At 38.6% G+C, this 144,179-nt stretch overlaps 3 protein-coding genes and 5 long non-coding RNA genes across 14 annotated transcripts in view; 7 read left to right on the top strand and 1 right to left on the bottom strand.

Annotated features, from left to right (window-relative positions):
• Positions 1–11,699, top strand: part of LOC132146725 (zinc finger protein 271-like) — a 12,421-nt gene extending 722 nt beyond the window's left edge. The window contains exon 2 of the mRNA XM_059557044.1: positions 9,668–11,699. Coding sequence (XP_059413027.1) covers positions 9,668–11,673 — 2,006 coding nt within the window. The 3' untranslated portion in view covers positions 11,674–11,699. The remainder of the gene's footprint in view (positions 1–9,667) is intronic.
• Positions 11,700–77,511: 65,812 nt separating this feature from the next.
• On the top strand, positions 77,512–112,528 carry LOC132149289 (HMG domain-containing protein 3). Of its 2 annotated transcripts, XM_059558534.1 has the most exons (7): positions 77,512–78,593; positions 78,694–78,833; positions 78,934–79,138; positions 79,419–79,523; positions 111,947–112,123; positions 112,205–112,346; positions 112,412–112,528. In XM_059558534.1, the coding sequence occupies exons 1-5, from the start codon at positions 77,657–77,659 to the stop codon at positions 112,063–112,065; spliced, it is 1,506 nt and encodes a 501-aa protein (XP_059414517.1). In that variant the 5' UTR covers positions 77,512–77,656; the 3' UTR covers positions 112,066–112,123; positions 112,205–112,346; positions 112,412–112,528. The 2 variants fall into 2 exon arrangements, with proteins under 2 accessions (XP_059414517.1, XP_059414435.1); XM_059558452.1 differs by having other exon boundaries at positions 112,205–112,522.
• LOC132152841 (uncharacterized) lies at positions 96,217–101,803 on the top strand. 2 transcript variants are annotated; one of them, XR_009436595.1, is made up of 5 exons: positions 96,217–96,363; positions 96,797–96,884; positions 98,713–98,801; positions 99,117–99,200; positions 101,735–101,803. It is a non-coding gene; the product is annotated as an uncharacterized LOC132152841 (long non-coding RNA). The 2 variants fall into 2 exon arrangements; XR_009436592.1 differs by having other exon boundaries at positions 98,719–98,801; positions 101,735–101,801.
• On the top strand, positions 103,408–106,435 carry LOC132153178 (uncharacterized). Of its 4 annotated transcripts, none has more exons than XR_009436635.1 (4): positions 103,408–103,493; positions 103,615–103,788; positions 104,834–105,157; positions 105,244–106,435. It is a non-coding gene; the product is annotated as an uncharacterized LOC132153178 (long non-coding RNA). The 4 variants fall into 4 exon arrangements; XR_009436633.1 differs by having other exon boundaries at positions 104,792–105,157; XR_009436630.1 differs by having other exon boundaries at positions 104,032–105,157.
• On the bottom strand, positions 105,853–108,484 carry LOC132154620 (uncharacterized). 2 transcript variants are annotated; one of them, XR_009437175.1, is made up of 4 exons: positions 107,970–107,987; positions 107,758–107,817; positions 106,246–106,314; positions 105,853–105,954 (listed from the first exon to the last, which is right to left on the bottom strand). It is a non-coding gene; the product is annotated as an uncharacterized LOC132154620 (long non-coding RNA). The 2 variants fall into 2 exon arrangements; XR_009437183.1 differs by lacking the exons at positions 105,853–105,954; positions 106,246–106,314 and adding an exon at positions 107,388–107,447 and having other exon boundaries at positions 107,970–108,484.
• Positions 112,529–113,646: 1,118 nt separating the features above from the next.
• Positions 113,647–114,747, top strand: LOC132154152 (uncharacterized). The gene is made up of 4 exons (XR_009437101.1): positions 113,647–114,177; positions 114,279–114,371; positions 114,447–114,547; positions 114,632–114,747. It is a non-coding gene; the product is annotated as an uncharacterized LOC132154152 (long non-coding RNA).
• A 6-nt stretch (positions 114,748–114,753) lies between these two features.
• LOC132153532 (uncharacterized) lies at positions 114,754–116,230 on the top strand. Its single transcript, XR_009436895.1, has 4 exons — positions 114,754–114,995; positions 115,083–115,168; positions 115,253–115,318; positions 115,467–116,230. It is a non-coding gene; the product is annotated as an uncharacterized LOC132153532 (long non-coding RNA).
• A 4,806-nt stretch (positions 116,231–121,036) lies between these two features.
• On the top strand, positions 121,037–143,661 carry LOC132146876 (zinc finger protein 271-like). Its single transcript, XM_059557057.1, has 2 exons — positions 121,037–121,588; positions 141,658–143,661. The coding sequence occupies exons 1-2, from the start codon at positions 121,297–121,299 to the stop codon at positions 143,469–143,471; spliced, it is 2,106 nt and encodes a 701-aa protein (XP_059413040.1). The 5' UTR covers positions 121,037–121,296; the 3' UTR covers positions 143,472–143,661.
• The last annotated feature ends 518 nt before the right edge of the window (positions 143,662–144,179 follow it).

The following is a 144,179-nucleotide window of genomic DNA, read 5'->3' as shown; positions in this document are numbered from 1 at the left end:
ACTGTTTGGTTACCCACATTCTTCAAAGTATCTTTTTCTTTTGTGTTCATCGCATTAATTATAGTAAAGGGTTAGTTCACCCAAAAATTAAAATTAGGCCATGTTTTACTCACTCTCAAGAATCCTTTAGGTGTATATGACTGATTTATTTCAGATGAATCCAATCTGACTTATATAAAAATTATCCTGGCTCTTCCAAGCGTTAGAATTGGAATAGGAGGGTGTATTTAGTCCAAAAGTAGTCAAATAAAGCATGCGCATCTTTAATAAAAAGTGCCTCACATGGCTCCGAGGGATGAATAAAGGCTTCCTGTAGCGAATCGGTGTTTTTTTGTAAGAAAAGCATCCATATTTTAAATGTTATAAACTCTTTTTCCTCACTTCTGCTGACTGTCATATATTCAAGCCGTTCTGTGCAGATGATGTAGGACACACATGCACTTGTGATTAGTGACAAGGTTTATGCGCATAGTCCTAGTTTAAGTCTTCATTTTAATTGTATTTCTGTGGCAGAATTGCAGTGCCACATGCTGGTCTGGCATGTATACTACATTGTTTTGTTGTTTCGTATGGACGCAGATATTTCTTGAGACAAAAAAAAAAGATTGGGAAAGTTCTGGCTTTGTGTGATTGTAGCTAAGGCTGTGATGATAACTGCATTACTGCATAACTGTGGTAATTAGTTGCCGACCACTTTTTTTTTTTGTTTAGTTTTTTTTGCTAGTGAAAGTTATGTGAATGCTTATCAAGAGCTTGCTCACAGAAAACAGCAGGGAACAAAACAGCGTTGGATGAAGTAATTTAGAGGCCGCCACTGATCTAAAAAAAAAAAAAAGGCCCTAGCCCAGGGGTCGGGAACGTATGGCTCGCGAGCTGCACCTGTCTCTTTGACAAAAATCATGTGGCTCGCCTGATCTCTCACTTTTACCAACAAAATGATCTAGGGCTGAAATGATTCATTGAGTTATTAGATTACATAAATTTCTCGAGGCAAAAACTCTGCCTTGAAGCCTCGTTAAATTCCTATGACGTGCACTATATGTGCAGGGAACACTATTGTTCAGTGTTCAGAAAGCACACCATAGCGTGTGATACATTTTGAATTTAGTTGACGCGATGGTGGAGTCTAAAGATGTCCATAAACAGCAGAGAATGTCTAAAGTTTGGGATCATTACATTCTTATAAAAAGAAGAGAACAAGGTGCAATGTGTCTACTGCTAAGTAGACCTGGCATTCCACAGCAATACGACTTCAATGATTCAGCATCTTAACCAAAAACATCCAATCCATGCTGTTTCACCAAGCGTCACTGAAACAAGGTAACGAACCCTTAGCCTATACATTGATGTTCGCTGATTTTAATCCCATACTGTATTTGTAGCGATGTCGTGATGCGATTTGACTAGATATGATGTTTAGCTTTGATATTTTTTAGTAAACGTATTCAAGTTCAATTGCAAGTGAGAATAGCCTAAAAAAAAAAAAAAAAAATTTTATACATTGTGTACCTGTTTGGCTTCATATTGTTACAGTCGTGTGTATACTAGTGTAGAGATTAAGCGCATGAGGAGGGTATAAATCAGAGGAGTTTAATGAACATCTATAGAGGCAACACTGATAACATAGACTATGTACAACATCAGGATACAGCAATACTACATTACTCACGGACGAGGAAGAACTAAACAGACAGGGTATTTAAGCACACAGGAGGTAATCAGGGAAATGGAGACAGGTAGGGTTTAATCAATTAACAAAACAAGAACAGAAAAAGACCAAATAAGGAAACTGAAAGTCACTGAAGGTAACAGTTTGCCCCCTCCCGGAACGGTGCGGAGAAACGGAACATTCAGGGCTGGGCGGAACCAGCGGAGAAACAGACAATTCAGGGTTTACCTCCACAAACCAGTCTATAAGGTCCTCCATATAACTTCCGGAAACCGAATGCAGCTCACCCTCAGTTGGGGGAGTGTGGGCAGGGCTTTCCTCCATGCCCTCGATCTCCACCAGTATTGCCACGACGCACAGTCACACACACCTGGTCAGTCACGCTCTCGAGTCCTTGCTCCATGTCAGTGATTGGCTTGGGCTCTGCGGTGGGCTCTATATATATATATATATATATATATATATATATATATATATATATATATATATATATATATATATATATATATATATATATATATATAATAAAAATGTATATATATATAATAAAAATGTATATAATTTTTTTTGTTATATTCCAATTAGGGGTGGGCGATATGGAAAAAATATATCATGGTTTCTTTTAGAAATATCATTATTCACGATTTTTATCACAATTCTGTCATGTTGGTTTTACTATTTTGTAAGTTGTCTGAGCATTACAGCCAAACTAATTTCCCTATTATAAAGACAAAGCCTTTCAAGGTATCAAAAAAGGCATTTTTTAGCAAATATTTAGGCCAAATAGAGTGAAGATAAAAATCTTTTTTATTTTTTATAAGGACAAAGATACACATTACAACTACACATACTATACAAAGAGTAGTGAGTTTTTTTTTTTTTTTTTTTTATTTACAAATAAAACAAACAGTGCTTTATTTTCTGGTACAATAGGTGTATTTAGCAGGAGCATTGATGAAATTGAATGAACAAATATAAAAATAAAACACTATATGAACTGATTCCTAAAGCAACTGCATTCAATTTCTTCAGTCAAGAGCAGTGAATGATTTTTCTCTTTGTGTTTTGTTATTTTATCAACTTTAAATAGTTCACCCAACCTGTCATTTCTGTCATAGTGTTTTGTTTTTATACCACCATTTACTCACTCAAAACTGGTTTTAAACCTGAATGAGTTTCTTTCTTCTTCTGAACGTTTTTCTCTCAACTGTTTACTTTCATTTTAGACATAACCAACTTAGGTCTACATGTAAACCTTGTATTTTTGACAGTATTAGCACAAAAGATAACTTGGTTCAATAATCAGGCGCTGTTTGACAGGCTTTAGTGCACACGCTTCGGGTGTATGTGGCGCTCAGAAAAAGAACAGGTCAGCATGCGAATGAAACATTTAAAAGCACACTCCGATAACCAAAGAGTAACTCTAGCACGAAGTTATAACTGCTGTGAATGCATGTGGCGTTGTACAGGATATGATGGAGGGACCAGAACTGCAGCTGATAGAATGTGGGCTGTAGCACTGTACTATGATAAAAAAAAAAATACATTTTTATCGTTAGGGCTGGGCGATATATCTAACAATATGATCATGCGCATCTAATCAGTAAAGCTGCTTCCATGATTACCGCTAAATCGCCATCACCTGCTTATAATTGGAGTGGCATTTAAAAGACAGAGCCATAGATCACTGACAAGCTATGCAATATCGCGTTCATTATCCCAGATAAATCGCCTTCAATAATGATCACGACAGCAAACCACTGACTTGTCTATGGTAACATAGAGCTGATAAACTCAAGCTGCTATGTAGTTTGTTTGTTTGTAGTAATAATTGTTTGTAGTAATAGCGGAATTAATTTTTTTGTTTGAACAGCAGGAAAAAGTAAAAAAAAAAAAGGTGACAGAACTGAAAACATGTACTTTGTGCCAAGAGCCAGTATGAAACATTTTGCTGGTTATTTTAGCTTTTTCGGCGCATCTTTCAGCGGGTGAGACTGTTAGTATTAATAAAGGAATGTGAATGAATGAGACAAGAGCGGGACATGCTTAATATCAATAAAAATAATAATAATAATAATACATTTTATTTGAAAGTGCTTTTCTGAGTAATCAGACACTTTACATAGAAAAAAATCTTAAGCAACAATAACAACATCAAATAGAAATAAAATAAATTCACAAAAAAAAAAACACTCACTAGACTAAGTTAAACATTAAAAGCAATTTTAAAAAGGTGAGTTTTTGTCAGTGATTTGAATGTTCAAAGGTTAGTGCAGTCACGGATTTGTTTGGGGAGAGAGTTCCAGATGAAGGGGGCAGCAACAGAGAAAGCTCTGTCACCCCAGGTTCGGTGCTTAGTCCTAGGAGGTAGATTCAGTAGGTTGGCATCAGATGAGCGGAGGCTACGAAATGGGTTCTGGTGGTGGAGCAGGTCACTGAGATAGGAAGGGGTCTGGTTATGGAGGGCTTTGTGTGTGAGAAGGATTTTGAATTGAATTCGTTCTGGGACTGGGAGACAATGGAGGTTCCTGAGAACAGGGGTGATGTTGTCACAGGTGCAGGTGTGGGTGAGCATACGAGCAGCAGAGTTCTGGATGTATTGGAGTTTATTTAAGGTTTTAGATGTTATGCCGTACAGGATGCTATTGCAATAGTCAATTTTGGAGGTGATGAAGGCGTGAATGAGGGTTTCTGCAGCAGAGAAAGAGAGTGATGGATGGAGTCGGGTGATGTTTTTGAGGTAAAAGAAGGCAGTTCTGGTGATTTTGTTTTATGGGATATTCAAAGGAGAGGTTATTGTCAAAGAAAACTGTAACGTTGCGACTGTGAAGGGATGGAGACAGGATGAAGGTGTCGGCGTTCTCATGTATTTGAGCTCTTTTCCCGCTGTTTTCCCGTTTTTGTATTATCCTGTAAAATATCCTGTTAGCCCTTCCATCGGACCTGTCAGTCTCTGTACTGTTGTCCTGTTGCTACCTGGCCCTTCCAGTGAAACAGAATGTTTTCAAAGCATCAGATTCATTTTGCTTACTTGAAAGCAACCTTAGCATGATGTTGGGCTTTTTGAGAAAGTGTGGTTGTTGTGAGCACAATTTCACGCCAATCTGTAAGCAAAATCTGTTAGCATAATCCATTCAGATTTTTTTCCCATGGTGTTTATGTGTTGCACTATTACACCCCACAATACAGCAGCGGTTTACCTTGGTTGAAATAGATTTTTAATTAATCAAATTAAGACGCACAGCTGAGAGTGAGTACGTCTAAACACTGTGCAGTAGTAAGAGTAGCAGTAAAGGAGGCCATCAACATGGCGGCCATGCCAAGTAATGACGTCACGATGCCCAAGCCCTATTGATTCTCAAAACTAGCCCAGTTGTGTTTCGTTCCAGGCGATAAAGTACACATTTTTTGGTTGCCTTGGTAAAATTCGAATTTTAGGGACTAAACATCACATTATTGGGATTGGGGTCACTTCGACCCACGGGCATGAAAAACAACCGTAGACGTGGCAACACTGGTTGGCCTTTACTACACAGAGTCGTAGTTCATCGACAATCTACAAAAAATCGATTTCAAAATCGCAGGAAATTCATTGCTGATTTTAAAAGCGATTTTGTGTAGATTGTCAGTGAACTACGGCTCTTGTGTAGTAAGTGCCGCTCCACCTGAACCAGTGTTGCTTAGTCCTTTGTTGTTTTTCATGTCCGCAGGTTGAAGCATACCCAATCCCAATAACATGATATTTACCCATTAAAAGCCAAATTTTACCAAGGCAACCCTGCCAAAAACACATGTATTTTAACCTTGTGATGCAATTTTTTTATAGGGGAACCTGATTGGTCTAGTTTTGAGAAGCAGCTGGGCAGGCTTTGTTGTGAAAACACAGAGTCTCAGAATGCCTGCACTGGTGTGTATTCACACAAATACGGTCCACATGCACTAGGGGTGTAAGAAAATATCGATAGTATTGCGATATTCTGTTAGAAGATACTGTATCGACTCTCAAAAATGGAATATTAATATTTAACAAAAAAAATTAATGTAAGATTCATGCCAGTTGTTTCATTTTGGGTTTACATCCCGACCACTAGATGGCAGTTTTCATCTCTGAACGACTGTGGGAGTAACTGGAAATACTAGCATTAGGATAATGGATCTATTGTGTTTGAGGAATAAATGCACTTTTCCTACCTGTGACAATACAGTGGGGAAAATGTACATTAATTGGAATTTATATGAAGAGTTTCTAAAGTTTTTACCAGTTTTTGTGTTGAAAATGGCATGGCAATGTTAGTTTTCAGTGTGTATTAACAATCTTTGAGCAAACTTACTGTGCGATCTTAGTGGCTTTGTTTTTTTTGCAAACAAATTGTCACTTAAAAATGTAATGTGAATACAGATGACAAAACACTAACCAAAACCATGAGTTTTATATTATCATAGTTGGTTAAATGAAGTCCGTGTTTAGTCAGTGGAGGTTGGTTAAAGGACACATGAATAAATGTTATAGCATTTCCCTGCTGAAAACAACAACAACAAAAAAAAGAAGAAAAGAAAAAAGTTAAAACCAGCCTAAGCTGGTTGACTGATTTTAGTTGGTCATCCAGCCCAGTTTTTGCTGAGCGCTATATCCAATAGTTTGTGCAGGGACACTTTGCTGCCAGTTTTGTGATTATTGGCCAAACCATTCAGAAGTAAAATGCAAAAATATGCATTTTTTATATTTCCGGACCACTAGGTGGTGCTGTGTCGAAGCACTGCAGGTAGTCTCAGGTTGTTCTAACTAGGGCTGCCACTTTTCGTTCGAAAATCGATTGCACAATCGATCGGACCAACCAAAAAAAGTTTTGAAAATGAAAATAGGGAATCGATTTTGACCAAACTATTAATTTTAAAATAATTAAACAATTAAAAAATATAAATGTAACAAAACTCACAAAGAAGCAGAAAAAGAAAATAAAGAATTCAGAAAGTGCAGTAGGCATTGCAAAAGCTAGACAGAAAATACTAGCAGTTTTACGCGCCTATAAGACCCAGTGACGTCGAAAGCGACCTCTTACAGGAGATGCTGAGTTATGAAAAGGAGTCACCATTGTCAGCTGACAGTGTCCCGCTTTTGTGGTAAAAGATTGGCAGTAATAACCCCACCTTGCACAGCCTAATTGCCTTGAATTGCCTAAATCATAAATGCAGCCGGGTTGAAGCCTGCAGTGATGTTATGGCAGCAGTCCCCTCTGCATATATTTTTTTTCGAGAATGTTGCACTCCTGCTGTTTGTTATTCTGCACGAAATGCCAATTAGAGCTGAAGATCTTTGTCCGTCGGGTTCGGTCGGGTTCGGGCTTAATTTAAATCATCTTACGCGGGCTCGGGTTTGCGCTCCGATTTGCGAGGTAAACGAGCGGTCGTGATGTGTTTCGATTAGCGTGAGAAATATGTGAAATGGATGCTGAGTAGGTGCAACGGAGGCTTGCCTCTGGCGAAAATACGTTTTGGTTGCACCAGCAACTAAAGCAAAGTCTGAGGTTAATTTAAAATTATGAGGTTAATTGTAATTATTTTTTATTCGTTTTATAACAAATAAACAAACAAACAGAATATTGAATGCAAAGAGATACCTTGACGAGATCCTGAGGCCCATCATCCACGACCATAACCTCATGTTGCAGCATGATAATGCACGGCCCCATGTTGCAAGGATCTGAACTCAATTCCTGGAAGCTGAAAACATACTGGCCAGCATACTGACTGGAGATGTCCCTTATTGAGTGGTTTGTTGATGTCAGTGTTGGTGGCGGTGGGGTTATGGTATGGGCAGGCCTATGTTATTTACAACGAACACAGGTGCATTTTTTTGATCGAATATTGAATGCAAAGAGATACCTTGATGAGATCCTTAGGCCCATTGTTGTGCCATTCATCCACGACCATCACCTCATGTTGCAGCATGATAATGCACGGTCCCATGTTGCAAGGATCTGGACTCAATTCCTGCAAGCTGAAAACATACTGGCCAGCAAACTGAATGGAGATGTCCCCTATTGAGCATGTTTGGGATGCTCTGGATTGGATGGATCTTTTGGATGGAACTTGTTCAAGTTCCTGACAATATCCAGTAACTTCGCACAGCTATTGAAGAGGAGTGGACCAACATTACACAGGCCACAATTAACATGCTGTCTAATCGGCATCTTGCTATGCCACACTTGTGAGGTGGATGGATTATCTCGGCAGAGGAGAAGTGCTCACTACCGCAGATTAAGACAATGTTTAAGAGAAATAGGCCTTTTGTGTACTCAGGAAAAGTCTTAAATCGTTGAGTTCAGCTCATGAAAAATGGGGGCAAAAACTAAAGTGTTGTGTTAATAATTTTGTTATATGTATATATGTATGTTGTAAGGGAAATGGGTCAATTTAGCTCAATGGGAATCATTTAAGATTTTAAAGGGAATTTGAACAGAATTGGATATTAATATCCAAACTATAGTGAAAACACTATCAATTAGCACAGTAACAAGATCGGCAGTTTAAGACATTAACTTGCTGATTGGCTGGAAGTTTAGTAGTCGTTGAAGTGACGTCTTGGGAAGCCCTGGTTGGGGGTTGGCTGAAGACGGAGTTGTGTGCGGGTTGAAGTTGAAACTCGACGTTACAAAACTTAACTCAGAACACGAAATTCTCAAACGGAAAAGAAAAGAAGTAAAGTTTGACGAGACTAGGTTGTGTTTCTTCTCATCGTGGCTAAGTAGCAGCAGGCGTGCAGGCTGAAGCACGCTGGAACCGCGCTGAAAGAACAGTGATGACAAACAGCATGGCTAAAAGCTAAAGCTAAAAGCAAACTAAAAGCAGACATGACTAAAAGCAGAAGCATAGCTAGAGACTAAAAGCAAGATTTTATGGTGTCCTGAGTTTTTAAACTGGCCTGTTGGCCACACCTCAAATGTTGTCTTGACCAATCAAATATTGTCTTGGCTCGGGGGCATCATAAATCATATGTTTATCTTACCAAGCATGTGGTCCGAATTTTCCCGCTCTTGCAGGGTCTAATTTTGGACATGATTCCTATAACCAGAATATGATATATTTGACAAATAATTGATTGTCTGGACTAATTCAAGCAAGCAGATTCGATTTCGTAGATACTAGACATGACTATGTATCCTTAAGCTATCCCATAGTTATTAAAAGACATACACAATAAGTGATTATAACATGATAGTCAAATGTGTGGGTTACATATAAATGGATATGGAGTTAAGCGATGGACTGATATTCATTCAGAAGTCATTTTGGGGGGGGGGGGGGGTCAAAAGATCTTGTGTAGTACTCTCATGGGTTTACACATGATGTCCTGGCGTTGCTTATCAATTACGAACAACAAATTTGACAAATCTCTTCTCCGAATTGAAATTGTCAATAATTGTTCTAGTGGTGTTAATGTTGAAATCTGTTCTGTGAAAGCTTTGGTTGGTTGGTTATCTTGCTTGGGACTTGTGGCACAGAATGTTTTATGACTTCCTGTTGCCTTACTGAGGAATTCAGCTCGTGTTTCAGCCACAGCCCTGATCGACTCTTTAATTTGTCTGGTTCGAGTCATTTCTGCTACAATGTATATATGTATATATGTATGTATGTATGTGTGTGTGTGTGTGTGTGTGTGTGTGTGTGTGTGTGTAAAATATATAAATGTATACATTTTACTAGGGCTGTGATGGTGGTAAAGTGATAAAAATCTGCCACCATCACAGCCCTAGTAAAATGTATATATTTCTTGTTTTATACAGCTTAAAGACCCTGGGGTCAAACTGACCGAAAATAAAAATGATGCTTTAAAAATGTTTACCAGGTCTCCCTATTAAAATAGTAAAAGACATTACAGTAACATTACAGTAGACAAGACAGTAAATATAAAGCAAGAAAAGTAAATTGTATATTTACAGATGTTCTCTCAGCTTTTAACAATATACCAAAAATAAATAATTTTTACTTTTATTTCAGAGTTCATTGAAGAAAAAGAGGAAAATGAAGAATCAAGTGAAGTTGAGGAGAAAAATTATGTCAAAACTGGTGGAAAACCTTGGAGTTGCTCTCAAACCAAACAAAAAGATTTAAAGAAAAAAAGAGTTGAGATATATTTCACCTGCACTCAGTGTGAAAAGAGTTTCACATGTAAATCAAATCTTAAGAGTCATATGAGAGTTCATACTGGAGAGAAACCTTACAAGTGTTCACACTGTGACAAGAGATTCAGTCAATCATCAAATCTGAAAAAACATGAGAGGATCCACACTGGAGAGAAACTGTATAAGTGTTTACACTGTGACAAGAGATTCAATCAGACAACAGATCTGAAAAACCATGAGAGGATTCACACTGGAGAGAAACCTTACAAGTGTTCACACTGTGACAAGAGATTCAGTGTGTCATCAGTTCTGAAAATACATGAGGTGATCCACACTGGAGAGAAACCTTACACGTGTTCACACTGTGACAAGAGATTCAGTGTGTCATCACATTTGAAGACACACAACAGGATCCACACTGGAGAGAAACCTTACAAGTGTTCACACTGTGACAAGAGATTCGGTGTGTCATCAAGTCTGAAAAGACATGAGATGATCCACACTGGAGAGAAACCTTACACGTGTTCACACTGTGACAAGAGATTCAGTGATTTATCAAGTCTGAAAAAACATGAGAGGATCCACACTGGAGAGAAACCTTACATGTGTTCACACTGTGACAAGAGATTCAGTGATTTATCAAGTCTGAAAAAACATGAGAGGATTCACAATGGAGAGAAACCTTACAAGTGTTCACACTGTGACAAGCGATTCAGTCAGACAAGAGATCTGAAAACACATGAGAGGATTCACACTGGAGAGAAACCTTACATGTGTTCACACTGTGACAAGAGATTCAGTAATTTATCATGTCTGAAAAAACATGAGAGGATTCACAATGGAGAGAAACCTTACAAGTGTTCACACTGTGACAAGCGATTCAGTCAGACAAGAGATCTTAAAACACATGAGAGGATCCACAATGGAGAGAAACCTTACAAGTGTTCACACTGTGACAAGAGATTCAGTCAATCATCAAATCTGAAAACACATGAGAGGATCCACACTGGAGAGAAACCTTACAAGTGTTCACACTGTGACAAGAGATTCAGTCAGACAACCGATCTGAAAAACCATGAGAGAATTCACACTGGAGAGAAACCTTACAAGTGTTCACATTGTGACAAGAGATTCAGTTGGTCAACACATTTGAAAACACATGAGAGGATCCACACTGGAGAGAAACCTTACAAGTGTTCACACTGTGATAAGAGATTCAGTGCCTCATCGAGTCTGAAAACACATGAGAGGATCCATACTGGAGAGAAACCTTACAAGTGTTCACACTGTGACAAGAAATTCAGTCAAACAGGAGATCTGAAAACACATGAGAGGATTCACACTGGAGAGAAACCTTACAAGTGTTCACACTGTGACAAGAAATTCAGTCAAACAGGAGATCTGAAAACACATGAGAGGATACACACTGGAGAGAAACCTTACAAGTGTTCACACTGTGACAAGAGATTCAGTGTGTCATCGAGTCTGAAAACACATGAGGTGATTCACACTGGAGAGAAACCTTATAAGTGTTCACACTGTGACAACAGATTCAGTGTGTCATCAATTCTGAAAAAACATGAGGTGATTCACACTGGAGAGAAACCTTACAAGTGTTCACACTGTGACAAGAGATTTAGTCACTCAGCCAATCTGAAAACACACGAGAGGATCCACACTGGAGAGAAACCTTACAAGTGTTCACATTGTGACCAGAGATTCAGTGTGTCATCGAGTCTGAAAACACATGAGAGGATTCACACTGGAGAGAAACCTTATAAGTGTTCACACTGTGACAAGAGATTCAGTGGTTCATCGAGTCTGAAAAGACATGATAGGATACACAATGGAGAGAAAGCACATCACCGCAATGACACATAGACACTCATTTAGCTGTATATGTAAATATTTTGATCCGGCATTAGGGAGAGTGCTATATATTTTTTTTTTAAAAATACCCAGAGTGAATAAACCTGAAAATTACACCTTTTGGGTTTTTGTGTACTGCCAATCCATATATTTTGTGAAACAATGATGTCATCACCCCACGTCTCGACCATAGTTAGACACCGGCAATGTATATCGCGATATGAAAAAAAAAAAAACACCAGGGCCCGGTTCCCCAAAACGTTCTTATCGCTACGTAGTTCTTAACCTATTCCTTAACCTCCCTCTTAACCTTATGGCACGATTCCCGAAATGTTCATACGCTAAGTATGTCTTCTGTAAGTCACACATTCGCAAGTTTGGTCTGGACCATTCGTAAGCTCTCTCTTCGCGTTGTTTGAGCTCAGGAAGCTAGTCACTGCCACTGTGCAGCAGTCTTTAGAAATCAGTGCAGCGCAGTACAAGTCAAACTATGGTATGTTGACAATGTTGTGGCTCAACAAAGATTTTATGTTATGGACATTTTAAGACTAATAATAAAATATGTTTTTATGTAGTTGGCCTATTTCTGAAGTTGATTTTATGTGGTATCAGAACTAATATGGTGGTAATTAGCCTAGGCTAATTCGTAATGTCATTAAAGCGTTTAAAATGGCAATCACTTTTGATAATTAAAATCTGGCAAACAATTTGGCTCTAAATGGCTAAGATCTATTAATGGGTAAGCATGGTGGTGTCCAGTAGGCGACTAACTATGGCAGCGATCCAATGTGTCCTTGATCCAAGATTACTTGGCTAGGTCAAATAATGAAGCAGTTAGGATATTTTAAGGGCTCCTGCTCATCTTGGACACCATCTTGAAAATCACACCTTTCTAGTGGTCAAACTTTGGTAAACTTTTTGTATGTTATTAAGTACACCTAATATCTGTTAGCTTGAAACAGTCCTGACCATCAGTTATTTATCAAATGTATCATATTCTTGTTATAGGAATCATATCCAAAATTAGACCCTGCAAGAGCGGGAAAATTCGGAGCAGGTGCTTGATAAGATAACATATGATTTATGATACCCCGAGCAAAGACAATATCTAATTGGTCAAGACAACATTTGAGGTGTGGCCAAAAGGCCAGTTTAAATGCTCAGAAATGCTCACCATCAAATCCTGCGTTTAGCTTTTAGCTTGCATTTAGCTTTTGCTATCAGTCATGCCGGCTTTTAGCTTGTAGCTTTGAGGGTTAAATTTGAGGGTTAATTAAGTGATTGTTGGCTGTTCATGTCTATGCAATTTCACGTATTACTGTAAACTTGGGATTCCACATTTTCGTTCTCTTAAACTCATTCTTCCCTAACTTTCTATCTTCCTGCAACTTGTGTGAATGTGTGAGTGCATGTGCTTGTGTGTTAGATTAGTTTATGTCTTATATTTATCTAATAAAGCCTTATTCATATTGAAAAGAGAAGTATCTTGTGTTTTGTGCTTACAAGTTAATGTCTTAAACTGCCGATCTTGTTACTGTGCTAATTGATAGTGTTTTCACTATAGTTTGGATATTAATATCCAGCGCAGATTTGATGTTAAACGGCTCGTTCAGTGAATCGCAGGGCGTCTCAGTGATCAGCCGTGAAACAGTGATTCTGTTCAAATTCCCTTTAAAATCTTAAATGATTCACTTTGAGCTAAATTGACCTGTTTCCCTTACACCGAGTTCAGTTCAACTTGAGGGGGCTGGGGTTTTTGGGGTAATTCTGTGTAGCTTCTAGACAATTGCTTTGTCATAACATTGAAGAAAAGTTTTGATCCACTTCAAATGTTGACTACTGTATACCGCAATAGTTTATTATATCTTAATTTTAGAGGAAGTTGCCTTAACAAAATAATAATAATAACAATGCAAACTGTTGCATTAATTTTCTTTTGTTTCGTCTAAACAGTACTTTTTACAATGTGAGATATCAATTCTCATAGAATGTGGCCTATTCATAACCAATATATTGAACCATCTCTATGTTTTTCTAAATCCCAATTCTAAGTCCAGACATCAATAAAGTATCCGTCTATGAACATGTTTTATAGGTTTTTTAGATTTAGGAAATACACATGCGTTACAGTTTTTGGAGACATTTATTATTATTATTATTATTTTTATTATAGTTATTATTATTTGTATTTACAATGCACAAACCAGAAGCAATAATATCTGCAGAGAAGGGTTGGCCATTCTCAAAACAAAAATCAGTTTTATTTAAATTTTCGTTTTTGTGTTTCAGAGGAAAAATCATTGTTATTCATTTGTCATTATTCAACTAATCGCAGGTTTATATTAAAATTTACATCTACAATCCATAATGAGTCTTAATATATTCTGCGCTCAAGCACATGTATTAAGTTTGCCACAAAGCACAGGGAGAAGTAACTTAATATTTGTGAAAAAGGAGACATTTTAATTATTTATTAATAAACAAATGTTTTCTTGACCGCTGCAAGATGAAGTTCCCAGTGCTGACTCTCTCCACAGAGAGAAATGCAACCTTCACAGATTACATAATGCTTTAGTTTTTAATTGATTCGTTTGAAAGACATTTCAAGCGTCCTGTAGATCTTTTTCATGTATGTGAGACACCGCAATTTTCATTTATTTAATTATCAGGAAAAATTCAAGTGATCGAGAGGGCGCCTCCGTCATTCATGCGCATTAATAATATTCAGGTAACACTTAGAATACTGTTTCTTACTTACTGCATATCTAATGAGGAATTATTGAAGAACTAACAGATCATTTTTCATAAACACTGAACTCACTACTGTTAACTACTAAGTTAGATATGTTAATTAATCCGTATGTAATAAAGTTTTATGAATTTAAGTAACAGTTAGCTAATCAATAACTAATGAATTCTGTCATACCTACTGATGAACTATTATTAATTATCTACTAGGGTTCAAGAAAGATAACTATGAAGTCACTACTAATGAACAGTTATACACAATTTCATTGAATTGTGACCCTTTCAAAAGTTATTAGCAGTTTTAGTAGTATAATATATGCAATATTAATAAATGCAATACATTTTACAGAGGTTTTGCCTGTGTAGTGAATTGTTTTGTGAGTGTTTTGTAAGAAATCAGCTTCCAGTAGGAACCCCACCACGACGCCAGTGCTTTGCAATAATTACCTTAGTTTTTATATTTTATACTGTATGTGTGCCTCATCAGCAGATACCCTATGCTTTAATTCAATTTCTTTATGTAAGGCAAAGCCTGAGGAAAAGCGAAAATACAGGTAACCAATTAGTAATTAATAAAGAATTATCAAATAATTCTGCAGGACTTATTTCAAACCTGTCATGTCCGCTGTCTGATCACCCCGTTCTTCGGTGTGTGCGTGTGTTTCTGTATATGTCTGCAGCTCGTGTGCACATGGTGTTTGGTTTTGGTTTTGATCGTTCGTCTTGCACCTATCTGTGGCGTTCATCCCTCCCCCTCATCACTACTGTTTCCGCTTCTAATTGTTTGACTCCGCTCACCTGAATTCAATGTCTGTTCATCTCTTGCTCTATTTATTCTCGTCTGTCGCGCCTATCGGTGCCAGATCGTTGTTCGTCAATAGTCCCGGTGTAGTCTTTCTGTCTGATCCTGTCAAGCCTTGTTCTGTCGTGCCATTGTTTGCTGCTACTGGTTTTGTTTTGTTTTTCTATTTTTCCCCTCCCTCATTTCCTAGACCGGGCACCGGCATACTTCTGAAGAGTTTTGTTTGCTCCGTCACTGGCTCTCTCGTGGCTTCCTCCCCTCACCGCTCTCTACGCGGCCGCGCCGTTGGGCGCCCCCTGCCGGGCATTTTTGCAAGGACATTGAAGTCTCTTATTTTTGTTGGACCTTTTTCCTCATTTCCCGGCCTGTTTTTGTTTGTTGGAGGGAGCTTTCCTTTTGACTTTTTTGAATAAATTGGTCTCGCACTGTAACCTGCATCTGTGTCCAGTTGTGTTCCTGACAGAACGATCTGGCCAAGATGGACACAGCAGGTGCAGATCCTGTCAGAACCGCAGTCACCCAGCAGGGTGTTCTTTTGGGCCAGCACGAAGCCAGACTGACGAACACCACAAGGGAGGTGGAGTTTTTAGCCAACCAAGTGGCTGAGCTGACCAACCGCATCCAAGAACTGCAACGAGAGGCTGCTCAGGGTGGTGCAGTTCACCATCTTCCTCGCCATGAGCCTGAGCCCCGATGCAATAACCCACCACCCTATGATGGGGACCCCAATTCCTGCCGGGCCTTCTTGTCCCAGTGTTCTGTGGTGTTTGCCTTGCAGCCACGCATATACGCACTTGAGATATCCAAAGTGGCTTTTGTATTGACTCTTCTAACCGGCAAGGCTAGAGACTGGGGAACCTCCGTCTGGGAGACTAAAGCTCCGTGTTGTGCTTCTTTTAAAGATTTCCGCCAGGAGATGGAGAGGCTATTCGACCGCTCTGCCAGAGGTCAGGAAGCGGCTGACCAGCTAGCACGGCTCCGTCAGGCGGGTCGCTCCGTAACAGACTATGCAATTCATTTCAAGACTCTGGCAGCTACCTGCGATTGGAGAGCTCCTGGTGAGCGCTACCCCTTTATTGCACCCCCCCTCCTCTCGCACTCTCCTTCCTGTCTCCATTCAGTTTGGTGATGTCCTTAACTCCTGTACTGCACTGGTTGACTCGGGAGCTGAGGGCAACTTTATGGACCTCTCTCTAGCCACCCGCTGGGGAATTCCTGCAATTCCTCTTTCCGAACCTATTCCTGCCCGTTCATTGAATGGCACTTTGATCACCACTGTCTCCTATGCTACTCCTCCTGTCAATCTTATAGTCTCGGGCAATCACCGTGAGGTGACCACGCTGTACCTTCTTGAATCCCCGAGTGCTCCCATAGTTCTGGGGCACCCGTGGTTGGTGCAACATGGCCCTCACGTGGATTGGTCCAGCAACTCTGTCTTGTCTTGGAGTAAGTTTTGTCTTGCGTCTTGTTTGGGTGCTGCCTCTTTCCCTGTGTCTGTGTGTCCTGTCTTGCAGGTGGAGGCTGCTGATTTGAAGGGGGTCCCGGTGGAGTACCACGACCTGTCCCCCAGAACGGAATTACAACATAGGTAATCGGGAGTTGTTGGCGGTCAGGCTGGCTTTGGGGGAGTGGCGTCACTGGTTGGAGGGCGCAGCTCGGCCCTTCCTGGTCTGGACGGACCACAAGAACCTCGAGTATATCCGTTCGGCCAGGAGGCTGAGCTCCCGACAGGCTCGCTGGGCCCTCTTCTTCGGCCGGTTCAATTTCACGCTGTCTTACAGGCCCGGGTCCAAAAATGTTAAGCCCGATGCTCTTTCTCGTCTCTTTGAGGTTCCTGGGAGGGAGGAGTCAGCAGACACCATCTTGCCCAAGGGGGTGGTGGTGGCATCCCTCTCTTGGGACATCGAGAGACGAGTAGAGGAGGCCCTAATTAAGGGGCCTGTGCCGAAGGGGGGTCCAGCGGGTAATCTGTTTGTTCCCACCAAGTTGCGTTCTGAAGTCATCCAGTGGGGTCACTCGTCCAGGCTGGTTTGTCATCCAGGAGTCCGGAGGTCGCTGGCTGCCATCCGCCAGCGATTCTGGTGGCCATCCATGGCCAAGGATGTCAGGCAGTTCGTGGCTGCCTGCTCGGTGTGCGCTCAGAACAAGACTTCCAATGCGCCTCCCGTTGGTCTGCTCCACCCGTTGCCCATCCCTTCTCGCCCCTGGTCACATTTGGCCCTTGATTTTGTCACTGGCCTTCCGGAATCTAAGGGTAACACCGTCATTCTTACGGTGGTGGACCGTTTCTCTAAGGCGGCCCATTTCATTCCCCTTCCCAAGCTCCCTTCAGCCAAAGAGACTGCTCAGGTGATGGTTGATCACGTGTTCCGGATTCATGGTCTTCCGGTCAACGTGGTCTCTGATAGGGGTCCCCAGTTTGTCTCTCGGTTTTGGAGGGAGTTCTGTCGGCAGATCGGGGCCTCTACGAGTCTGTCTTCAGGATTCCATCCCCAGACCAACGGGCAGTCTGAGCGGGCAAACCAGGATTTGGAACGTACTCTTCGCTGCCTGGCATCCCAAAATCCCAGCTCCTGGTGTCAACAGCTATCCTGGGTAGAATACGCCCATAACTCCCTTCCGGCTTCTGCCACAGGTATGTCCCCATTCCAGTGTTCTGTCGGTTATCAACCTCCCTTGTTTCCCACACAGGAACCCGAAGCTGCGGTCCCGTCTGCTTTGGCCTTCGTCCGACGGTGTCGACGCACCTGGAAGAGGGCTAAGGCGGCCTTGGCCCAGGCTAGTAGGCGGACTAAAGCAGCGGCCGACCGTCACCGGACTCCTGCTCCCCGCTATGTGTGTGGTCAACGGGTATGGCTCTCCACCAAGGACCTGCCTCTCAGGGTAGCCTCACGCAAGTTGGCACCCAGGTTCATTGGCCCATACCGGATCACCAAGGTCCTGAGTCCGGCGGCGGTACAGCTCAAGCTCCCTACCACGCTTGGTCGGGTGCACCCTGTTTTCCATGTTTCCAGGGTTAAACCTGTGTTCCATTCCCCTCTTGTTCCTTCTGCCCCAACCCCCCCTCCCCCCCGTCTAGTGGATGGCTCCCCGGTCTATATGGTGCGGAAGTTGCTAGATGTCCGACGTAGGGGTCGGGGCTTTCAATATCTTGTGGACTGGGAGGGCTATGGCCCAGAGGAGAGGAGCTGGGTTCCGGCCCGGGACATCTTGGATCGGACACTGGTCGAGGACTTCTACCGGCGACGAGGTGAGCCCCTTCCTGCGGCGCCTGGTGGCGTCCGTCGGAGGGGGGGTACTGTCATGTCCGCTGTCTGATCACCCCGTTCTTCGGTGTGTGCGTGTGTTTCTGTATATGTCTGCAGCTCGTGTGCACATGGTGTTTGGTTTTGGTTTTGATCGTTCGTCTTGCACCTATCTGTGGCATTGAATAAATTGGTCTCGCACTGTAACCTGCATCTGTGTCCAGTTGTGTTCCTGACAAAACCCGAAACATTAGGCCTATTCTAAAGTGAAAATATTGTGAACCCATTATTAATTAATAAAGAATTATTAGATAATTCCTCAAGAATTACTTAGAACCTGAAACAGTTTTCTAACGTGAAAACATAGGGAAACCATTAGTAATTAATAAATAATTATCAAATAATTCTGCAGGACTTATTTCGAACCTGAAACAGCAGGCCTATTCTAAAGTGAAATTATAGTGAACCCTTTAGTGATTAATAAAGAATTATCAGATAATACATTTTTTAATCCATTTTTAAAAGTATACTGCCCACATTTAAACTAATTTAACATACATTTTATAATCCAAACTTAAACATTTAGAAGCAAACAAAATGCATATTTCATTTCCATTATAGGCTAATAAGTGTACTTTAACAAATTTGCTACTGTAGTAGTACTTTGTACTTGTCCTTTTACTCAAGTAACCTTGAAAATGAACAAGCCTACTTATAATTTTACTGGAGTAATATTTTATTGGGGTATCTGTACTTTTACTCAAGTACTTGATTTGTGGGCCACAGCCTGATTATTATAGTGATTATTTGCGTATAACTGTTCATTAGTAGTTACTTCATAGTTATTTTTCTTGAACCCTAACTAGTACACTGTTAAAAATGATTTGGGCTTTTAGTCAGAGGGACTATTGTTGTCAAGCTGAGAGATCTCATTGCCCTTAAAAACGATTTTGTCTTTTTCCAGGAATCACATTCTACTATTCAGGATGTAAACTTTTGGCGATCACAATGGGGCAATAATCTTTGGGCTTCACATGGTTCAGAACATTCAGCGGGTGTTTGTACCTTTTAAAATAATTTTTACACAATGATTATGATCATACTGGACATTATCTTCTCTTAGTGATTGAATTCAACTCACAATGTTCCAAGATTATTTTGAAGTCTTACTAGATTGTGTTGAAGTACGGTTACTGTTTTGGCTAGATAAATATCCTGATTCTTTAATAGTTATGGGAGGTGATTTTAATACTGTTCTTAACAACTCACTTGATAGATGGCCCCCTCGCTCTTCTACCTCAGGAAATTATTTAAAAGATTTTATGGAACGCTTTGTTTTGGTGGATATATGGAGGGAAAAATTTCCTTCAAAAATATCATATACATGGCGAAATAAAGTAGGCTCCTATCTATCTTGAATAGATTTCTGGCTAGTTTCCAAACAATTTATTAACAATTCATCTGTTGATATTTTAGGGACCCCTCTTACTGATCATAAAGCTATATATATTAACCTGTCTCTTACACAGGATTATAATTATAGAGCATCTTTTTGGAAAGTGAATAACTCTCATTTGAACCATGAGTCCGTTAGACTTCATTTAATAGCTTTAATTTTATTTAGGTAAAGCTACAAAAGAAAAAAAAATTTGCCTTTATTGGGAACTGTTTAAATTTGAATTGGGTAAATATCTAAGAAGATATGGTAGTGATTTAGCTAAAAAGAAGAGGTCTGAAGAAAATGAAGTCATTTCTAAAATAGCATTTCTTTCTCAGATCATAGTAACATTGACTGACCAAGTAAATATGGAACTGTCTAAATTGCAGAATAGGCTAGATGAGATGTATAGAACCAAAGCCGAAGGAGCTTTTATTAGATCTAGACAGCGTTGGCTAGAGCATGGTGAACAAAATTTATCTTATTTTTTTAAACTTGAGAGACACAATTCCAGTCATAATACAATTCATAGACTAAAGATTGATGGACAGATATCCGACAGTCCGAAAGATTTATATAAAAATTTGTATAGTTCCTATTTTTATTACGGAAGCTACAACATGTTTCTTCAATTCATTACCTAGTTTTTGTAAAATTACATTTACATTTAAGTGAAAGTGAAAGTGAAGTGACATTCAGCCAAGTATGGTGACCCATACTCAGAATTTGTGCTCTGCATTTAACCCATCCGAAATGCACACACACAGAGCAGTGAACACACACACTGTGAACACACACCCGGAGCAGTGGGCAGCCATTTATGCTGCGGCGCCCGGGGAGCAGTTGGGGGTTCGATGCCTTGCTCAAGGGCACCTAAGTCGTGGTATTGAAGGTGGAGAGAGAACTGTACACCTTCAATACCACGACTTAGGTGCCCTTGAGCAAGGCATCGAACCCCCAACTGCTCCCCGGGTATTTTATGGTAAAATGTAGGTAAAATATAAAAAAATGTGGTAAAATATAACTTAATTCACACCATATTTCTGATATTATCGATCAATCTTATCAGATTAACTTTGATCGTTCACTTTTATTTTATATCCGTGAGTGCAATACACCTGCAAAGCGTTAGCACTCATTAGCTTGTCATTAGCGTTTTCATTCGAACCTATCGCTGTTTTCTTTTCTCTTCTCCATCACTCCAGTTTTTCACAAGTTCATCACACAACCGCAGTAAGAATATTTCATCAAGCACGGTGAGTAATGGCTTCTCCCGTCATTGTTACTTGCACCTCTTGCCACATGTACAGTTTATCTATCTCTGTCGCTGATGAGGGATTCACATGTGATAAATGCAGGGAAATAGTTAGGCTGACAGAGAAGATTTCAGAATTAGAGACACGCATCCAAACTTTAATTGAGGACAGTAAGAATGTTAGGGCTCTAGATATGGCTTTGGATGCGTCTAGCTCAGGGATTCCTGTACATTGTTCGGTTCCGGAAACAGAGCCCCTGCAGCAGGGCAACTGGGTGACGGTGAGGCAGCGTAGTCGTGGGTCAAAACACCGCTCTTCTGTTCCGATCAAAACATTAAACAGGTTCTCCCCACTCAGTGATGCACCCACTGAGAAACCTGATGAAAGTGCTCTAGTTATTGGTGATTCTATTGTACGGAACGTGAATATAGAGACACCAGCCACCATAGTCAAATGTTTACCGGGAGCCAGAGCGCCTGACATCTTGGCAAATTTAAAAGTGCTGGCTAATGCTAAACGTAAATACAGTAAGATTGTTATTCATGCCGGCGCTAATGATGTTCGACTTCGCCAGTCGGAGATCACTAAAAATAACATTAAAGAGGTGTGTGAACTTGCAAGCACGATGTCAGACACTGTAATATGCTCTGGTCCCCTCCCTGCTTACCGTGGTGATGAGATGCATAGCAGATTGTCATCACTCAATGGCTGGATGTCTAAGTGGTGCCCACAGAATAACATAGGTTTCATAGACAATTGGACGAGCTTTTGGGGCAGACCTGACCTGTTTAAAAGAGATGGTCTTCATCCCTCCTGGGGTGGCGCCACTCTTCTCTCTAGAAATATGGCAAATAGTCTTAGTGTTTATACTTGACTAACTGGGGCCCAGGTCAGGAAGCAGACAGACTGGCTAAACCGACCGTCTGCTAGCTGCCTCCCGTCACAGAGGTCAGTTAATTCTCAGCACATAGAGACTCTTTCACCTAGATATCACACTATAGAGACTGTGTCTGTTCCCCGAACTAAAAAACGTCCAAACCAAGTTAAGATTAACAATTTAATTGAGGTTCAACAAATAAAAAACAGAAGCAATATGGATAAACAAATGATAAAGCTTGGCTTATTGAACATCAGATCCCTTTCTACGAAAACACTTTTTGTAAATAATATGATCACTGATCATAATATAGATGTACTCTGTTTGACAGAAACCTGGCTAAAACCTGATGATTACATTATTTTAAATGAGTCCACCCCCCAAGATTACTGTTATAAACATGAGCCACGTCTAAAAGGCAAAGGTGGAGGTGTTGCTTCAATTTATAACAACGTTTTCAGGATTTCTCAGAGGGCAGGCTACAAGTATAACTCGTTTGAAGTAATGGTACTTCATATAACATTATCCAAAGAAACAAATGTTAATGATAAATCCCCTGTTATGTTTGTACTGGCTACTGTATACAGGCCACCAGGGCACCATACAGACTTTATTAAAGAGTTTGGTGATTTTACATCCGAGTTAGTTCTGGCTGCAGATAAAGTCTTAATAGTTGGTGATTTTAATATCCATGTTGATAATGAAAAAGATGCATTGGGATCAGCATTTATAGACATTCTGAACTCTATTGGTGTTAGACAACACGTTTCAGGACCTACTCATTGTCGAAATCATACTCTAGATTTAATACTGTCACATGGAATTGATGTTGATGGTGTTGAAATTATTCAGCCAAGTGATGATATCTCAGATCATTATTTAGTTTTGTGCAAACTTCATATAGCCAAAATTGTAAATTCTACATCTTGTTACAAGTATGTAAGAACCATCACTTCTACCACAAAAGACTGCTTTTTAAGTTATCTTCCTGATGTAACCAAATTCCTTAGCATATCCAAAACCTCAGAACAACTTGATGATGTAACAGAAACTATGGACTCTCTCTTTTCTAGCACTTTAAATAAAGTTGCTCCTTTACGCTTAAGGAAGGTTAAGGAAAACAGTTTGACACCATGGTATAATGAGCATACTCGCACCCTAAAGAGAGCAGCCCGAAAAATGGAGCGCAGCTGGAGGAAAACAAAACTAGAGGTATTTCGTATTGCTTGGCGGGAAAGTAACATATCCTACAGAAAAGCATTAAAAACTGCTAGATCCGATTACTTTTCTTCTCTTTTAGAAGAAAACAAACATAACCCCAGGTATTTATTCAATACAGTGGCTAAATTAACGAAAAATAAAGCCTCAACAAGTGTTGACATTTCCCAACACCACAGCAGTAATGACTTTATGAACTACTTTACTTCTAAAATCGATACTATTAGAGATAAAATTGCAACCATTCAGACGTCAGCTACAGTATCACATCAGACAGTGTACTATAGACCCCCCGAGGAACAGTTCCACTCATTCTCTACTATAGGAGAGGAAGAATTGTATAAACTTGTTAAATCATCTAAACCAACAACATGTATGTTAGACCCTATACCATCTAAGCTCCTAAAAGAGGTGCTTCCAGAAGTCATAGATCCTCTTCTGACTGTTATTAATTCCTCATTGTCATTAGGATATGTCCCCAAAACCTTCAAACTGGCTGTTATTAAGCCTCTCATCAAAAAACCACAACTTGACCCCAAAGAACTAGTTAATTATAGACCAATCTCGAATCTCCCTTTTCTGTCCAAGATACTAGAAAAGGTGGTATCCACACAATTATATTCCTTCTTAGAGAAAAATGGTATATGTGAGGATTTCCAGTCAGGATTTAGACCGTATCATAGTACTGAGACTGCTCTCCTTAGAGTTACAAATTATCTGCTCTTATCATCTGATCGTGGGTGTATCTCTCTATTAGTTTTATTGGATCTTAGTGCTGCGTTTGACAAAATTGACCACAACATTCTTTTGCATAGACTTGAACACTTTGTTGGCATCAGTGGAAGCGCATTAGCATGGTTTAAATCGTACTTATATGACCGCCATCAGTTCGTAGCAGTGAATGAAGATGTATCCTATCGATCACAAGTGCAGTATGGAGTACCTCAAGGCTCAGTACTAGGGCCGCTACTCTTCACGCTTTATATGTTACCCTTGGGAGATATCATCAGGAAACATGGTGTTAGCTTTCACTGTTATGCTGATGATACTCAGCTCTATATTTCTTCGCAGCCCGGTGAAACACACCAATTTGAAAAACTAATGGATTGCATAGTCGATATAAAAAACTGGATGACGAGTAATTTCTTACTGCTAAATTCTGAAAAAACAGAGGTGTTAATTATAGGACCTAAAAAGTCTGCTTGTAATAAACTAGAACACTGTCTAACACTTGATGGTTGCTCTGTCAATTCTTCGTCATCAGTTAGGAACCTAGGTGTGCTATTTGATCGCAATCTTTCCTTAGAAAGCCACGTTTCTAGCATTTGTATTTTTCCATCTCAAAAATATATCTAAATTACGGCCTATGCTCTCAATGTCAAATGCAGAAATGTTAATCCATGCATTTATGACCTCAAGGTTAGATTATTGTAATGCTTTATTGGGTGGTTGTTCTGCACGCTTAGTAAACAAACTACAGCTAGTCCAAAATGCAGCAGCAAGAGTTCTTACTAGAACCAGGGAGTATGACCATATTAGCCCGGTCCTGTCAACACTGCACTGGCTCCCTATCAAGCATCGCATAGATTTTAAAATATTGCTTATTACTTATAAAGCCCTGAATGGTTTAGCACCTCAGTATTTGAATGAGCTCCTTTTACATTATAATCCTCTACGTCCGCTACGTTCTCAAAACTCAGGCAATTTGATAATACCTAGAATATCAAAATCAACTGCAGGCGGCAGATCCTTTTCCTATTTGGCGCCCAAACTCTGGAATAACCTACCTAACATTGTTCGAGAGGCAGACACACTCTTGCAGTTTAAATCTAGATTAAAGACCCATCTCTTTAACCTGGCATACACATAACATACTAATATGCTTTTATTATCCAAATCCGTTAAAGGATTTTTAGGCTGCATTAATTAGGTAAACCGGAACCGGAAACACTTCCCATAACACCCTATGTACTTGCTACATCATTAGAAGAATGGCATCTACGCTAATATTTGTCTGTTTCTCTCTTGTTCCGAGGTCAACGTGGCCACCAGATCCAGTCTGTGTCCAGATCAGAGGGTCACTGCAGTCACACGGATCCAGTACGTATCCAGACCAGATGCTGGATCAGCACCTAGAAAGGACCTTTACATCCCTGAAAGACAGTGGAGACCAGGACAACTAGAGCCCCAGATACAGGTCCCCTGTAAAGACCTTGTCTCAGAGGAGCACCAGGACAAGACCACAGGATACAGATGATTCTTCTGCACAATCTGACTTTGCTGCAGCCTGGAATTGAACTACTGGTTTCGTCTGGTCAGAGGAGAACTGGCCCCCCAACTGAGCCTGGTTTCTCCCAAGGTTTTTTTCTCCATTCTGTCACCGATGGAGTTTCGGTTCCTTGCCGCTGTTGCCTCTGGCTTGCTTAGTTGGGGACATTTCATCTACAGCGATATCGTTGACTTGATTGCAAATAAATGCACAGACACTATTTAACTGAACAGAGATGACATAACTGAATCCAATGATGAACTGCCTTTAACTATCATTTTTGCATTATTGACACTGTTTTCCTAATGAATGTTGTTCAGTTGCTTTGACGCAATGTATTTTGTTTAAAGCGCTATATAAATAAAGGTGACATTGACATTTATCCATTTAGCTGACGCTTTTATCCAAAGCGACTTACAATTGCTATATATGTCAGAGGTCGCACGCCTCTGGAGCAACTAGGGGTTAAGTGTCTTGCTCAGGGACACATTGGTGTCTCACAGTGGATTCGAACCCGGGTCTCTCACACCAAAGACGTATGTCTTATCCACTGCGCTAACACCACCCAGGGCAGGGTGCAGACAGAAACATGTGTGATCTACCTCTTGGTTTGGAGGAAGTCACTGAAGCTATTAATTGTCTTAAACTTAACAAATCTCCAGGAGTTGGCTTGTCTTGTCTTCGGAGTTCTACAAATTATTTTCAAAACAATTAGCACCTTTTCTTTTGCAAGTTTTTAGAGAAAGTATTTTAAAAGGCTCTCTCCCCCCTACACTTACGCAAGGCCTTATCACATTGCTCCCCAAACCCAAAAAAGATGTTCTTTGTCTGGATAATTGGTGTCCAATATGACTTCTTAATAATGATTAAAAAATTTTACACTTAATTTTTGCTAAACGTCTTAAAAAAGCAATAGATTCTATTAATAGATGAATCCCAGTCTGGTTTCTTATCGGTGAGGCATATTTCAAATAATATTAGATTAGTGTTGGATCTTATTGATTACTCTGATTTAATTGTAGATGAGAGCTTTTTGTTTTTAGACATTTATAAAACATTTGATTCTGTTGAACATAAGTTTATTTTTATAGCGTTAGAAAAGTTTGGTTTTGGTCCTTTTTTATCAAAGCTGTTGAAGCACTTTATGCAAATGCAAACTGTTCTATCAAATTAAAGACTGGCTCATCTTCTAGATTTAATTTGCTACGTGGAATTTGACAAGGCTGCCCGATATCACCATATTTATTTTTATTAGCTGGTCAACTACTTTCTGTTTATCTTAGGGCAAGTGCTATACAGGGCATTAATATTGCAGATAGAGAGATTATACTGAGTCAACTCGCAGATGATACTACACTTTTTTTTACGCAACTCTGCTCAGGTTTCATTAGCTATTAATATTATTAGTTTATTCTCTTGGGCATCAGGTTTACATTTAAATATCCACAAATGTGAATTATTTTCAATCAAAAATTGTTGTTTAACAAACATAGACAGCATCCCAGTGAAAGACAAAGTTACTTACCTAGGTATAGTAGTTTCTAAGGATATGAAGAATAGATGTGTTGATAACTTCTCTCCAATTATGGAAAAGACCAAAAAGAAACTAAATCTATGGTTACGCAGAGATTTGTCTCTCAAGGGTAGAACTTTACTTTCTAAAGCAGAGGGTCTCTCACGTCTAGCCTATTCTGCCAGTTGACCAATGTTTATTTAATTTCTTATGGAAAAATAAGAAACACTATATTAGAAAATCTGTAGTTATGAATTGTTATGAAAAAGGTGGACTTAATTTTATCAGCTTTTCTACCCTTAATTATACATTTAAAATAAATTGGATAAAACAACACTTAAAAAATCCCACCTCTTTATGGAACTTTATACCAAATTTAATTTTTTCTAAATTAGTCTAAATTTTCTGCTCGTATGTAATTATAATCCTGACAAAATTCCTTCCTAATTATCTCACTTTCACAAACAATGTCTTTTATCATGGTCTTTACTTTACATGCATAATTTTTCCCCACACAATTATATAATTTGGCACAACAGAGATTCGCTGTTCAAGAATAAATCTATTTATTTTGAAAATTGGGTTAAAAATAATATTATTTTAGTGAGTCAGTTATTCAATGACTAAGGAATTCCATTAAAATATGAGGACTTATTTTCACATCATAAAATCCCAATTACAGCAAGAGAATATGCTATTGTTTTTGGAGCTATCCCTTCTGGGATTATTGTTTATGAAGGGTTTTAACTACAAGGTATGTTGGATTGTGCCATATCTCAATGTATTTGATACATATGTCTGTAAATTATCCCTAACCACCAAATCAAATAATAGGAGTATTCGTGCTCGTAACGACTGGTGAAAGGAGTGGCAGGAAGCAAGTGCAAGATAATGAATATTTAATAATATGAATGACACAGTACATGAAGATGGAAACACAGATGATACTTGGTCGGGGATACACAGTCCAGAAAGATGCTGATGAGTGGAGGATCCGAAGTGCAGTGATGAGTTTGCAGCAGGTGAGGGTGACACAGGAACTGCGGGGAAGCGAGCCGAGAGGTAAGTGATGATCCGATGGTGATATGCGATGAGTGCACGGGGTTCCAGGGAGACACGGACATCCAAAACGCAGAAACACACAAGAGTAAAAAAATCAGACGAGTAACAGGAAACAACGCTCAGACAAACACAATACGCTAGACAGGGCAATATATAGGGAGGAGTAATGAGTGACAGCGGTTGCTGATGACAATTAACGGAGACTCCCACAAGAAACAATCAGTGCTGACGCGTAACACACAGACTTAACCCACATAGTGAAAAACCCCGAGATCACGGTTTACCAACATCTGGAGCAGAGTCTCGCGGGCTCTGGTCCAGGTGCGGTGGCACCTCTGGACAAACGCGTGAGCGGAGGGGACCGCGACTTCAGACTCCAGACTAGGAAAAACAGGTGGCTGGTAACCTAAGCTACACTGAAACGGAGAGAGGCCCGTGGCTGACACTGGTAACGAGTTGTGAGCGTACTCCACCATAGAGAGTTGTTGGCTCCAGGAAGAAGGATTCTTGGAGACTAAACATCGCAACGTTCTCTCTAAATCCTGGTTGGCTCGCTCAGATTGCCGTTACTCTGAGAGCGATAACCCGAAGACAGACTAACCGTCGCTCCTAACAATTTGCATAATTCTTTCCAAAATTTGGATATAAATTGGGATCCCCTGTCAGAAACCATGTCTACCGGGAGGCCATGTAACCAAAAGACATGATCAATGACAGTGACCGCTGTCTCCTTGGCTGTAGGTAATTAGGGCAAAAGGATGAAATGTGCCGCCTTCAAGAACCGGTCCACTATGGTCAAAACAACCGTCATGCCATTAGAGGGCAGGAGGGCGGTAACAAAATCTAGAGCGATATGTGACCAGGGTCTCGAAGAGACAGACAGCGGTTGAAGAAGCCCATCTGGAGGTCGTTTAGATGACTTACCACTGGCGCAAACTGAGCAAGCCAAAACAAAATCGTGAACGTCGCGAGCCATAAGTGGCCACCAGAATCGTTGCTTAAATAGTAACTAAACCCTAAACCAACTTTTTTTTAGTTAATGATCTATAAGAATGGGGCTTTATTAGTGCTGTTCATTGATTCGAGTAACTTTTTTGACATTTCAGTATAAAGTGTTTTAATTATACAATATATGGTGTAAAAACGTGTGAGTGCTGCCCTCTTCAGGTTGAACGGTGGCTACTGCAGTTGATTTTTCCTATTGGATGTTGCGGTTGCAAGTGACGTAAGCGGTGGCAGGTGACGTAAGCAGTTTCCAGCTCACCATGCCCCTTGGTACGAGCTACCACGCCCTTGGCAGTATAAAACCATCAAAATCACTGTAGTGAGTCAGGAGCTGGAATTGCGAGTATTGGTAACGACCAGGATAGACTATTATAGCATCTATTTAGCATAGCAATTATATAGTTATTTAGATCTTCAAGTTAGCGTAGATTTATCTGTATTTAGTACAGTGGCCAGGATGGTACGGAGGTGTGTTGCTAGTTGCGACAGCACTGCTGGACTGCATAGTTTACCAGCAGACTTTAAAATTAAGCACCAGTGGTTGCATGCACTTGGCCTGGAAGACCGCAAGTTCCCGCCTAGAGCTCGAGTGTGCAAACTGCATTTTACACGGGATTGCTTCTCCAACGCAATGGAGGTGGAAATGGGCTTCTCCACACAGCTCGCGCTGAAAAGCGACGTGGTGAGGGAGTTAAGACCGCAGTTTGAGCCAGCGGCTCGAATTGATATGAACAGACACCTCGACACCCTCCACTTCAGGTGAAAGTGGGGAAGAAAAGTCCTCTACCTCAAATGATCGCTCTGTTGCAAAGCTACTTGCGTCACTACAGTCACTCTCCATTTTAGCATCTCTGACAGCAGCTGTCAATCAATCCGTCACTGCGGGTCTCAGGATCACGCCGCACTCGCTCAGCCCTGCCCTAGGTTCGTCCCCTCTATCTCCGCTGTGATCTGCCCACTTTTCAGCATTTTTCAAATATTGTCAGTGGGTGGAGTCAGGCTCTGAGCAGGGGTTTAGTTACACTTTAACTAAACCCTTGGTTCAGCTTATCCCTGGATGACATGCAACATTAGAACAGTGACCCCACTGAATAACCTCGGACCGTAACTCTTCCGGCACAAATAAATGATTCGGTGGGCATCCGGGCGGAGGCGTTACCCCTTCTAAGGCCGTCTTGACCTTCGATTCGACCTCCCATACGAGTGCTGAGACGACTATTTTCTCAGGCAAAATACACTCGGGAGTCACCGGGCGTTCGGAAGGATCAAAAAGACGTGACAAAGAATCGTAGTACGTTGGGAAAGAACTGCACCTAATCCCACCTCAGATGCGTTGACCTCCACCACGAACTGCTGTGTGGGATCGGGGGCTACTAAGATGGGAGCCGAAACGAAGCGGCTGTTGAGGTTGGTAAATGCAGTTTCGGCTGCATTAGACCAGCTGAACGGAGTACTGGGGGAAGTCAAGGCGGTCAGAGGTGAGACTAGTTGGCTGAAATTACGAATAAAACGTCGATAAAAATTGGCGAACCCCAGAAACCGTTGTAGGGCCTTACGGGAATCTGGAGTTGGCCAATCTATCACAGCCTTAACCTTGTCAGGATCCATACGTATTCACTCGGACGAGACGATATACCCTAGGAAGGGAACACACTGTGCATGAAATACGCATTTCTCAAAAAGACCATTCTCAAGTAAGTTCTGGAGCACTCGTCTGACGTGTTGCACATGTTCCTGGAGAGATAAAGAAAAAATCAGTATGTCATCCAGGTAAACATATATAAAATGATCTACCATGTCTCTCAACACGTCATTAACGAGTGCTTGGAAAACTTGGCGAGTTGGTGCTTGGCGAGTTGGAGAGCACCAAAGGCATCACCAAATATTCAAAGTGCCCTCTAGGGGTGTTAAAGGTGGTTTTCCACTCATCCCCCATCCTAATGCGGACCAAATGATAAGCATTACGTAAATCCAGTTTTGTGAATATGGATGCTCCCTGTAACCTCTCGAAAGCTGAAGACATCAACGGCAAAGGATAGGTATTTTTTATCGTGATGTTGTTCAGCTCTTGGTAGTAAATACAAGGTCGCAGAGAACCATCCTTCTTACCTACAAAAAAGAATCCCGCCCCCGCTGGAGAAGAGGAAGGGCGGATGTACCTCGATGCCAAGGAATCAGAAATGTATTTCTCCCGAGCCACCGCAGTATAAACACAGTCCCTGGGACCTCCGCGTCTCTCTCTCCTTCTGGGATAGTCAAGCTCTACCCACCTGCATGGGTTTGTGATCGTAGACGGCACCGACCATGTTCTCTCGACTCGAGTGACCCCGTTCTGGAGAGTCCCCCATAAGGCGGCCCTGCCAGAAAGTAAAGTGAGAGCAAATGCAACCTTGGACTCGTCCGTCGCGAAGGTGCGGCAGTGGCTTAGTGGTTCATGTAGGTTGTCTACAAAGGTTGGTGGTTCAATCCCCGGCTCCACCTGACCAAGTGTCGAGGTGTCCTTGAGCAAGACACCTAACCCCAGCTGCTCCCAACGAGCTGGATGGCGCCTTGAATGGCTGACACCGCAGTCGGTGTATGAATGAGTGTGTGCAGGAGAGGGTGACACAGGAACTGCGGGGAAGCGAGCCGAGAGGTAAGTGATGATCTGATGGTAATATGCGATGAGTGGACGGGGTTCCGGGGGAGACACGGACATCAGTTTGCAGAAACACACAAGAGAGCAAAACATCAGACGAGTAACAGGAAACAACGCTCAGACAAAAACAAGACGCTAGACAGGGCAATATATAGGGAGGAGTAATGAGTGACAGCTGTTGCTGATGACAATTAGAGGAGACGCCCACAAGAAACAATCAGTGCTGACGCGTAACACACAGACTTCACCCACATAGTGAAAAACCCAGAGATCACGGTTTACCAACGGTGACAGTGCTCTGTTCCAGAATGAGGTCTCTTGTCCGAATGCCATCTTTTATTGGAACAGACATGTTGGTGAAATTAACTGGGATAGGGTCTGGGTTTTGCCTCAAAAATTATTTTTATATAATAAGACCAAAGAAGGGTCTTATAAAATGATACATCGGTGCTATCCCACTAAATGTTTTTTACTGTTTAGGACTTTGATGTAAATTGCTCCTTTTGTGGTCTCCAAGCTGAAGATTTGTCTAATTTATTTTGGTATTGTGAGTTTACTAAGAATCTGTGGAAAAACATTTTGAGAATTTTTTTGTGGTATAATTCCTGACATTTCCTTGAAATATTAAAATGTTATTTTGGATTATATACATTTTGAAAGAGAACAATCAGATATTTTTTTATTTACTTAATCTTATTTTGTTTCTCGCCAAATATTTTGTTCACAAATGTAAATATTGTAAATGTAAGCCTTTCTTTAACCTTTTTCTGGAAGATTTAAAACTGTATCTGTATTTGATTTCTGACTCTTCCAATAAGAAAGCTGTAAAAAAAACTGTGAAAAAACTCTTTTTAAAAGGTATATTATTTTCTTTCTCCCTGGCATGTAATATGTTGATGTCAGTCTGTGTTTCAAATGTCATTATTATATTATTACATTATTATAAAGAAACTCCGAGCTGACCGCCATCTTTTTCCTCGGAGCATCAGCGGCGTGGTTGCTGCTAACTGCACTTACATTGCTAATACTCTATTCACATACATTACCATTGCTGTACTCACTGTTACTTGCTTTAATGGCGGATGAATGTCTACCTTTGATTGCAGGCGAGGACACGTTCGAGCTGCATTTGGTGCAGCTCGAGCTCGAGGCCGTGGAGAAGCAGATTCGTGACCTGGAGGTGAGGCAGGCCCAGCTGAGAGAGCGGAGAGCCGCGCTGGAATCATCCCGGGCTGACGCTCACAAGTCCGGGGTAAGTATACAGCATGCTGTTAACAGTCCCACCACGTCTACTCCGTGTGTTTCTCTGCACAGGCCCGGTGCACCCAGGCCGCGATCTTCCCAGATGTCCTTCATTCCGGCGCCGGGACACCACGGACCCTGGGTGCATCCACAGCGGAGGACGCGAGCCGGGCCCCGGGTGACGACTTCTGCCCCTCCTGTCTTCGAGATCTCCACCCGGAATCGCTTCACTCCCCTCCATGAGACAGGACGCGACGCTGTGATCATTGGAGACTCCAAGGCCGACGAGAGCCCCAGAGCGGTCGTGCTTCACACCGGGGTGTCTTAAAACAGACACGGAAGATAAGACAATGCTGAATAAAGTCGTAGTTTTTGCTAGTTTTGGACCAAAATGTATTTTCGATGCTTCAAAAAATTCTAACTGACCCTCTGATGTCACATGGACTACTTTGATTATGTTTTTCTTACCTTTCTGGATATGGACAGTATACCGTACACACAGCTTCAATGGAGGGACTAAGAGCTCTCGGACTAAATCTAAAATATCTTAAACTGTGTTCCAAAAATAAACTGAGGTCTTACGGGTTTGAAACAACACGAGGGTGAGTTATTAATTACATAATTTTGCAAATTGGGTGAACTAACCCTTTAAATTGTGAACTGTGCAATTTTTTAGAGACTTGTAGTGATACACAGTATTGTGCACATTTGAAAATACACCTACCCAATAAGGAAACTGTTAAATGTCCCTTTAAAGACTGTAGTTTTCAATCGAGAGTGCACAGTACTTTTCGTGCACATAAGAGTAAGTTTCCATCATTTGAGGGTTGACAAAAATCAGAGTTCTGATATCAATTGAATTCACGTATTGTGTTTTTGCAGGCATCAAACCAAAGGAATAGAGCAGCAGCTTTGCAGGGACTGCCATGGTACATGAAGGAAAATCCTTCTACATTGATGAAGAGATGTGAGGTAAGCAGCAAAATGATGTTTAATGATACAAAACCTAGTTCACAATGGGCATGGTTACACATCATTTCAGGCATCCTCTGTGTGGATACACTATATAGCACAACATGTCTAGAGCACAGGCACCTTTTTGTTTTTTGTTTGTTTTAGCATGAAGCCAACAGATCCTGGGGAGGACTTCATCAAAGTAATGGTGATTGGAATCCTTTTGGTCGTTGAAGATGTGAAAGAGCCCCTTCCAGTTTCCTAAAATGATGTTGTCATTGTCATTGAGGAAAAGTTTGTCATGCATCATCTTGGTGATGTACCCAATGCTTTTGTGAACCTGATGGGCCTGCTGTACATGCTGAACCTTGACTATCCAAAAGAGACGAAATACACTTTTGAGGTGATTCAGTGCCTGTTCATGGGAATCGGGTCTGAGATGGGCACTCCCAGGGTCCACTCTCTAAAGAATAAACTGCTCAGTTAGAGAGATGGCTCAGGAGGATGTTTCTGCATTGATGTTCTGCATGTTGTTCTGCATTTGGCCATGAGGAAGTATTCTAATTTTCTTGCCATTTGTCCACTATGTAGTAAGAGGAAATAAATGTAAAGCCCTTCTGTGGGTCACAACAGTTTATTTTTTATGTTCTATCAGATGTCTATTGCTCTCTATGGAGGAAATGTCTCTTGCAGACACTAATTTGTATCTTATGTTGTAGAGCAAACATGAACAGAGTGGAGATTTCTGTAATGTTTGAACATGTTCATTTTCTGGTTGACATTTGAGCAAGTTTCTCAGAGATACTTTATTTGTTTTGTTTTTACAAATCTTTCTGCAATTTACTGCAGCAACTGCAGCAACTCTGAACATCCACAACAATGGATAATAATTCGGAGAGTTATTTTTTTCCCCCAAACGAAGACTGCACTTATTTTTATGTATTATGTTATTATTTGTGGAATAGTGTAATTCAGTTAGTAAGCAGTCTCAAGCAAAAGTGTGTAAGAGAGTGTAAAGGCAAATTTTTGAACATGTCCCAAGGAAGGTCTTTTTTTGATGTCTCAATTTTAAAGCAAGGCTAATTGAAGTTGGACTTGTTGGGGTTTTAATAAAGTTCCTTATTGAATTGGATTTAATTTCTTCCATCTCTTACTTTTTATATAATTTCATCTATTACTTTTCAGCTTTTTTCAAGTGTTAATACTTAAGTTTTACTGGCCAATTCTCATGTAGATTTTTTTTGTAGATATTTGCTTAAATTTGTTAAATCTAGCAATTTCTGTAAACTCAAGTAACTTGGCAATAGAGCATGAGAAAAAAGAGAAATAGCTAATTCACATTCATCAGTCAGGTAGAACTATAGATACTAGGGTTTAAAAAGACTTTTGTATAAGTTGAAGTATCAACTCAAGCTTTTTACTCAAGTAAAACTGTAAAAGTACTGGTTTCAAAACTACTTAAAGTATAAAAGTAAAAGTAATGTAAAAAAAAATGCCATTAAGAACAAAAGCTTAGGCCGTGCCACAGAGCCTATTGTGCACTACCCCACCTCCTCAAAAAAACATTTTTCTATAAAATTTCTTCTGTAAATATAACAAAAAATTTTAATAAGTAATATGCATTGCTATGAACTTCATTTGGACAACTTTAAGGACGATTTAATCAATATTTTTATTGTTTAGCACCCTCAGATTCCAGATTTTAAAATAGTAGCATCTCGGCCAAATATTGTCCAAACATCAATTGAAAGCTTATTTATTTAGCTTTTAGATAAATCCCAATTAAAAAAAAATAGACCCTTCCCAGATAGCATCAACTCACATGCGGGCCTCTGTAGGCAAATATGTGGTGTTCATGTTGAGTACTGTTGATGCATAACTCACTTAAGGCTTAGTTTTGTCCAGATTATTTATATTTATGGTTTAAAGTGGTCATATGATGCTTTTTAAACATCATTATTTTGTGCATTTGGACTAACAAGACTATGCTTACAATTCAATTCAATTCAAGTTTATTTGTATAGCGCTTTTTACAATACAAATTGTTACAAAGCAACTTTAAAGAAAATTATGTTTCTACAATATTTAGTAGTAGCTAGTAATTTGTGCACGTTTGACAGGATTTTAGAAAAAAAAATAAAAATAATAATAATACAAGACGTAGTCAGCTAGACGACGAACTATCAATATTATTAATTAATAGTTATTATATGATGCAGTCACACATGTAGCAATATTTGTTAGTTCTGTTTGTTGATTCAAGGTTAGGATCATCTGGGGTCCTCTGAGGGTCAGCATCATCTCTTCTCAGGTGTTCTGGATCCAGACTGGAGCTTGTGTAAATCCTAGTTACCACGGGATGTAAATCCTGTGGCAAAACATAGAAACAAAATGGAGACATCATTACCATAGCTGCTGATCCAACAAAGTAAAATTAGTTTAACACAAGCTAATGAATAAAAATGCACATTTGATCAGATGCAACTACACTCACAATTTAAAAGATACATTATTCGTATGCTTGGCGAAAGAGATGTGTTTTTAATCTAGATTTAAACAGAGAGATTGTGTCTGAACCCCGAACATTATCAGGAAGGCTATTCCAGAGTTTGGGAGCCAAATGTGAGAAAGCTCTACCTCCTTTAGTGGACTTTGCTATCCTAGAAACTACCAAAAGTCCAGCGTTTTGTGACCTTAGGGTGCGTGATGGGTTGTAACGTGGTAGAAGGCTAGTTAGGTACGCAGGAGCTAAACTATTTAGGGCCTTATAGGTAAGCAATGATAATTTGTAACTGATACGGAACTTAATAGGTAGCCAGTGCAGAGACTGTAAAATTGGGGTAATATGATCATATTTTCTTGACCTCGTAAGGATTCTAGCTGCTGCATTTTGGACTACCTGTAGCTTGTTTATTGACGAAGCAGGACAACCACCTAGAAGTGCATTACAATAGTCCAGTCTAGAGGTCATGAATGCATGAACTAGCTTTTCTGCATCAGAAACAGATAACATGTTTCGTAGCTTGGCAATGTTTCTAAGATGGAAGAATGCAGTTTTTGTAACATTGGAAATATGATTTTCAAAGACAAATTGCTGTCTAATATAACACCCAGATTTATGACTGTAGAGGAAGTAACAGTATATCCGTCTAGTTGCAGATTGTAATCTACGAGATTCTGTGTAGTGTTTTTTGGTCCAATAATTAATATCTCTGTTTTATCCGAATTTAATTGGAGAAAATTATTTGTCATCCAATCTTTTACATTTTTAACACACTCTGTTAGCTTAGATAATTGGGAAGTTTCATCTGGTCTCGTTGAGATATATAGCTGAGTATCATCAGCATAACAGTGGAAGCTAATTCCGTATTTTCTAATAATATTACCAAGGGGCAGCATGTATATTGAAAATAGAAGGGGACCTAGGACGGATCCTTGTGGCACTCCATATTTTACTGATGATAAATGAGATGACATCCCATTTAAGTAAACGAAATGGTAGCGATTGGACAGGTAGGATCTAAACCATCTTAGAGCCTGCCCTTGAATACCTGTATAGTTTTGTAATCAATCTATGAGTATGTCATGATCTATGGTGTCGAACGCAGCACTAAGATCAAGTAAGACTAGAAATGAGATGCAGCCTTGATCTGACGCAAGGAGCAGGTCATTTGTAATTTTAACAAGTGCAGTTTCTGTGCTATGGTGGGGCCTGAAACCTGACTGAAATTCTTCATACAGATCATTTTTATGCAGGAAGGTGCTCAATTGAGCAGACACAACTTTTTCTAAAATTTTTGACATAAATGGAAGATTTGAAATAGGCCTATAATTTGCCAGTACACTAGGATCTAGTTTTGGTTTCTTAATAAGAGGCTTGATAACCGCCAGCTTGAATGGTTTTGGGACGTGACCTAAAGATAATGACGAGTTAATGATATTGAGAAGCGGTTCTTCGGCTACAAGTAACAGCTCTTTCAGTAATTTAGTGGGTACAGGATCTAATAAACATGTTGTTGGTTTAGATACAGTGATAAGTTTATTTAGCTCTTCCTGTCTGCAACAGCTTCTAATGTATTAGAGAAAATAGTGCCCATGTTGTCAGTAATTTCGTCTAATTCATGTGTATTTTTGGGTACAAATAGCAGTTGAGATAGATCAGGCAGGTTATTTGCGAATCTTTCTTTGGTGGCTGGAACAATAGTTCTGCCCAGACGGTAATGCTGAGACATATAGTTAATATCAGTTATATGCAGCATGCACGATACAAGGAAATGGTCTGTAACATCATCACTTTGAGGTACAATATCTATAGCAGTAAGATCGATTCCATGCGATATAATTAAATCTAGTGTATGATTAAAACGATGAGTGGGCCCGGTGACATTTTGCTTGACTCCAAAGGAGTTTATTAGGTCAGTAAACGCAAGTCCTAATGTATCATTTTTATTATCAACGTGAATATTAAAATCTCCCATGATTAGCGCCTTATCAACTGTAACTAGAAGGTCTGAGAGGAAATCTGCAAATTCCTTTAGGAATTCTGTATACGGCCCTGGTGGTCTATACACAGTAGCCAGAGCAAGAGATACATTCGATTTCTTTTGCATGTCTGACAGTGTAACATTTAGCAGAAGTATTTCAAAAGAGTTAAACCTGTATCCTGTTTTCTGGGTAACATTGAGAATATCACTATATATTGTTGCAACACCTCCTCCACGACCAGTCTGACGGGGCTCATGCTTATAACAGTAGTTTGGTGGAGTAGACTCATTTAGACCAAAATAATCATTTGGTTTTAGCCAGGTTTCAGTCAAGCAGACTTTCATTTACAATAACTGCTTTGGGTGTGAGTGATCTAATATTTATGCCCAAATATTAAAGCCCAAACTTTAAAAATTGTTTTTGTTCATTTACTTTACATTTTTCTGGTTTAATTATGATAAGATTTTTTCTAGATCCTACATTATATTTTGACCTCACTATTCGGGGGAACAGACACAGTCTTAATAGTTTTTACAGCACAAGTACTTTTATCATTTAAGCGGGTGGAACAAAACTCATCATAATAGTTATTAGAGAATTGTCTTACTAGTCACATGGAGCGAAGTGTCCTGGAGATGTTGTCAGAGAGCAGCTCCGCTCCGATTCTGCTGGGGTGTAATCCATCAGCGCGAAAAAGCCTAGGACGCTCCCAGAAAAGATTCCAGTTATTAACAAATAGCAGTTTCTGTTCTGTACACCATGACAACAACCATTCATTTAAAGCAAAAAGTCTACTGAACTTTTCGTGTCCTCTTCGATACGTGGGAAGTGGTCCTGACACGACGATAGTCGCCGCGGGCGTCGTGCTGCGAACCTTCTCGATCAGGCTCCTGAAGTCCCTTTTCAGCGTCTCCGTCTGCCGCAGCGTGGTGTCGTTAACCCCGGCGTGAAGCACGACCGCTCTGGGGCTCTCGCTCATGCTTTAATGTTCAAAACACATATTATTTTTAAAATACTGTACATCATTGTAGGTCCTCTATAATTTTCTACAAAGTCCCTCCCTCCAACAAACACAGTCTTTTCTGATTGGCCAACTGAGCCAGTGCATTGTGATTGGCCGAAACCGCAAGCACTCGTCCGAAATATAATGCCCCTTCTCATAATCGTAAACTTCCTCTTTCAAAATAAATGTAAAGACAGTTAATAATGTCTTTAGTTTTACGATCAGTTCAAGCCCGAAAGAGGAACAGAGTGGTGTGACAGACACAGTGTTAAAGCTCATATGTGTTTGCAGTACACAAGCCATGGACGGATAACACAGCTGACTTTACTGTTTGACTCTACCTCTCTCTCACACACACACACACAACGTGACACATTTGAACAGACAATAGAAAATACTTAAACTAATGAAAAAACATACTTACAGTATCTGATTCAAGAGCACCAGATTGTTGTAGCTATGGGTGTTGCGATATACCAGTATGGGCGATAACAGTGGTATTCAAACAATTATCGATATGTGATAATTTAGTGTGTGACGATATACCGGTATTCGCGATAATCACAATACTTAAAATGAACAGTTCTCTCATGATGACACCACATGTAAATACTCCAGCTTCACTACCTGGTTGAGCTCCCAGGTGGCAGTATTGTGCCTTAAAACTGACACCTGTCACACAAGAAGACCACGCAGCACTCGCAGCCAGAGATTCGTGTTCATCAGAGTAAGCTGCCATTATTTTACTAGTCATAGACTAACCTGTTAACAGCAGTTTTCTGTGTTCATATATTTAAGTAAAGGGTGATTATTTTAATATGTACTGTATTTTCTTTACTCGTCTTATTTTTGTGTTTGCAATCAATATGGCCTGTGTGTAGTCACTTTATTTCTTTGTTCAAATCTATTAACAGTTACACAATTGAAACTGATCTTGAAAAACTGAGCTGCCACAGTGCTAACAAATGACATTTTATTGTAAAAGTGTTACCATTAATATTTATTCAATCATAGTTTTGAACTTCGCAGTATTTTCTCCCTTGTTATTTCATAGGAGCTTCAAAGAAGACAGAGAAAGCCAGAGTCTTTTGTCCTGCGTTTGTCCTTATGTTCGTTGGGTGAAAATGAAAGCCCCCCCCAAACCAAGGTTTCAAAAGATATCTCATGTGGGACTGATGTGCTTGGCCCTTGAGAGATAATGGGAGTGAGCAATGCTTTCAACTCCTTTTATCATTCATATGAATGAATAATGCATTTATATAGTGTTTTATTGTATATTTCTGTACACCCAAAACACTTTACAATCATGTGGGGGGTTTCTCCTCAACCACCGCCAGTGTACAGCATCCACTTGGATGATGCGAAAGCAGCCACAGGACAACGGCGCCAGTGCGCTCACCACAAACCAGCTACAGGTGGAGAGCCAATTAAGTGGTTCCAGGGAGGGCAGTGATTCTTTGGGCTGTGTTGATTATTCTTTGGAGGGCTTTCTTGTCTGCTGCAGTGCAGCTGGAGTACAACACTGAAATCCAGTACACTCACACACTCTCTATGGTGGAGCGGTAAAAGGACACCATCAGCTTACATTCTGAGGAAGTAAAGTCATTGTTGGGCCTTTTTGATGGCTGCTGAAGCAGACCAAGACATGTCGTTGGATATGTGTACTCCCAAAACTCTGAAGGTGTGGACCCTTTTGCCATATTCCCCTATTGATGTAGAGTGAGGCTGGTTCAGTATGTCGCCTCTTGAATTCCAGAATGAGCTTTTTGTCTTAGAAGTGTTCAGGGACAGAGTTATTTACAGAGCACCACTCTGGACTTATTCTCTGTAGGTAGATTCATCATCTCCTGAGATGAGTTCAATCAATGTAGGATCATCTGCAAATTTGATGATGGTGTTGATCTGATGTGGATAATAATCACAATACAAGACAGAAATATTTATAAGCGATGCAAAATACTGCACACTAGGCAGTAGCATCACTATAGTAAAGATGGATAAATGAAACGACTGCTTGAAGAAATCAGACATCACCTTCTTATTCTCTTTCACAATCGTGTATTTATTTAGTAACATATTTTATCTGTCATAAGTCTCATCTGGAGAGTATAGCATAAAAATATTAATGGTTATTGTTCGGGAGCTTTTATAAAAATATAGAAATGATCATTATTTCTAAATGTGATGTATATAGGCTACTGTGACCACAAATAAACAGAAACAGACTTGACTGAATAAGCAGGCTGTTAGTAATGCTTTACTTCTGTGTGACTAATTTTAAATCTTGATAAATTAATTCATTATGATTGATGTATCACTTATTATAGTAAAACTTCAATGCTTTTGGATTTAAATATTTAACACAACACGCAAACAAACAACCTCTTTTATAGTGTCCGTTTTGTGATTGCGCTAGTTGCAGTGACTTATTTCTCTTTAGTTTGCTTATAACTTCTCTTTGTTGGTGAAGTGATGGGATTGCATGACGTTCCTGAGAGGCGTGTAAACGGCTGGTTTTAGTGAAGTGCAGAGGAGCTTCTGGCTCAACGGTGGAAACGCAGCGCTATTTTGGCCTCGGTGCTACAGGTCTGAGGCTATTAGCCCTGTCCGTTTTAAGCCCTGGCTCACACCGGTCCGAGTAGAACGCGACTAGTGATCTGACTGTCCCAGGTGGGGGAGGGCTGTGGCCCTAGGCACACTTAGAGCTGGAATACATATGATCCAGTGTTTTTTCCCTCTGGTTGTACACTTGAATTTAGGTAGAACTGTTTTCAGACGTGTCTGATTAAACCCGCTATGATGTGCACTCTGTCTGGATGGTTCTGTTGGTGTTTACCTATAGTGCTGTGTAACTGAGTGAGAGCTGAACTAGCATTAGCATCTGATGGGATGTACACCGCAGTCACTATTACTGCTGTTAGCTCTCTCTGTAAATAGAACAGTCTACTTATAACAGACATCAGTTCTAAGTCAGGCGAGCAGTACGTGTCTATAATATTTCTGTTGTTACACCAATCGTTGTACACAAAGATGCAAAGTCCCCCTCCTCTGCTCTTACATGAGTCTTTGTTTCTGTCCTGCTGGTGGATTGCGTGTCCTGATCGTTTGACCGCAGCGTAGGAAATTAACGTGTGCAACCAGGTTTCAGTTATTATCATCAGACAGCAATCCCGAACAGGACAATTTGTTGCTAACTGTAGCTCCAGCTCATCCATTTATGGATCTGGCAGTTATTGATCTGGCATTGGTGAGAAAGATGCTCAGAAGCAGTGGTTTAAACGGTTGTTTACGTAACAAGTAACGTTAGACCTGCCCTGCATCCTCGCTTTTGCTTCCTCTCCGTCCGCCACCTGCATCAGCTGCATGGTCTGATAACAATCCACGGAGATCCCAGTGCTCTTGCTATGTCCTTCGGTATGTTGTGAGTCTACTGAAAATTAGTTCGCTTGCACTGAGATCCATACTCTATTAAGTTCTGAGGTTCGTAGGCAATGTATGCATTACATGTCTCGACAAACAAATTTTAAAACAAATATAAAACCACACAAAAAAACCACCAAACAGGAGAGCTAAGAGCCGCTGCGTCTCATGACAGGTCCTACAACCTGTACCTTTAAAAGTGTGACTGCTTAAATATATATGGCAACATTAAATAAAAATAAAATAGTTCTCTTCTGATGTAAATTTAACTTCATATGAATTAATGCAGCCTCCTCATCTACAGGATCCTGTGGAAAAAGACCAATTTTGTTACATTTACAGTGTCTGCATGATGAAAAGGAAAGTGGTTTGTGGGAAAAATTGTCTGGTTTCCGTTTGCATTTATATTATTTTTCTTACCCCACTGGCAGATAATTGGGTTGTCTACTTGAGAAGAGTGAAAGGTGCTCCTAAAGACATCAAAAAACATGAGAAAAATCCTTTCCACAGACAATCCGCATCCAAAGGAAGATGAAATCTGATGAATACTGATATGAAAAGAAAGTATTTTCACTTTCACAATAAAACACACAGCATCTCCACGATATGGAGGCGGTAGCAACAATACTACAGTGAGAATCAAAGTTACACCTTCTCTCTTTGTGTAAACATTTGGGTGGAGTTATACAAATCTTCTCACACCGTGATCTAGACGTGTCAGGGTGTGTTTCGAAATGAAATCGCATCATATGACCCCTTTAATGTATTTTGTCTTGGCAGAATAGATCTGCTACGATCCTGCTGCTGTGGCAGAGCAAGTATAGAGACTTGCTACTGCAAATACATCCACAACATGCTGCTTCTCTAAAGAGCCATGTAAGCCTCATGTATTACCATCTATGTGTGCCTCACGCTGACCAAACTCTAATTAGACGCACACTATGTGTAATGTTAATTAACAAAATGTATACTTTGCAATCCGGTAGATAAGATCCCAGCACCCACCTGAGCAAATATCATAATTTAGTAATTTGGTAACTGCTGTTACATTCTTTGCTTCATCAATACGAGCAGCAGCAAAACAGCTCATTAATTCATGACGTACAATGATGAGATGGACAAAGTTAGATAATGCATGCCATTTTTACTCTCTCATGGATGGACTGACCTGAATGAAATTAAATTAACCAAAATAAATGTGCTTTCTCAATTTTCTGAACTGTACAGCACTGTGAGAGCAAACGTCACACGAACAACATTTCTACAAACTACAACAGCCATAATGCATTTTATTTGGGACTACAACAGCCTTAGTGATCTCTCTCCCACAAAACTGTCATTGATATAACCGTGATAAGCTTATGCTTCTGACGCTGCGTGCAGCTGAAATCAACCAAACACTAATCACAATGAAACATCAACTTTTGAAATGAGGAATGTAAACAGTGAGATAACGCCAATGTACATGGTGAACCCCCTCTAAAATGCATACATAAGAATGCTTATTTCACTTAACCTGTTACATGTCCGTTACAATTAGGGTTGGGTATCATTTGAATTTTATCAGATTCTGCTTATCGATTCTGATTCTTAATGATTCCAATAAGATTAAAAAATTAAGTCAAACATTTAGATGATAAACATGTATTCTGTCTTTTTACAAAGCATTCTTTTTGCAGCTGAATGACATGATAAAACATCAGCAGCCTACAAAACACTGCAAGAGGAATTTTGCCTGTGCTGAAAGAAAATAGTATAGCAAAAACAACTAGATTAATATAAATTTTAAATATTAAAGTGTTAAAGAGAAGTAAACAGTCAGTAATAAAAGAGATAGGAACAAACAAATAAATTAGCAATATCATAAATAAATACAATTAAAATTTCAGTTACATAAACTAATCAAACGTTTAAAAACACTGCATAGTTTTCTTTTTTAATGACAGGCAGCACGTTTATTAGGCTGTTGCCTCTTTAAGCAAAAATACTGTACATGTGTTTTCTTTCTCATCTGTTTACCTTCACGTAAGACAAAAACGTGTTCATGATGATATATTGATGTAGTTTTCTGTATATTGGTTGACAAATATGAAAGAAGTCAGGTTCGGCTCGGAACAACCTTTACTATATGTGTCATTGCATTATAAGGTTATGTTAGCCTATCCAGTTTAAGCCACTTAAAAAATAAAAAAAAATCAATGTGGAGAAGATCTTGTTTACATCAAAACTGAAACCAAGCCGTTCACACAGAACACATATTTCGCGCATCTCATGTTTTTAAATGAAAAAAATGTATCCTGTGTGACTGGTTTTCCGCCCTTTTTATTTAACAATGCATGCATACATGATGCTGTTTTGTTTATAGTTCTTTAAGCAACTTAATTAATAATAATTGGTTCATAAACATTATTTTAAATATTATGATTTTTTCACAGTCATGTATTCTAATGCTTTGAATAAACATGCAGTAATATTTAGCTCGATGCGCTATCTTGAATCTCAGAAGAGAAGCAAAAAGCTTTTCTTCACCCTAACTGAAATTATGCATTTAAAATTCGAATACAATTCGAATTTTGATCATATTTAAGTAAAAAATTTGAATTTAGTTTTTTCAGCTATTTTGACAGCCCTAGGCGTTTCAAGCCCGAAACTGTATGAGACTGAATACCGGCAGAATTCACATTTCTGTTGTAAAAAGAGAAACATTGTGCAGAAGTATTATTTGCTGTTATGCGTGTTTGTCCGAAGCTGCAGTTGCTGTGTGACGCCTGTTCAAAAAAAAAAAACCTGGACGCGCTCCACATTGAAATGAATGGTTCTAACAATGAGGCCCTGTCCAGTTTTGTGGGAGGCTGAATCTGGGCGTGCAATTTTTTTTTTTTTTTGTGCTGTAATGACTCTGAAAAGGTTTAAAACTTTATCAAGAGTCATCCAAATTGATGACAGGGCAACAAGACCTGCTTGCCGAGAAACTGACAAGCTGGCACCAATTCGGGATCTGTGGGATTTATGGGTTGAGCGTCTCCCACTAATGTTCAACCCTGGTTCAGACGTAACGGTGGATGAGTGCCTGGTGCGATTTCGAGGTAGATGCTCATTCAAGCAATACATGCCTAGTAAGCCGGCGAAATATGGATTAAAAATCTGTGTATAATACACAAATGTATTTTTATGGATTAAAAATACATTTGTGTATTTACTAGTGAAGTCGTTCTGGTACTTTTACAGAAATTTACTGGGATTTCTGGGAGCCTTTTGACAATGGCACGCCTACTCCTGGAGAGTGTCCTTCACTTGGATGGATGTTGTAAATGGGTTTTTCTTTACAATGGAGACGATACTGTGATCATTTACCACTGTTGTCTTCTATGGACTTACAAGCTTTTTTATGTTGCTGAGCTCACCACTGCGCTTTTCTTTCATCAGAAAACACCAAACTGTTGATGTGGCCACTCCTAATGTCCATGCTATCTCTGATTCATTTGTTCAAATTGCATGGAGAGCTCCTTTGAATGCATGATGTTTCACGGTTCCCAGGTCTGTGATATCCTGTTCTGTTGTTTTGTGTGTGTGAGTCTTTGCTGTCACGTGTGTTGCTGGGCAACTCGCGAGTGCTGATTAGTGATCAGCTGCAGCTGCAGCTCGTCAGCACTGCTATTTTATGCCTCTGTTTTTGTTCGTTCATTGTTAGATTGTTCTGTTGGCTCATACTGTGTTCCTTGCAGTTCTCTGCTTTTCGTCTCCTGGGTTCCAGTCGCTAGGGTTCGGGGTGGATGTTTATCTGTCAGTGTGTTCCTCATTGGATTGCATTTGGTAGTGATGGCAAAATCGAGGCCTCGTGAACCAATGAAACAGTTGAACCAAATGTGCCATATTGTTTCGAGGCTTCGAATCAATCCGACACCCGTCTCAACGGTGACACCTAGTGGTCACTTGCAGGTGTTGATCTGAAACAACCTTGACGAGCCATTAAAAAAATGTGTTGTTTTTTTATTATTATAATGTTCTAATATGTGAAGCTTGTAACCTATAGGCTCCTCACTGTGCATAATGTTATTTTGGTCATGAAAAATGAATATTAATAAAAGAAAATAAGCCACAATGTCTCACTTTTTTAGAGATTTTTATTCAAAAATATTAATTTATCTGCTGTGGAAGGACTTAGCCTACTTCTTTTTTTTACAGATAATTTCTCCAGCCTTTGAAAAAATCCTCTCACAAGGGACACTTGTTGCTGGCATACAAAGATATTTTTTTTGCAAGGACATACAAATGAGGAAAGATTACTGCTCTCTCTTTCCAGTAAGTTAGTGGATCATGAGTTCTGGGCAAATACGCATCGTTGATGTATTTTTTCACTTCCACTGTGGCATCAGCTGTAGCATTGTGTATCATCTTGGTTTGATGGATGCGAGTATCAAAAAGTTCCCATAAACTGTCCTGTGTTTCTACTGGTGTTGATGTTGATGGTGATGGTGATGATGATGGGTGTGATGTTGACATTTCTGGGTCTGAATAAAAATGAAAACAGCAATTAGTAACAAATCCTAAACTGACGGCATATATGAAGGATATATTATATTACATGATTCAGATTACATAACATAACACAGACTGAAACTGCTCACCAGGATTTGTGTTTGAACGCATCAGTGAAGCACACTCCAGTGTGATATGCTTTTCAGCTTCCTGGGCTTTGGCAGCATTTCCAAATGCCACATTTTTGAACCTTGGGTCCAGCAGTGTAGCCAGTGCCAAGGCTCTAAAACTCTCATAACCTCCACATCTGGAGTGCAGACCTTCTTGCAGATGTGAGCCTATGAGCCAAAACAGGAGAAACACATATTTATAATAATGACAATAATATGACAGTTATGGCCAATCACATGAGTAGTATGGTCATTGTGGCCTACCTAATTGAACAGTTGATTCCTGCGTTGCATTTCCTTTTTTCTGTGCAAGCTTGTGCTGCAACATCCTGTACAGTGGTATAAGCTTTGAAGCAGACACTCTCTTTTCCTCTGACATCTCTGTTGTTGCGAGTTTGAATGGTTGCAGTATTGACAATGATTGTTCAATAATGTCATAATCAATACTTGTCAGGGGAGCAGTATCATTGTTTAAGTTGGAAAGTGCAGCAGCCACTGGTTCACGTTGGTCATACAAGCGCTGTAGCATGTCAAATGTGCTGTTCCATCTCGTGTCAACCTCCTGTATCAGTTTCAGAGTTGGTCTTCCCATCAAGCTCTGCATCTCCACAAGCTTGTCCTTTGCTTTGCAGCTGGATCTGAACAACCCCACTATCTTTCTGGCCTTCTGGCGTATTTCATTGATGACTGGGGTTTGATCTAGTGCATTTTTCACAATCAAATTTAAAGTATGAGCAAAACATGGGACATGGCGAAGGTGGAGTAGCTGGGCACTTAGGATCATGTTAGATGCATTGTCAGTCACCATGCACTGAACTTTGGAGGTTATTCCCCACTCAGCCATTAGCAAGGCTTTAGCCTCCATGAGATGCTGGGCTGTGTGGGTTTGGTAAAACCTCCTTACACCCAGTACAACAGTTGCCATTTTTGCCTCTGGTGTTATGTAATGGCAAGTCACACCAAGATATCCATCCATATTAATGGAGGACCACATGTCAGCTGTAAGGCTAACAAATTCGGCCTTTTGTAGGTCCTCCATTGTCTTCTCCTTGGCTTTGTTGTACTTTTCGCTGACCATTATTTTAAGCACCTTCCGGGATGGGAGGACATAGCTTGGATCAAGCTTGTTCACAAATGCCCTGAATCCCTCATCGTCCACGATGGTGAAGGGCTGCAGATCCTTCACCCCCATGTTTATAAGAGCCTCATCCAATTCCCTCTGTCTGACTTTTAAAAGAGAAGACAAAACATACTTTCAGACAAATACATTGGAAAAATACAGCTTCAATTAGTGCACATCTATTAAAAGTATAGCCTACTGGTTCATTATTTGGAAACCTTCCAGTGTTTATAATCAGTGCTTTATATAACTTATAAACTTTATAAACAGTGTCCCAAAAGGTTGTAATTATATTTCAATTATAATTATATCCCAAACAATGCATACCTTGCTTAGATGGCCCAGCAGTGTCAGTAGCAGGCCTAGGTACAGGGGGAATGCCATCCTCTGCACCCTGCAAAATGGCAGGATGAGTGCTCCTCAAATGGCGCATCATGGATGATGTATTGTTGCAGTAGGCTAGCTGCCGATCACAATACACACATCTCACTTTATTTGGGGTTTCTAAATGGAAATGCTCCCACACCACAGATGTACGGCATCTCTTCTGGGGAGCTTTCATTTTATCTATCTATCCAAATCTATCTATCTATATATGAATCGATCTATGTATCTAGATATGTATCTATAATCTATGTATCTATATATGTATCTATCTATAATATATGTATTTATATATGTATCTATAATCTATCTATATATGTATCTATCTATAATATATGTATTTATATATGTATCTGTAATCTATCTATATATGTATCTATCTATTAATCTAGCTGTCTATATATATTTATATCTATGTATCTATTAATGTGTCACTATATGTATACTCTGTCTGTCTCTAGCCTCTCAGTCAATGTGTTGTGTAAATTGCCTATAACTAATCAAATCGCACTATGTCACTATATCACCAAAAATCTGCTATCTCAAAGTCAAACTCCTCTCACAAAAACCCACGAGGTCAAAATGCGTTTATTTCACTTTTATACAGATGTGCGATTGTGTGGTCTGTTCCCGACCGTTCCAATCAAACGCTGATTCGGCGGACCACACCTGATGAAACAATTAGTGAAACACTTCGAGGCTTCGTTTGGTCATAGTCACGTGACATGGGTGTTTCGAATCACGCTTCGGATCAGTGTTTCGACACATCTGCGCTTCGGGATCTCGCAAAGCTTCGGAACGACTGTTTCGCTTCAGCCATCCTTAGCATTTGGAGATCTGCCCATTGTAGTCCCTGTGCTGCCAAGGACCAGCTGCACCAAGACTTTCCTGGCCAATCACGTTGTACAATTTCTTTGAGAGTTTTGTCCTAATTTAAAGGAACTATTCACTTGCAATTGAATCGCGAGTTATCTGTCCTGATATAATAATCTGACCAGGATGGATTCACCAAGTGGTGAGTGGAGAAACGTCATTGCTAATAACAATGTTTGTATGGATCAACAGGATGAACCGATATTGGCTACGGGTCGTGCAGTGCAAGCCTTGGTGGCACAGGTGTCGGAGGTTACTGCCCAGCAAATTTGTCACAGGACGCGTGATATTGGTGATTACATAGGCTCTCTTTCGCGCACCTCTGCGGTTTAAAACACCACATAGTTATGCTATGACAAGAACAAGAGTCTCTCTCTTGCTCCACCCATGCACAATAATATTGTGTATCGTCGATCTCACGAGCTGACGATATGATTTGATAAATTACCATATCGCCCAACATTATTATACATTATATATTCATAACAGAAGCGATGTTTCCCACAATCTTGCACTCTAAATACAAATAAATATAAAAATTATTTGTGGGACTCTAGTGTACACCATAAGTTTGAAAACGTTTAGCTTACATGATTAATATGAATAAACAGTGCTCATAAATGACTGCAGGTGTCGGAGGTTACTGCCCAGCTCCAACGTTTAAGATCTGACATCAACGGAGCGCCCACTGTGCCTACCCTGCTGTCTGTTTCCCCTACCACAGGGCGATTGGATCATCACATAGAGCCTCGTCTTCCACCTCCTGCTCACTATGCTGGTAAGCCACATTTATGCCAAGCTTTTGTGACTAAGGGGGCTTTCACACTGGCAGTTTAGTGTGGAACAGGGCATGGTTCGCATGGAAAATCGCTAATGTGAACATTGCGGACCCTGGTGCGCACTGGAGTACTGAACCCAAGACTACCTGGAGAAGGTGGTCTGAGTTCTGTTGCTCCCGAACTGTGGCACGGTTCGTGTGAATGTGCAAGCAACATGGACTCAGGGTGCACACTTGTTCAGAAAGCAAAGTATCCTGCGCATGCGTAACACTGTCGATATCATTGTTTCCTCAACACACGAGAACCATGAGGGGCAGGGGAACATTGATATGTGCTGTATATGTTCTGAATTACACCTTGCAATGAACACAAACGCAGCATTAAATCTGGATTTTTGGCAGGATTCCCACAGAGTGTCTCAACAAATTTCAAGTCGTGAACTTGGACTGTCAAGCGATGGACTGAAAGTGATATGAGCGAGCACTTTATATAGACACTTTGCTCGCGATTCATCGGCAAATTTGTACTAATATGACTGACCCAACAACTTTACACAAGATCTGCTTCCCCGCTGGAAGAAGCGATATTCAAGAAGAATCAAAGCATCCATGAACAACTGGCCATTTCACCTTTAATTCATCTCCGGACATCTTCACAAAGCTAAGTAAAGTTTCTTTCTTTTTATTGCCTAGTGGTATGTTGGTGAATATGCTTCAGACATTGCTCATTGTCCAAAGCAAATTGTTCAGTTATGTTTGCTAGGCATGCTATCGTATTATCACACTGGTAAATATACCCACGAGCCTTGTTAATCTGTTGCCAAGGCTGTCGATATGAACAGGCTGCTGCTTCAGGCTCATCTATTGGGGATGCTTTCATTAAACTTAACCGACTATTTCCAACACACTGCGTTTAAATCAGTGATATGCTGTTGCTAAAGCTAACTGGTGTATCGATAAAGTGCTTGATACTAAATGTACATATCATACATTTTTCTCGTATCAATGCTAAAAGTTATCTGGAAAAGGGATTATGCCGTCGCTTAAATACGTGTACTGATCATATGCCGTACTGCTAAAGGGGCATGCTGCTCTGTTTAGCTGTTATAAAAGAGCACCGTTCACTACTTCTATTCTTCTGTAAGGGGATGCTGTCCCACTCTAGAAGGCACTTCAGAAGGTCTTTGCTTAAAGCTATCGGGGTATTGGGACTGCTTGCTTGCTTGAGGCTTATCTAGTGTCCAGTAACCTATAGCTAGACCTGCCATTACATAAGCGGGATTTATGCTTTCGCCTGGCTCCACTTGCAAGCCTCTGATGATTGCTCGCGCACCTGACTAAACGGTCTAGGCTTTTTACTCGTCGTGTTCGCTATCATACAGGGTCATACGGGTGCTTGAAATCCTTGAAAATGGTTAAAATTTTGTGTTTTCAAGGTTTAATAAAAATAAATGCTTGGATTTAGATAGTGTTTGAAAATGCAGTGCATTGGTTCATAATTTGCTTTCTTTCTTAATGTTTAATCATTTTTTCATAAAATAAGAGTCTGCGTGTGACTTTTTTTCATTATTAAAGGGTTAGTTCATCGAAAAATCATAATTATGTGATGAATAAAATAAAATTAAAATACAATTTATTCATTTAGCAGACGCTTTTATCCAAAGCGACTTAAAGTGTATTCAGACTATCAATTTTTACCTATCATGTGTTCCCGGGGAAACAAACTCCCAACCTTATGCTTGATAGCGCAATGCTCTACCAATTGAGCTACAGGAACAATAATAACTAATAACTCACCTTCATGTCGTTCCAAACCTGTGAGACCTCCGTTTATCTTTGGAACACGATTTAAGATGTTTTAGATTTAGTCCAAGAGCTTTTAACCCCTCCATTGAGACTGTGTACTGTATACTGTCCATGTCCAGAAAGGCAAGTAAAACATCATCAAAGTAGACCATGTGACATCAGAGGGTCAGTTAGAATTTTTTGAAGCATCGAAAATGCATTTTGGTACAAAAATAGCAAAAACTACGACTTTATTCAGCATTGTCTTCTCTTCCGGGTCTGTTGTGAGCGAGTTCAAAACACAACAGTTAAATGATATCCGGTTCGCGAATGAATCACTCGATGTAACTGGATCTTCTTGAGGAATAGTTACATTTCAGTTAAGAAAGTCAAGGGCTGACTTTTTTCTAACCATTATAAAAAATGCAGGGGGCAATTCAAAATTGATTTGGGATCAGTTAAACAAATCGCTGGGGCAGGAACATAAAGACAGAAAACCTGTTGATCTTGTGTTGGATGGGAAAAGTATTTCTGATCCAACTGTGGTTGCTACCCAGCAAGCAATTTCGCGTCTAATAGCCGTCTAAACACAGCCCAGACGTCTAGGCTAAATTGAGGCTAATTTTGGGCTGTCAGTGAAAATCTAATAGACGTCTAAATATAGCCCAAGAATAGACAATCAGACAGCTATTGAACGACTATATTTATACGTCCAATACACGTCTAACCCTAGCCCAAGAATAGACTGGTCATCAATTAGACCGCTATTAAACGACTACATGTATACGTCTAATAGACAGGCAATATGGGTCTAGGCTAAAACAAGGCTGATTTTGGGCTGTCAGTGAAAATATAATAGACGTCTAACCATAGCCCAAGAATAGACTAGTCATCAATTACACTACATATACATGTAATAGACAACAAAATGAGGCATAAGGATTCTTTTCACTCAAATATAACAGGTTCTCATAAATGAAAATCCATCCAAACTAATTGAATATAAAGGGATTTATTTTGAACCATTATAAAGACAACAACAACTTAGACAACATTCAAACATAAAAATGAACAAATAAAACATTGGAAAAATATGTAAAACATTAAGATAATTAAGATATTAAAACACAAATTAAGATATTAAAATTAAGAATTAACAGTTTACTTTAGATTCATAACCCCCACCCCCTGCCCTCCCTGGTGCTTGTTTGAAATGATTAGAAATTGCATTTTTTATTTCACATTCCGTAGCTGATGGAAAGCCGGTCATCACTGCGTCTACCAAATGAGAAAAAGGAAAGAATTATTGATCAAGAAAAGCATTGTTGACAGTCATTTAACTAATTACAGTCAATCACTTTTGCTAGGATGCACACTAGAGCTGGCCAATATAGAGTTAACAGTATATAGATTGAGACTATATAATTTATATCAATTTAGACACTAATTTATATCAATATTATCAATAAATTAGTATAAATAATTGAACAATTTTGCTTGCGTAATGGTGATGCAATATGGGGTGTAACGATACGCGTATTGAACAATTCTGTACAAGGCATATATATATATATATATATATATATATATATATATGTGTGTATATCTCTGAAATTTTCTTCTCGAATGTTCATTTTTATCAAGCTCATATATGTAAGTTCAGTAATTTCACTGAAATGGCAATGAAAATTACCTATTAATTGTCATTTAAGTGAAATTACTGAACTTACATATATGAGCTTGATAAAAATGAACATTCGAGAAGAAAATTTCAGATGGCACTTAGAGGCTTTTGCATATGAACTCTTCATATATATATATATATATATATATATATATATACATATACACACAGTACAGGCCAAAAGTTTGGACACATTACTATTTTTAATGTTTTTGAAAGAAGTTTCTTCTGCTCATCAAGCCTGCATTTATTTGATCAAAAATACAGAAATAAAATGTAATATTGTGATATATTTACATTTTACATTTACATTTAATCATTTAGCAGATGCTTTTATCCAAAGCGACTTACAAATGAGAACAACAGAAGCAGTCAGTTCAACAAGAGAACAACAACCGTATACAAGTGCCATGACAAGTCTCAGTTAGTTTAGTATAGAACGCATAGGTAGGTTTTTTTTTTATAAAACTAAAAGACAAGAAAAGGAAAAGTGCTAGTGTTAGTTGGTTAAGTGCAGGCGAAAAAGATGAGTCTTTAGATGTTTATTGAAAATGAGTAAAGACTCAGCTGTACGAATTGAGATTGGGACTTAGAAGGGACTGTGTTATTAATTTCAGGAAAAACTGCTTTTAGTCAGTCTACCTTCTCGATTAAAGCCTCGAAAGAATGGAATGACATCCCAACGTCAGTTAGAGAAATAAATTGTTATAATGAATTTCGTTCTTCTTTTAAAACTTGGCTTTTTAGCATGTAAATGTCAACATTTTTTTTTTCTGTTTCCTTTGGAAATTGTAGGGTTTGTTGCATTATGTTATTTTGTTGTATTTTGTAATGTTTTGATTAAATTGTTGTATTTGCATTGTATTTTTAGGTTGCCTGTTGTACATCTGGCCTAGGACTGCAGATGAAAACTAGACTCTTGGCTAACTCTGGCATATTTTGACTTGTCATGTTAATATGCATTGTCCTTGTAATAAACTAAACTTAAACCAGTTCACCAAATCGAACTGAATCATTTGAACCGGTTCTTGTCTCCAATAAGCATTAATCCACAAATGACTTAAGCTGTTAACTGTTTTAATGTGGCTGACACTCCCTTTGAGTTAAAACAAACCAATATCCCAGAGTAATTAATTTAAGTACTTTACTCAAACAGTACACTGACTGAACTGCTGTGAAGAGAGAACTGAAAATTAACACCGAGCCAGGTAACGAGCAAAAGATTGAATCCAATTTTTTTTTTTTTTTTTTGTCTTTTGAGCGAATTTGAGTCGTGACGTGTCAATGGAGAACTAAAACTGTAATGTGAACACAAGAAGGGTCAGAAGTGTCCTGCGAGGTCCTGGCAAAATAAGGTAAGAAAATTTGCGATCTTAATATACTTGACTATTTTCAAAATTCAATCAGGACCACTTCCGTCAAGTATATTTATGAAAATTATAATTGCATACAGTTAGTGTTGGCAGTATGGTTATGTTCTGGGTAACACTCCACACGCCTGTCCATGCAGCCATGCTTAGACAGAGCGGGGAGAGCAGCAAGACAATCCCCAAAACAACCATATGCCAAAACTCCCCAACACAAATGATGCAATTTGAATGGCCAGCAATGAGAAATGTTGCTTGATACTATATTTATGGGGGAAGCATCACCCAAACTCGGAAAGAAAGAATACAACAAGCATTTTGCTTTAGCTGCTTAAGCAAAATATTTGAATGAACTGTATGGGGGAAGCATACACCCCTAGCAGCAGCAGCCTAATACGATGGCAGTTTGTACATCACTCAATTTAAGGGTCTAACATGCTGTAAAATCACATTAAGGGGTGGAGGCATCATCTGAAGTAAACCAATGGAGGATGTGCAACAGCATGTTCTTAAAATGCTTAAAGCAACTGTGTGATTGTAAAGGGGAAAGCATACACCCCTAGCAGCAGCAGTCTAATACGATGGCAGTTGTATATTATCCAATTTTATGTTTCTACCATGCTGTAAACATCACAAAAGGGGAAGCATCACCCCAAGTTAAGCAATTGAGGATGTGCAACAAGCATGTTTCTTAAAATGCTTAAATCTCGAGTATCCACAGAGCAGTACCGAATCCCCATCTCTAAAGTCCCCGGCCTTGTCATATCTGCAAAACAAAATACAGCTTCCGATTCTCTCTGGTAAAACCAAGCTCCTGTAGGCATGCTGTGGGCGGAGCTAAAATACTGATGTTTTGTGTCGTTTCCATTAACATGTATTCAATTATGTGCTGATTTCCGACAAAAGATAGAAATCGGATGCAGTTGTTCTTACCTGAATGTCTCTTACATTAACCAGCATCACCTGGTCTTGTTTAAAAAAAACATTCGTCACTGAAATGACAAGAACACAAACACACTTGCTACACTCCATTGCTGCCCCAGAAAAGCAAACTGCATTCACAGTTCGTGTAGTGCTAGGTTCTTTGAGAAGCTGAACATGGTAAACTTTCCCCTCCACATCCAAAACACACTTATTTGGAGATATTCTCGAACAAATCCTATGCAGTGCTCCCAACAATTTCCTGACGAAGTGCCGAGAAAAATGCTCATAAGGAGGAGTTCCACCATCATCCATGTCATTAGATCTATGATCGAAAAACTACCAAAACTTGTATTTTCCAAATTGGCCGTGTTTAGCACGAAAACCCATCTCTTTAACACTGAACAACTCTGAATCCATGAAACACCATTGTAGCCCCCTTTAAGCAAATGTGTGACACGTACAACCCCTAGCTGCGGCACGAGGAGCATTTAATATGCATTAATGATGTTGGTTGCATAATGGAGGATGGTGGTCCAGCAGGGGAAGCATACACCCTTCAGAAACTTAGGATGATGTCCAGTCTGAATGAAAATGCTCCATATAAACACTTCAGTCAGAACAAATTTGCCCAACCAAAATGGTAATCTGCTGAGAGGGGGTGTGATAACCTTCTATAACCAAACTAAATTAAAATTCTGCCATGTAAATGTGTTAAACCGATAACTTGTATCTATGTAATCACATCAATAGTTGTATAGTCATCAGAATGGGAACGTGATTTTAGCAACGCTGTGCATTCAGTGATTAGTAGACACTGACATTATAGTAGAGACTGGTAAATAGTGGACGAAGATGGTAAAAATTCCAATTATACAATAACACACATTAGAATGGAATCTCATGACCGGAGCAGAAAGCTGATGTAATAAGTGAAGCACAATTTCCTGCTTTTCAGCTTAGAAAAAAACACTATGATAGTGAATAGCTCAATGAAAACACTTGACCAATTTACTTTATTATTTGTTTTCTGTCATTGTATGAATTATACAGATTCATAACCCATTTGTAAATGTTGTGCGTTAGCTCGTTTCTAGCTCTATATGCGGTCATAAGCCGACCCCTCCTCATACATTGTTTAACAAAACTTGGTGAGAAATCGGTTTTTCAGCCAGCATCAATACAGAACCATTAATCTTCTCATGTGTTACACCACACGACAATATCAATAATTTTGTGTCACAGCTGAATGGATGAAGTGGTTTATCACTTTGTTGCGCAAACGCAGCGCTGTGCGGGAGACTCTGCTCTTGCGTGCAGTTTGGTGTAGTTTAGGAACCGTGCCTAATTTGGGGGAGGTTTCCCTCACTTCGGCGATCAGCGCTCAACTCAACCGATACAGAAATGTCCCGGTACTCCCGATGGCATTTGAGCAGAGTTCTCTCGCTGCAGCGGAGACGCACACTCAGTAGCTGATGGGCGGGGAAATGTGAAATGACAGAACTGATAATGCACCAATTACAACAAAGAATCACTAGTTTCTCAACTGTATGGTACACCATAAAAGGGAAATGATTAATGATCGTAAATTATGGACTTGCGAAGCAACAAAACAAGTTGATATACTTGCGTATGGCCCCGACTACACCATCGTGTTCTGACCAAATGACTGAGCGCAGGAATAAACACTAAAGGTTCAAATATTAGTCTGTTAATTTCCAAGCAAGTGCGAGCAGTGATTAAAATATTAATGCAACCGCTGGCTTTTTTGTAAATTATTTTTTTTTTTTTCTTCTGGTAATTTGCATGTCATCGTAGGCCACTTAGCCTAGTATGTCCCAAAATCGAAAGCACGAGCACATGTAAACACCATATTGGATTAGATAAAATTTCATGAAAATAGTCCACCGACTCTGAAAAATAAAATACATGTAAACGTGTCTATGGAGATCACGTTCTTAGCCTATGTATAGAAGCCAATGCGTGCTTTTAAAGCTGCGTGCATCTGAAACACTCACACAGTTAATGTGACATCAACCTTAGAAATAAACACCAGTGACATTGAGATTTCGCCGCTAATTACCGCAAACCCCCATTGAAACGCTTACACGAGAAGCTGGTCTCATTTGACCCTGTTCTCATGGCTTTATCGGCGTGTCCTTAGAGCGATTACATGCTCTAGCTGCTGCAATTATGCTCAATATTCGTTCCTGCAGCTGATGCAAAACCATGTTAACCACCAGGCAACATATGGATTTAAAGAGCATTTCTTTTATCTTAGATGCGGATTTCAGATGTTCTGAAACAGACTGCAACAGTTTGATTTGCAAGCAGCGATGCGATCAGTAAATTGCAAGCAGCGATGCGATGGAAGAGACACTGAAGAATGGGAATTTAAATAGACTGCAGGTGATAGGTGTCAAGACTGGATTGGTACACGTCAGGAACAGCTGACTGTCAGCTGATGCAAGCGTGACTAACGTGGCCTGACTGAACTAACGCGATGCTCGATGATAATCGTTACATTACCAGAGTTTACAAATGGGTAGCTTAAAGGACATGTAACATGCAGAAGATAAATAAATACCTGTGTGTGAATTTTTGTATTGCTTTATCAGAGATGCTCAACTTGCTCATCTGATGTTTCGTTGAGGGTAAGTTATGTGTTAAAGTCTGTTTTTTTTTTTTTTTTAGATTTTCCCACATTTTCCTTATATAATACACCTAATGCATGGGATTCATATGTTTTTATTCTCATTATAGTCTCAAAGTGTTTTCTGAAACATATAATTGCAAATGCCAGTACAATTTAAATGAATTAATGAAATTAATTTAAAATTAATTGAAAAATAAATTAGCATTGTTTAAAGCAGTTAGGCTTTTAGCCCGACAGTGGAAACGCGGCTTTTGATTAGGGTTTAAGCTTGATAGTCAAAACGCGGCTAGTGAGGGGCAAACACCGCTCAAAAAGAAAAGGGCCAACTGTTTTCTCCCGCTGGAGAGTACACCCTTGCTGCTTTGACTCTCGGTACTTAAATTAAAGAGAGGCCTGCTATTCTCTCCCTCCTTTTGAGGGGAGAATACCCCTCTGCTAGTCAGTAGGCTGCGTTAAGAATATCTCAATAAATTGTCTATTCTCTTTTGCAGGAATGGAACAAGTATGGTTTTTGGGGGTTCTTCAGGCAGAAATACCTGTCATTATGTTTGAGGGGTTAATGTTTAAGCTCTTGTATGTTCAATTAATTTGGGAATAAGAACCCCTATAAGGAACCATACCGCCAAAAATAAATTGTGTTCAACAAACTCAAGTAATTTGCCAAAGTGGTCCTGTCTGAAATCGAGCGCAGTTTTAGTTCAGTCAGGCCACAGAGACATATGCTGTGACCAGTTGATGCCGTCAGCTGTCAAATAGCTCAAATCACTACCATTCTCCAATTAGACAAATGTGAGTGGCACTACTGCTCGGTAAGTATGCTCAAATGGCTCACAACCCTCCCTCCCTCCCCATTATAAGCATGAGCACATTACCGTGCACCTTCTGGTTGTCATCTATTTGTTTCAGATCACTAAGTCTTTCAAGTCCCAGTTGGCATGGATCTCTCTGAGGTCCACTGAGATACAGGATAGACGTCCCGCTGCCACATCTACACGATTACCACGGTTTGCTTTTAAAGACACTTATTAAGTGTCTTAATTGTCATGTATTTCTAAGCTGATGGTTCCGGGGGGTTAATGTTTAAGCTCTTGTATGTTCAATTAATTTGGGAGCAAGAACCCCCATAAGGAACCATACTGCCAAAGATAAAATGTGTTCAATAAACTCAGGTAACAAAATGGTCCTGTCTGAACTATTTAAAACAGCATAAGAGGATTCACACTGGAGAAAAACACACGTGTGATCAGTGCGGGAAGAGTTTTACAATAATGTTAAATGTCATGCACTTAACATTACATGTTTTAAATGGTAATATCTTAGTCTGAACCTAAGGTAATCTTGACAAACCATATAACATTGAAAAGCTTAAAGAGTGTAGCTTTGATATTTGGTGACTGATATTTAAAATATTTTACAGAGTAACTGTCATTTATTAAAATGCAAGAAGAGTACTCATCAGAGTCATAGAGTGCATTCTTTACTTTGAAATAGTGATGCATGGAGAAACAGATTATCCTTTTTTGATGCATTGAAGTGTATCGCAAGTCCAGGGTTCTCGTAGCATGTCTTTTTGTGTGTGTGTTTGTTTTTTTGTTTTTTAGGTTGATTTTAAATCAAATACTGCCATACTGACTAGTAATGCGTGGGTCGGTGTTTTTTCCAACCCGTGGGTCCCGCTTTTATGAAATTATTTGGCCCGCCCCGCCCCGCAAATAAAGTCAAATTTCTTGACCCGCCCTACCCGCCCGCGCATCGGGGACATCACACAAGTTACGTTGCTACTTAGACCTTCGTATTGTAACCTTATTAAATATAGGCTATAGGTAATTGCACTAAGATGGTACGTTCGTAAACAAATCTTTTAGGTGAACGAATTGTTCTCGTTTACGTGATCCACTGATCAAAGACAGTAAAAGACTAATTTCTCATTCAATTAATTTCCTCCCACATCAGCGCGCAAGCGCGGTGCTATTAGCAGCGCATACGCAGCTCGTGAACAGCTGTGAACTGTTTCATCCTGTCAAAAAGAGTTACTCAAGATGTGATGGAGCATGTGACTTGTTGAATGTAGTGAATGAATACGATCTTCTCGTAGGTCAAAGAGTTGAATGAACTGATACATCTCGTTCGTGAATGAGAGTATACAGGGTCAGTCAGCCAAGCATGTAAATCTCAGTCAGCAATCAGCAGATACAAAGCGCAGTTATTGGGGCACATACGCTTGTTTTCATATTTGAAATACAGAACATAACTCCACGTTTAATCCCCGATAAAACCTTGTGCTCCCTGATGGCAGCAGACTGAAGAAACTGTTTGACGGGTGTGTGGGATCACCTGCGATCCAGAGGGCTTTGGGGGTGAGACGGGTTCCATAAATGTCCTGGAGGGAGGGTAGAGAGACACTAAGACTTGATATGGTGCATAACTAGGTGTTCAAAGCACTTCATGATAATATGAGTCAGTGCAACTGAATGGTAGTCATTTAAGCAGGATGGAGACTGCTTCTTCGGGACTGGAATGATGGTGTTAGCTTTTAAGCATGTGGGGACACCAGCCTGACTTAATGAGATGTTGAAAATGTCTGTGAAAACATCAGACCGTTCCACTGCACAGTCTCTCAGTACATGCCCAGGGATGTTGTCAGGACCCAGAGCTTTATGTGCATTGATCCTGCTGAAGAATCTCCTCACACTATCTGGGGTCATCACCTAATCACCGGGAGGAGGTGGAGTCTTCTGTATAGTGGAGCTGTTTTGTGCCTCAAAGCGATCGAAGAAGGCGTTCACCTCGTTCAGCAGAGAGATGTTGTTGTCAGAGGTCTGCGGTGGGGGCTTGTAGTCCGTAATGGTCTGTATACCCTGCCAGAGGCTCAGAGTGTCTCTGTTGTCACTGAATTTATGGGCTATCCTCCTGGAGTACTGTCTCTTAGCCTCTCTGATGTCACGGTATAGGTTGGCCCTGGCTGTCCTCAGGCCCACCTCATCTCCAGCTCTGAGGGCAGCTTTCTGATGTCCAACGAGACCTCCCCTGTCATCCATGGCTTCTGGTTGGCCCGGACAGTGATTGTCTTTTTGACTGTTACATCATCAATACACTTGTTGATGTAGACAGTGACAGTCTCTGAGTACGAATGTAAGATCCTCTCTGTGTGTGGTGTAAAGAAAGTCTAAAAATTTGATTACCTCGTGTTGGAAAGTTTAAGAGTGTGTTTCCAAAAATACACCAACACATTAAGTCTGCATGGTTGAAATCCCCAACTATGATGAGAAAAGCATCAGAGTTGGCTGTTTGCTGCTCATTGATGTGCTGCTGTAGTTCATTTAGTGCAACGTTCCTGTTGCTGTTGTTCGGAGAAATGTATACGGCAACGAGCAGTATGGCAGTGTATTCCCTCGGCAGATAGAATGGCCGGCACTAACTAACTAACATAAACTCCAACAGGGGTGAGCAGTGTTTGCAGACCACAACAGCATTGTGGCTCCACGCATCTTTGATGTAAACTCAAACCCTGCTGCCGCAGGTTTTTCCTCCCGCAATGAGAGCTCTGTCTGCTTGATAGCATGTCAACTGATCGAGCTGAATAGCGCCATCTAGAACGCTGTTGCTAAGCCATGTTTCTGTGAACATAAAAACACTGCAGTCTCTTATAGTCATCTGAGTTGAACGTAGTAATCAGATGTAGTCCAATCTATTGTCTAAAGAGCGTACGTTAGCCAGAACAATGGTGAGGCTTTTTTGGGTTAGCCGTTAGACTATCCCGGATACCACTGCGCTTACCCCTCTTCTGCTTCCTCTGATGCTGCTTGTGGCACCTCTGCTGTGGGCGAGATGCATTAGTGGGAGTCGGTGAAGGTGTAGGCCTCTGGAGCAGACTCTTAAACATGTGGTTCTGCCAACATCCAGCAGAAACTCACAGCTGTATGCACGCTTAAAGACAAGTAGACGCAATGAAGACATACAAAAACACTGCGATTCACAAGAAATAACCATTCTGTGGAGAGTGAGAGAAGCCGCTGCATGTGGACGCGCTGCCATCTAGGTTAAAAAAAAAAAAAATCTCACTGAAAGCTCGTTTTTTTTTTACCTGAAATTTGAAATATTACTTGTTCAGAATTTTGGTTTTGATTTTCAGTTTTGGAGTAAAACAACATGTTTTGTAAAATATAGATTTTATATAAAATATATTTATTATATTCTATATTTTCATAAACTTAAACTTCCATAACTTTTTTGTTATATAATGTTTATAACTTTAAATGCTTTAAAAAGAGACTGATCTTAAGTCTGTGGACCAAAGCATTCAAAATGTATAACGGTTTAGGTTGGAAATGTCCTTTTCACATCTCTGTTCAAAAAGTGGAACCGACAGTTAACAGAAAATCTTGTGTATGAGTATACTGGATCTACACATTATTTCTTAAAGTGACAGCAGGCTAATAAACCTGTAGCCATCCGTATCATTAATAATTCAAAAACAACAAAATAAGAGAAAGTCTAATCTTTGCTCTTGACTGACTACCTTTAATAGATTATAGAGTAGATCTGCTGAAGCCTAGAGTGAGCTCTTTTGTTGTGGATGTGTTATCAGAGCAGCACAGCTCTAGTTTCTGAACTTCATCTCTGTAGCTGAGTCATGCTCTCCTGAGATAAGTTCAGTCACTGTAACATCTGCATATCTGATGATGAACGAGTGCGAGTAGAGGACTCAATACACGAGCTAGTGCTAAGTGTGATGCTGGAGGAGAGCCGTGTGTGGCTCTTAGTGAGGAAGACTTTATCCAGGAGCAGATGAATGAGAGAGGCATGAATGGTGTTGAACACTGAACTGTAATCTCTGAAGAGTGTTCTTACACAGGTCTCCTGAAGCTGGAGTAGGCTGAGTGCAGTGTGAAGGAGTGTGCTGATGCTGTCATCTGTAAATCTGTTTGCTTTGTATATAAACTGCTGCAGCTCAAGCTGGATTTGATATACTGTGAGACCAATCTCTCTGAGCACTTCATGATTATTGCTGTTAGTGAAACCGGACTGCAATCATTCACTGTTATTGGTGGCTGCTTCTATAAGAACAGGGATGATGTTGCCAGGGATTTGGATTTTTTGCCAGCTGTGTTTTTTCCTTTTTGTCTGTTTGTGCTTGTGTGTTTGTGAGTTGGTGTATCCCGGGGCGTGTATATGCACTGTGGATATCTGTGGCTGATTGCTATACGTGAATCACTTGCTGCCATCAACTCATCTGCCTCCAGTATTTAAACTCTGGGTCTTCAGGCATTTTCTGCCAGTTCGTTCATTCTGCTTATGTGGTATTGAGCTAAAGCCTCCCCGTGTCTTTGGACAAGTTGTTTGGGTCATGTTTTTTGTTGGAGTTCTAATTCTGTTATTTTTGTGCTTTAGACCTCGATCCACCTGCATTTATCCTGCATTCTGCCTGCTACGCCTGTTCAACAAACTAATCTCTGCTCTACCAACATATCTCTGGCCTGTTTGTTTTCCAGTGCAGAAAATGTGGATGGTTAATGCTGTTCGTAATCGAGTATAAAGTGTACCATAGACCACATGTGAAATGTTATGCTGTAGAAGTATGCTTGTTAAAACTTGTTTGCACATTTGTGTAACGGGAATAGTGTTTTGAGTTGAAAAGTTATAACAAAAAAATTGATGGGTGCTGACGTCACATATGCGTCAGCTCATTGAAGAGAGAGTTGTGAGCCACATGTGTGGCTATCATTAATCTAAACCATCGTTGTCAATATTTTCCTAAATGGATGTCTGAACTGTTTTATTGCATCAGTGTGGATTGTTTCAACGCTCCGTGACTGTGTTGGATTCGCGCAGTGCGGGAGAACCGCGCTGGATTTCACTGTGGAGGAATTGCGTCATCAGGGACTCTGCCTTAACGAGGAAAAAGAAAGATTTGTTCATCGTTCATTCCTGCAAAGAATCGCAGGAGGCATTCATTCACACACAAACTGAACTGAGTCAACTTCATTCACACAAACGGAACTGAGTCAACTTCATTCACACAAACGGAACTGAGTCAACTTCATTCACACAAACTGAACTGAGTCAACTTCATTCACACAAACTGAACTGAGTCAACTTCATTCACACAAACGGAACTGAGTCAATTACATTCACACAAACTGAACTGAGTCAATTACACTCACACGAACTGATTGATTATTGGTTTATTCCTTTTATTTTATTTCTATTATTTTGTTTTCTTTTTGTCATTTATGAATGATATATTTTGTTCTCAAATGGGGATTTGAAAAGGTGAAAAAAGTATTCTCAGGGGATGTGTGAATTGAATTGAAAGTGAAAGAAAAGATTACATTGAATACAGTTACTGTTCAGTGAACTTATTGTTTCGTTCATTTTATTATTATTCATTAATTGATTCTCTTCCATATTTTATTTTATTTACTGGTATATATACATTTTTTTTATTTTATCCAGTTAGTACTGTAGGCAACTATTTAAACAAGTGCAGACACACATTTAATATTATTAAAAAATATATATATATATTGTTTTGTTGCGTTAATGCAACGTGTGAGACCCCGAACCCGGGACTCCAAATATTAATATAAGTTGTGATTTATTTGTATTTGGTGAGCTCAGACCCGGTAGATATTTTTTTTCCTCCTTTGTTTTTTTTGATGGTGTTAAGTCCTACTGATGGGTTACAGTTACAACAGAACAATCTAGCCAAATCATGGACCCAGCAGAAAACGATTCAGTTCACAAAGCTCTCTCTGGTCAAGGTGCACTTTTGGGACAGCATGACCTTCAACTTTGAAATCTCACTGAAAGCAATGAAGCCAGCAATGAAGGTCAGATTTCTTAAATTGGTAATAAACTAAATGAAATCTCTTCTCTTCTTGCTTAGTGGTCTACCAGTGGTCAGCCCGCTTCTGCAGCCCCACCATTACCACCTTCTCAGACTGCCTATCCTTTACGTGAGACTCATATTCTGGTGACTTGGGAAAATGTAAGTCCTTTTAGATTCAGTTTTCTGTTGTGTTTAGTCAGTGGCCTCTGCGTATTCTACTGATCAGTCCAAGATATTTATTTTGGAACTTTTGCGAGGAAATGCATTAGCATGGGCCACAGCTGTTTGGGATCATCAGAGTGCTCAATTGAATTCTTTTTCTTCCACTGCTGAATTAAAGAAGTATTTTTTAAACAATCCGCTTCATGTAAAGGAAGCAGGCAAGCGTTTGGTATCTCTGCACCATGGTTCCCGAAGTGTGGCGGAGTATTCTGTGGAGTTTCACCTCATGGCTGCAGAGTCTGGATGGAATGATATTTCTAGAACTTCAGGAGGCGTTTCTTAATGGACTCAATGATCAGATTAAAGATGAACTGGCTGTTAAAGACAGATGTGAGACTCTAGATTCTCTTGATTCTATATCCTTAATTCTAGATAACAGTCTCAGAGAACGCCGCAGAGAAAGGGTCAGTCATTCTAACTCCTCAACCTTTTCTCGCTCCACCACCTTTAATTACCACCCAGTCCATCTGTTCCCACAAACTTTACACCAGAAGATGAACCTATGCAGTTGAGTAGGGCTCATTTTACACCGGCTGAGCATTTTAGGAGATTAAAGCCAGGTGAATGCATTTATTGTTGTAATCTGGCCAATTTCCTTGCCACAAGAAAGGGCTCGCCAGTAGATGAGGGGTTACTGTTGAGCCAAACTAACTTTTCCTCTGTGTCTTCTCGTCGATTGCAGTTACAAGCAAGTTTGTGTATTTACCAGCAGTTTTCTCTTTGTTAGCCCTGGTGGATTCTGGGGCTGATGACAGTTTCCTTGATGAAAAGTTAGCTTCCCAGGTTGGAATTCACACCGTGCCATTGGACTCTACCATTTCAGTTAATGCCTTAAATGGAAAATTCCTGGCACAGATCACTCACAGTACTGTTCCTCTACTTCTGGTTCTTTGTGGTTATCATCGTGAGTACATCCAACTGAATATTATTTTTTCACCAACTTCTCTGGTTTTAGGACTCACATGGTTGAGACTTCATAATCCACATTGACTGGTCTTCAGGAAGGGTGATGAATTGGAGATTACCCTGCCATTCCTCCTTCCACCAGCTAAGGCTGCAGTAGTGCTTTCCATCTCAGAACCCCTTGATCTGTCTATTATTCCTTCTGAATACCATGATCTTGGTGATGTCTTCAGTAAGTATAAGGCCCTAACCTTGCCACCACACTGTCCCTATGACTGCTCAATAGGTCTGTTTCCTGGAGCTCCCCTGCCTACTAGTTTCTAGTAGGCCTAATAGACTTTCTCAACCACTTCATATTTGTATACCTGGATGACATTTTTATCTTCTCCCACAGCATCTTTGAACATATCAGGCATAATCTTTTAGTTTTGCATTGGCATCTCGAAAACAAACCGTTTGAAAAATATATATATATAGCTCTCGTCAGCGTCGCCCTGCACCTGCTCATCACGGGCTGAGCGGCCACACCTGCGCCCCATCAAGCTCACCCAATGCCACACTTCATAGTGAACAATGGCCTGCTTTACTGTGTCGCACAGCAGATGAGGGAGGAAAAAACCCTGCTGGTCGTCCCGCGCAGCAAGACGGGGCAGTGATCGAAATAGCCCATGTACACCCGATGGCAGGCCACTCCCCTACAGTGGATGGCCCGGGCCAAGGAGATGAATGCCAGGGTGACGCGGTGATTCGTCTGGCTGACTACGTCTTGTATTAATTTTTCTGAAAAATCCTGTCATACATGCACAAACTGACAGCCGTCAATTATAAGCTACACTGTAAAACCTGACAAGTTAACTTAACTCAAACCGTTTGAGTAAACCGATTGCCTTGACTGTAATACCCGACAAGTAAACTTAACTCAAACGGTTTGAGTAAACAGATATCCTTAAGTTATGTTAACTCAAACCATTTGAGGAAACCGATTGCCTTAAACCGTTTAAGTTGAAAAAACTAACAGTTATGAGTACTCTGAACTTAATTCAGTTGAGTTCACTGAAAGAAGATATACATTGCAATTAAGTAATTAAGTGATTGAGTTATAATTGAGTTTAGTGATGAACACCTGCTGTTAACAAACAGAATTACTGAAGAAAAGAGAGAAAGGAAATACAGCTGACTTCAGACACAGCCTCACTCAAACCTGACAAGTTATGTTAACTCAAACCGTTTGAGGAAACCGATTGCCTTAAACCATTTAAGTTGAAAAAACTAACAGTTATGAGTACTCTGAACTTAATTCAGTTGAGTTCACTAAAGAAGATGTACATTGCAATTAAGTAATTAAGTCATTAACTAAGGGCTGATTGAGCATTAGTGATGAACAGCTGCTGTTAACAAACAGAATCACTGAAGAAAAGAGAAACACAAGAACTACTACAACTGACTTCAGACACAGCCTTAGATGAAATCAACTGAAATAAAATACATGAAATCTCTCAAGATCTGATTAAACCACCACACAAACAGCAACACCAGCTCCACTTATTAATAACCAGACTGACTTTATTTCTGTCAGACGTCTACAGAAGATCTTATTGAGAATGAACTAAGGTTTAGATGTTGATTTATTGTTTCATTTGAAGTAACCGTGTTAGAGATCAGTGTTTGCTTTAGTTGGGCTCTTGACCCTTGACTTCTGTCTTAGTGTTTTCTCTGGCTGTTATAACCATGTGTTTCTAAAACACATTTGTTGTAATCCAAAAGCCCAGAAGAAATGCCATCAGGTGTTAACCTGTACCTAGGTGTAGGTTGTACTTTGTATTGGCGATGATAATCATCAATTATTGAACTGTACAGAGTCTAATCTCTGAAATAGGTATTGTGTAATTTGATTGATTATAGTAAAAGTGATTCTAAGAGCCAGTGGTTCTGTGATAATCAGTTAATCTGAATGACTTTTCAAATAGTGTGGTTTTCTACGGTGTCAAACAGTCACACACAGACATCAATAATCAGAATATGAACCTCAACAATGGTGACCATAAAAAAACATGCTGGGTACTATTGTAGTACAAAACTCATCCATGCTCTGCAGCATTTTTTTTTTCAACCCCAACTTTTCTAGATTGCTCCAGAACTGATTTCATGTATTTTTATATCAAATAAAAAATATTCAATTGTGTTAAAAAAAAATTAAGGCTATTTCAGTATCTTTAACTTTTAATATTTTTGAGCATTACAAAATCTGGTTGATAAAAAGTAAAGCCCAAAGGGTCTTCTTTCCAAAGACACCAAAATTATGTTTGTAACACACTGAAGTAGGACAATCTTATACTTTTAAGTTAGGTAGAGCACTTTCAGCTCTGAGTCCCATAATGGGGGGTCAGGTTAACAGGTCTTTAGTCATTTTCTGCCAGATCGTCCAGTCTGCTTATGTGGTAATGAGCTAAAGCCTCCCGGTGTCTTTGGACCATTCCAGTGTTTGGGTCATGTTTTTTATGGAGTTTGTAATGAATTAAATCTTGCTAATCATCGGGAAGAAGGAGGCGGGAATAACATAATCAAATAACATTTTAATAATACAAAATAAACACAGAACAGCGCATCAGCCCCTCACGGACGACTGATGCGCACAAAATAAAACCAAAACCTAAAATAACGCCCAGGCCTGGTCCTCTCTCTTCCTTCACTGTCGTCGCTCCAGTTTTATATCCTTCCATCTCCTCCGTGGGCCTCGAGACCGGTGGGTCGAACAGGTGTAGTTCATCTCCAATCACTCCACCGGCCTCGCTCCCACGTCCCTCGGCCCCGCCTCACTCGTCACAGAGTTCTAATTCTGTGTTTTTCTTTTCTTTTCTTTTTTTTGTGCTTTAGACCTCACTCCACCTGCATTCATCTTGCTACGCCCGTTCAACAAACTAATCTCTCTGCTCTACCAACATATCTCTGGCCTGTTTGGTTTCTAGCCCATATCTTCTAATAATCTTCACCCACAAAGAAGAAATGAATTGTGCTGCTTGCCTTTTTGGAATAAACTTATTTTATTTGCATAATTTTTAGTCTGTGTTCTGCTTTTGGGTCCAAAACTGGGTTTGGTTACAACAGATGTTCACAGATGTGATGATGGCTGATCTTAGTGAGAGGATAAAGATCTTCGTGAAGACCCTGGTGAACTGCTTGTACAAGGACCTCCATGTATAAAAGAAAGACCTGTCATTCAGCCAGACAATTGTAAGCGTGAATACTGTACACACACTGAAAACATTCATTTACCCTTTCATTTTTATATACACTGTCATTTATAAATTATAGTGAAATGTTTTTAATATATAATGCTTCCTTTGTACAGAACTTTACACAGTGAATTAATATTAAAATGAAATAAACAACATAATACAAAATGCAGCAGAAATAGTTATACCTATATATTTTTCTTGTGAATCCCAATGCTCTGTACTGAAATCTGCCCAAATAATTCCACAATAATTCAATGAAATTATTTCATATTAATAATATTGTTATTAATTATATTAAAATAATGATGTATTAATATAATGTTGTTACGGGTTAGCTGGTGTGTAATGAAGGGCGCACGAGGAAGACGATATACAAAAGGGTACTTTTGATAATCGCAGGAGAATAAGGGCACATCCAACATAACAAAATATACAAACGTAATCACGGAGGAGGAGGAACTAAACAGACAGGGTATTTAAGAACATGGGAGGTAATCAGGGAAATGGAGAGAGGTGGGGATTAATCAAATCAACCAAACAAGAACAGGAAAAAGACCAATTAAGGAAACTCAAACTCTATGTATGTAACAGTTCGACCCCTCCCGGAACGGTGCGTTCTCGCACTGCAAGAAGAATACCAGCGGAGGGAGGGTGGGGGTTCTGGAGGCGGGCATGGGGCAGGCAAGGGGCAGCCAAAGAGGGAGCATGGAACCAGGGTGGAGTGGATGGAGGGAGGAGCCAGGGAGGAGCCCGGAGCAGGAGGAGCCAGATGGTGCTCCAGAGACCAGCCAGGATGAAGATCCACTGTGGAGTCGACGGTGGGAGGAGCCATGGTGGAGGAGAAGACGACAACACCAGGGGGCCGAAAGATGGAGACTGCGCCGGTGGGTGAGGAGCCCAAGATGGAGCAGAGCAGTCGCAAAGCCAGGGAGATACCGAGGGTCCGGAGGTCCAAGGGAGCGCTGAAGGCCCAGCTAACCAATCACAGCACATTTCATATTTCAGAAGGGGGGCCTTCATTTGAAGCAGGAAATATTCAAGCTGTTCATGCCAGACTGGGGAGAGAGGTTTAGTAATAATGTAAAATATATGAAAAAAATAATGTTTTTCGAACATCCTAGTATGAGAGCCTGTTCTAGTTCACCCCCAAAACAAAATCAAGAGTCTGTAAAAGAGCATAATATGACCCCTTTAAAAGCACTGAATACACTTCTGTGTCTTTTTAAAGCAGGGCTGGATTTGCCTCTTATCATGACAAACAGGCAAAACTCATTTTTTGTTCATGGAAGGCCCAGTTTGTAAAAGTAAGCTATTAATTTAAATTAGACAAGTGCAATCTCTGCTTAATGCAAATGTAATTGGCTTCATTTACAAAATTAGGTTCAAGTTTATTTGTATAGCGCTTTTTACAATACAAATGGTTACAAAGCAACTTTACAGAAAAGTTGATTATGTTCGCCTGTCAATGCAAATGTCTATTGATTGAGGTTAATCCCTGTCTGTCAGGTCAGTTTATAGTTTTGATAGCAAAGATACTGATAAATACACCTAATCTTCATCTTCAGAAAACCTCTTCAGCTTTTTATTTTATTTCTCATCAAACACAAAACAAATTCAATCAAATGAAAGTGGCAGGAAATGTTCTTTAGATTGTGTTTATTTATATCCATTTATTTGTATTAAACACCAAGCTGACGGAAGCAAAGTAATTTAAAATAAGACCCAATTAGACAAAAATTACATTAAGTAAATATATATATATATATATATATATATATATATATATATATATATATATATTAGTATATATATATATATTAGTATATATATATATTAGTGCTGGGAAAAAATTAATCGCATCCAAAAGAAAAGTTTGTGTATATATATATATATATATATATATGTGTATATATATATATATATATATATATGTATATATATATGTATATATATATGTATGTGTATATATATATATATATATATATGTATATATATATGTATATATATATATGTATATATATATGTATATATATATATATATATATATATATATATATATGTATGTGTATGTATGTATGTATGTATGTATATATACATACATACATACATGTATGTGTGTGTGTGTGTGTGTACGGTGTATAATTATTTTGTATATATAAATACAAACATATGCATGTATATATTTAATATTTTTATTCATTTATATATAAATTATTTATATTTATATATAATATAAATTATGTATAAATGTATATACAGTATATACATGCAAAAAAATGTAAATTAATACATGCATAAGGGGTGTAACGGTTCACAAAATTCATGGTTCGGTTCGATACGATACACTTGTGTCACAGTACGGTTCGGTACGTATTTGATACAGCAAAAAGAAAGAAATGCCAGAGAAATTTCCTTGATTATTTTTTTTATATTAAAACTAACATAATAAAGTGTGATATTTTTTACTTTGAGTAATTCTGGAGATATAATTGATTCTTCTTATGAGCATATAAAACAAAACCGCTTCTTGGAAAAAAAGAAATATTGTAGTAGTTATAAACCAAGGTTTATTTTATTTAACATTTGAGGGCAGAAATTGTATTCATAATGTCAAAATAAAACCAACGTAATGTTACTTGAAGGCATTAAACCCTACTATTCCTGCCAAACTTTCATGGTTGCAGTTAGTGTTACTACAGTAAATCCATGGTGAATGTTGCAGATCTGGTAACTGGATAGTTCATTCACGGCACAATGTTTCTTCCTGGTTTCCACGCGCTGTTTGATCCGTTAATAACGGAGAAATGTGAATGTATCTCTCTAGATCTCGCAGCGATGTTATTACTTCTGTGGCAAATTCAAATGCTTTCTTTACTGGATCTCTTATTAGCGCTGTGTAGTAACAGCGTGGCATGATCAGATCACGATCGGCTCGCACTGCATTGGTCCAAACTGATAAACGGTCCGTCAACCACACAATAACGAGCAGTTTCGTTCCACTTGCATTATGTTTGCCATTTGACGTTGGGCACTGTTGTGGTCGAGCCGGCGTCTCTTACATTATGAGTGCGCTTGCCACGCGCAACGCACCTACATTTGAAATAACAAAACTGTAATTGAAATCGGCATTGTTAGCATATGATTTTTTTTAATATTTTGAAAAAATATTTTTATATAAAATTATTATTGATTAATTGGTAAATTATTTGAAAGCACTTCAAAAAGGTTCTATATGTATGAGAAGACCATTCAAGACATATTTCAAACTTACTCTTGTACACACTTTCATGCACCATTATAATTAATGTCTCTCAAACAGTCAAAGCTTTCACATGCACACTACCAAACTCATTCAGTCCGTGTATCATCTGATCATTGTGTTTTTCGTTTTGTTTTTTATATTCAATGTATTCATTTTACTACTCCTAAACAAAATGAAACTGAATTCTTTTTTTTCTTTTTTTTTAGAGAAAATGAAAAAGGACTTTCAGTATTAAATTTGTAACATTTGTGCATAATGCACAGACTGAATAAGTTTGGTAGTGTGTGCGAGAGTTTGATAGAGCATGTGTGAAATTAGCTTTGATAATGTGTGATCTAGTATACTTGCGAATGAGAGAAAGATTGATAGCATGTGTGAGAGTAAAGTATGAAATATGTCTCATATACTAACAGTACTATGAAGTTGGATGTTTAGGGTATTTAATGTTTGTCAGATCTAACTGTTCTGTTTAAATGTATTTTTTATTGTTTATAAATTCTAGATAAAAGATTATGCAGATGCCATTTGGCCTGCAGAACAGAGGCCCATTTCCATTGCCCTACTTGCAGTAAAACTGTTCTTATGAGAAATGATGGCAAGCACTTATGCAGGTGAGTCTCCATTGCATATGTACAGGTCCTTCTCAAAAAATTAGCATATTAAGTTCATTATTTTCCATAATGTAATGATAAAAATTTAACTTTCATATATTTTAGATTCATTGCACACCAACTGAAATATTTCAGGTCTTTTATTGTTTTAATACTGATGATTTTGGCATACAGATCATGAAAACCCAAAATGCCTGTCTCAAAAAATTAGCATATCATGAAAAGGTTCTCTAAACAAGCTATTAACCTAATCATCTGAATCAACTAATTAACTCTAAACACCTGCAAAAGATTCCTAAGGCTTTTAAAAACTCCCAGCCTGGTTCATTACTCAAAACCGCAATCATGGGTAAGACTGCTGACCAGAAGGCCATCATTGACACCCTCAAGCAAGAGGGTAAGACACAGAAAGAAATTTCTGAACGAATAGGCTGTTCCCAGAGTGCTGTATCAAGGCACCTCAGTGGGAAGTCTGTGGGAAGGAAAAAGTGTGGCAAAAAAACGCTGCACAACGAGAAGAGGTGACCGGACCCTGAGGAAGATTGTGGAGAAGGACCGATTCCAGACCTTGGGGGACCTGCAGAAGCAGTGGAGTAGAAACATCAAGAGCCACCGTGCACAGGCGTGTGCAGGAAATGGGCTACAGGTGCCGCATTCCCCAGGTCAAGCCACTTTTGAACCAGAAACAGCGGCAGAAGCAGCACTGGACTTTTGGACAAATTTTGCATGTCATTCGGAAATCAAGGTGCCAGAGTCTGGAGGAAGACTGAGGAGAAGGAAATGCCAAAATGCCTGAAGTCCAGTGTCAAGTACCCACAGTCAGTGATGGTCTGGGGTGCCATGTCAGCTGCTGGTGTTGGTCCACTGTGTTTTATCAAGGGCAGGGTCAATGCAGCTAGCAATCAGGAGATTTTGGAGCACTTCATGCTTCCATCTGCTGAAAAGCTTTATGGAGATGAAGATTTCGTTTTTCAGCATGACCTGGCACCTGCTCACAGTGCCAAAACCAATGGTAAATGGTTTACTGACCATGGTATTACTGTGCTCAATTGGCCTGCCAACTCTCCTGACCTGAACCCCATAGACAATCTGTGGGATATTGTGAAGAGAAAGTTGAGAGACGCAAGACCCAACACTCTGGATGAGCTTAAGGCTGCTATCGAAGCATTCTGGGCCTAGTGCATGTGGACCATATTTATGTGAATACATAACACCTCAGCAGTGCCACAGGCTGATTGCCTCCATGCCACGCCGCATTGAAGCAGTCATTTCTGCAAAAGGATTCCCGACCAAGTATTGAGTGCATAACTGAACATAATTATTTGAAGGTTGACATTTTTTATATTAAAAACACTTTTCTTTTATTGGTCGGATGAAATATGCTAATTTTTTGAGACAGGAATTTTGGGTTTTCATGAGCTGTATGCCAAAATCATCAGTATTAAAACAATAAAAGACCTGAAATATTTCAGTTGGTGTGCAATGAATCTAAAATATATGAAAGTTTAATTTTTATCATTACATTATGGAAAATAATGAACTTTATCACAATATGCTAATTTTTTGAGAAGGACCTGCACAATCTCAACCTCCTTCATGCCCAGTGGTTCCAAAGTCTTCAGTTAATATTCTGTATCCACAATCCTACCTAACTGCACCCGCTCTGGCTTCGTTCACGTCCTCACCTGTTCCAGGATCTGCATCGGCTTTGTGTAAATCCACACCTGCACCGACTCGGTGCACGTCCTCACCTGTTCCAGGATCTCTATCGGCTCTGTGTAAATCTACACCTGCACCGACTCAGTGCATGTCCTCACCTGTTCCAGTGTCTGCATCGGCTCTGTGTAAATCTACACCTGCACCGACTCCGTGTACGTCCTCACCTGTTCCAGGATCTGCATCGGCTCTGTGTAAATCCACACCTGCACCGACTCAGTGCACGTCCTCACCTGTTCCAGGATCTGCATCGGCTCTGTGTAAATCTACACCTGCACCGACTCCGTGTACGTCCTCACCTGTTCCAGGATCTGCATCGGCTCTGTGTAAATCCACACCTGCACCGACTCAGTGCACGTCCTCACCTGTTCCAGGATCTGCATCGGCTCTGTGTAAATCCACACCTGCACCGACTCAGTGCACGTCCTCACCTGTTCCAGGATCTGCATCGGCTCTGTGTAAATCCACACCAGCCGACTCGGTGCACGTCCTCACCTGTTCCAGGATCTGAATCGGCTCTGTGTAAATCCACACCTGCACCGACTCGGTGCACGTCCTCACCTGTTCCAGGATCTGCATCGGCTCTGTGTAAATCCACACCTGCACCGACTCGGTGCACGTCCTCACCTGTTCCAGTGTCTGCATCGGCTCTGTGTAAATCCACACCTGCACTGACTCGGTGCACGTCCTCACCTGTTCCAGGATCTGCATCGGCTCTGTGTAAATCCACACCTGCACCGACTCGGTGCACGTCCTCACCTGTTCCAGGATCTCTATCGGCTCTGTGTAAATCTACACCTGCACCGACTCCGTGTACGTCCTCACCTGTTCCAGGATCTGCATCGGCTCTGTGTAAATCCACACCTGCACCGACTCAGTGCATGTCCTCACCTGTTCCAGGATCTGCATCGGCTCTGTGTAAATCCACACCTGCACCAACTCGGTGCACGTCCTCACCTGTTCCAGGATCTCTATCGGCTCTGTGTAAATCTACACCTGCACCGACTCAGTGCACGTCCTCACCTGTTCCAGGATCTGCATCGGCTCTGTGTAAATCCACACCTGCACCAACTCGGTGCACGTCCTCACCTGTTCCAGGATCTCTATCGGCTCTGTGTAAATCCACACCAGCACCGACTCGGTGCACGTCCTCACCTGTTCCAGGATCTGCATCGGCTCTGTGTAAATCCACACCTGCACCAACTCGGTGCACGTCCTCACCTGTTCCAGGATCTCTATCGGCTCTGTGTAAATCTACACCTGCACCGACTCAGTGCATGTCCTCACCTGTTCCAGGATCTCTATCGGCTCTGTGTAAATCTACACCTGCACCGACTCAGTGCATGTCCTCACCTGTTCCAGGATCTCTATCGGCTCTGTGTAAATCTACACCTGCACCGACTCAGTGCATGTCCTCACCTGTTCCAGGATCTGCATCGGCTCTGTGTAAATCCACACCTGCACCGACTCAGTGCATGTCCTCACCTGTTCCAGGATCTGCATCGGCTCTGTGTAAATCCACACCAGCCGACTCGGTGCACGTCCTCACCTGTTCCAGGATCTGCATCGGCTCTGTGTAAATCCACACCTGCACCGACTCGGTGCACGTCCTCACCTGTTCCAGGATCTCTATCGGCTCTGTGTAAATCCACACCTGCACCGACTCCGTGCACGTCCTCACCTGTTCCAGGATCTCTATCTGAATCGGCTCTGTGTAAATTCACCAATGCACCGACTCAGTGCAAATACTCACCTTCTCAGTCTTCATTTACTGCCTCTAATAATCAAAAAAGGACTAATTGCCCACACCGTTCAGTGGTTATGCTGAAGAAGAACTTGAACATGCACATTCAAAGGAAACACACAGACCACTCAAAAGATATAACAATGCAATCACATCTGTCTAGTGTGTGTATTGACCGATCAAATGGAGTGTCAGCTGTTCAGAGGAGTGGCCATGGTTTTTCTGTACCAGTGCATGTTCAAAAAAAGACTTTGGGCAAACATCATCAAGTTAGGTGTGAGTTACAAGAGTGCTGGCAATACCAGCAGCTTGCTTACAGAAGTGGAAACACTTTTAGTCTATGTAAACACCTCTGTTCACTGGACTATTGTTGTGATACAGTGTTTGAGGAGCTTTTGGATTCTAGTGTTCTTGATGAGATGATTAAGCTCAAATTCTTTGGAGAAGCCAAGAAGGCAGTCTGTCTGAAGAGACAGAAAGTAGCACAGACAGTACATGTTCCATTTTCAGTGTTCGTTGCATTGGGTGACTCTCAAAAGCAGATTACTCTGTCTGTACATGAGCCCATGATCCATCACTTCAGTCGTCTTGGGAGAGTTATGGTTACTTATAATTCAACTGCCAGAACTTGGCACTGCCCGTGTGCAAAGCCCCGGATGTCCTGCCCTCACAGAAACATTGCCAAATGGCACTTGTTTCAAACAAATAAAGAGTTATTTGCATCAGAGAAACCATCTGAAGCAACTGACTCCTCAGTTCCACAGCTGTTGGAAGATCTCACCTGTGCTCCCAAGTTTGACCTGCACCGCACTGTAAGGTATATTTACTCTAAGAAGAAAATTCCATCTACTCCTTCAAAAGAGGTAGCCAAACCAAAATCATCACATGTGTTTCCATCAAGTTTGTTTCCTGTGGAGAGCAGCTGTATGGTGTATGATGGCAACAAAGCACTTGAAGCACCAGTATTAACGACAAGAAATTCCAAAATTGCCACCATGACTGGTGTCATTAATGGTAATTTCACAAATTAGAATATAATTATTTGAGAATTACAGACATGTGCTTGCCTTCTTACTTGAATACAGCTGTCCTTTTAATATTTGCCCTTTTGTAGCGGTTTCAATTTATACTCGAAGATGCCCAGGATGCCATATGATCTACAGATACCAAGAATGGTCTGATGGACTCCACAATTTTAATGACTACGTTCTCCTGAGTCTTGAACTCTGTCTATATCTTAGACATAGTTTACAGGTTTGTTTGTATTATTGTGCAAAATGACACATTCAAAAATGAAAATGTTTCAGTAAGCCGAAAAAACTAAGCACCCTCTATTCCACTTAATCTGTTCCAGAGTCACATTTCCATCTCCAGAGCCATTGATACTTTGGAGAGCCTTCGGGAAGTGAAATACCCGAATCGAGACACTGTACTCCATGCTTACTGTCATTTTGAGGCCTTGACAGACATTGATTACACTTATTCTTGTGTAAACTGTGGGTACCACCCCCCTGTGGTAATCATGGATTTGCATAAGAAAGGTGTTTTCAGCATGGCAGGTAAGAGTTAATGTTTATTTGGCATGGTTTCAGTGCCGACGGCGGACACACCCCCAGCATTTAAAAGCAGAATTCTGCTAATTTTTTTTTTTAATTTTGTAATTTATAATTTTTTTACATGCCTGTTTTTGATTTTTTTTTTTTTTTTTTGTATTTAAATTTGGCTGGGTGGTTAACAACGTTTCTGTGGTGTGACAAACTAAAAACACAATTAATATTGCTTTACACAAACTTTATTACTTTATTTATTTTAATTTTTTTATAAAGTTTTTCAATACAGTGAGTGACCTCAAAGAGCCACCATCAGAGTTCAAAGGGGAAGTGAACATTGAGGAGTTTTGGCAATCAGTGGATCTGGAGATGATTGCACGTGGCTTTGTTTCCAGTAAGTAACTGTATGCAGATACATTCCCTTGGTTTATGACTCAAAGTCCCTTTAAAGGGTTAGTTCACCCAAAAATGAAAATTGTCATTAATGACTCACCCTCATGTTGTTTCAAACCCGTAAGACCTCCGTTTATCTCCGGGAACACGGTTCAATATATTTTAGATTTAGTCCGAGAGCTCTCAGTCCCTCCATTGAAGCTGTGTGTACGGTATACTGTCCATGTCCAGAAAGGTAAGAAAAACATCATCAAAGTAGTCCATGTGACATCAGAGGGTCAGTTAGAATGTTTTGAAACCTCGAAAATACATTTTGATCCAAAAATAGCAAAAACTACGATTTTATTCAGCATTGTCTTCTCTTCCAGGTCTGTTGTGAGCACGTGAGCGCTGACTGAACTGCTGTGAAGAAAGAACTGAAGATGAACACCGAGCCAGATAACGAGCAAACTGTTTTTGACTCGATAACGAATCAATCTTTCATTCATTATATGGCTCGGTGTTCATCTTCAGTTCTCTCTTCACAGCAGTTCAGTCAGTGTACTGTTTGAGTACATGAATTACTCTGGGATATTGGTTTGTTTTAACTCAGAGGGAGCGTCAGCCACATTAAAAAAGTTAACAGCTTAAGTCATTTGTGGATTAATGCGTATTGGAGACACGAACAGTTTAAAACTATTCATTTGATTTGATGAACTGGTTCAAAAAGATCCAGTTAAATCAAGTGACTCGTTCGCGAACCAGATATCATTAAACTGCAGTGAACGCGCTCACAACAGACACGGAAGAGAAGACAATGCTGAATAAAGTCGTAGTTTTTGCTATTTTTGGATCAAAATGTATTTTCGAGGTTTCAAAACATTCTAACTGACCCTCTGATGTCACATGGACTACTTTGATGTTTTTATTACCTTTCTAACCATGGACCGTATACCATATACACACACTTTCAATGGAGGGACTGAGAGCTCTCGGACTAAATCTAAAATATCTTAAACTGTGTTCCGAAGATAAACGAGGTCTTGTTGGTTTGGAACGACACGAGGGTGAGTCATTAATGACATAATTTTAATATTTGGGTGAACTAACCCTTTAAGGCATGTGATTCCACTCTGCGACCATCTTTGAAACACCTCTCGGGCATGCAACCGCAACTCCTGTCTCTTTGAATAAGGAAACTCTATTGAATAAGGAAATTGTCCATAACTGTTTGCCAACCCTAGTGAAAAAAAAGTATACTTTATTGTATTTGAAATATATTCCCTTTTTCAATAATACATTGCAAATATATTTAAAATAAATATACTATCTTTAAATATACTAAAAGTATATTAGCATCATGCTTTTTATCTATTTTTAGAATACAACTTTTAACACACTTTAAAATAATAGTAGTTTAGTTTTTTTTTCTAAAAATATATTTAAAAGCAAGCATACTTTTAACATATTTCTAACAAGTGCACTATAAGTACATTGGTAATAAATATATGCTTAATTACACTTTTAAGAAATATGCTAAAAACAAGCATACTTTCAATATATTTATAACAAGTGCACTATAAGTACATTGGAAAATAAATATATGCTTAATTACACTTTTAAGAAATATGCGTAAAACAAGCATACTTTCAATATATGTCTAACTAGTGCACTATAAGTACATTGGTTATAAATATATGCTTAATTACATTTTTAAGAAATATGCTAAAATCAAGCATACTTTCAATATATTTATAACAAGTGCACTATAAGTACATTGGAAAATAAATATATGCTTAATTACACTTTTAAGAATTATGCTTAAAACAAGCATACTTTCAATATATTTCTAACAAGTGCACTATAAGTACATTGATAATAAATATATGCTAAATACACCTTTAAAAAAATATGCTAAAAACAAGAATACTTTTCATATATTTCTAACAAGTGCACTATAAGTACATTGGTAATAAATATATGCTTAATTACACTTTTAAGAAATATGCTAAACACAAGCACACTTTTAACATATCTAAAAAGTACACTACAAGTACTTTTAAGTTTTTGTGTATATAAAGAAAACATACTTATGATGCTCTACTTAAAATAGATTTGAGTATGCAGTGTACAAATGGCTACTTTTGTAATTGTGATTTAAGTATTTTTTATTTAAGTTTATACAATGTTAAAGATAGGCACAATGTACAATACACACAAATCCATTACAAATTTTACATCAACATCACACCATTGGAACACACAAGAAAATGTGTTTTCTACTGTACAGAAAGTGGCAGCTACTGGATTGTGATGTCACAAGTGGCCGTTTAACCACTACAGCCAAGTAAACACTGGCTATATTGCATGGCCAAAAATGGAAGTTCACTCACACTCCATTAACACAGAAGCATAATCAGTGTTCAAAAAAAATTAACAAATCATTATTGACTTTAGGGAGAAAAGCTGAAAAATAATTGGCATTGATATCTGTAAAGCTGCAGAAGTAGTTCCCCAGGAATCAGTTTTTAGTCTCTTTCAATATTGTTTGGAAGTGGAATGACATACAGTTTGTCCTTAGACCTAATCATAACACATTTACGTTTGAGTGATTGAGGATGGACAGCAAATACATAATTGGTATGAGACACTTCATTTATAAATGTTAAGGATATATTGAGCTGAACATCTCTATACAACTTTCCTCCACTCTTGGCAAGCTCTTTAACTAAAACACAGAATCTGTTTGTGGTGGGTGCAGAAGATGTCCCATTCTCGCACGTGAAATCCACCAGGGTCATAATTTCACAGAATGTTCCATCACTTAACTGTACAACAGAATTATATCTCTTTTTAAGAGCTGTGTTATTACAAGAATGATAAACAACACCGCTACAAATGAAACGGTCGTAAAATAAACCCGAATTAACTTTGTTGCCTGTAAAATCTTCAATAGCCATCCTCTGCAGCACAGATGTGGTACCTTTCTTTGGGCAACCAAAACCTCTGACATTATCTTGAAACTTCTTTGACTTCTTTGTTAAGCCAGACGTACTTTGGAGTTTGTCAAATAATTTCCGTATGTTGTCATTGGCGTTTGCCATGGTAGTCCCTGCTTTTGTTGAGAGAGCCCTCCACCTAAGGAATGTCTTCACTATTTGATCTTGCACATGTGTTGTTCCATTGAAAAACTTAAGCAAAGTGCCATTAAATGTTTCAAATGGAAATGTGGATGTTGCCCAGAGTGGTCCCCAGTTGCGCACACTTGCTGCTAAGTGCATTAACAAATGCACATTGAAAGAAACATTAGTAGCACCATAAAGTTTCTCAAAGTTACACACAAACTTTCGAAGAGCTTGTTCTGCCATATTCACATGGCTTAATTTGATGGCATCCTGAAGAAGAGTGTGCATTGAAAAAACTAATAAAAAAAGATGACTCCAGTACTTCTTTTTCAAAACACCACTTAATACAGGCAAAGCATAAAACAACAAAAAAGACCTCCATTCAGATGCTTTCCAGAATTTTCTATCTTTCAATGATCTTGGAGCCCTTGTGACTTCCAAGGGTGGGTTAATGGCCATCAGTCCCTGGTCTATGTCATTGACCTTTGAGCCCAGGTACCAGTCTTCCTTATGGTGCTTACTGTCTAGCCACAGGGATGTAATTTGTTTAGTGACACCGAGGCAGACACTGTGCTGGTATTCTGGAACGAATCCATTGATCATGTGGAAGCTCTCAAGTTCCATCAAAGGGGATGGTCCTTTTACACCCATTACTGGTTTAGCAGGTGTTGCCAGCATAGCATGCCGGAAATGATCTGTCTCCGTCCTTAAAGGTGGTTCTGGTGTTTCCCAGATATATGGGCCACCACCGTGGTGGAGGCAGAAGTCACACCCATATTTTCCATTGAACTGCTTCGTGTTTCTCAGGAGGGGGCGGGCAACTGAATCTGAGGAGTAGAGAAGGCAATGAACTTTGGCTGTATGCTCTACGTTTTCAGAGTCCCTCCATTTGATTCCAACCTGTTCTAGTTCCTTGAGCTGTGACACAAAAGCAGTTAAAAATGTGACCATATTTGGCTTGCTGTTACCAACCCATAAGCATGGTATGCATATGTTCCTTTGACGATCTTTTGGTGACAGCTCAATAATTTGACACTGGATTGGCCATATCTGAACATTATTACTTTTAAAAACAGGAATTCCATCACAATTCCACAGGATGGATATGTCATCAGCTCCCATTACTCCACTCTGTTTGATCTTTTGATATTCTGCCCCACACTGAATATCAGAAACAATGTCTGGAATTGATTCCCTTTTATTCAAATGTATCTCCGGCTTTTCCAAAACATCAACTATTTGGGCTGATAGACTAAGTACAAGAAAGTAAGATCCAGACCTTAGGTTGTTCTCTATGTCAAATTCAGCTTTACAAGAAGAACAGTTTTGTGGTGCTGTCTCAGTAGCTCCCATGTAGTTTTCACAGTTGATACAATAAAAATGTGGCACATACTGGCCAAATTGTCCATATGCTTTATGAAAAAGATATGAGGTTGCTGGCACCAAGCCAGGAAAATGTTCATTGAACATAGTAAGGAGATCCTGAAGAGCTACTCCTGTCAAATTGTGCCTCAGTACATACGACATGAGTAAGAGCAGACTCTGTCCCTTTGTGAGGAGAGCACCAGGGTATACAGGATCATCACCATGTTGATTATGTAATAAAAGATAAGGCGGATCACATTAACAGCTACAAAACTCTATAAAACATAGAAGAAATATAACAAAGTGTTGTTCTTTGAAGAAAGATGGATTACACAGTCAACATAAATTAACACCATGCATACGTACCTTCCTTTGGTTTGAATCTTCATTTCCTTGGTTCCTCTCTTTTCCTGCTCTCTGTTCTTGTCCATTTACATCTTCTTCCTCTCTGGACTCTTGTTCACTTCCACCATCTTCTTCAAGGTGTTCTGGTTCACTTTCATCATCTACCTCTCTGTCCTCTTGCTCATTTCCATCATCTTCATCTTCTTCCGCATTCACACTTCCATCGTCCTCCTCACCTTCCTCATTTACACTTCCATTATTTTCCTCTTCTTCCTCATTTACACTTCCATTTTCTTCCTCTTCTTCCACATTTACACTTCCATTATTTCCCTCGCTGTCCTCTTGTCCATTTCCATCATCTTCCTCTTCTTCTTCATTTCACTTCACTTTCACTTCATTTCACTTCACCGGACACTTTCACCGTCCTCCTTACTTTCCTCATTTCCATTTCCATTATCATCTTCTCTGTACTCTTGAACATTTCCATCATCTTCCTGTCTGTCCTCTTGTTCATTATCTTTTTTGCGTTCAAGATTGCTCTTCTTTTCATTAGGATTTGTAAAAAGAATCTGAAACAAATGTACACAAAAGGTAAGTGCAGCTTCACAAAACAAGTGCAAAAACCAAGCATCAGTATTTAGATATAGGTCAAATGTAATTCAATCAAAATATCATTGTATAAAAAGCCCACCAACACAGTCTGAGGTGTGCAAGACTCATTCTTTTTTTTTTCATTAACGTACCCTTTTATAAACTTTTCTTCTAAACAGAGTTGTTCGGGTAATTGGAGATCCATGAAGAAATCTCTTGTACAATTTCGTCTGTTTCTGTGGATACAGTGCCAACAAAATTAAGTAACTTAGACTCTGTTAAACAGAGCTTAGACTAAGCTAGGACTAGTCCTTAGTTAAATTAAGGCATTTAAGTAACAATTTTAAACATGCCCTAGAAAAAAAAAGACATTAATAGTGTGCATCTTGAGACAAAACAATGGCTATGACACATTTTAAGATATGTCAGTGCAAGTTTATTTCAGTTAAAACTGCTCAAATGAGTTTGAATAAACATTTTATTTCCATGCATATTTTGTCTGGGCAAAAGTTTATTTTATTTATTTTTTACATAAAAGTTATAAATAGTAAAATAGTTATAAAAAAAAGTAATAAATAATAATATCCTCCTGGGACCCAGGAATATACTTTTGTCCACTGTAGTGGACATTATATTTTAGTGAATTTTTCTGAGACCACAACAGTTTTACAGGACAAGAGGAAGTCCAGTAAAGATAACATTCAGGGCTTTTCAGAGATACTAAATAATACTAATACAACAACTTCTCATTTGTCTTTAAAAAATGTCTGACAATAATTTGGTGATTAAATGTACCACTCAATAATATTTTGTAATTATCTGAATTAAATCTGAATTATTTTAAACATGTTTGTCATTCATCAACATCTCAGGACAATTATATGCTGTTTCTAATCAAAATATGACTTTCTGTTACAAAACAGGGTCGTGACTGTAAACGACACCAGGACTTAAATAATTTTTATCAGGCACTTAGGGAGGACACAGCAAGTGAATAGGGAAAGAAATTATATAGCAACAATATTCATATGAAATATTAGATATTATTATGAAAATTTAGCCAAATATTACTCACATTATTCAACTAGATTTTTTATCACATGTTAATATACAGTACATGTACACATTTATGCAAATAAGATATAGCATATAGATCCATTTTTTTAGATGGGAAACCCCATTTATGGCCATTTTACCCACATATTGCATAAAGTCAAATGGTATATTCATTCCTTTATATATTTTATAACATGACAATTAAAAGTAGCCTATACAGACTTTGTTAAAAAATATATATCCTGAAGCATAAAAATTGATTGGTGATAAAAAAAGTCATGTCTTAAGTACTCTAAAGTAAACATAGCTGTACATATGAATAAAAAAATCTAAATAACATCAACATCTTTACATTTGTTTCTTATGCTAACAATGAAGACACAAATACTATGTTAAAAAAAATGTCTGGGTTTTACAAGGATACCCTTAATCATTACGATTGGTAATACTGTAATAAAAATATAATGTTTTTTGTTTACCTGATCCTGTTGAAGTTTTCTGTGTTTTGAGGTTCTTGACATATCTGGTGGAGTCCCAACGGAATTCAAATGTGTCTTATACTTGCGTTTTGATGCCATGATTATTTCAGGGTACACCAAAATGAAAATGTTATATCTGTATTATGGGTTTGAATTTGCGAAAAATTGGCGCTACGGTATTTGACCAATCAGGTCTCGTAGTGTTGAATTCAATTGAGCCAATCAGAGCTGCAGAGTCTAATCTAATTATTTTGCGTGAAGCTCCCGCGTTAACGTGACACGTGAGGTTTTTCATAGCAGGAGACTTTACGAAGACACGATGGTGTTTCAATTCGCAATTTATTACTTGTTTGACAAGTCGTTAAAAGAGGAGAGCACATCTATTCTTCTATACAATGTAGACCAGCTAAGTCAAATTACATCAAAACCTGACCTGGATGGAGACGACGATTGGCTTGAAATAAAATGTCCAACACGTAAAGAACCGGAGAAAACGGTGCCTGCTAAAGTCCTGCTATTTGGAGGTAAGTTGACGTTAAGCCTGTTTTTATTTAAACACTTTCAACTATTTAATTGCGTTATTGAGTCACTTTATGTGTAGCTGTTGTAGGCTAAACTTCTTTACTCGTATATTAGATTCTTTCAAAGATCTCGTCTCAAAGAAAAATTTATTCCTTTTGGGAAGGGATATATGGAACAAAGACGAAAACAGGGGTGTTCGCATTAAAAAGAAAAGGTTGGACACCAACAACAACATGGTGAAGGCTAAAAAAGCCAGGCTGGTGAGTGGATGTGCATAATTATTAATTGTATATTAACAAACTATAACTTACATCTTTAGAAAGGTCAAAGATTCAGTTGGATATTATAATAAATATTTTATAATGGCAGTAATTTCCTAATTTGCCACATGCTATTCTAAGAGTCCATACATTAAATATTAGCCTCTCTCTGCAATCTGTACACTTGTCATCAGGGTCCCTTAACTCTCTACCTCATGTGTTTTAGTCCACAAATGTGCTAATTTGAAGTAAAATGAAAGATTTTTTTAATATAACATTTATTTATAAAGTTGTCAAGTTAGTACTTTGTTTCTTTCTATTTTTTAACTCAAATTGGAGTATTGTAATGTAAGCAAAAATATTTTTGTGAAGGCTGCCAAAACAATTTTTTAAAACAGACATACTTCATCAAATTTCAGTATGTCATCATGAATGTGACATTGTGAAGATGTTAACAACTGTTTGATTTATTTCTCACTTACTTTTTTCAGGGAAAGCAAACCAACATCAAAGAGGCAGCCAGAGACCAGATATTACAAAACCTGAAGATTTCCCTTTCTCAGAACAGGGCCCTGGCCCTAGCCACACAAGATCAACACACTAGCTCTGATGATGATTTTCCACAATGTCTTAATCGAGTAATGCAGGCTGTTTTCTTGAGGATTTGGCTACATTTTTATATGCTTTATAAACAGAATTAGGGGACATTTACTTAGAAACAATGAAGCATTTCTATAGAGCTGGTAAGTACCGCCCATCCGTAAAACCCCAAGTGGACCTCTAGGTTGAAAAATTGTCAATGCAAGTGAATGAGAGAAAATAATTATTTTCTGGTCCCGTTTGAATTGTGCCATTAATGTGCGATAATCTATGGAGACAGATCGCGAAGCCTGTGTGTTTTGTACCCAAATGTCACCATTCAAACAAAATAGGCTGTTCACAAGTAGTCCACAAAGTGCTCTCACACAAAGTCTAACTGTATCAAAATTCTACCCGCTAAATTGTAGCATTCTTTAAACGAGAAATTATATAAAAAATTCACAGACAACATATGTTCACATTCATGGCAAACGGGTCCAGAAAATGATTATTTTCTCTCATTCACTTGCATTGACGATTTTTCAACCTAGAGGTCCAGTGGGGTTAGCAAAAGGGGCGGGACTTACCAGCTCTATAGCATATCACTTTAATATGTACTATTCTACACCCAAAGCTTTACAATCATATCAGGAGTCTCTCCTCACTCCACCACTTATTAACATTTTTGTCCAGGTAAAGCAAGCAACGATTAAGAAGGCTGCCAGACCCCTGGCATTCACTTCTGATCATCATACTAGATCTGATGAGGCCACAAACATAGCGACCAATCTCTGTCAAGATCATCACACCAGTTCCGATGATGATACAAACATAGGGAGTCCTGAAATTGTAAGTCCTTTGTTTTTATCTTTAAAATTTTCTCTATTGATTTTCGAGAGGGGGTAAAATCTTTGCGTGACAGGGGGACCTGTCACTCAACCCGTCACCGCTAGAGGCAACTGTCACTCGACCAGCCACTGTTTTATGCGCCTGCCATTCGACCAGTCACGGATATGTGCGCCTGCCACTAGACCAGTCATCGTTTTAGGCGCCTGCCTTGCGTTCTTACACAATATGTAAGGTGTTTTTGAACAAAATCGTATCCCCAGTGAGTAGGAGCCAGAACAGAACGCACAATGTCAATATTCACCATTTAATAAACGCGCTTCGCTACCAGACATTTCGACTGCTGCATATGATCAAGTAGACATGCATCCCGCTTCTCTTATTTATCCAACTTATTTGCCCCCTGCTGTTTTAATCCGGAGCACGAGTCTCGTGACATAAGCCTTGCGCCTGTCTCAAGATCTCTCTGTTTACATCTAGACACTCCAAACAAAAATTGCAACTATTTATTTATTTTCCTATGTGCTATTTTATCTTATTTTTTATTCGCTCGTTTGACCATAATGGAGCGTGTCTTAGCACCTCAGCATCTCTCACTGTTTTCATCTACCAGACACTCGGACAGATGCATATGATCAAATATCCCGCATTTACTACACTCGTGAGAGATCTTGAGGCAGGCGCTTATAGGAGCCAACACGCGTGCTCCATTATGTACAAAGAGAGGGAATAAAATATAAGATGAGATGACAAATAGATAAACAATAACAGAATTGCACTGTCTGTTTGCACTTGTCCATCAAGTGTCTGGTACATCAATTAAACAGTGAGAGATCTCGTGGCAGGCACGACGCTTCGGTGGAGCCGACACACTCGCTCCATTATAAACAAAAAGAGCGAATAAAATGTAAGATAAGATGGCAAACAAGAGCAGTATTTTACTGTGCATTTTACATGCATCAAGTTAAGTGTCTGGATTTTCACTGATCTCTTTTCGTTTTTTCAAAGTTTCAGGCCAATGACTCGGATGAAGAGTGTGGTTTACCCTCAACTCAAACAAAGGCAAGTTGACTTTCTCCAAAGGTTATTTCTCCATTTCTGTCACCTGATGGGGTTTGGTTTCCTTGTAGGGCTGCCCTCGACTAAAGATTTTTGCAGTCAATTAGTCGTTCATTTAAGCAACTAGTCAACTAATATTGCGTGTTAATATTAATAATCCATCAATCTTAATAACAAGCCTTTAATTGTCTATATAGCCTATTACATAGCATAATCAGTGCTTAAACGCACGCATAAAGCTTGCTACAGTGTACCAGCAAATGTAATGATTATGAATGTGTCATGAAAAAACAGAAGAAGACTGTCTAAACATTTTTATAATTTATTGTTAATGTTTTCTGTTTTTGGCTGCAGTAAAAAATACACATAAATTATTAAATGTGTTCTATTATTAGGTCCAAATTCAGTAAGCGCACTTTCCAAACATTTGAATATGGACCTAATAATAGCACACATTTAATCATCATGTGTATTTTTTAGATTTGCCAATTTAAACATTAAGTTTCAAGAAAACCTCAATTAGGTAGTAGCACTGTGTGAATTTCAAGCAAAAATAATATTCGAAGATCGCTGGGTATTATTTGATTATTATTCAAAAATCGCTTGAAATTCCCATCCCTGATATTTATTTCAATGCTTTACAGGCTTTAGTGTCAAGTAAGTCAAGTATATTTATATAGTGCTTTTCACAATACAGATTGCATCAAAGCAGCTTCACAGCATTAAACCAAATTACACAACAAGGTTTGTTTCTAGTGTAAATTTTTTGATTGATAAAATTAAATTAAATATCCCCAAAATATCCCCAACTGAGCAAGCCAAAGGTAACAGTGGCAAGGAACCGAAAACTCCTTGTTTAGCCTATTATTATCATTATAAAAAATAATTTGTCAAAACAGCCACCGCGCCACCGCCAGTAGTTGAGGAAAAATTGAGGAAAAACGAAAAATAAATGAACGAACTGTAATAAATAAAGAACATGCTAATCAGCATCACAAACAGATTAAATGACATAACGTAAAATGTCAAAAGCTCATACATTTCGCAGTAGGTTAATTTAGATTGATAATAACGGGTAAAAAGGCTAATACATTTTGTTTCTATTATTCTAACCCTCTAATAGCTTAACCCAAAATACAAGCTCAGGCTGTCACGGCAGGGATCCAATGAGGCACGGAGATAGAACCAATTGCAGGTAAGTCATTTATTAAAGGGTAAACCAAAGGGGTAAACAGTCCAGGCAGGGTCAAAACCAGAATATCGAACATAAACAAGACACGAAGACAAGGCAAAGCAAGGCAAGAAGCGACGGACATGAATAACTATAGGACATTAAACAAGGACTCCGTAACACAGACTCAGACAGACCGGGTATAAATACACAGAAGGATAATGAGGGAACAGGAGACAGGTGGGGAACAATCAATTACTAACAAGGAGGAAGGTGACCAAATAAGGGAACAGGAAGTGATAAAGTGACAGACACCGTGAGAAAGGGGGACATCTAGTGGAAACCCAGGGACACAACCCAGACACTGTGACACAGGCATGCACTTCTGTCCATACAAACTCTGCTGTTCTGCTCTAGCCAGAGAATACTCCAGTTTGAGGAACACTTTAGTAGGCTAAGAAGAAGCAAATATATTTATTAAGTATAATGAGGTTGGGTTCCTTCAACTGTCCAGCCTATTAAAAATGGCTAGGCTATATAAGATAATTAAAAAAAATTGTATTGTATTTTGCCAGATTTTATAGTGTAAAACATATTCAAGTATGAATGAGAACCATTTCGAGGGGGATGCCAGGTGTACAAAAAATAATAAACAAATATTTGAATGTTCAATTTTAAAATAGAATACCAACCCACCGAACAAATATTTGAATATCTGAATATACGGGTCCAGCCCTACGAATTACATAATCGGAGAATATTTATTTTCCATTTGAATTGCTTCATTTTAAAGTAGACATTTCAAGCTTTCTATATATCTATTTCTCATGTCTGTAAGGCAAGTGTACGCTGAGTTTCAGCTCACTGAGAACGGGACGGCAGAAAACGCATCCTGATTGTTTTCTTTGCTTTCTTTTTTTTTTTTTTACAAAAGCTCAACAATTTGTTGTTATTGTGAGTTTACAGAAAATAAAAGTAGACCCTTTACATTACTCTGATCTGTATGATAAAAAATGACAGAGTATTTTAAGTTAAATGCAGTAGCTAAAGTCCTTAGCGTTAAGGCCTGCCGCTGTTTCAATGCAGAATTAAAATGAGAACATCATTAATTGTTACTTTTCTGTTACTTTCCCATGCTGATGATTATTATTATTATTTGTATTGTAACAAACATGTAAATGTGGTATAATGTTACTGTAATCAAAGGTTTCATTGTGCTTGTTTGTAAGCAGATAAAGGATGCTAACACTGGACAGAAAACGCTGCCCCAAATGGATGAAGAAATCATGGCATCCCTTCGTGGTAGGTATTCAGGTTGGCATTGGAGGGGTTGACATTACATTGCAAAGTCCCACAATCGGCATGATTTCCCTTTGCTTAACTTTAGTAACATTATCCCTGTAATACTGGCTAGCTTTTACATTTCATCCATCTGTCATGTACTACAGATGCAGAGTCCTTTCTAGTCAAACAACACTAACTTAACTTTCCCCCTTATTTTCACGTAGAGCTCCCGGAAATGGTTAAATTAATTAAGGAGTGTGTGCAGTGTGTCCGGTCATTGATTTGCTCACCTGACGGAACCCCCTTATCGGCAATGTCATCTAATACAGTGGTCAATGAAATTGATATGGTATGTTACAATTAAGGGCTAATGTGTCTATCACTTAACAGCGATCATGAATTCATGGGAGTACGCACCCAGGGCCGCATGACGGCGTTCAAATTAGCGATTTTTCATGCAAAGTGCCCCGTTCCGAACTAAACTGCCAGTGTGAAAGCACCCTAACAGTATGGATTTATTTACAACACAACATAGTCCTAAGATACAAAAAAACAGAGAGACGTGAACAGTCACACATCTTAGTTAGCATTTCCAAGGTATTTGCTTCAGGTTAAAAACACAAAAATTTGTGTGAATGTTTTAGTCAGCAGGGCTCATCAGTGCCATCTGGTCCCTGTAAAAAAACAAACAAAAGTAACAAAAGACAAATGTGAACATGCTGATATCAAGAGAAACCTGCAAGATTTGTTGAAGAAACTTATTTTAGATCTAATTTAATTTTTCTGATTAAAATTGCTATTTAAAAAAAAAGAAGAAAACACCCGGTTTGTTGTGCCTTGTAGGCATATACTTATACGGCTGCATAAAATAATAATAATATTAATTTTACATAAATACAGGCAGCCTATAGCGATATATCAATAAAAAGGAACACTTCAGTACACTACACTAGAGAAACCTATATGGATTATCATGTTACTTCAAATGTTTTCATTCGTTATGATGTTACAAAATGAGATTGGAGTAAAAACATGAAGCCTAATGTGTGATGCGTTTTGCTTTTGAAACGCACAGCGCGTGCAGAGAACATTTACTGAAGCGACCGACCGACCGCTGCAAACTATGAAACATTATTGTTACCACGTCTGTGCGATGTACGCATTTGCATCTGGGAGACGTCGTTTTGAGGGCGTTTGCTCATCTGGAAGACGTCGCATAGACGTCCTTTTCCGACGTTCCAGCGACCTCCGATAGACGTATTACAGACGTTTAATATTTGAATGTTACGTCTATTAGACATCTGATTTACATAGCATAGACGTCGTTCTTAATTGTACGATTTTATACGTTCCTTCATATTTACTGTTCTTGATCACAGCTTTAGTTACACTGATTATGCATGCGTCTTCACATATGTGAAAAGTATGATAAATAAACCCAAGTATTTTCCACTCAGAATGAAAGAACTCAACATGCTGTTGAATGATTTGTATCCTTTTATTAACGGTGAATGAAAATAAGCAGTCGTTGATGTTATTATTATTATTATTTTAATCCTGAACCAAACAAACAAACAACAAAAAAGCAAGTTGACTAACAAGGCATTCTCCCTGGGGCCAAGCGGAGATAATCCTTAATGTGTTTTTCAGCCTCTGCTTCAGTTGACGACGGAAGCACGGGATTCTTCATAGCTGCTCCTGCATGTTAAAAGGCAAAACTTAAATAAGTTTAACAAATAAAACTTTTTTCACTTATTGTTTAATTAAATCCTCAAAATGTTTTTTTTTTAACTGGGCTCTTATGAATTTAGACAATGATAAGCAAAGTATAAAAAATGATTGCAACATCCGTCCTTCCCTAAAGCTATAATGTCTGTATCAGTATCAGTTAAATTATTCATTATTCAATTAGTCATGTAAGATAAATGCATGCCGATCCAAACAAATCCATTTAAGAATTATGCATTAACTGCGCAAAATAATGTCTGTTTAATTGTTCATATGATCCCGAGTCGAGTTACTAGCTGAGAATGATTAGCTTGCCTTAATAAAATCTAATTAATATAGATAATTGATGTGCAGTTATTGCTTGTCTACTGTTTTTAATGTCACTCAGCGTGATGTAATATAACATAGTAGGAAGTAGGAAGTTTCATGTCTGTGCTTTCTATTTGATTGGTCACTGTTCATTTCCAGTGGTGCTGAAATTCTGCTTCAGTCATAAAAACTTTAAACTGCTATCGGTTTCAGGTTCTTTTAGAGTGACTCCCAGATTAGTGGAGACACAGCCTGAGTTGAATATTAATAATTTTACATTAAGTCTAGTTCGAAAACTGGGCTGGTCAGATTCAAGGAATCGACTCTTTTAGAGTCGACTCCTCATCAGTACTGCGCATGTGCTTACAAATCATCACATCGATGCGCACGTGGAAGTGATCGCCGCGGGAAAACTGAGGTACGTAGCTTGATTCATTGTCATTAATATGTGTGGTGTATGTTTGATTTTATATAAAGTAAATTAAACGGATAAGTATTAGCTTAATATTGACGAATAGGTGTTTCTGGGGTTTAGTCAAGTGGCGGTAACAGCTGATTTATTATGTTATGTAGGCCTAATAATCTGTATGAAAAGCTCACGAGGGGTAATCGTGCTTTAACGAACAACGTATGATTTTAAAAATGCATTGATGCATGCAACTAATGTTAACTAATGAACCTTAATTTAAAGTGTTCCCCGTACACTGTACATTGGAAAACATTTTGGACGTAACTTACCTATTAGGAGTGCTCCTATGTTTGTTTTCCTGATCCCTCGCTTTTCTCCCCTACCACACCAGTTCAGCTGTTTGGCTACAGGACCAAACACCTTGGAGCATATTCTCCATATTGTTTTCTTTAGTGTGTGTCCTCCACTGATGGATAACCTGTTCACCTTAAAAATAAAAACACATTTCAAAACATTATAGACAATGCCCAAACATTATGGTCCTGTTTCACAGACAGAGCTGAGTAGTTACTCACAAATTGTAATCTGTTACTGATTCCAAATTACATGAGACAATTGTAGTTAGCAATGAATTCATTACATTACACATTTTAAATAATGTAATCAGATGAGTTTGGTCAAAAGTAATCTAAAAGTAGTCTATCAAATTTAAATAGGATAATCAAAGTACCATATGACATAAAAATACAAAGAGTAAGTAAATATATTTTAATTGTTGTTATTTAAAGCATGAAGTGCATTAATATATTATGTCAAGTTTTCTCAAACTGGTGTTTGTGAATGAACTGTAGGAGGCTTGTGAGTTTAATTAATGAAAAGCTAATAATTATTTAAATCACAAAAAGATTTTAAATTAAAATAAAGCATTTAAAAAAAAAAAAAAAAAATTAAAACGTTTAATTTGTTTACCTGCATGTCATGTGACCATAACCAGTGTCGCAGAACCAATGAACATAGAAATGTGACACTTAATTATTAAAAAACCTATATTTTAAAATCTCATGAGTACTTTTAAGTAAATATTAAATTCAGAATAATCTATTGCTATATTGTAAATAATATTTAATCATGTAATCCATAAAAAGTAACTAGTCTGATTATGAGTTTTATATAATGTAATTTAATATAAATACAAGTTATTTATTTACTAGAATCTGTTTACGTAATCCAGATTACATGTGATCTATTACTACTGAGCCCAGAACAGGGATTAGTTTAAATCAGGACTATAGGTCCTAGTTTTGCTTTTATAAAAATGGTGCATGTGTGCATCTTGAGATGAAACAATGGCACTGACATATTGTAAGGAATGTCATTGCAAGTTATTTTGAGTTAAGACAGCTCACACATGCATTTCAGTCTGGGACTAGCCTTAAGCCTGGTCTGTGAAACCGGGTATATAATAGATATTATTTACTTCAATGCAACTGTTAAACCTTCAAATGTCAATGATTTTTACCATATTTTGCATCATTGCTTTTTCTGATAATTGTCTTTCCAGTTTGTCTAGTTCCTCCAGGGTGTGAGAGGAAAGACATCATCCTCGCTGTCCACCACTGGAGCACTGGAACGGTTGTTTGCTGCAAGGGACTGGACCACTGAAGTCAGATGATTGATCTTCATGTCCAGTTCATTAAGTGCCTCCAGAATTGTCCTCTCAACAGCTGCAACACAGTAGGTTTATCTGGGAGAGTATTTTAATTAAACTATAAGAAGTATAATTTTACAAATTTAGCACTTCAATTTAACGTACGTGTACATTGATTAGTGATGCAGCTCCATCGTCTCACACCAGAAGCACCTGCAAGCACATAAAGCTCTTAAATGTGATTAAACTAACACATCATGAGAAAATATGGCTACATGCTTAAAGCCTTAGGCTGATGATACACATACTTTTTGGGCAACGATGCTGTCAACAGGCAAAAAAAATTACAAATGACTTACTATTTGTTCTTGGCTGGTGGGTACTTGAGGATCTCTGTTCAGAGATTGTGTTCTCTGATGGATTGTACAGAAAATGTAATGTTAATAAACCTAGTGTTATTAATTTGCAGTGTATGTGTTTACTGCATGTGTTTATGAATGTTTTTTTTTACCTTGAAAGTTAGATGGGTGTTCACCCCAAGCATCCTCTTGCTCATTTTCATTGGACAAGCTCACTGGAACAGCTGGAGTTAAGAAAGGTGAAGTTGGTAAGTTGTATTTGCTACAATGACAATGCATGACACTGATACAATATGGGCTAGATTTACTATCAGCTTGCACCAGCCAAACCTTCTTTTGGTGTTAAAATAGTACTGTCAGGATTTACTAAAGAGGCGCAGTAAAGAATTAGTGCTGAAAAGATGTGGACAGTTGTTTTTGCGTTTAACCTTGAATATGCATTTGTAGTAGTTTTCCTTTGAGACACAACATTTGTGGGAGGTGAGTATTAAGATGAATCACGCATTGATTTAATAACATTTGTGCTCTTCAAATTATTTGTATTTGATAAATTTTTAATACCCAAAAAAGGCATGTCTTAAAGCAGGCGGTAATTTGCGCTGCTCTTGGTAGATTGCACTGGTTATTGTGGGAATGATCTGGCTTCGTCTGTTCTTTAAAGTTTGCATTGTCAGTAAATCACACGCATAATTTTCCCTCCCATCAGCACATTTATGGAATTGCGCTCTAATGCTAATTTGGTCTGTTTAGTAAATCTGGCTCAAGGGCTCCTAAAGGGGTCATATAATGTGATTTCTATTTTTCCTTTTCTTCAGTGTGTTATGTAGGTATTTGTACATGTATAAGATCTAAAGAGTTACAAAGCTTAAAGTCTCCCACTAAAGGATTTATTCTATCTAAAAGATAAGGCTGATCCATACCATGCTAAACGGCTCATTCCAACACGCCCCCACACATTTACGTCAAGATGTGTTCACTCAAAAAAAAGGTGTGGTTTCAGGAACTGCAGTTAGTGTTAAAGCAGTCATGTCAGGGAGACGCTTTGTGTTTCTAGGCAAAAGCAAAAGCACTTTATGTGGCCTTCCGAAAGTAGATGCAATGAAGATTCATTGTTAAGATTTATTTACAACAGAACAACCCAAATGTTCAAATTTGTACAACACATTTAATGGATGACAGTTTTGTGAACCTAGGAGAGTACAAGGCTGGCTGTGCACAAAGGCTATTCCAAAAAAAAAAAAAAAAAAAAAGGTAAATTCCGACTTTGCTATGACAATCTTTGCAACGATTGTATTGTAAAATGCGCTACACAAATAAACTTGAATTGAATCTGGTGCTTATTCTGAATCGCTACTTTTAAGTATGTTTTCTTAATAGTTTAAGTGTTTGCTATTGACTGTTCAAATGCGCAGTTTTGCGCAGCGTAGAGTAACGTGTTGTGTGATTACGTGTGTGTGTGTGTGAGGGTCACTTCACAGCAGAGTAAACAGACTGTCAGAAATCATAGCACATAAGCTGTCTTAACCGTGGCTTGTGTACTGCATCATCACTGTGTCTGTCACACGACTCTGTTGCCCTTTCGGGCTTGAACTGATGGTAAAACTAATGACATTATTAACAGTCTTGATATTTACTTTGAAAGATGAAGCTCGCGATTATGGAAAGGGGCGTTGCATTTCCGACGAGTGCTTGCGGTGTTCAGCCAATAACAATGCACTGGGTCAGTTGGCCAATCAGAGCAGCCTGTGCTTGTCAGAAGGAGGGACTTTGTTGAAAACGACGTGTTTGAGAGAGGCGGGACATAGAGGAACTACAATAATGTACAGTATTTGAAAAATAACGTTTTTTGAATATTAAAGTGTCTCAACATATTCTGTTACACCAAATATACAAAATAATGGTCTTTAAAATAGCATATGACCCTGGTCTTTGGTCTTGAGAGAGTCTTAAGGCAGAGAATTTGTTCTCTAATTAGAAAAAGTGAAAAAAATTGTATTAGGTTGTGTTAGGCCACGACTCATTTGCAATTGTGTTTTTGATTTCCTCCATATACTAATTAATGTTTTTTACCTTGAGTGATAGATGGGTGTTCTTCCCAAGTTTCCAGTTGGCGGTCTGCATGAGAGAAGCTCTCTGTTAAATGAGCTTAATTGACATTACAAAAGGTACCCATTCTGCTGCTGCTGAATTGTGCTCTCTATTTCTTTGTATTTTAGCTTATTTAGCTTTACATCTTTGCTTTAAACAAGCACATTTTCTATAGTACACCTACATGAAATCCTACAGTACTTACCAAAAGTGAGTCATACAACTTACGCTGTGTTCTTTCTTGCTTGGAACTTGAAGGTCTCAGCAAAGAAAATGCATTCTCTGATGGATTGTACATAACATGCTGAATTACCTTATGTGTGTACAGTAATTGTCCTTTTTGTTTTCTTTTACCAAATACTAATTGTTTTTTTTTTTACCTTGAATGTCAGGTGAGTGTTCACCCCAAGCATCTTGTGGCTCATCTGCCTGGGAGAAGCTCATGGGAACATCTGGAGCTGAGAATGATGGAACTGGTAAATTTAAATAAATTTTCATTTTAATGGCTGGTTTTTATTCATTAAAGTGTCTTGCAACTTCTGACATCAGGCAGAATAAGCACATGACTAAACATCTACAGTGTGTGCATAACTATTATGCATGTATATATCTGATAAAAAAAATCCAAGTATTTTGCCAATTACAAACCATAATAACCCATAACCACAAGCTGAAGTGTCATAAATGAAGACTGATTTAAAAAAAAAAAAGTTTTATGGATGGGTTTCATGGATAGGATAAAGATAGGTTAAGAGTGACTCTTGAGGTATCACCACTAGTTCAAGTAAGCTTCAATTTTGCAATTACTATAGTGTTGCATCTTTCTCCTGGGCATTTAAAGGGGTCATATGACATTGCTAAAAAGAACATTGTTGCATAATTGGTGCAATTCAATGTGTTTATGTGGTTTACATTTTTCACATAATGTACATTATTGTTGCTCCTCGCTGCACACATCTGTATTAAATGGGATGAACTACAACTTAACCACTGATTTCTAGTCATGTCCTCTTTTGGAAGGCCAAACAAATTAGTTTTGCTTTCAAAACAAAACACACAGTGACTCCACAACATGGTAGCGACGGCAACAGCGAGTATGAAAATTATGCCTTTATTTGTGTGAACATTTGGGCGGCGTTATGCAAATCTTCCCACATACAGTCGTGGCCAAAAGTTTTGAGAATTACATAAATATTAGTTTTCAAAAAGTTTGCTGCTAAACTGCTTTTAGATCTTTGTTTCAGTTGTTTCTGTGATTTACTGAAATATAATTACAAGCACTTCATACGTTTCAAAGGCTTTTATCGACAATTACATGACATTTATGCAAAGAGTCAGTATTTGCAGTGTTGGCCCTTCTTTTTCAGGACCTCTGCAATTCGACTGGGCATGCTCTCAATCAACTTCTGGGCCAAATCCTGACTGATAGCAACCCATTCTTTCATAATCACTTCTTGGAGTTTGTCAGAATTAGTGGGTTTTTGTTTGTCCACCCACCTCTTGAGGATTGACCACAAGTTCTCAATGGGATTAAGATCTGGGGAGTTTCAAGCCATGGACCCAAAATTTCAACATTCTGGTCCCCGAGCCACTTAGTTATCACTTTTGCCTTATGGCACGGTGCTCCATCGTGCTGGAAAATGCATTGTTCTTCACCAAACTGTTGTTGGATTGTTGGAAGAAGTTGCTGTTGGAGGGTGTTTTGGTACCATTCTTTATTCATGTCTGTGTTTTTGGGCAGAATTGTGAGTGAGCCCACTCCCTTGGATGAGAAGCAACCCCACACATGAATGGTGTCAGGATGCTTTACTGTTGGCATGACACAGGACTGATGGTAGCGCTCACCTTTTCTTCTCCTGACAAGCCTTTTTCCAGATGCCCCAAACAATCGGAAAGGGGCTTCATCGGAGAATATGACTTTGCCCCAGTCCTCAGCAGTCCATTCACTATACTTTCTGCAGAAGATCAATCTGTCCCTGATGTTTTTTTGGAGAGAAGTGGCTTCTTTGCTGCCCTTCTTGACACCAGGCCATCTTCCAAAAGTCTTCACCTCACTGTGCGTGCAGATGCCCTCACACCTTCCTGCTGCCATTCCTGAGCAAGCTCTGCACTGGTGGCACTCCGATCCCGCAGCTGAATCCTCTTTAGGAGACCATCCTGGCACTTGCTGGACTTTCTTGGACGCCCTGAAGCCTTCTTTACAAGAATTGAACCTCTTTCCTTGAAGTTCTTGATGATCCTATAAATTGTTGATTTAGGTGCAATCTTAGTAGCCACAATATCCTTGCCTGTGAAGCCATTTTTATGCAACGCAATGATGGCTGCACGTGTTTCTTTGCAGGTCACCATGGTTAACAATGGAAGAACAATGATTTCAAGCATCACCCTCCTTTTAACATGTCAAGTCTGCCATTCTAACCCAATCAGCCTGACATAATGATCTCCAGCCTTGTGCTCGTCAACATTCTCACCTGAGTTAACAAGACGATTACTGAAATGATCCCAGCAGGTCCTTTAATGACAGCAATGAAATGCAGTGGAAAGGTTTTTTTGGGATTAAGTTAATTTTCATGGCAAAGAAGGACTATGCAATTCATCTGGGCTCTCTTCATAACATTCTGGAGTATATGCAAATTGCTATTATAAAAACTTAAGCAGCAACTTTTCCAATTTCCAATATTTATGTAATTCTCAAAACTTTTGGCCACGACTGTACTGACATAGACGTGGGGGCATGTTAGAACATTTTAGGAGGGTGTGGTTTACTTTCTCTTTGGATTTGAAACTTTGCAACTTTACAGATCTTCTTTATGCACCAAGAGCTTGTAACGCTCCAAAGAGAGAGGAAAAAATTAAATCGTATCATATGACCCCTTTAATAATTGTAAACTTGTGAGTTAAATCTCTTTTTTGGCCAATTTTACCTGTAAAAGACCCACCCTGTTATGGAGTCAGACTTTTGAGTTGTCATAAATGCTGTGAATTTACAGCTTTTACATTGTGTTTACAGTACTCATGTAGAGCCTGTTACCTTGACAGCTGGGGAAAGTCTCAAAACGGGCCTGTTGTGGCTTCTCCATGGCCCTTTGGTGGTGATTAACAAGTGCTGTTGAAATAATTGATATGTAGATGTTATGTCTGCCTCACAAAACAAGATTTTGTACTACACAAAGCCTTACTAAAGCTTGAAATTGCTATCGCTTCTAATTGGCAACCAAATGTTTATTATTAAATCATCCTTAGTATATAAATCTTCAAGTTATGAATGTTATGATAGTAGTTCTGTCCAAACTGTTAAAATAGCAACAGAATTGGGTAAGGCTGAAAAAGAAAAGTGATGTAAACCAACAAGTCACGAGAGCCTGTGCTATACATTGATCTTACCATGGCTAAGGAACATTCTTGAGCATGGAACAAAACATCCACAAATATCAGTTATCTAAATTTAAAACTCACAATTGCTGAAAGAATTCACTGCTTTGCTTGTTGTAAGCAGAGGTCGTACAACAGGACCTGAAAAAAAATAGCACTCAGCAGTCACACACTATTATGTCTTAGTCATTAAGATTTTTGGTGCGGACAAGCATAATGAAAAGTGCTTCCATAAAAGCGTAACGTTATCTGGCAGAATGTTTTCTTTATTATTTTCATATAATTGATGTGGTGCATTATCTATAGCTGTACCATCAGTATACCGTATGGTCTGGGTACACGCAAAATGAGCACACACACCCAAGATTTAAATATGGAATAAGAAAGTGCTGCCTGCAAAAAAAATTGGCAAAATTGACCCTTTGCAGGAAGTTTGATTGACAGGCAGGCTGACCAATCATATCGCAAAATCTGTGATTTTAGTCCGACAATTAAACCAGACCGGAGAAAAATGACCTGATTAACGTTGGTGGACTAAAATAATTTTTGTATAGACTTTGTTAAATAGGGATGCACGATATATATCGGCCGATGATTAATGCACATCTCGTCAGTAAAGCCGGTTCTCTAATCAGCGGTTAATTCCATCAGGTGCGTGATTTCACATAGAGCAGCTGTTACTACACAGAGCCGTTGTTAACTGAGAAGCTGCACAAATCCACGCTCATTATATGCTAGGATTCTGTGATCAACGGCTCTGTGTAAAAACAGCTGCTCTATGTGAAATCACGCACCTGATGGAATTAGAATATTTATCTTTTTTTCTACCGAAGTATGTTTGTTAACATTGGTTTCTTTGTGTGTGCTGTTGCGCTTATAGTTTTGATTTGATCCACGAGTCAGACAGGCTGTACGAGCCTCAACTGACGTGACCTTAATCAGAGTCATTCTCGCCAAAGTTTCCGTGCTGCCCTAGTTATTGTTTATTAAAATTTTAATGAGGTTAATTGTCCTGTCGGTCAAGTACAATTCTTTCACTTGCCCCTTCACAAAATCCACTTGTCCTGGACAAGCTGAAAAGCGTCGAGCCCTGCATTAGAAACTGAACATAGCTGGTTTCTAATTGTGAGTGAAAAGGTAGGGCTGAATTCAAGATTATAAGTAAATAACTTAAATTTATCTATGTTACTCACATAAACTTTGTATAGTTTCAGAAGACTGAATATTACTGTTTGTTATATTTACTTTTCAATGTATCTTTTCAAAGTGAAATATGTATTTTTACAACTTACTAGTGAATTCTTTTTATAGAATTTTCAGATTCTGAGATGTCAGAAGTGTAGCATGCCCTTTTCCATTTTCTGGAAATGTTGTCAAATGATGCTGAAATTATCAAAGTATGTGAACGTAATTCATGAAAACATTAAGCTGTGGAATGCCATGTATTAGTGATTTTGTCATCTGTTTTAATAATGTTTATTTAAAGTGTATTCTAACTTGCTTACCCGACTCATGTAGAATTCTGGCCTGATGCTTGGTCCAACCCTTATCTGGCTGTGGTGCCTCCATCAACCTGACGCTCTTTAGTAACCGGTCCAAGGCTTTGTATGGAGGCCACCATGAGTGGCCATCTGAGTACCAGGACTTTGCTACAGGACCGGTACTCCCTTCTCCGATGAACTCCACTATCAGGTACATGTCCTTTTTTATTGTTGTTTTGTTTATTTTAGCTGGAACAACCTAAAGCCCCATAAAGTGTAACGATTCTTATTACATTTCAGTTGTTCATATGCATGATTCAGTTACCCAAAATAAAAGTAGCAAGTCCAAAAAAAAATATATATATATTTGTGTGTGTGTAAAAGAGGGACTGAAACAAAATTACGGTCATAAGGAACTAAGAAAGCTTTCGCCTCAATGTTCTCAAACCTGCAGAAATGTGTTGGTCCTGAGATGCCATCAACTAGATGAATACCAAGTTCTGAGGATGGAATGGGATAATCAAAAAAAGGTTCATGATTGTTGAAGGTAGTGTAGGCCACGTAAATGTCATCCCTCGCTGAAATTATATTTTGCAGCTTTGCAACTTTCCCATCAATGTAAACAAAACTGTTGGCCTGGTCCAGTTTAAGAGTGTAAGAGCAGGTTTTTATTTCTTTGTACTGTGAAGATCCATGAAAACATTCAGGTAGAGGGCCAGCCATGTGTTGTTTTCTGAGCAGTGGTGGGTTGTTTTTCTCCTTTTTTTTGCTGCAGCTTTGCATTTCTGAGAACCTTCTCACAATTTGACTCAGTGGACATGTAGGTTTCCGCAGGAGTCTCTTCAGCTTGTTAAGGTGATCCTCATACTGGAAAGCACTGAAGTTGTCGAGGACACCATGGTGTTTTGCATCTTCTGCAAGATGTACAAGACAGTGGATGTTGTAGGACAGGAATTTGGGGCCGTATAGCTGTCCAAAGTGTGTGACAAAAAGTCGCAGAATATCATTGGCATAGTCGATGTGATCACCAATTAGGCTGTTATTGCACAAGATGAAGATTCCCACAAAAAACAGCAGGAAGTTTTTGTACACCTCCGTGCTGAGTAGGTCTTTCAGCATAACAGGGCCTGTGTACAATAAAAACTGTCTAAACTCGGTCGCCTTCCATCGATCTATTTCCCTCACTGCCCTTGGTTTGTGCGCAAATTCCATAGGCACATTTTTTTTGGCACCAACCAACCTTTCTGTCAGCACAGTGGCTTGAAATCCTGACAGCCTGCAAGTTAGAGGACCCAGTCGAAGCCACAAGTGGAGAAGCCGCCTCATGACACCAAGGCACACAAGGTGCATGTAATCAAGGGGGAATCCAGAGACCATATCCAAGGATGTTTCTTCTAGTGGTGAGATGCCATGGTGGTGATCTGGATCAGTCTTATTTCTGAAGTTGTCATTATTTCTAAGAGGCATGTCATTTCTAGGGAATGTCATCCTGTTCTCCAGGTGCACACCATCCTGAATGCACTTTTCGCATCCATGGTAGCCTGCATGGCCCTTCACTTTTTTCAGAAATGCACGTGCAGGTGCATCGCAAATCATTGAGGTAAGCTGTAAAGTTAACTTGAGTCCTTCAAATTCAAAACCATGACTTAAGTCTTTTATTTCACAGATGAAGTCCTCAAGATACTCATCCAGTGAGCTTGGTTTACTATCACCACAAAATAAACCTATTGTCACAGGTTCCTCCTGCACCAAATGTTGCACAGTTACAAGAATGGGCCAGAATTGAGTTGCTGAACTCTTGTAGAGAGGCAGACCATCGATGCTCACCTGGAGCTTCAAATTGCTCACATTCCGCAAAATGTCCATGTTGTTGTAGAGTACACCTGAAATGGATTCCAGTAGACCAAAATGATAGTACTGGCCACCAGCCTTGTTTTGGACTTCAGTTCTATTTGAACGCACTGTTCCTAATAGTGTCCTGGCATCTTTTGGCAGATTCAGATCATGCTTGCGGAGGATATTAAGTAATGAATTTAGTGCCACATGTGTTATTTGATGTTCTGTTGCCCAGGTTGCCAAGTCATCATTAAGGGAATTTGGATGCAGTTCAGAATCTGTGTCTGAGTCTGTGTCAGATTCACTGCTATGTGAAGCACTTGCCATGGTGACACATTCAGGCTCATCAATATGGGACAAACCGTCCATAAAGTCATTGTTGTCATCAGCGATGCTGCTTTTGTCACTGTTCATGCCACCATACTGTTCCATGTTCCATGATGATGGTAGTGATGCTTCCATTGACTGGAGTTGTTTGCCCACCTTAGCCTTGGCTTTTCTTCGCAATGTCCAGTAAGATGTCTTTTTGCAATCCATGGTACTGTGATATTAACACACACAGAAAATGCAGTGCACTGACCTGATAAGCCAAATGCAGTGGTTCTCAACTCAAGTTTTGGAAGACCCTTGCATTGCACATTTTGGATGTCTTTTACATGTGGTTTAACTCATCATATAATAGAATCCCCTTAACCCAACAGAGCATGCTAGATGAGACGGACATCCAGAATGTGTCGTGTTATAGGTCCCCAAGATTGGAATTCAGAACCAATGTTTAATATGCGTGACAATGCGTAATGTCTAATAATTCTGTCACAATAAATACACATACCTTGGTTTTGATCAAGTGTGAACTGTGGATATCGTCGTTGAGTAAGTGTGGTTGACTGTAGAGAACTTTCTGTGATTGGGGAAGCAATATAACAGGTAATGTCAGTTTTGTCGTTGTGTTTAAAGTATTGGATCTAAATGTTTGCCTAGAAATAGCATGCAAAAGCTTAATAAATATGTGTGGTCACTTATTTTAGATAGTTTATCCATTTAATTCAACTAGTTGAAAATTTTTGATTTGCCCAAAATTTAATGACATGAGTAGGGATATACCGGTATCAGATTTTCATGTTGCGATTAATTACTAATGCTTTATCACTGTATACGGTATTATCACATTATTGAAATTTAGTATTAAAAAATGGTTATAATGCAGTATAACAGGTTTAAAAACTTTTTTTCGTAAAAAGAAAAACTGAATATTTAAATAAAAATACAATAAAGCAATACAGAAAACTATATAAAGGTAAGGTTTTACACAGATTAAAGTGCAAAAGAACTATAAAGACCAATAGGTATTACGGTTGCACTTTTTTTACAGTAAGTGTACTAACACGTACTTATAGTGTACTTAGATAACAAAAATAACAATTTATTTCAACTGCTATTCTTCCCGAGTTACATCTTTTGCCATTTTGGAGAGTACCCAAGAGCGTAATCGATGTAATCAGCACATGAACATGCATAATTAGCATTCGTGTCAGCGTGCGTATGTAAGAATTGTTGAATACATTGTTATTTTTGTTTTCTTTGCAAAACTGAAGTTGAGCCACTGATGCCACATGGACTGTTTTACCCATGTCTTTACTGCGTTTCTGGACCTGCATTACAGTTGAGTTGTTGTCTACGGGAGGGTCAGAGAGCTGTCAGATTTCATAGAAAAATATTAATTTGTGTTTCGAAAATAGAAATGACGTGGAGGGTGAGTAATTAATGACAGATTTAACATTTTTGGGTGAACTATCCCTTTAAAAATGTGAATTCCTGATATCAAAAATCAATTGTTATGATGAAACTGGCAAATCAGAGATGCAGGATGCTAGTATTTATGTATGTAAGAATCTCTTTACTAACTTGCTGCATGATGTTGTTGTAATTGATCTAAACCCAAATACTGGGTGGTCATTTAAAATATATACTTAGAAAGTCAAAGACGTTCTCAAGATGTGGCTCTTAAAAGAGCCGTTGTGGTGTATGTAGCTGCTGTAGACAAACAAAAAAAAGAGAAAATGAAGAATGCATTTAAATGAGATGTCTGTACACATTAAAATGTTTTCACTTTCATCAGTGATTATTGATTAATTAGGATGTTATGATGAATCTGGCAAATCAGATGCAGGATGCTAGTTTTGTTTCCATTTCATTCACACATGCATTTAATATATATATTTTTTATTCCTTTATTTATGTATTCCTTTAATGTCTTCATTAAGACATTACTAACATGCTGCATGATGTTGTTGTAATTGATCTAAACCCAAATAATGGGTGGTCATTTAAAATATTAACTTACAAAGTCAAAGACGTTCTCAAGATGTGGCTCTTAAAAGAGCCGTTGTGGTGTATGTAGCTGCTGTAGACAAACAAAAAAAGAGAGAAAAAGAAGAACGCATACGAGTGAGATATGTCTGTACACATTAAAATGTTTTCACTTTCATCAGTGATTATTGATTAAACATGTTGTGATAAATCTGGCAAATAAGAAATGACATTGACTCCACTTACAACAATAAGACGGCAATCGACACTGAAAAAGAGAGAGAAGATAATATCACTGGAGGTTACTCTATTAAATCCCAAAGTTTATAAAGTCTCTGATGGATATGTATAATATTATTTGATAAAGCATGATAAGAAGAAGAATGCAGAGCGATGTTTCTGATGAGACCTTACAGCCCACTAACAAATAAGCCACGGTAAAAATGCATTTTCATTCTTGAGAATCACCGATTTCTATAAAGGTGTCAAGGCTTATGAGTTCTCTCTCTTTCTCTCTCTCGCTTTCGCCCTCGCTCTAAGTGCACGCGCCAGCGTGTTAGAGAGAGGGTTTACGCGCTCGCAGTTAAACCTGACAACGCACTACTTTCCATACAATTGTGAATAATGAAGATATTATTAAGAATAATTGTATGATTGGTCTCTTAAAGTAACGTTAACATGACATAACTCTAAAATGAAAGAGCGTCTCTCAAACGGAGCGGATTGGCTCTATCAGCAATGACGTCACACGGATGTAACGGCATTTCGGTGTTTAACGGCGCAGATGAGCGGACTGTAACGATATTCTCTTGGTCGGCGTCACGTCACAAATCATGTGACCTGCATAGCAACAAGCCGCCGCCGTGTTTGAAGGGTAAAACAAACCGAAGGCAATCAAGGCAAAGCCCGAGGAAAATCAAAAAGGTATCTATTCACAGAAGTTTTGTTGTGGATTATGTCAGTTATGGATACTAACGGACTACTTTGTATTAATGATGAATGATATCTGTGTATGCGAATGTATGTCGGTGGTGAGAAGTGAAGTGAATGTAATAAAACACTCATGTAAAGCGCTTTGTGACTAAAGTTACATGTATGTGAAAGGCGCTAGCAGCTATACAGATCTTCTTTCTTCTATTACAGAATGTCTTATCAATATATAGAAAGTCTACTTGCGCCTGCATTGACCAGGTACCACAGAAAGCTGTCGCTTGTAGGTTTAACGTTACAATCTTGTCCCTATCGACATCCAGCTGAGTCCTGGGAGAACAACCCAAAGGCATGGCCCAGGCTCGAGTATCCAGACATATTGCAGTCATGTTTAAATACCCATCAAGCGTCGATTACATTAACTGTTCATTTAGAAAAAAAAATGTTTATTCAAAAGCACTGTGTTACACAATGGCTGTAATGAGCTCAGTCTGTCAGTGGCACAGCTTGTACAGTGTCAGTGAGGGACACTGTTTTTTCAAAAAAGCAAAAATAGACTAACTGCAGAAACATATCTTATTCCCCACACAACTAGTGCATTTCATTGTTGCTTATCAGTGTAGAGCTGCCGACCATTATGCATAGCAATGTCATAACATAGCAACAGAAAATTGAGTGGCCATCTCTGCAGTGGTATTATTTTGTTATTCTTTGATTTGCCAAATCATTGCTAATTTTTTAGGCATGATTCTCGGCAGTTTCTTGACATATCTGCGCTCATTTGTCTTCCGCTTCGTGTTGCTTAATGGCGAGCACTTGTTTGTTTTACCCTTCGCCGCGGTTGCTATGCGCGCGCAGTGCATTATGGGAGTAAAAGTCCCGGATGTCCGACCTCGAGAATATTAAACTGCTGGTCACAGAGGGATGCAAAAAAATAAAGCATGTACTGAGAATGAGGTATGAGAATATTGTGTAATAGTTAGTACACACCACATATATTTTAGCTAGCTAATCCATTGCAATGTATTTAGCTATAACTATAACAAGTTACCAAAGCAGCTGTCTGTTTTGCTAGTATATTTTTCAATAGTGTCTGTAATTATCAACGACAAAAGTATTCACATCGGTTTTGTTTTCTTACTAAATTAATCTGACTTTTGAACGAATTGGATGAATTAACGATTTAAGTGGCTAACTCATTAAAACAGTGAAACGCTGCCGCCTACTGGCGGTTTCAATACTTAATTTCTTTCTTTTGATAATCTCTACTATGTTAGAATTTTATGAATGATGATTATACACAAATTTCATAACGTTATGAGGTGTATAATCTCTTAACATGTTTTTATAACAGATTCGAGGTAAATATAGCTGCAGGGTAGAAAAGTCAGCAGAGGGAGAGGAGGAGCAGGTGATCAGGTAAAGAAGATGCCATTCAAGCAATAAAATAAAATAGGAAACAGTATAGAAAAACAGCAGCTTTGTAAAGTTAGGCTATACATTAATGCCTTTAATGTTTTAAAGATGTATTTCCCTTTAGAAAAAAAAATTAAAATGCATTAAGTTGGAATGTAAAAATCTTAAAATAAATGTCTAAATGTTGTCTCTTTCATATTTGTATATGTTGAATTTGTAATCAGTTAAAACATGTTGCCAGATAGATAGATAGATAGATAGATAGATAGATATGAAGAAATATATTATCCAATAACAATACACATTAAAAAATTTTTTTGAAAAAAATAACGGGCAGCATACAACGTTCAACCCCCCCAATGTTCAAACCAAATCTACGCCCTTGCAGAGATAGATGTGTTTTTACAGCACTGCGCATTATAACCAATCACACATGATTCTTTTGAGCTTATTAAAGCATTGGCCAATCAGAGGCGTTCAGATGAGTCATCGCTAAAATGCCGGTGCTTCCTTCACTCGCTCACTGACTGAATACCTCTTTCTGGCGAATTCTCTCGTCAGAAACAACAAAGTGCAGATGTGTGTACGAATCTTTAATTAAGATATTGATTTCACAGTGTTAACAGTTTCAGTGATTTTAATGGGAGTTTCTGAGAGTGATTGAAATCTAGACTGTCAGTGAAAATTATCTTTAATAATGTAAATGTTATTTGCTCTCTTTCTGAACAATGAAAGATTAGTAGCAATATTTATATCACATTAACTTTCAATGTTAAATTCACATTTAATATAAAGTCAGTCGTATTAAAAATATGTTATGACATGACACCTATATCTTTTACTTAAGTAAACAGACAGGGTTTTATAATAAATTACATAAATTGGAGTAAAGGCTGATGAAATATATACATTTATACACACACACATTACATACATTTTATCTATATATCTAAATAAAAATAGGCTCAGTACAGTATATATGACCGAAAGTAACTAGTAACTAACTACTTGAGTAGATTTTTTATCCGATACTTTTTTACTCTTACTCAAGTAACTATTCAAGACTAGTACTTTTACTTTTACTTGAGTAAATATTTCTAGAAGTACTTTTACTTTTACTTGAGTACAGTTTTTGGGTACTCTACCCACCTCTGACTAAGGGCCTTGAAAACAAGTGCATTCAGTATTGTGTAAAAAAAAAAAAAAAGTCCCCCAAGAAATTCAGTGTTCTGGTAACATTTTTAAAATACTGCATTGTGACCATGTAATGTTTAAAGTATATTGTACAAAGTATAGCTAAGTAATATTTGTTTATTAGTGTGCATTTGTTATTGAAGACAAAGTGTGCTATTTGTAGTATTTGGATTAAACCAAAGGTATTACGGAGAATATCATTTTTACTCAAAAATAATAGACGTGTATATTGCTCGTAATGATTCTGTAATGTACTTGTAACACAGATAAAGTACACTTTATTATCAATATTCAAGTATGTAAATAGTCCCTACACAGGCATATACTTAAAGTATACTAAGTATACTTGAAGTTGTTCCAATTTAGCACACAAAAGTACACTAAATACACTTAAAAGTTATGCTTTACTACAATTTAAATACAAATAAAATATACTTAGTACAAAATTAGTTGTTTCAAAATAGCACACTTTAAGTTAAATAATCATTAACACACTTGAAGTATACTAATAATTAGTCTGGCTTCAAGTATACTTAACATATTTTTTTTTCACCAGGGAAGCTTACAATTTAAATTTTATTTGAAATCGGAAAACAACAGTTTCTTTTGACAATGTTGTTTCTTTAGTTCATAGCGTTAAAAAAGCTTACTTTTTATGCACCGTCCTAATCATTTCCCCTCAGGCCGAACAAAAAATCCATTTGTTATGGAGCCAAGTTATGAAAAGTGGGCTCCATGGATTGGAAAAAATACAAGGATTGGTAACACAGTACTCAACACGGAGTATGAGAAAGTTGCCTGAAGCGCAGGTTCTCAGTGTGTCCGAGGATCGTCTTGTGGATGAGTTGATGAAACAGAAGGTTAAAATATTGAAGAACTTTTTAATTAATTTCCATTTAAGCCAATATAATTTGTTTGATCATGAACCATTTACATAATAGGTTGGCGTTGTCAGAAAGCTGTGTAAGGCCTGTAATGTGGACTCCAAGGGATCTCGCATGGATCTGATATTGAGATTAAGATCAGAGATGCAAAACAGGCAGTCGTACAACAAAATCTTTCAGAAAATCTGGGGGGCATCAGGTGAGAGAGACTGGTTTAGTATGTTAAATTTTCACTTGTTCTCAAATTTTTTGTGTGTTTTTCAGGTGGGTGGTCCGTTGTCCTTTGCCCACATGGTGTGGTCTACAGTTTAAAATTTAATTTGAGGGCAGAGAGTCCAAGGGATTTTGTGGACCTAGTTTGTCATGGCAACACATGCCTAAAGGCGGGCGTACACGGTGTGAATTCGGATGGTCGGAAGATCGTATTTCCACGCACACGGCACGAGTGAGTTTATCTGAAAATCGTACGGACGAGATGATATACGACACGATTTTACAACCCGCGAATTCCAGAAGCAATCGCACGAAGTTGATAGACGCTTTAGCTTGAAGCTCCGCTGCACGCACAGAAGGATCACTGTATGACATTAAAGTACTGCGAGAGCGCTAAGAGAGCACAATGCATTCGAATCGCTCTCGCGGTACTTTGATGTCATACAGGTGAACATTCTGTGCAGCGCTGCTTCAAGTGGAACGCGCCTAATATAACTGCTCTCCCTCTCTCATAACTGCATATCAAATATTGATACGAGCCGTGACTGTTTCCTACACGTACAGGTTATTTTCAGCAATAGGAAACCGGGACGTTTGGTCACCCTGTGTGTGTTTGTGTTCTTGTATATGATTTATAAATATCTGAAATAGGTATTACAATGTAAACATGGTTTGTTAGGACAATTCCTGTGCCCTCGTAAACCAAATGGCTTTAAAAAATACTATACGGTATTTAATAGAAATTTTAAACATGCATTTTCCGTGATGGATAGAGGTAGTGTATGGGGATATACAGTATAGAATACCGGTTACGTCTATGGGGAGTCCCTGTAAACTACATATGCGTGTGTGTGAGAGAGAGAACTAAAATGCATGGTACATGTTGCTAGAAACATCAGACTGTGCTCGCTGTTCCTGTCAGACTTCAGTGAGTTTATCCTCCTGGTCAATAGTCCACATTCGCCGTGGCGCTGCCGTCTTCGTCTTTCTTCTTCTGTGGTTTTCCTAGTTCGTGATTGGTCAACTTCAGATAAATCAACAAATCGGCTCGTTCAACCGCACAAATGGCACGAATTCAAACCGATATCTCACGAACTTTTTAGACATGTTTAAAAATGATCGGGAGGTCGGGAAGTGCTCGAAAGCCACTCTGCTTGGCTCGTAATTCATCGCAAATGATACGAGCCGCGACCATACGAGCATACGCGATTTCCACACGATTGAAAAAAATCGCATGCGAACTCGTACGACAGCAAAAATCGCACCGTGTACGCCCGCCTTAACGTGACTATATATGACTTTGCTCGAGGCTTGGCCACACATGCCAATTTATGTGTACCTTCGTCTCTTCCATTTCAACCGTTTGAAGGAAGGGTGGCAGTCTCAACACCTGAGAATATTAACAAAGCGAAACAGGGAAAACTCAATGTATCTCTTCCTTGGTTGATTGAGAAGACTAATCTAAATTCGGAAGGACATCCAATCACTGGATCATCGGAACACTGTTTTCTATGACAAATTGCATGAATCCAACACAAAAGACCCACAGGATGTTCTCAGAAAAATCAGTCTGGTGCCAGAACTACAGGGTTGGCTGAACAGCCAAATTGCTGAGCAATTTTTTGCAGACTTGAGAAAAAACAACTACTTTCTCAATAATATGGCTCCCTCGACACACATTTTCGGTATGCAAAACATTATCCATCACAAAAATGCATCAGCAAACCAGAAGCTGTTGGAGGGACAGCTACAGCGTGGTCACATACCTCACAGCATTGGAAATGTTGTCCTGTCTGACTTTGGACAAGCAATTTTGAGTCCGTATCCATTTTGTATATCTGTTAGTTCTATTCTCTGCTATTGTTAATAAATTTGCAGATCTAAATTTTTTTTTTTCTCCATCTTCTGTCTTTCTCAGCCCTACATTCCACAGACAAGCAAATTTCTTCTGGCTTGGGCTTAGTACCTGAGCCTGTGTCAGCATTGAAACAACATGTAGTTGAGAACATTGGTAAGATTGATTTATTTATTTTTATTTTCTCCCCCTTCTAATTCTTGCTAAATTAGTTTGTCTTAAAATATGCAGAAGTGTGTGGACCTCAATGCGAAGAAGTCAAAAATTGCAAAAACATTGCTGCCTGCAGAACTTCATGGTCTTTAACATACCATTCAGCTCAGAAAGAACTGGTCAGTTTCATAAGATCAACAATACAACAGTTCTGCATAAATTTATGGTTAACCTTGGGTTTTCAAATATTGCAATTTTAATAGCTCAACTACGTACTGGACATAGAGAGGCCTGGGAATGAGCTGATTGTTCGAACAGCAAAGGCATGCCTGACCCGTGCTGATTTTTGGACCTTGGGCTTAAACAGAGGCATGGAGTCATGTTTTGTTACAAGTGTTTCCTAAATGTAATTACATCGTCTGTCTGAATGCTTTATTCTGATTAGCTTGCAGGTGTTGCATGGCTAGCTGTGCATCAAATAATTTTAATGCTTTGTCAGGTGGATCTTTGCCTCCACATTGTGATTTAAATTGCAATTAGTTATGCATCATCTCTTACATATAATATGTGTTTCTCTAGATTGGAAATGGTTGTTTTCAACTGATTGATAGAATTGCAGAGTCAAAGGTACTTTCTAATCTATCAAAGGTGTCCCTAACTTTCAAATTAAGATTAGGCAGATTTTTTCTGATGATTCTACACAATATTTTGCAGGGAAAGGACATTCATATTTTTTTGACCTGTATACCGTACCAACATGGCTACCCCCAATGAGCTGTGATCCAATGTTAAGTCTGCCTGTAAGTATGCACTTTCCCATTACTAGTTATGCTCACAACTCATATGTTCATATTTTGATTTACAATCTTTCATTACTGCTCTAGGATGATGCTCACTTAAAAGAAGCGGTGGTGATTCCAATATGGACACCAGGACACTACCAGCTGTGTGTACGTAATAAAAAATCTTATGATTTAGAAAGTTACTTATTGTAGCATTTTGATTATTTTATGAAAGCATAGTTATACTTAATGTAAATGCAGTATGTTAATAGTTCATTTCAGTAAAAAAATTTGATTTGAAAATTAATTTCTGTAGGTTTTGAAACCAGCACAGAGAGTGATTCTTTGTCTAGATTCTAAATGTGCTGAGACACCACATGGATTCGGTGCCCAGACATACAAATTGCTGTTGAGGTCTTTAGACAAAATAATTTAATGCCGGTTCTGTTGTCTTTATATGGTCACGTTCTTATGACATTTCTCTGTTCTATTATTATTATTCATATTTTTTGTTTTTATTTCTATAATAAAGCAGGTTTCTCAGACCTTTTGCATCAGCACCCCTCTTTTTTTATTTTAAGGTACAGATGACAGAAAGCAAAAACAAAAAAACAATTGTCATAATTCACTCAGCACCATCTCATTCCAAATTCATATGCCTGACTTGGGTCTTACAGAATTCTTTTTGTGATCTCTGGTGTGTCATTTGTAAGCTTCTGCATATGGTCTGAGAACTGTCAACTCAGTTCCTGGAGGGCTTCAGCCCTGCAGATCTTAGTTCCAACCCTTCTCCAATGCACAAACCATGTAGTTTTAAAATGAGACTGAAGGACGTGATTTGTTTAATTATGGTTGAAGCAAAACACTGCAGGGCAGTGACCCTCCAGGAATTGAGTTTGTCTCCCCTGCTTTAGATGTTGGTTCTGCTGTTTAGAGCTGGTCCGTTTCTTTTGACCAGTCTTTCTTCTGCAAGTTGATTGTAAATGAGAGTTCCATTGTTTGTTTGCTGGAGCTTGAAAGTTTGTTTCTTTTGCGAGCATTTCTAGAGCAGGTTTCTCATACTGGGGGTCTCTGTTTAATTCCGGAGAGAGAGAATATTAAGACTATATAAGATTCATATATTCAATAACCTTGCGCATATATACGCTTGAACAACCTTAGATTTTGTCACTGCAGTTATTCATGTATTTGTCCTTTTGCATTCTTGACAGGGAAAACTTGACAGGGACAGCTGCCCCTCAGGAAAATTACCAGTTACCTTAAAAAGGTAGTACTAAAGGTAATGGCTCAAACTCAGAATTTGTGTTTTTCCGGTAGATGAAACCGATCTTTTCACCCCTGAATTTGCATCAAAGAAGCAGGTGGTTCAGTCTCCACGAAAAGTAGGTATTGTTAGAGGGGTTACAGCCATTATTGTTCAGCATATTTTTATTTATCCTCTTTTGCAATGCCGTTTCTTAGGTGCGTGTCATGACTGATCTTAAAACTGCCAGTAAGTGGTGCATGGAGAACTCTAGGGATCTTCTCGGATCAGTTCAGCTTCCTGGTTTACTGTGCATGGAGGATGAAGAAGCTGCTGAGGCCTTGGAACCGTTGTTCTGTGCCGAGTTCAGCAAGGACGATGTTGTAGAGCCACTGACATTTGTTTTTGAATTTATGCAAGACATGCATGCATTTTTAGAGAATGTGGTGGACAAAATGCATCTGCAAATTTTTTGTCGAACACAAATTGAAAGACAGTTTTATATTTTTATAGTCCGTAACATTTCATTTATTTTATGTATTAAAATTATTCAACTACAGTAAATGTGAATAACCCACGTGCAACACCATGTTTTTATGTTTTATTATTTATTAAAGTCAACAATCACCAACTGCTGTGTGTGTCTTATTTTATGGTGTGTCAGTTTTGGAAAGAATGTTATCATTGGCTGTGACTAGGAGACTTACTTGTTAATTAATGATTTAATAATTCATTATTAAATGTTATATACATCTTTCATTTTACAATGAAGGAATATAAACAGGTGCTTGTTAATCAGTGGTTTAATAATTCAATATAACGTTTTACAATGACATATAAAATTTGTCATTCCTACAATTAAGAAATCTAAATAGGTTTTTTTTTTTTTATTTCAGCTTAATTACGATGTAATTGCAATTTATTTCAGGTCGGAAGAAGTTTTAAATAATGTATTGCCATTAATAATGTATCTTGCCAATATGCAGACCATCTACGTGGGTAACGTTACATATGCAAAGCAATCGGACGTTTTTAGTGTAGTTGTTCAACAAAGTCTTAATTTTATATAAAACCGAGCCGTGACCTAGCCACCAGACTTAATGGTACTCTTAAAAAAAGTAATCTCCACCTTTTTAAAATAGGATTTCACCTCGTGAAAAACTTTTTATTTACATATGAATGCGTGTGCCTGAGCGTGCATGTCCTCAAAGCGCATGCGTGCGGCTGACAGTGCATGTGTCTTAAGTGCGCATGCGCGGCTGAGAGTGCATCATGTCTGCGACAAACCGTCACACGATAATAAAAACAGATCTCAGGGTAATATCTTTAATAGGTAAGGCTCAACTGTTATTTCTCGATTTTTTTTGGTCATTTTTAACATTATGTTGACAGCTTAATTAACCGCTAGTGTCAGACTATTAATAATAGCGATATCGCTAACGTAGTTAGCAGTAAAAGCTGAGACTTTATACAAATTCAAAGTTTAAATGAATTATTATTTACGTTTATATCATAAATTAAATGGTGTTATGAGCACAATATGTACAGTGAGCACTTTGACTGTCTAGAATAGTGATGGAGCAAAAGCAACACTACCGTTACTTATTTACAAAGATTAAGTGGTAACACTTGAGAATCATGGTCCATTAATGTTAGTTAATCCATTAATTAACATGAACAAACAATGATCAGTACATTTATTACTGTATTTATTCATCTTTGTTAATGTTAGTTAATGAAAATACAGTTATTCATTGTTAGTTCATGCTAATTCACAGTGCATCAACTAATGTTAACAAGCACAACTTTTGATTTAAATAATGCATTAGTAAATGTGTGAACTAAGATTAATAAATGCTGTAGAAGGATTGTTCTTGCATAGATCATGTTAACTAAATTAGTTAACTAACATTAACTAATGGACCATTATTCAACAGTGTTACTGATTAAGTTTATCATCACTTGATTATAAGGATTTCAATGCTTTTCATAAAACTGTGAACTGATTCTATGTATTTTATTATTATTTTTTCTTCCCTTTTAGCCAGTTGCAAACAGGACAAGGAAAGCTGAGGAAAGCTGTTCTCTGCATTTCCAGGAGACAAGACTATACCTCCACAGACTAGTGTTGTGTTTGTACTAAACCCAGAGCAGCCCTGAGTGAATCGACAGAATGACCCAGCTCATATTCTATAGACTGCATTTAAAAAGCTTCGGACAGGCTGTTTAATGCTGATCATGTACTGCGTGTCTTTACACAAAAACTACATGATGTAAATAGCCTAGAAATGAAAAACACAGGAACTCATAGTGACTCCAGCTGCAATATCACGATGAACTCATTGTGATGTTGTTATAATTATTATTTTTTATTTAGATTAATATAAAGTTTGTTGAGGGGAGCATCTCATATTCTGGTGTGTGATAAACATAACTATAGACGGTTTCATCGGGCGCACACGCCCCTGGACCTAAGTTAACTTCCGGTCTGTGTTGTGTATATCGGTCTGGCTGCAAACGCAGTTAAAATCAAGGCGATGAGTAGAATGAAGTTGGGCTCAGGTGGTTGATCTGTGGGATGTGTTTCCCATACATTTATTTATTTTTCGAGACTCGCCACAATTTTAAAACTGATCGATTTTCAAAAAGACTTCGTTGAATAAACATGATTAACGTTACGTACTGCACGTTTAATAATAATAATTCCTTACATTTATATGTTTAAATATCAAAACGAGGCACAGGTGTTTTTATATCGCTGTATTTCTGAAGGAAGACTTGCATGTTGTATGCCTGATAAAGCAGCGTGTGTGAGCGTACCAGCTCTGCTTTGTTTACAGCTGTTACTGGGGAAACCTCTATTTCTCGCGCTTTATGTCTATGCTTTAAAACATCTCCTGCTGGCAAAGAATGAATTTGCATTTTCATTAAGTCTGCCTGATCCACGCGGCAAACATATTTTGTTTGTTATCAAAAAATATCTACTCTAGAGGGACTTGGCTGATGTTATTGATTCTATTTGGAAGTCTACCAGAAGTTAAGTTAGGTCCTCAAAAGCGCGCATGCGCAGTAACGTTTGTTTATGTTGTTGCCGTTGAAACCGTCTATACTTAGAGATATTGTTGTACAAGGTAAACATCACACACTCACACCCAAACCTTCATATGTGTTAACAAAAACAAACCACTGATTCAAAATGTGTCTTTTCTGCAGGAGTGTGTGTAATGTGCATTATAGAACAAAATGTCAAGCATCATCAAGTCTTTTACATTATTTGACTCATTAATTGAATAAAATAGAAAAACTTGAGGGAAGCGGTGAAGAATTAATCTTTATTAGTCAGGTTTTGTCTTCACAACTAAACCACTCTATTCACAGAGAAAGACAGAACTGAAAACTGAAATAAAATGTGTTTCTTGAGGATTTCTCAGAGGATTTTTTATTATATATATATATATGTGTGTGTTTGTGTGTGTGTATGAGTGTGTGTGTGTGTGTGTGTACATGTATATATTATACTTAAGGAGCTCATTAATTAAAAACCATTTGGAACTCATGTCCACAATTTTTTGTGTTCTGTCATTAGTTGTGTCTTAATTTGTTTAATAATTATTACACAAATAGTATTTTAAAATTACATTTCACAATTATTTATTTTACTCTATAATTAACTATTAATTTATTCTTCATTTTGTCTATTCTGTATTATTCCACCCTTGACATTACATATTCTTCTTGCTATTATTAATCTATTGTTGTTCTGTTATTATGGTATTATTCATATTATACATATAATATGTGCTATTATAAATCTATTATATCACGTATGTTATTGTACTCGCTTTTCATATTATTCACTTTACTTCAAGTTGTACTACATATACTTTTTAATATAACATCACTTTTACTATATTTTTACTGTGCACTGTATCAGTGCATAATATTTTCATTTTCACTTGATCCATGAAGGCTAATCAGTTACATGTGTTATTATTTGTTGTGGAGTTTATTTGTAGACTATGGAGTGCTATCAAATGAAAAGCAGATTACAAGTGTGACACTTTTTGATTTGTATGTACATGTTTTATTGAATTTTCTCAGTAATAGCACATTATTCGTGTTTAAAAATGTATTATATCGATTTTTTTCCCCCAGTATTTCAAAGGGAACGAGCTGTGTTTTGACCTGAGACACAAGAAAGAAAGAAAATGTTGGGATTGAACACAGAGAAAGCAATAAAACAACTACATTTAATTGAATGTACATTCAAATTACATTACATGCATATGTCACAGTTATACTAAATTAACACTAGAATTGTAAACCGAAAATAATCAACGAAATCAACAAGTGAGACAAATGTGAGCTTTCACAATTCCTTAAAATTAATAATTTTCCAAACCTAACTAAATAACTGGAGGCAAAGTCTTTTTTTTAACTGCACGTAGATCACAAACCTGAAATCGGTTGATAAATGTGAACGTTATCGTGTTTTTATTCAGAAAAAAACGCAGCTCCCCGTTTACTTCCATGTATTTTTAAGGCAGTTCTGCCCTCACTAATATGGCGGACGCGTTGACGTATCGCAGCAACGGCTCAGAGCGGCCAATGGGGCGTCTAGTTATATATATGTCTATGGTCCCGTCGCTTCGCTCCAGTCCAGCGGGAGGCGCTTAAAACATCCGTTTGTTTGACAAATTAAACCTCAGAGGAAGAAGTTCAGTTTCATCGCGCTCTCTGTTGTTCTGTCGGTATGACATGTTTAAAAAAAAAAAATACTGTTTTTGAATCAGTTCAGTAAATACCTGTAATATTCTCTTCTTCATATTCGCGACTGAGTCTTGAAGCGAGCAGGAATATCTGGAGGAGTTTATCATCTGAACTGAGATCTGCTGCTGTGAAGATGGAGTTTGTGAAAGAGGAGAGAGAAGAGAACACGAGTGAACCAGAAACCAGCACAATAAAACAAGAGGAAACAGAAATAAAACACGAGGAACCAGAAATAAAACACAAGGAACCAGAAACCTGGAGAATAAAACACGAGGAACCAGAAACCTGGAGAATAAAACACGAGGAACCAGAAACTTTCACAATAAAACACGAGGAAGCAGAAATAAAACACGAGGAACCAGAAACCTGCACAATAAAACACGAGGAAGCAGAAACTTTGAGAATAAAACACGAGGAACAAGGAGGTTGGTGTTTATTTTTCATTTCATCTTTAATGACTCTTTGTGGTACATTAGGCTTATAGAGCTTTTTTTCTGGGTATTTTTGAGCACTGGAGAATTTCTTTGTAGAAGTGTGTGTGTGTGTGTGTGTATATATATATATATATATAAACCTATTAATAACTTGTGATAACACTGTAATCGGCACAATCCGTGTATCAATAATATGCTGTGCAGAATGGATGTTGCCTACATGTTTGTGTTTTTGAAAAAACAACATTTATGTTTAGTGAGAATTTTTTAACTCGCTGAAATAGAGAACATTTGTTCACAAAACATAACAATATTCTGATGTTATGATAAATGTTATTTTGAATAATGTGTATTACCAGACAGTTGAACAGTATTTTTTCTACTATCAAATGTGCACCAGCTACTGTTTGGTTACCCACATTTTTCAAAATATCTTTTTTTCTTTTGTGTTCACCGCAAGAAAGATATTAAAGGGTTAGTTCACCCAAAAATTTAAATTAGGCCATGTTTTACTCACTCTCAAGAATCCTTTAGGTGTATATGACTGATTTATTTCAGATTAATCCAATCTGATTTATATAAATAATTATCCTGGCTCTTCCAAGCATTAGAATTGGAATAGGAGGGTGTATTTAGTCCAAAAGTAGTCAAATAAAGCATGCGCATATGTAATAAAAAGTGCCTCACATGGTTCCGAGGGATGAATAAAGGCCTAATGTAGTAGGTTTGTGCCGATAGATGATAGTATAATTTTCTTATTGATGTATTAGATTATAATAATAACTATAATTTTTTTTTATTAGGCAGCTTATTATAATACGGCTATCAAACTGCCCAGCTATTTCACTTCAGCACCGCATTTCACACACACACCGCATGCAGGAGGATTAGAGTAATTGTTGTAGTTGCCGAAGTTGTCCGCTTTGACTCAGATAACTCGTTAAATCCAGGAAATGAAAGAGACCGAGAATGAGGAGTTGTTGTCCAACACATTTAATTGCTGCTACAGGACAACGCGATATTCTCATTAGAGCCCGACCGATATATCGGCCGGCCGATATGAGCTTATTGCATTTAAATCGGCATCTGCGTTTATAACAACCGATGAAACATGAGAAACAGAGTCTCATGCTTCACTCATGTTATGAGTGTTGCACAGTTTGCCCACCAGAGGGAGCTCTGCAACTCCTCAGTTGACAACAGCGCCAGAAATCCACTAGAGAAGAAAGCGATCAGCCAAGCCATGGGAGATGTACTGTTTTGACGGTGAGTCTGTCGATCATCATGTGAAATGATTTAGTTCATACACTGTATATAAAAACAGTGTGGTAGTTCTAGCTAACGGTCCTATCATTATCACTTCTAAATATTCTGTAACATTACTTACACCCGCTAATGCATTGCTATATTAGATTAGCCACAGAGCTAATACCATGTTTATCACTGGAAGAGCGCGAACGTTAATAAGAGGTCAAACTATAATGTTAGCGTTTAACTTATTCGAAATATATCTGCAGTGTTTCCCACATAAAGACCGCGTAACTGTGGCCGGGCGCGCGTGTAGTCAATGACTAGAAGTTATGTACAGCGTGCCTCGAAAAAACAACAACTGTTAAGTTATTCTAACGTTAATATAGCTTCCTTTTTAGCAGGCCCCTTAAATGCTTGCTGTTAACTTGTTTGAAGGTGGTTCTTCTCAATATTGTCAGCGGTGTGTTCATGACACTAACGTTAACCCTTCAACTTCGAATTGATTCCGTAATCTTCTGGTAACAGTAGGCTAACTTTACGTTCGCCAGCGCATGACGATGTTTTGATTCAGACTGCACAAAGAGAAGAGAAGATATACGGGTCCGTTGTGAATGTGTCTGAGAGCAAATATAGTGTAGTTACAGTAACTACAGTAGGTGCGTCAGAGGGGACATGTAAATAAATGTGAGCTGAACAAGCGCTTTTTTCTTTTTTTTTTACAGATTGTTTCAAAGCAGCTTTAGAGACATAACAGGAAAATGTTGTAATAATATTGTTAAATATAAGTAGGTAATAGACAATACCTATTGCTTGACAAATAAAAAAAAAATATATATATATTTTTCTAATTTTTGCCTATGTAGGAGATCCCTGTTTATTATAAGTCTAATGATGACATGAGTAATGATACATGGTGATATTATTAATACACATGCTTATTCTTTCTCGGTCTCTCTTTCTGCCTACAGATGGCTGAAAGAGGTGAATGCTGTAGCAGCAAAGTGTGGGACTACTTCTGCAAATACTTTAACTTTAGTATTATAATTTATTTACAGTACACACACAGACTGTTAAAACCAGCTTCAACTGGAAGAAAATAAAAGTGCTAAATGTTTAAAATCAGATGTTGATCAATGTTTGTTGATCATTAAAAAATATATACTTTTGATGTGCAATTGTTTAGTCATTGAGACTGTAATCTAAGGCTTTTTTTTAACATACCAGAATGCGATTTTCATGCACATCTCATCAGTAAAGATGCTCCTGTAATTAGAAGTATATCTCCAGCACGTGTGTTCAGATCAAGGTTGCCAGGTTTTCACAAGAAATCCTGCCCAGTTGCTTCTCAAAACTAGTCCAAAACTAGTACAATCGCGTTTCCAGAAGGTTCCACGATAAAAAAAATTTCTTCCCGGGGTTAAAATATACGTTTTGTTTTTTGGCATGGTTGTCTTGGTAAAATTCGCATTTTAGGCGCTAAATATCACGTTATTGGTATTGGGGTTGCTTCAAATCGCGGACATGAAAAACAATCTCAGACTTGGCAACACGGGTTCAGGTGGAGCGGCAGTTACTACACCGAGCCGTAGTCTAGCGACAACTAACACAAAATGGCTTTCAAAATCGACAAAGAATCGCCACCGATTTTAAAATTGATTTTGTGTAGATTGTCAGTGAATTACGGCTCTGTGTAGTAAATGCCAACCAAAGTCTGTGGTTGTTTTTAATGTCCGCGGGTCGAAGCGACCCCAATACAAATAACGTGATATTTAGCCCCCTAAAATGCGAACTTTACCAAGGCAACCATGCCATAAAACTTAAATTTTAATCCCGGAAAGCAATTTTTTTTTATCAGGGAACTTCCTGGAAACGCGATTGGGCTAGTTTTGAACTAGTTTTGAGAAACAACTGGGCAGGATTTGTTGTGAAAACCTGGCAACCATGATCTGAACGCACGTGCTGGAGATATACTTCTAATTACAGGAGCGTCTTTACTGATGTGCATGAAAATTGCATTCGATTTTTTGCACAGCCCTAGCTCTGGTGTTACGTTACACCTGTTTCACACATAGTCCATCTACAGTAGGGCTGTGCGATATGGACAAAAAAAACTATCACGATTTTTTCATCAATTTTGACACAAACAGACATGCTTTACAGTCATAAATGCATTCAGTATAAATTTTAAACATATTTCCAAAAGAAAACCAATGAGAGCTTTATCTCTAGCTTACTGTAGCGGTGCCTTAGGTGTTATATGTTTTGCCCAATATATTTATTGCCCAAGGGTCACTGTACGCATCTGCAGTACGTATACAGTAAGTTATTTGTAAGCGGTTCGGAAGCAGCAACGAGAGTGCAAATAATGCGCAAGCACGAATCTATCCACTCGCACCAGTGATGCGCGGGTCAATGTATTAATAACCTGCACCCAACCGACGTTTTTAAACTAACCCGCCCGCAACTCGGACTGCAAAAAAATAACAATTAAATATTGTACCCGACCCGCATTTTTAAAAAGCAGTAAATGCTCATCGTAGCGTCATTGGGCCTTAGGAACGTATATGGATTACATCATCAGAGAGTAGCCCATTTATTTTGGTTTGAATATTTTTCGTTTAAAAGGAGACATTTCAAGCTATCTGTAATATATAGCCTATATTTCTCAAAACTGTGAGGCACACGCTGAGTTTAATTCACATATAAGTGATCGTGCCGGCGCCTTATTACATTGTCTGCTAGGCCAGGGGTTTTCAAACTGTGGGTCGCGACCCACTTGTGGGTCACAGAATGGAACAAGGTGGGTCGCACAAAGTCACTTGGCTGCAGCTAAATTTGCGTTTCAATAAAAACACACACACACACTCACACAGTTCAGTCTAGGGCTGCACGAATGTGACGAGTGGGGCGGGGCCGAGAGCCGTGGAGTGATTGGGAAATGAGCGACACCTGCAACACTCACCGGTCTCGAGAACCCCGGAGGAGATAGGAAGTATACAAAAGAGGAGCGACGACAGTGAAGGACGAGAGAGGCCACTGGGTGGCGTCTGTACTTCCCGGTCAGAGAGCACCTGTCCATCAAAAGCTCACTATCCAATCAGAGTAGATCACTGTTAACACCGCCCCCATGAGATGTTTGTGTCAAAACACCAAACGAAAAACTGCGAAACGTAAGCGAAATCTGTAGCAATGAATTCAGAATCCACGATTAGCGAAAACGAATCTTTGAAAAACATTAACAAAGAATGAAGCATATTTGAAGAGCCTGTTAAATTTGTGCGACTGAGTTAATTTTTTTTTCATTTTCATAGTGTTTTTCTTCTTTTGTAATGGCATATTTTTGATAGTTTCTGAAAAAGTTACGTTCAGTTTTATAAAGTTTCGTTCATTATTATTGAAACAAATGTAATTCCATAAGCAGGGCACAAATGCAGGATTAATTGTAACACTACAAGATTTAAACATTTCCACATAACAAAATGTACAAAAGTTCGCAATATTTCCTTGATGTATCATCTCTGTTTAGAGAAAAATTTGCCAAAGTTCAGAAGTCTTTTGAAGATATTGCTGAACATTTATTTAACCATCACAAAAATAAATATATATTTTTTTATTATTATTTAAAATGGGACACATCTGTTTATTATAATTTTTTACCAATTTCACAATTATTTTAATCTCAAAACTGTGTTAGATAGCTCTGCTTTGCTTCTCATGCTTTTCTAAATAAGTGTTGGATTGTGCTCCGTTCTCGCCGACACAAACGGAAGATCATGAATGCATTTTCTGCAACAAAACACAGCAGCGCAGATTACAGTTCACTAGAGTGAGCCTGCTTCACATTTTTATGGACACTACATATTTTAACGTCTGTAAACAAAAATTAAAACTGAAATATTAGTAGTGAAAATTTGTTATTTTTATTAAATACTTAATTTCTGTCATCAAACTTTTAAGATTAGGCTTAAAGTAATGTCAATCGTTTTCTTATTTTTTTATATATATATATTTTGGTGGGTCGTGAAATAGATTACACTTGTCTAGGTGGGTCGTAGAATGGAAAAGTTTGGGAACCACTGTGCTAGGCTATATATTTGCTTCTTATTTATTAAATATGGGCAACTGATTGATAAAACATTGATCAAAATTAAGATACAATTTATACAAAACAAAAATCTTTTAAAAAGAGTTTTCTATAAAACAAAACTTAATGGTCGTCAAAATCATATTTTAACAAAAACAGCGCTGTTGCTCCCCATGCAGTCTTCTTTGCCGCCTCCATCTCTACGTGCAGACTGAGCTCATGCGTGATCTTCATGCCAGTTATTCAGCCAATAAAGTGTAGGCCTATGTATTTAAAAAATGCGACCGCGAACCGAATATCATTAAAAATATTTTTGAATGACTCATAACTGCAGGCACCCGCTCATTTTGGATCAACACGCGCATCACTGACTCGCACGCAGATTTAATTTGCTCTGTTAAAGGGTTAGTTTCTTCAAAAAATGAAAATTATGTCATTAATAACTCACCCATATGCTGTTCCAAACATGTAAGACCTCCTTTTATCTTCGGAACACAGTTTAAAATATTTTAGATTTAGTCCGAGAGCTCTCAGTCCCTCCATTGAAACTGTGTGTACGGTATACTGTCTATGTCCAGAAAGGTAAGAAAAACATCATCAAAGTAGTCCATGTGACATCAGAGGGTCCGTTGGAATTTTTTGAAGCATCGAAAATACATTTTGGTCCAAAAATGGCAAAAACGACGACTTTATTCAGCATTGTCTTCTCTTCCGGGTCTGTTGTGAGAGAGTTCAAATCAAAGCAGTCTGGATATCCAGTTCGCGAACGAATCATTCAGTTCACCAAATCGAACTGAATCGTTTTAAACTATTCGCATCTCTAATACGCATTAATCCACAAATGACTTAAGCTGTTCACTTTTTTAATGTGGCTGACACTCCCTCTGAGTTAAAACAAACCAATATCCCGGAGTGATGCATGCACTCAAACAGTACACTAACTGAACATGCTATTGTTATTAAACTTTGATGGGTTGCCATGAAGATCTTTGAGTGTCTTTGTTTATGATGTGACCGTTTTCTCAAACGAAACGGTAAATTCTCATGAAGTTACGTTTTATGCGTTCGTGTCCTCATATAGTGACACACGGCAGAGACTACAAAACAGCGAGCGTCACCCACAGAGATGTAGAATTTGCAGGAGTAATATTTAAATAGTATTTAAATAGTCCAGTCTGAAATACTGCTAAACAGCGGACATACTGCTAACCACTGATCTATAATATAGAAGTGGCTTCACTGTCTGTTGGCAGTTTAGAATGCGATGAGCGATCCAATCATAGATCAGTGCTGCTAACGCGTTTTCATTTCTTCTTCGCTGCTCTAAAACAGGGGTTGCTTGTGGCAAAACAGCACAACTTCCTGTGTTTGCAATGCATTCTGAGCAGCGAAGAAGAACCGTGCAGCGGTTAGGCAAAGCTAGCGGTCATAACTAGGTCTTGTTTAAGAAAATGGTATCTGATCGGTATATGGGTTCATGTACTCGCCGATGCCAGAATTTGTTGTGGTATCGGTGATATTTCCGATACTAGTATCGGAATCGGAACAACTCTACCTAAAAGCCTTCCGCAAACACCCACGATCACAAATAACAATGATTTTCATAAAATACTGATTAATTATTAATTGATAGTTATTATCATTATGGTCTTGTGAAAATAATAATATGGGCAGCGAGAAAATAATGAAAACAAAGAGTAGTGCTGTTAGGTTCAGTCATGTTTCAGCCCAGTACCATGACAACACACCGTTCCTCACAGCCAACAAACAGACTGAGTTCAGTTCAGCTGGAGGGGGTTGGGTTTTTTGGGTGTAGTTATGTATGGCTTGTGGGGGTTGAGATAAAGGTGTGAATCTCTTGCTCTTTCATATGGACAGTGTCTTATGAGGCTTTCAAACTTGCTAAACAGGTTTATATAGGACTGTTGTTTGGGTTATAGGCTAAAAATTGTCTGCCCCCATGTAAGCTTTTTCTCGTTCTAGTGGTTCATTTGTTATATTCAACTAATCAGAAGTTTATATTAAATTTACATAATCAAATCTTAATATATTCCGCGCTCAAGCACATGCATTAAGTTTGCCACAAAGCACATGCAGAAGTAGCCTAATAATTGTGAAAAATGAAACATTTTAATTATTTATTAATAAACAAATGTTTTCTTGGCGGCTGCAAAATGAAATTACAGTGCTGGCTCTCTCCGACGATAGAAATGCAGCATTCACAGATTGTTGAATATTAATGCGTCCCGTCATTAATGTGCATTAATAATTTTTGCACAAAGACTTGAATATGAATATTAATTAATTATTTTTTACATGCAATTATTCAGAATAAAACCAAACAAGATTTGTAAAAAAGATAAAACAAATAAGAATAAAACCTGCGCATCTACCATCACGCATGCAGTGCAAATCTTGCACATATGTTACACACCTGCATTTAAATGCAGCTGCATTAAAAAAAAAATTATATGAAAGCAAGTAGGGCTGGGTGATAAATCGATTTTATCGATTAACTCGAATTTGTAATGTACATCAGTTTGTTTGAATGAAAATCGGTTTTCTTTTTAACATCCACCAACACTCAGACTCCCGTAGTTCAGAGTGGGCTCAACCTTCCCCGCGAGTCTGACAGAGACACGCTGCCAAGCAGAGGATGAGCGGAGCTGTGTGACTCTGACTGGAGCGAGGAGAGGATATTAAGAGTCTGAGCGTTATGGTTTTCACTCGCTCCAAGAGCCTCCATCACGAGTACAATTCATGCCAACAGCCCGTAATATAACTGCATATTCAGCAAGAATTCATGTTAAACATACGTAGCTATAGCTTGATCAGACAGTTACAAAGACTGCAATAGTCGAGTGGGATGTTACAGGCTATAAGAGTTTGTCTGTTGCTTTTACTGATTATTTTCGGGTTAAAGCATGATTTGAACAGATACAGCACATTCACAAGCAATCGCTTTAGCAATAATGCATTCAAACAAATGTAATCTTACAGTGCAACTACATTATCAGTAGGTTATCTGATTTCTGATTTCTTATTGAAATCTTGAAGAAATTCATCGATCTGTATAAAGTAACTGACAAAAATGTACTGTTATTTTCCAAACAAACGAAATTTGCGCAGTAGAAAGCAGCAATTAAAGATTTAATGCTTACAATGTTATTAGTTTGGCATGTGATTGGGAAAAAAGTTTACACACAATAGCCTAAGCCACTTTAAAACTCTCCTGTTATTTTTATTTTTTATTTTATAGGCTACGTTATGAACATAACATTTCAAACATACTGAAATACTTAATGCACAGAGTGAAGGCGGAGCGTGTTTCTGGTATCAGTGCACACGTATCGGAGTGAATATTATCCCTCAAATTGTGCTGGTTTTCTGTTTATTAATCTTGTCTTGGGGGTCAGTGTGACCCCTAAATTGAAGGCATAACTGTAGAAAATATATAAATATTCAATAATAAAAATATGTATATTTTTTGTTTACTTCTCATCTATGCATTAATGCTGTGTTTTGGGAGATTTAAAGTACTTTTGTACCCATTTACCACAAAAATCTGCAACTACACCATTAGCTTGCATGTGAAATATCATTTTTTAATGAAAAAAAAAATCCCTTAAATGATTATCTAAATTTAATTTAAATTGTTTCTGGATATTGATCTAGGTGTTAGGTGTAGAATTCTGCCATCTGGAGGTTAGTGAAAATGTTGAGGTTCAGTAGAGGGCCCTGGAGCGTTGGAGGAATCCCACTGTCTCTTTAGGATTGCTGCAGATTCTGGTGCACGAGGCAGGTGTTGTAGTCGCTCCATGAGAGGGGACACCAGAGCTTTATCCCCAGCTGCTCTAGAAAGATCCTCCTTTTGTGGTCTTCCCTCTCTCCCATGATGTGGATTGACTTCTCTCCACAAAACAAAGGCATTTATGGCCGTGACATCAAGGATGGTAGAGAAATTAAATTAAATTTATGCATTTAACAGACACTTTTATCCAAAGGGACTTACAGTGCACTCAGGCTATCAATTTTTACCTGTCATGTGTTCCTGGGGAATCAAACCCCCAACCTTGCGCTTAATAGTGCAATGCTCTACCAATTGAGCTACAGGAACACAACCCTAGAGAAGACAACCATAGGACAACAATTAGTCTTACGCTTGCAGCTGTAGCTTGCAACCATCTGCAATATTGCAAACATACACAGAGAAATTAGTATAACTGCTGGCAAAAGAAATACCCACTCACTCTATCACCAACTTTGAAATGATCAAAATAATGCTTCAAATCATAAAATTTGTAAATACCTTGTCAAGGTTGTCAACTCCGCCTTTACAGCGATTGTAGTCCAAGATGACCTCTGGCTTCCTGTCCTCCCAGTCACTGATTTTGGCATCCTTATGACAGGTGCTCATGAGCAGCACATTTTTATGCCTTTTGGGGCAATATGAGACAAGACTGTGTGTCTCCGTGAACGCAAGAAAAGATGAAAACACAGCTCTGTCTCTCATTGTGAGAAGTGCTAATGGGAGTACCGGTTTGTTTTGGCAAACTGTGCCGACCATGGTCATTTTCCTTTTCAGGAGCTCCTGGCCAAGGGCATAGGAAGTGAAGAAATTGTCACATGTAACTGTGTGTTCCTGGAGTCAAATCAAGGTCCACACATATGCCCTGATTTCTCTCAGGTGGTCAATCACAAGGCTTGGCGGTGTACACTTGCATGCATGCTTGTCTTGGCGTCACATGCTGCCCAGAAGTTAATTCCATATTTTGTTGGCTTACTAGGCATATACTGTTTGAAAACGCATCGGCCTCGGAAGGCCACCAAACACTCCAGGGTTAAGCATCGTGGGAAGACGCTCAACCCATGAGTTCCACAGCTCCCGAATTGGTGCCAGCTTGTCATTTTCTCGTTGGGCAGGTCTTGTGGTCCTGTCATCGAATCGGATGACTCTAGACAAAATGTTAAATCTTTTCAGTGGCATGACAGCACCAAAAATTACACGCCCAGTTTGAGCCTCCCACAAACTTGCCAGGGTCTCGTTGTTGGAGCGATAAACTCCTGCAAGAATGAGCAGACCAATATAGGCCTCCATATCGGTCCAGTCCACATCCCTCCAGTCACCACCATATACAAGCCTTCCTTCTACATTCGTCGTCTCCACCAAGACGCTTTGGATGCTTGCAGGAAAAAATAATAAAAAAGTGGAATTTGTCCTCTACACGAGAACACGCATACCTAATTGGTCCAGGTGTCAACTTGTTGGTCCAGGTGTCAACTTGTGCAGGTGGAATGGTAGACTAGGTTATTTGCCCATTTTTAGAAATCAGGGTGTGGTCTCCATCTGCCTCCTCACAGACATCCTCTGATTCCTGGTTATCCTCCTCCTCCTCAGGGGAATTGCAGTCCTCAGGTTCAGGGTCTTCTGGGTTTTCTTAATTTTCACTGGAATCCAGCAGAAAGTCCAGGGTCTCAACAAGTGTGTACCTCTTTGCCATGCTGCCAGCACAGATTGATCCATGTGCAGGATACCAAAGGCACTCTTTTATACCTTTCACTGGTAACTATTTCTTTGTTTTCAAAACACAGATAAAGCTCTTACATCTCAACATAAACTTTCTCAAAGTGGAAAACGTCAGTTGTCTTTAATCTCTGTTTGATCTTTCTCATGCTCTCTCTGAACATGTGTGCATGGATTAGGCCACACACACACACACATGTTCTGCATGTATGGCTGATTACTTTGCCTAATTTGAAAATCGTCTCTATGGCAATCATACTCTGTGGCCGTGTGTGTGTGTGTGAGAGAGAGAGAGATAGAGAAAGAGTGAGAGAGGGAGAGAGAGCATGTGTGTTTATCTCTGTGTGAGTGTAAGTGTCTTTGTGTGTGTGTGTGTGTGTGTGTGTGTGTGTGTGTGTGTGCGCGCTCGCGCATTAGGTCTCATTCCTTTATATATTTTTTTCTGCATTTGTGGCTGATTTTATTTGTCAAATCTTATTTGCCAAATTCCATACAAATGCTCACTGTGGCAGTTATCGGTGTAACGGTACGCAAAAATCATGGTTCAGTACGTACTTTGGTTTTAAAGTCACGGTTTGTTTCATTTTCGGTACAGTATGGGAAAGAAATGCAAACATTAAACTGCAGGTTGTTTATTACTATAAACTTTTTTAAACAATTTGTTTACATTTTTTAAAAATACTTTTTAATAAAATATATAAAATAAAAAAAGTAAAGTAAAGCCGCCAAACAGAACTCAATCTGCTTCTGACGGGATGTTGTCTGCGCGAGGTCCGAGTGGAACACTTAACATCTAAAATGGCCAAAACAAGTCTCAAAATGTCTACACTTGTCTGTATTCACATAAATATGGTCCACATGCACTAGGGGTGTAAGAAAATCATTCCTGTGTTGTTCCTTTGCAAACGCCCCCCCTCCCAACACACATCAAACACATCAAAGTAAAGGTTAGTACTTTGGGAGTGGGGCTCACCATCTCTGGCACTGTCTGAGGCTAGCAAGGCGGGACACCGCCAAGGCCCTCGGGTCGACTTTCGGTTTTGCCGGTTCCCAGCAGGCTGAGTGGGCGGTGGCTAGCAGCTGGTCGAATCCCGGCCAGTCTTTCCCGAGCAGCACAGGCACAGGGAGATCCCTCACGACTCCCACTTCGATGAGCCAGGTGCTTGGGGCAGCCGAGATGGGGACCTGTCGTGAGTCTCCATGTATGCAGGTGATGGGCAAGAGAGGCTGGGAATCCAGCAGGGGTTGAAAGTGTTATCCATTAACTTTCATCCGCGGTGCCCCCGTTGGTGGCTCATGATGGACGCCAACTCGATGGCCTCCACAAGATCGCCGACAGTGTGTGGGTTCCACATGCCTGCCGCCAGCCGAAGTGGACGAGGAAGGGCTCGCAGCAGGTGATCTATTATTACTCGCTCCGCCACCTGGGCAGCGACGGGAGCCCCGGTGAGAAGCCAATTATGTGCTAGGAGGTTGAGTTCGGCTTCTTGGGCACGGGCTGGCAGCCAGGCCTTATCTTATATATGGAACAACTGAGCCGCGCAAATGGGCAAAAGCCCCACCAGCAGTGCAGCGATTGTTAACGTACTGAGTCTATTTTTGCTGTGCTGCAGGTGCTGAATAAAAGTGAAAGCGCATTGTTCCCAGGAAAAATGAACATGGATTGACTTGGGAACACAGTCACATAGGTTTTTGGCTAGGTTTAAAACAAGAAAAAGAGCACTTTTAGATAAACAAGGAAAACAATATATATATTCATTTTATGGAAGCAGAAAAACAAAGTTCATTAAGACCCATGGGACTGCTTGGGATAAAGATTTAAATGCAAAATGCACGAGACTGTTTCTGTCTGTGGTGTTTTAATTTTAAATATAAAAGAGCTAATTATTGTGTTTAAATGTTTTATCGGTTGCTTGAGCAGCTTATTATACAAACCTAGAAGTAAAATGCATGAATAATGTGTTGTTTATATTTGAGTTTAAACTAATGTCTATATGAAAGCTTGTTACTGTTCTGTGATAAGACTTACAATGCTGAAATAAATATATATATATTTTTACAAAATATGAAATCAAAACAATGAACAAATGTTGTGTTTGTGGACTAAACAGACATGGATCAGTAGCGAACTGCAAACGCATCCTGTGTGAAAGCACTGAGTCCGTGCTGCGGACTGCATATGCACGGCAGGCAGATTGTGTGAAACAGGCGTTACAGCCAAAAAGAGGAGCCTGGTCTGTTGTTTGGAGGTTTTTTGGTTTCCAAAAATCCAACGTCGACCAAACATCCCAAGCACGTCTTGCAATATCAACCAGCAGAAAATGCATTGTACACCTGATTATGCATGAAAAAAAAAAGTCTAACCGGAAAACCAGTATAAGTTTGAAAAAAAAACATGATATACATGAGACATTTTAAAAAATCCTCCATTGCTAGGGAGGAGCAGCCGCCTGCAAGAAACAAAAAAGGAAAGGGGGGAAATCAACAATGGTAAAGTAAAGGACAGTCTTAGATCAGGGCAGACTCAATGCTGGGGGGTTTTGCTTGTGGGTGATTCTTCCCAAATTATGCCCGCATTCTCCATCAGTGTAATGAGGTGAAGAATCACATGACAAGGGGAATTCAATAAAGGCCCCGGAGGGTGAATTTATTGAAATCAATATTTGTGTCAACGTGTCCAGGTGAGGTGCGCTGGTGCTCTGCTGTCTGTACTCTGTGCTTTCGAGTGCAGGGTGACTGTGCTGTGCTCACATGTTGGGGCTGGCCCGTCACACACTGCTCTCTGGAAGAAAGGAAGAGTATCAGTTATCGCAGTGTCTTCTGGAGACATGTCTCACCAGTGTGTGTGACGCGGTGGCTTTTGTAGCTTTCTCTTGATGAGGCTCAGGACACACGTCTGTCTCTCTCTCTCTCTCTCTCTCTCTACCTATATATATATATATATATATATATATATATATATATATATATATATATATATATATATATATATATATATATATATATATATAGGGCGCCGTTTGTAAAGCAGCTCACGCTGAAAATAACAGCAATATTTTGTCACAATTAGCTTCAAACGATGTTTAAAAAACTGGTATGAATTTTTGACAGTCACTTTTTAGCACATTTACAACAATATTGGTCAACTTAGAGATATTTTAAATAGTTAAATATAAATATTGCTTGAAGCTAAATGTGACAAAATGTTGCTGTTATTTTCAGCATGAGCGGCTTTACAAACGGCGCCTCATATATATATATATATATATATATATATATATATTTATATATATTTATATAGAGAGATAGATAGAGAAAGAGAAAGATATCCACAGTTCACGATTAATTAAAAATAATCATCACGATATTGGCTGGCTTGTTATTTATCTTGAAACATTTATCTTTTGCATTTGCAGTATTTTGCATTGCTAGCAAGTCTTCACTAGCTTTCATGCTTGGGGTTGCCAGTGTAATCTGGCAACCCTTTGCACACTCGGATGGCGGAAACCAAACATATCTCTCCACAGCGATTTTCTGCTTACATGAAAATGTCATATAGACAATTGCTGTGTCCCAAACTTAAGTGCATGGACTCCGAAGTGTGCATTTGAGGTGCGAATGCATCACAGCAGCGCGACGAAGGCTGTCCCAAACTGAAGTCTGTCTACTTCATTAGCCAAGAGAAAACGGTGGTAAAAAATGGGTACATTTATTTTTTCAATATCTTTTTTTAAATGTCATGTTGTCAATGAACAACCTAATTTTTGTTGTTTATTTTTGTAGTGCAAGTTGTATACATTATTACATACGTCATCTGCTGGTGTTGGTCCATTGTGTTTTTTTGAAAACCAAAGTCACTGCACCTGTTTACCAGGAAATTATGGAGCACTTCATGTGTCCTTCTGCTGACCAGCTTTTTGAAGATCCTGATTTCATTTCCAGCAGAATTGGCACCTTTCCACAATGCCAAAAGTTGGTTAAATGACCATGGTATTGGTGTGCTTGACTGGCAAGGAAACTCACCAGACCTGAACCCCAGAGAGAATCTGTGAGGTATAGTCAAGAGGAAATAAGAAACGAGAACAAATAATGCATATGAGCTGAAGGCCACTGTCAAAGAATCCTGGGCTTCCAGACCACCTCAGCAGTGCCACAAACTGATCTTCTCCATGCCATGCCGAATTGAGGGAGTAATTAAAGCAAAAGGAGTTCCTACCGAGTATTGAGTACATGTACAGTAAATGAATGTACTTTCCAGAAGGTCAACAATTCACTAAAAATGTGTAAATGTTTTTTTGAAGTATTCAAATTTGTTGCGATGAATGAATTTTGAATTGGTGGGTTTTTGTTCTATGTGAGTCAAAATCATCACAATTAAAAGATTGAGTTTTATATATATATATATATATATATATATATATATATATATATATATATATATATATATATATGTATGTTTGTTCATTTTATAAAAACCAGTAAGTATAGAGTTTTTTTATTTAAATGAAAATGAAAATATATTTTCAGGTACCGTATTTTTCGGACTATAAGTCGCACCTGAGTATAAGTCGCATCAGTCCAAAAATACGTCATGATGAGGAAAAAAACATATATAAGTCGCACTGAACTATGTCACATTTGTTTAGAACCAAGAGAAAACATTACCGTTTACAGCCACGAGAGGGACTACAGGAGCACTAAGCAGCACAGAACGCCCTCTCGCGGCTGTAGACGGTACTGTCTTCTTTTGGTTTATGTCTCTTAGTTAATTTCTCTTGGTTCATGTCAAATTAATTTTGATAAGTCGCACCTGACTATAAGTCCCAGGACCAGCCAAACTATAAAAAAAGTGTGACTTATATAGTCCAGAAAATACGGTATATATCGAAATATCATACAAATTTTGACAAAATCAAGATACCAATATATATATTTTTTATATATCGCCACATATATATGTGTGTGTGTGTGTGTATATATAATATATATATATTAGGGGTGTAACGGTACGTAAAAATCACGGTTCGGTACGTACCTCGGTTTTAAAGTCACGGTTTGGTTCATTTTCGGTACAGTAAGGGAAAGAACTGCAAACATTAAACTGCAAGTTGTTTATTACTATAAACTATTTTTTTAACAATTTGTTTACACTTTTTTTAAACACTTTTTAATAAGATGTATAAAAAATAAGAAATAAAATACTCTCAGTCTCAAACCAGTATCACATAATAAAACATAATAAAAATTATAAACAAATAACTATGATTACAGTGCAGCATTACCAGTCCCAGCTTGTAGGCCTGCTCATATTTAAAATATACGGAATATATAATTTTTCCAAAGTGTAATGTGCCGCATCAACAGTTTCAGTTTTTAGACCTGCTCAGATTTCGTCTGGTCTGTTTAAATGCCGACGGGAGCTGCGTTTGTAGTGATGTTCATTGTTCACACTCGCGTGATGCCTTTTGAGAACTTTAGAATCAGCTGCAGGGCGGGATTTGCGCTGAACGCGGAGACTTCCGCCCCCTCATATGTTCGTGTAAAAACATGAAAATTTATCTATGTTCCGCACACAAAATATTGCATTCGGTCATTCGGTGCACACGTGCACTGTACGGAAAGCCCTGTACCGAACGGTCCGGTACAAATACACGTACTGTTGCACCCCTAATCTATATATATATATATATATATATATAGGTCCTTCTCAAAAAATTTGCATATTGTGATAAAGTTGTTATTTTCCATAATATAATGATAAAAATTAAACTTTCATATATTTTAGATTCATTGCACACCAACTGAAATATTTCAGGTCTTTTATTGTTTTAATACTGATGATTTTGGCATACAGCTCATGAAAACCCAAAATGTCTGTGTCAAAAAATTAGCATATTTCATCCGACCAATAAAAGAAAAGTGTTTTTAATACAAAAAAAGTCAACCTTCAAATAATTGTGTTCAGTTATGCACTCAATACTTGGTCGGGAATCCTTTTGCAGAAATGACTGCTTCAATGCGGCGTGGCATGGAGGCAATCAGCCTGTGGCACTGCTGAGGTGAGGATGCTTCGATAGTGGCCTTAAGCTCATCCAGAGTGTTGGGTCTTGTGTCTCTCAACTTTTTCTTCACAATATCCCACAGATTCTCTATGGGGTTCAGGTCAGGAGAGTTGGCAGGCCAATTGAGCACAGTAATACCATGGTCAGTAAACCATTTACCAGTAGTTTTTCTGCTCTGTGAGCAGGTGCCAGGTCGTGCTGAAAAACGAAATTAAATTAAACGTCATTAATCTCTAAACAGCTGCGCTTGTATTTTTAAACATGGAGGGTATTATGTATTCAGTATTTCTGTTGATGGTTTCATTTTTTGTTTCAAACTTTAGTATTCATGCAACTGCTTTTGTTACAAAGACATCATAATAGGCGACTGGTTTGAATAATTATACTCACCATTAATAAAACACCCGATGCTGTCGGGAGCTGACCAATTTAGTGAAAATCGGCTTGAAAGGATTGATAGCACAATGAAGTTGCGATTGTTATTTGCAGCCTGTAAGACGCGCGACATTGCAGAAAAGGTGCGTTCACAAATGTAGCCTATGCTGATCCAAATTCATATAAAATAGTCTATCAGCGCAGATAAACAGTTCTGCGTTCAAATTGAGTCCAAAAGATGTCCCAAAGCACCGGAAAAATTACCATGAATGTGACAGTGGGAAATAGTAAAAATACATCTGAATTGTTTACTAATAAACTAGTGTTCTCTGAGTCTGTGTCCCAAGGATGAAGTTGCCTGACTCATCATCTCCTCATTAGACGCGCCTCCTAAACGAATTATGATTGTATTGAGATTTTTTGTTGTTTGTTTTTATTATTTCGTTAAGTAGTAATTTAAAGCTTTCTATAGATATATTTATCATGTCTATGAGCCATGTATTTGCTGAGTTTCGGTTTATTTTTGTAAGCTCTCCTGTTCAAGACGAGACGGCAGAAAGCATATTTGTTTTCTTTATTTTATATTTATTTATTTTATATTATGATCGCGCTGGCACCTATGTCCCAAAAAAGCCTGCTTTATTTTGTGCTCTCCGCACAAAATATTCGATATAGCGCACATGTATCTGGGTTTAACGTTAAAACATTGTTACATGCTTGAACTGTTTTATATCTTTAGATTTTATTTTAGACAATTCGTGATGATTTGAGAAGGCTAAACTGATTAAACATAGGCTATGTAAAAACTCTCTCTGTGCTGGCCGCTTTAAAAACAAAACTTATAGGCCTGTTTAACGATCAAAAACTGCTCCAAACATACAAAACTTAACTATTTTAATAGCTGAAACAGTAGTATAAGCTGTTTTGGGAAAATTGGAAAAAAAGACTGGCTGAACATCCTCAGTTGCGGGGCAAACCGAAAGTTGATGCCGAATGTCCAGCACTCTTCTTCGCTGCTCCGGCTTCTCGTTTGTACCCTATGTGTTTTTCCCTATGTTAAAACTAAAATAAGTAAAAAAAAAACAAAAAAAAAAAACAAAGCGATTATTATTATTTTTTATTGTGTTCCGCATGGTGGGCCGCATGTGATTTCATGACGGGCCGCGGGTTGAGGTCCACTGGTTTAGAGGTAGGCCTACATGATTTGTGAAGTAGCAGGACTCCCAAATAGATTGACAAAAGTCATAATAGGAACAAGAAATACTTCCACTACTACTTCGTTTATGATGGTTGTTTATTTTTTAGATATGAAGACGCAATGTTTCAGTTTATTGATGACCTGACTTTGTCCTGTGAATGCATTGCTCTCGGAGACAGTTAACAGTTATTTTATCATACGTTACTGCATCACTAACAGTTTCTCTCAGATGACGACAAATTTCTTCATCCGCCCGGATAAGGAAAAGCGCTTTAATTTCACCGTCGCGTCAGTTGGATGACATTTATTTTCTTAAACAGTGCGTGAATGCGTTTCATCGTTATGATTGGCCCGGAGTATGTCTTACGTCACCACGTTCTGAACTAATACGTGCTCATACCGGTAATTTTCCTTCTGCGTTCACACACAGCAGAATTCCGGCAATTTACTGGTAATGTTACAAATTCTCATACCGGTAAATTGCCGGAACAAATTTACCGGTATTTTTGAAAAGATCCTGTTCACACGTGATCTCTTTACGGCAATTTACCGGTAATTTTCCGGAAAAGTCTGTATGTGTGAAAGGGCTTTGTGGGTACTTGACACTGGACTTCAGGCATTTTGGCATTTCCTTCTCCCCAGTCTTCCTCCAGACTCTGGCACCTTGATTTCCGAATGACATGCAAAATTTGCTTTCATCCGAAAAAAGTACTTTGGACCACTGAGCAACAGTCCAGTGCTGCTTCTCTGTAGCCCATTTCCTGCACACGCCTGTGCACGGTGGCTCTGGATGTTTCAGTCCACTGCTTCCGCAGGTCCCCCAAGGTCTGGAATCGGTCCTTCTCCACAATTTCCCTCAGGGTCCGGTCACCTCTTCTCGTTGTGCAGCGTTTTTTGCCACACTTTTTCCTTCCCACAGACTTCCCACTGAGGTGCCTTGATACAGCACTCTGGGAACAGCCTATTTGTTCAGAAATTTCTTTCTGTGTCTTACCCTCTCGCTTGAGGGTGTCAATGATGGCCTTCTAGACAGCAGTCAGGTCGGCAGTCTTACCCATGATTGCGGTTTTGAGTAATGAACCAAGCTGGGAGTTTTTAAAAGCCTTAGGAATCTTTTGCAGGTGTTTAGAGTTAATTAGTTGATTCAGATGATTAGGTTAATAGCTCGTTTAGAGAACCTTTTCATGATATGCTATTTTTTTTAGATAGGAATTTTGGGTTTTCATGAGCTGTATGCCAAAATCATCAGTATTAAAACAATAAAAGACCTGAAATATTTCAGTTGGTGTGCAATGAACCTAAAATATATGAAAGTTTAATTTTTATCATTACATTATGGAAAATATTGAACTTTTTTCACAATATGGGGGTAAACTGACCGAAAAGAACAATGATGCTTAAAAATGTTTAACGGGTCTCCCTATTAAATTAGCAAAACACATTTTAGTAACATTACAGTAGACAAGACAGTAAAGCTAAAGTAAGAAAAGTAAATTGTGTATTTGCAGATGTTCTCTCAGATTTTAACAATATACCAAAAATAAATAATTTTTACTTTTATTTCAGAATTCATTGAAGAAAAAGAGGAAAATGAAGAATCCGGTGAAGTTGAGAAGAAAAATCATGTCCAAACTGGTGGAAAACCTTTGATTTGCTTTCAAACTAAACAGAAAGATTTAAAGAAAAAAAGAGTTAAGAAATCTTTCACCTGCACTCAGTGTGAAAAGAGTTTCAAATGTAAATCAAATCTTAATCGTCACATGACAGTTCATACTGGAGAGAAACCATTCACTTGCGATCAGTGCGGGAAGAGTTTCACACAATCATCAAACCTTAAGAATCACATGAACATCCACACTGGAGAGAAGCAGCACGCATGTGATCAATGCGGTAAAATGTTTTTATGGGCTTCACTTCTGAAGAAACATTTGAAAGTTCATGCAAAGGAGAAGCCACATCCATGTAATTTGTGTGGTAAGAGTTTTTTGCGTCTTCAAAGTTTGAAAAAACATCAGAAAATACATAATGGTGTGAGAGAGTACATGTGCTTTGGGTGTGAAAAGACTTTTAGTTCAGTGAGCAGTTTAAAACTGCATGAGAGGATCCACACTGGAGAGAAACCGTACAAGTGTTCACATTGTGACAAGAGATTCAGTGATTCATCAACTCTGAAAAAACATGAGAGGATCCACACTGGAGAGAAACCTTACAAGTGTTCACACTGTGACTGGAGATTCAGTCGTTCATCAAGTCTGAAAAAACATGAGAGGATCCACACTGGAGAGAAACCTTACAAGTGTTCACATTGTAACAAGAGATTTAGTCAGTCAGAAAATCTGAAAACACATGAGAGGATCCACACTGGAAAGAAACCTTACAAGTGTTCACATTGTGACAAGAGATTTAGTCAGTCAGAAAATCTGAAAACACATGAGAGGATCCACACTGGAGAGAAACCTTACAAGTGTTCACACTGTGACAAGAGATTCAGTCGTTCATCAAGTCTAAAAACACATGAGAGGATCCACACTGGAGAGAAACCTTACAAGTGTTCACACTGTGACAAGAGATTCAGTCGGTTAACGCATCTGAAAACACATGAGAGGATTCACACTGGAGAGAAACCGTATAAGTGTTCACACTGTGACAAGAGATTCAATAATTTATTAAGTCTGAAAAGACATGAGAGGATTCACACTGGAGAGAAACCTTACAAGTGTTCACACTGTGACAAGAGATTCATTCAGTCAGTAGATCTGAAAACACATGAGAGGATTCACACTGGAGAGAAACCGTATAAGTGTTCATACTGTGAAAAGAGATTCAATAATTTATTAAGTCTGAAAAGACATGAGATGATCCACACTGGAGAGAAACCTTATAAGTGTCCACACTGTGACAAGAGATTCAGTCAAGCTGGAGATCTAAAAACACACGAGAGGATCCACACTGGAGAGAAACCTTACAAGTGTTCACATTGTGACAAGAGATTCAGTGGTTCATCGAGTCTGAAAACACATCAGAGGATTCACGCTGGAGAAAAACCTTACAAGTGTTCACACTGTGACAAGAGATTCAGTGGTTCATCGAGTCTGAAAACACATGAGAGGATTCACACTGGAGAGAAACCTTACAAGTGTTCACACTGTGACAAGAGTTTCAATAATATATCAAATCTGAAAACACACAAGAGGATTCACACTGGAGAGAAACCTTACAAGTGTTCACACTGTGACAAGAGTTTCAATAATATATCAAATCTGAAAACACACGAGAGGATTCACACTGGAGAGAAACCTTATAGGTGTTTACACTGTGACAAGATATTCAATAATTTATCAAGTCTGAAAACCCATGAGAGGATTCACCCTGGAGAGTAAGCACATCACTGCAATGTACGTGGGAAGCGTTCCATTGAGTCATCTGTTATACACAGTCATACAAAAACTAATCACAGTAAGGCCCCTTACACGCGGAGACATATTTAGCTGTATATGTAAATATTTTGTATGGTATATGTGTTTCGTCCAGACGGATCCAGCATTCAGGGGAGTGAAAATGCTATTTTTTTTTAAACCAAGTCCCAGATGGATAAATCTGAAAATGACACCTTTGGGTTTTTGTGTACTGCCAATCCATATATTTTGTAAAACAATGATGTCATCACCCCACGTCTTGACCATAGTCAGACAACGCTATGTCATTTAACACCAACAACAATGGAGGACTATATGTTTGTGTTCATGCTGCATAAGCTACTGAGCCTATTAGCTTGACTAAACTTACTAGTAGAGCTGCAGATATTGAAAAAAAAAACTCACATCGCGATAATTTTTTCGCAGCGATGTATATCGAGATATGAAAAAAAAATCACCAGATGACTTGAACAGCTCTCTGGAAAAAAAACACATAAAAATCAATGATTGGGTTGATTTTGTAAGTGAATAAATTAACTAAGAAAAAAGCAAATTACAATAATTGATAGATATAATAGAAAAATGATACAAATGAAATAAAAAAAGTGCTTTATATTCTTCAGGTAAGTCAAACTGTTACTGTCTGTTACAGTTAAGTCTAATATGTTACTG

This window comes from Carassius carassius, chromosome 1 (genome assembly GCF_963082965.1).
Source record: "Carassius carassius chromosome 1, fCarCar2.1, whole genome shotgun sequence".
In the NCBI taxonomy this organism is placed as follows: Eukaryota; Metazoa; Chordata; class Actinopteri; order Cypriniformes; family Cyprinidae; genus Carassius; species Carassius carassius.
The sequence above is the reverse complement of the archived record's forward strand: the minus strand, read 5'-3'. Positions and strand labels throughout refer to the sequence as shown.

Coding starts and splice junctions, on each gene's coding strand:
- LOC132149289 (XM_059558534.1), top strand. CDS start 77,657: ATGCTGAAGAAGAACTTGAACATGCACATTCAAAGGAAACACACAGAC. Junction 78,594..78,693: donor CATGACTGGTGTCATTAATG/GTAATTTCACAA, acceptor GCCCTTTTGTAG/CGGTTTCAATTTATACTCGA. Junction 79,139..79,418: donor AGGTGTTTTCAGCATGGCAG/GTAAGAGTTAAT, acceptor TTTTCAATACAG/TGAGTGACCTCAAAGAGCCA.
- LOC132146876 (XM_059557057.1), top strand. CDS start 121,297: ATGGAGTTTGTGAAAGAGGAGAGAGAAGAGAACACGAGTGAACCAGAA. Junction 121,589..141,657: donor AAAACACGAGGAACAAGGAG/GTTGGTGTTTAT, acceptor CTTTTATTTCAG/AATTCATTGAAGAAAAAGAG.